We start from the raw sequence: 144,179 nt of genomic DNA, 5'->3' as shown, positions 1-144,179 counted from the left end.
CTTAAATGGGGAGGCCGCAATTTCTCTATGTTTGCTCGTGCGACAGTGTGCAACCTGTTTGCCGTTGCCAAAATTTTTTTACGTGCTCCAAGCGTTGTGCATGTCAAGGGCTAACATACAACGTTTACACAGAGGACTCGCAGTGTTTGTATGGGGTTCCAGCTGGGAGCGCACCAGTCGTACTAATCTCTTTCGTTCGGTTAAAAATGGAGGATTAGGTCTGGCACATTTGTTCATTAGGCAGATTGTGTCGCGGTTTGTTTTCTTACGGGATCAAAATGACCCATTTTTATTAACTATGTTTCAGACAAGGCTGAGCGAAGCTATACCTGAGTTTATTGTATCGTCACATCGGTGCAGTCAAGGCAGAGCGCGTGGTTTCCTAAAAGAGGTAGTCTTGGCGTTTCAGCTGTTAAAGGTTCGGTTCTCCATGGAATACCTAAGTAGGGTACCACGAAAGCGCTTATATAAGGACCTGGTAGACACAATGTTGCCGGTGCCATTGTATCGCTCGATGTTCTGCATTGGACCTGAAAAGGACGTACTAAAAAGAGTAAAACGAATGCCAGTACGCCCATCGGTAAAGTCCTTCTTTTTCCAGCTCCACACCAATACTTTACCTGTGAAACCGTGGCTAGATGAAAAAGGTCTTTCCGTGCCTTGGAGCGTCAACTGTTTACTATGCCGACAACCCGAAACAATAGAACACATTTTTCTAGACTGCTGGGATGCTGTGTTCCATTGGGACATATTACAGAGAACACTAAAGAAGGACTTGCCGATTACACCATATGGGATTCGTTTCTTGCCTACTCTAAATGAAGACAAAGTACCCTATGACATGTTCATGCTGGTGTCCTTACATAGCTTATGGAAAACTAGAATGGCCGTGAGACATGCCGAAGTAAATGCCCGGCCTGTTAGAGAATACTTCATTGAAAGCATTTGTCATATTAAGGAAATGTATAATTTGCAAAAAGAAAAACCAACATGGCTCAGTGTGATGACTGAGCTAGCGAATTTTCAGCGATTTTAGCCCTGTGACTGCCAACCAATGGCAGAGATGTTGTCGTGACCGTTGTCTATTGTTAAAATGTCTTGTTTTGTAGCCTTGTTGCCATGTCGGTAATAAAGACAAAAAAAGAACCTATGGCTGAGTGGTAGCGTCTTCGTCTCACACTCCGGAGGTCCTGGTTCGATTCTCACCCAGCCCATCTTGCAAGTTGTTTTTATTCATGAATTGCCTTCCGCTATTTTTCGCTCATGGCCGACGACGACGACGCCTACACACCGGCTTTTTTGCGACACGAGCTCCTTAACTCTATCGCGTAAAAACGCCCAAACCCAGCGAGCGAGCAACGCGACGGGCCCCACCAGCTGCTAACGCAGCGGTCATATTGCTCACTGCGCAACGATGATGATATCAGTTTCGATTTCGTCAGCGCCATCATTCGGTTGTATATCTTATATCGACGCCACCGCTACTCTTATTTTCGTTGCACTGTGGAAGGTACAGTTTCCCTTCTCTAAGTTTATATAGGTGTTCTGCGGTACAGGCTTAGCGGCATCGGCTGAGTAGTCGAGTGTGCTACCTGAAGTGCCTCGCTAAAGTAACCATTGGAGACTGGAAGTGAGATCATCATCAGAAGCAGCAGCCTCTTTTATGTCCACTGCAGGACGAAGGCCTCTCCCTGCGATATCCAATTACCCCTGTCCTGCGCCAACCGATTCCAACTAGTGCCCCGCGAATTTCCTGATTCCATCGCTTCACCTAGTCTTCTGCCGTCATCGACTGCGTTTCCCTTCTCTTAGTAACCATTCTGTAACCCTAATGGTCCAACAGTTATCTAACCTGCGCATTACATTACCTGCCCAGTTCCATTTTTTTCTTTTAATGTAAATTAGAATATCGGCTACACCCATTTGCTCTCTTATCCAAACCACTCTCTTTCTGTCTCTTAACGTTATACCTAGAATTTTTCGTTTCATCGCTCTTTGCGCGGTCCCTAACTTGTTTTCGAGCTTCTTTGTCAGTCAATGCCAGGATGAAATTTGCCACAGCTACTCCCGTAGGACCTGCCCTCATTTTGGAAACATTGACATTTTGCGGGTCTTAAGCAGGTCTGTCCTTGTCGCAAATCTTTTCGCCGGCCAAACTGAGTCACAGCTACTATTTTAAATATGCAACCTCCGATGATCCAATAGAAAACACTTCTTTTACTTATTGTATTTCATCGGCTTCGCCCGTTGCGGTCGCTGAACTTCGCCTTCTCAGGTGCGCACGCTGATACACCATCACATTGGTAAAGCATCTGTGGATTGTTATTTTTCTTATTATTTTTTTATTTATTTTGGAATTACATACTTCGAATTGTTTTACACGAGGGTAGTGTTTGCACTTGTGAACACGATATTTATTTTCCTTCTCTCTGATCACTGTGCGAACATAACACTAATCTATGTAAAGATAATCTTCTTGCAAAAAAGTTAACCTATTAAGGTGCGCACAATATTCATTTGAATCTAATACGCGCATCTGCCTAATATGCTGACTCATGTCAAACTTCTCGATGCCAAGCGCCGACACGTACTCACTACGATTATTCTTTTCTTTTTTTTTTCGTTTTCCTTGCCAAGATCTCCGCTGCATTAACTCGGCTCTGCAATCCGAGGCACTGCATGAATATAATGAAGGCTAGAAATCATGAACATGACAATACTTACAAATTTTGACACTCAGATACTGCGGCGAACGATCGATACTCACGTTACCAAGCAAAGATATCTGGATTTTATGAAAAGAGAAAAAAATTCTCATGAACCTATATGTATCACGAAGCTGCGAAGAAAACTCATTCGAGATCCTCAGAAAGAAAGCATTCACAGTCACTCAAAAAATGCACGGATCCCATGCGCTAAGGGAACAATTTAGGGGAAGCTGTCATTTGTGTTTGCAAGGAACGCTTTTCTTCTTTAAGTACCATCTGCGAGTACAAAGCGTATTACCAAGTTGGATGCATTTTCTCCCGGAAGGAGCGCCGCGCTCGCCTAGTTAGTGCGAGCTTGGCCATGGATGAGAGCGAGGCCGGGCGGTCTTCTCTGAGCGTGGCGCGAGAGCGGGATGGAGCCGTCGTGACCAAGCGGCGTCTGACCAGCCTGCGGATATCGCCCGGCGAGCTGCTTCACTGGAGAGGGCTCGGAATGCAACATGCAGGCGTCGCACCGTTGAGGTCAATGCAGCGACCGCGTTCGCGCCCTGCCCGTTTGTACTTCGACTATGCGTGTGTTCGCGGTGTCTTTTGGCATGTCTAGCACTTGCGCTTTCCCTGTGGCACAAGAGGCGCCGCACCGTCGAACGGTGCGTGTTTACACAAGCCTAACCACAGCCATGTCTAGCCACCGACCTAGGCACAGCCATCCTACCTGGCTTAACACGGTCATTGTATACCTAAGTATAATAACTACAGCTAAATCAAAGGTTAATCACGCAAGTGAAACCAAGACTTAAGCGGTCTAAACCAAGCTTTCGCTTTGCATATCCAGGGTTAGCTGAGCTAAGCTGCAGCTTGTTTTTTGTTTGGAGGTATGTATTCGCAGCTGCTGGGAGAGAGAGGGACAGAGAGAGAAAAATAGAGAGAAAACGTGTATTTCTGTTACAGTGGGGCATCTTTATATTGAGGTGGATGCTATAGTTGAGGGCTCGACTAGCTCGCGCCACTCCGCGTGCTCGCTCGATCAGCCGCTCCTGAATTACAGACGCATATGACACTGAGCAGTGCGTCCCACGTTAAGCTCCAGCAAAAGTAGCGAGGTTCCCAAGGAGGAAATAATTAATGATTCCAGATCAAGTAAAAAATCCCTAGAGTTTGCATCCCTCAACACAGAACTGCGTTTCTATCGTTCTGCGATCATACCCGAAAGGATGTTTACGATTGCTAGTTAGTACAGCGGGGCGTGGCATTTCCAGAGGCACTTCCGGAGGCACCCACGCTTATGCGCAGGAACGAGTGAGAGACGGTGCGAGACAGAAATTCTGGGGGCTTTTGCTCCTTGAATATGCACTACGGAGAAGAAGTTTCTTTGCTCGTGTTGCATGCATTTGTCCCCTTGGCGTGCTGGAATTGCGGAGTGCAGTAGAGTTTCTGCTCCGACGCTGGCTGCCGGCGTGGCCAAGCAGTGCGCACGGACGCCCCATTTGGTGATCGCTGTGTCTGAAGCTACGTCGGACAGACTTTTTCGCGCCTGCGGTACTGGTACTGAGTCAGTCATGTCTAATGAAACCTTTCTCTCCCCTTACGGCACTCTAGTTTTTATAAAAACACTGATTTTCCCTGGGGAGCAAGCAGTAGGGGCCGCAGTAGAGGCCTGGCCTGCCACCCTGGTGCAGTATATTTGCTCTTGGCAGACTCTTCATGTGCTGCTTTCCGCGACTCTTCAGGAGCATTTCTGAGTGGTCCCCTTCGAGTGAAATAAACGCACAGTGCCTTAGCAACTGCGGTTGAACGCCATTGGGTGATGTCATGCCATGAAGATTATTGGCTTTGCGTCTCGCCTACGTAAGGTTAGGTTGGCTTAGGTTTTGCTTAGCTTTAGGTTATCTTAGGTTGTTAGGTTAGCGTAAAAGGCATTACGGTGGCGCGGCTTATTCTCACAGCTGTTACATCGTGAGGATTATTTTCTTTGCGTCTCGGCCTCGTTTGGTTAGGTTAACGTTACGTTAGGTTAACGTTAGGTTGGGTTAGGTTAGCGTAAAAGGCGTTATTGTAGCGCGACGTATTCTCATAGCGGTTGCAGGGGCGTCGAGCGTCACCGGCGGCCTTTCCGCCACTCGCGTTTAATCGCGGTTGGTACTGCGGTCTACCGTTTAGATTTTCAATATATGCGTGCCGGCCTCTAGTACAGTCCCTACAGCTCCCACAGAAACATCTGTGGTGTTATTTTCAAGGTACATGTACATCGCCGTAAGGAGCGAGAGAGATATGATCCCGCCCGACTGACTTAGCACGAGCGCCGCAGCTGCGAGACAGTCTGTCCGACACAGCGGTCGCCAAATGGGGCGTCAATGCGCACCTGTTTCCCCACGCCAGCAGCCAGCGTCCGAGCGTAAACAAACTCGACCCCACTCCGCAATGCCGGCATGCCTAGGGACAAACGCATACAACATGCGCTGAGAAACTTCTCCGTAGTGCCTAGGCAGGGTCATATACTCAAGGAGCAAAAGCCGCCACATTTTCTCTCTTGCACCCGCACCTGCTCGCGCATGTTTCGCGCTTCCGGAGGTGCCAAGCCTCGCTTTACTAACTAGCAATTGTAACGTCGCTACCGAGAACCAAGGAAACGGGGAAACAGGGAAGCAAGGTCAATAGGGAAAGCGTTTCGGGCGCCGCGTCGCGGCGATGCTGGAAAGGAAATACAGGGGGAAGGGACGCGAAGGCCCTCTCCACTTTTCTCCGCGCAGCCCTCCTCGCGGCGCGCGTGTTGCCATAGGACGCTGAACCTCGCTCTTGCGGCAGCACAAAATAGCGCCGTGTTCCCTCTTTCCTCTCAACCACCCATCGCCACTCTATGGGAAGCGCACGTTGATGCGACCATCTGTGAGCCATACAGTAGGTGGATCTGCAACACCTGTCGATCACGTGCGACCCTTGCATTAAAATGAAGCGTCGAAGTGTCAGCACATGTTTACGTTGTTTGCGCTTGACAGCAATAGTAGGGGCGTGTCCTTGGCCAGGGTGTTGTCATGGGATCCACGGCGCCACTCGCTGCTTTCTTTCTTTCTTTTTTAATAAGAAAAGTGCGAGCTGTTGTCATCCGCTGAATGTAAACACCTCGGTTTACGGCCTGTTTTCGCGGTAAATCATGCTTATTCAGCGTTCTACGCTTCCAAATTGTCGAGGCAGCTTCGCTTGACTTTCCGCATTTTCTTCTATAGCTGCCCTGGATGTTGTAATACTTTCGTTGGAGCAGACTTCCCCTCCCTTTTCTTTCGCTACCGTTCTTGTGCATTCTGATTTCGTAAGATTCTGAATAAGAGTCTTGTTACGTTAACTAAGTGCATATTAAGCCAGGGAACGCGCACGAAAACCACATGATCTTTAGTTATTAATGCGGAGCATTAACTTCACGTTTTTGTTACTACTCAGTTTGCAACGACTATGAAGAGAGAGAGAATGAAGAGGAAAGGCAGGGAGGTTAACCAGATATGAGTCTCCGGTTTGCTACCCTACACTGGGGATGGGGGATGAAAGAAGACATCACACTTATGCATCCTACGAATTAGAACTCTAATCTTCCAATCATGCTCGCCTGGACTACAGCTGTTGTTCGCCGTGTAGGGAAAAATCACATCCAGTGTCCCTGAAAATTTACCTTATTGGAGAAAAAGAAACACGTGAAAAAAAAATAACTCTTAGCATGATCGCATTCTGCCTAAGGCAGCTGCGTTCGCTGGCGGTGTTTCGGGGCTAGGCTTGTTGATGTTGTATTTAGCACTTGCACATGCCTAGACATGGCCTAAGTCGCAGCGACTAGCACAAAGGGTGGGCGTCCGCAAGTATACGCAAATATCGACCGCAAGCAGATCGGCTAGTAAAGACAAAGACAAGTACAAATATGCGCGTGCCGATGTCAATCAAGAACCGTCGGCGACTCCCACACATTTATCGACCACGCAGGCGCCGCACGAAATCTAGAGAGCGGAGTCGGTATATTGTAAGCATTCCTTTCGCGCCATTCTATTCCTCTCTTGTCGAGTCCACGATCGGTCGATCGTGACGAAAACGCACGCGCAGTGTCACTTGGACCCACTGACGAGGCGCGAAAATAGCCATAGGAACATACTTGTTACATTAACCCAGACTTATGTCCGCCAACGCATTTCTGTCAGACACTAAAAGGGAATTGACAAAGATTGTGTGGGGAGTGATCGTCAGTATTATCAAAGGTACACAGTCGTCACCCTACATTCTTATACAAAGGTACACCCTTTGGGGTGTATATCTGCCACACAATGATAATCGTCATCTGCCTTGCTTGCGTTTCCCTTCTTGAAAACGCCGTCTGCCATCTGTTTATCTCTGCCAACGCATTTCTGTCAGACACTAAAAGGGAATTGACAAAGATTGTGTGGGGAGTGATCGTCAGTATTATCAAAGGTACACAGTCGTCACCCTACATTCTTAGACAAAGGTACACCCTTTGGGGTGTATATCTGCCACACAACGATAATCGTCATCTGCCTTGCTTGCGTTTCCCTTCTTGAAAACGCCGTCTGCCATATGTTTATCTCTGCTAACGCATTACTGTCAGACACTAAAAGGGAATTGACAAAGATTGTGTGGGGAGTGATCGTCAGTATTATCAAAGGTACACAGTCGTCACCCTACATTCTTAGACAAAGGTACACCCTTTGGGGTGTATATCTGCCACACAACGATAATCGTCATCTGCCTTGCTTGCGTTTCCCTTCTCCAAAACGCCGCGCTCGCTACTTTCCTGTCGAGAATGCTGTGTCAAGCTGATAACGAGCAAGCCGTTCGTGACTAGGAAGTACGAGGCTCGCAGCGTTAAAGAAAGTAAATGTGGGCAAGGCATATGACGGTTATTGTTTGGGGACAAAATACAACCCAAAGGGCGTAAACTTCTTTAGAATTTACACCGATGAGTTTTCATCCTGACGCCGTGTGCGCAGGTTCATGTGCGGCGAATCGACTCATCAGCTGTGAAACTGTGGTAGCGTCTCGGATCCAGTGCACAAACCACAGGGAAAGCGATCGCTCCTGCTTTTCCACCGAGCGGGCCGCGCTGGCGACGAGCCAGAGAGCGGGCGCGAGCATCCTGCCAATCCTTCTCTCCCCTTCGAATCGATTCGAAATTCTTTTTTTTTTTTTGCTGTAGGGGGCGCTGCCGTCTGCACCAGGAGTCCCGACCGACAACGAGGACGCTGACCAGGAGCGCGAGCTCACAAGTTTGACTTTCCAGCGATGCTAGAACTATGCAAATGAAAGTGAATTTTTTTCTTTTTTTATGTGCTCGCTTGCACTATCTACCAGGTTCCTTGGGTTGCACTATCTACCCAAGTGTGCATGAGAAAGAGTTCCTTTCAGAAACGCTACAGCTGACGCAGACAAACTGGTACCAAAAAAAAAAAAAACGGCGGGAAAAAAAGAGGGGGGGGGATGTCGGGGAAAAAGGAGTCACGCGTCCTTTTTTTTTTAGTTCCTTGTCCCTCGTTGCGTGTCAGCTGTTTTCGCAATCCACCGCTATGAACCCCCTGTGTCTCTGTCACGTCCCTGTCTTTCTTGAATAGCGCTGAAGGCTTTGCCATTGTGAGAACACAGGTATGTTACCGTTAGTTCGGAACCACATTTGTCTGGGTCTTTATGGGGGCGGCTTTATTTCGAAAACAAATGATGCCGCGTGAGTTTTCTGTCCCGCCACGCACGAATATTTTCCCCGTACTTGCAGCCCCTGTTTTGCCTCTGGAGGATCAAACTCCGATAAACAGGGAGACGAAGTCGTCTGTAGACACCGGCCGCACACCGGCACTTACCTTTACTTACGCTATTCTGGTCTGGCGTTCATTTTGTGAAAATCATGAACATTTTTACCTGTCTCGTCAACGACTTCCTAATTAAAGAAAGTATATGGAAAAACACCTTCGAAGCACCGTTTCGTCTTCCAGGACTTTGCTGTTCTCGCTCTGCTTTTTTCTTTCTTCTTTATTTTTTGGGGGAGGGAAGGGGGCAGGGGCAGGGTAACGGGAATGTTCGCTCAACTACTCAGACATTCATATGGGTTCCATGCAGTTTTCTGGCATTTTCTGCGATTAATTACAAAATTCAAAACTGGGCCGTGCGCGCTGCAGCCGAATTGGAAACGTGGGCGGATCCCGGAATCAGTGTATATTAGCGTGGGCTGGCCGATCCTGATGCCACTGCGCGATAGATATTCGAGCAAGGGCTTTATTTTGGTAGTATCAGTGTACAAATTATACTTGACAAAAGCATCGCTAGCAAAGACAAGGATGAATAGATAACTATGGGTTCTCACAGGAAAGCTGCCAGCTATTGTACTTTATTAGACTTCAGTCTACAAAAACAGAACTGCATATAGTTCTATTTTTGTAGACTGAAGCCTATGGAATGGCTATACACAAATGTCTATAGACTATCTATAGACGTTTGTCTATACACATTTTATAGACTTCAGTCTACAAAAGTGGAACTGTATATATAGTTCTACTTTTGTAGACTGAAGTCTATAAAATGTCTATAGACAAATGTCTATAGACTATAGACATTTGTCTGTAGACATGCTATAGACATTCGCCTACAAATATAGAACTGTATAACCTCTATACACTTTTGTCTATAAACATTCTGCGGACATTTGTCTACAAACGTGAATTTTCATTAATCTATAGACAGTCTATAGACTCAGACTTTTTATAGACTAGTCTATAAAAGTGTATGGTCATTAGTCTATAGACTGTCTGTAGACTGGTCTATAAGAATAGTCTATAGATAATCTATAGATATTCTATAGACTTCAGTCTACAAATGTAGAACTATAAGCCTTGTCTACAAATGTAGAACTACACTTGTCTATAGACATTCTGCAGGCAATTGTATACAAACATGAATTTTCATTATTCTATAGACAGTCTATAGACAGTATATAGACAGTCTATAGAGTCAGACTTTTTATATACTAGTCTATAAAATGTATATGGCCATAAGTCTATAGACTGTTTATATAGACTAGTCTAAAGAAATGTCTATAGGCAGCCTATAGGCAGTATAGCCAAATGTCTAGACTGTCTATAGACTTTCTATAAAACGATTTGTAAGGGTATACTGCACGTCGTTGTCTCCGTTTACTCCAGTTCCCAGAATATGGTCAGTTGTCAGATCTTTTAGTGGTCCAGTTACCCAGAGCCATCCTTTCCGAGCCATTGCCGTAGCTCGAAGCACTCCGGAAACATCTGTTGCTGACGAATTCTGTCAACTTATATCCAGACCAGGAATTCTGTTTACTTGCCTACAAGTTACAAGTTCGACAGCACTAGCAGAACAGAAGGTTAGTGCGTGCTTTATGTCTCAACATCCTCAACTTGACTCTGAGTTTAGATTAAATGAATTGAAATGTGCTCTTTCGTCATGCCGTACAAAGACAACCGCAGGCCTGGATGGTGTTACGTATGTGATGTTAAAGAACCTAGGTCCAGTCGCAAGAATGGCTCTGAATGGCTCTTTTGGAGATATTTAATGATATCTGGATTAAGAGAGACTCTTCCAGATTCATGCAAATTAGCTCGGGTAATTCCAGTACTAAACCCAGGAAAGACTTGACTTTGTCTTGACTCCTACCAACCCGTCAGTCTCACAAACTGTTTTTCCAAACTAATAGAGAAGATGATAGACAATCGACTGCAATGGTCGTGTGTACACACAAATCTGTTCTCCAACTACATGACCGGTTTTTGACAAAATCGGTGTACAATGGATGCAATATTAGACATTGCCACATGCGTCGAACATATCGAATTTGTGGAAATGTAACAGTAGCAGTATTCTTAGACATTCAAAGAGCATGCGACACTGTAAACCACAGGCACGTCCTTGCTGGTATGTTAGAGCGTGGCCTACACGGTCGAACACTGCGATGGGTATAAAATTTCTTGAAAGATAGAAAATATTTATGGAAACAATCGAAGGAGAGAGTAATTATCACAGCGTCGCGCAGGGCGTTCTTAGTGGGCAGTGTTCTCAGTCCATTTTTATTGAACTGTGTCATGACAGCCTTGCCACAAACACTACCCTCTGGTCTTCAGTATTCTCTGTACGCAGATGAAATCTGCATATGGGCCTCTGGATCTCATATACAAGACATTCAAACAACGCTGCAAGAGGGTCTTGATAGTATCGACACCTTTTTAAAAAGAAAGAGGCATGAGTATTTCATACGCAAAGACAGCCGTACTTCCTTTCACTAGATGACAGCTGAATAATTTCCAACTTACGCTTAATGGGCAAACTTTGATGTTTGTGAAAGAGCATAAATTTCTTGAAGTTATTCTTCACCGCCAGCTAACATGGGCATCACACATCCGCGCAATTAAATAGCAGTGATAAACGTACTTTGGCGACTCGCTAGCACAACGTGGGGGGATCAGTCTCTTCACTACTACAAGTTCATAACACACCCATAAAGCAAAAAAACTGCTTACTTGGTGCCTATTCGCCATGGTTTATCGCAAACGTCTGGGGGACGTCTTCAACGTTTACAAGCAAGGGGGCTATGAGTGTGTCTTGTGGTTCCGCAGGCTACCTCGAGTTCTTTAGTAATTGCTGAAGCTCATCACCCATAATTTCCAGTCAGACGAATGGTTCAAACATCCCGACATATTTATCGCATCTTAACCCACCACGAGAAGCATTCATTAAACCTCGCGCTTACCGAAAGAAACAAAAGCAAAATTCACGATGTTGTTCGAGAACATAAAGCATTATTACCAAGATTTGAATTATGCAAAGTGGATGTTAGTTACACTCCCTGAATGTTAACGTGTCCTAAAATAGAATTAACGGTTGACCGGATTATATCTAAGAGAGCCATGTTCATAGTAGCCACACAACAACTGGCACTCTTCCAAATTTACTCATTATATCCCCAGTACATCCACGTTTATACAGATGGTTCGTGTCCTAAAAACTCCTCGACTTCAGCATTCGTCATTCCACATTTAGCGCTAGAGCGAACATTTAAATTATCCCGAGCGACATCTTCCACCATGGCAGAAGTATTTGCAATCCTGTGTGCTTTGCGTTTCATGACATCAGAAAAGCATTCGCAAAAATGGGTTATCTTTAGCGATTCGCAAGCCGCTCTCACATTACTACAGAGCAATAAGAAAAATTCTTTGAACACTTTGCTACCGGATGAGACGCTCAAAGAACTTACAAAAGCAAGCGCAATGAACCACGTAATTGCATTTCAGTGAATACCTGGGCACTGCAATATTCCTGGCAATACTGCAGTGGACGCAGTATTACCAGTGGACGCGTTATCGGGTGCACAATAACGCAGAGACAACCAATCTTTCCCTATTGCGTAGTGAAGTCCGTCTGATCTTGAGAGAGATTTCCTGTCGCCTCAGCAAAACTACCTGGCTTGACCAGCAAAGTAAAAACTCGGAGTTATACTTTATAGACCTATTTATAAACTTATCAATGCCGGAAAATCTAAGAGAGAGCAGAAAATTTGAAACATTGGTACACCGCCTGCGTCTTTGTACTTTCCTGGTACTTGGTCTGCATTTACGAAACACTTCTTTTACAGGATAAAACGTGTCTCTAGTCCGCAGTGTTCTTGCGGCCACCCAGACGAAGATGTGCATCATCATCTCCTCGAGTGCACGAAATACGATCCACAAAGAAGGGTACTTCAAGCAAACTTCTTGATCTTAGACAGAAGACCATTCACTCTAAAAAAGATACTCGGCCCATGGCCAACTGCGGGCCTTCAGAAAAGAGCACTTTTTGCTCCGAAAAAGTCTTTAGAGGACACCAACATTTTGGCAAAATTTTAAGTTTCAGATGATCCGAATATGCTAAATGAGTAACATAAATGTTGTTCGTGGTTCATAACTGGTTTATGTGGTGATCGCATCTTTTACGCAATATGTATAGTTCTGTTCTGTACTTGCAGTGTATTACATGTGTTGTGTGTTTTGACTGTTCAAAATATCTGACTCTACATATGCGTACGACTACTGAACTCATGCACAAAGCTTTGCGATTCATGTACTGTTGGACTGTATAGTTTTTATTCATCCAGTGTTCTACTGACTGTCATATTTTGTGTAGCTATTCTCCCTTTTTACGTAAATTTGTTTCCTTTGCCAAGTGACAAGGAATAGCCGGTGCCACCATAAAGGCGCCAACGTCTCCTAATATTCATTTCAATAAAAAATAGGGGAGGGGGGTTAGGTACTTTTACTAGTGCAAATGTAATGCCCACCATTCGCAATATACACGGGTAAACCCACAATAGAGAAATGAAATAAGGTGTACCTCAAAGGTACGCCTGTGATGTATACGTCTCCTTTATTTGGCAAACAAGGAACCGCATAAAATATACTCGCGCTTGACAGAAGCGCAAGAAGAACACTGCCAAGAAGTAAACAAGCGAAAATGTAAAATATAGATTTCTAGTGTGCGTGTGTGTGTGTGTGTGTGTGTGTGTGTGTGTGTGTGTGTGTGTGTGTGTGTGTGTGCGTGTGTGCGTGTGTGCGTGTGTGCGTGTGTGCGTGTGTGCGCGTGTGCGCGTGTGCGCGTGCGCGCGTGCGCGCGTGCGTGTGCGTGTGCGTGTGCGTGTGTGTGTGTGTGTGTGTGTGTGTGTGTGTGTGTGTGTGTGTGTGTGTGTGTGTGTGTGTGTGTGTGTGTGTGTGTGTGTGTGTGTGTGTGTGTGTGCGCGCGTGTGTGCGCGCGCGCGCGCGCGCACGGAACAATCACAGTTCTGGATCTCGGCCTCGTTTACAGCTCTACCAATTTAAGTGCCAAAACCAACTCGTCTTGTTATTCTGTAAGTTGTGCAACGATGCGTGGTCACCAATCCCGCGCAATCACGTAGAGCAGAGCACGCCGCGGTTCTAGACGTACTGCGCCCACCGCGGAAGATAAAAAAAACACCCACATTAGCACAGCAGAGAAGTGGCTACGTCAGGCGGCTCCACAACTGATCAATGCAGAAGCGTCGTTCAAAACACACGGCGTCGTTCTTCACTTCCGGCTGCGTTTTTTCTACTTCCTATTTTTTAAAAAAGCGATGTTCATCCATAAATATTTTCGCAAACAACGGTGAAGTTTGTTAATTCTCGATGTTGCTTTCTATTTGACTGTTGCCCTGGCTCTCTCCCTTAGAAGATCTCTTAATTTCTCAACTCCTTGCGACTCTTGTTTCCAGTTTCCAATTTTTCACGAAAAGTGCTGTACAATTAGGGGAAAGCCAAACGAGGTAACGGGTGCCAGTCATATTGCTGATGGGTTTAACGGTTATTGCTGATGATGGACTCTGTTTCGCATTGTTTTATTTCCTACCTTATCTAACCCATACCAAATCAAATCAAATCAAATCAGCTTATTATTATTATTATTACAATGTATGTTAATTACACTATATAAGTATACAGAAGACGGTATATGGTTCCTAGGATCTGCCAGCGTCCCGGCGAACCGTCACTCAAGGAAATAATGAAGCAAAAGGAAAAGTTAACGCAACTGGCGTTTTCTCCGGCCACAGCTCGTTCCACAAGTACAGACCAGCTGACTACGAGCTGAATCCCTCTCCTGGTTCCTGCATCAGTCTAAACAAATAAGGTTGAACTAACGAAGCAATAGCGATGCGCGTGACCATTGAAATAGATGGTGACAACTCAACGCATCTCGAGTTAATCGCGCGGGCACGGAATCGATGGCAAAATTGGCATTCACACCGCAGGAGATGCCGATAACTACCGACATTCAAAAAGAGTGAAAAAAAATGACAACCATTCCACTCCGTGAAGACAGTCAGAGCTCCCAAATCAAAAGCAAAGTGCTTCACTTCCGCTGCGGGCCTGCCCGAAAGTAGTGCAATGCCGGGCCGACACACGGCAAAGGTGAGTAGGCGTTAAAGCACTCCCCACACGTGGGCCGATCCCGAAGGTAATGCAATACCGGGCCCACCCGCGGTGGAGGTGAAGCAGGCGTTGAGCGCTCCGCTACGTGGGTCCATTCAGACGGTAGTGCAATGCCAGGCCGACCGGCGGCAGATGTGAAGCAGGCGTGAAGCACTCCCCACATGTGGGCCGATACAGAAGGATGTGCAATACCGGGTTCACCCGCGGCGGAGGTGAAGCAGGCGTTGAGCGCTCAGCTACGTGGGTCCATCCCGACTGTAGTGCAATGCCAGGCCGACCCGCGGCAGAGGTGAAGCCGGCGTTAAGCACTCCCCACACGTGGGCCGATCCCGAAGAAGTGCAATACCGGGCTCACCCGCGGCGGAGGTGAAGCAGGCGTTGAGCCCTCCGCTACGTGGGTCCATCCCGACCATAGTGCAATGCCAGGCCGACCCGCGGCAGAGGTGAAGCCGGCGTTAAGCACTCCCCACACATGGGCCGATCCCGAAGGATGTGCAATACCGGGTTCACCCGCGGCGGAGGTGAAGCAGGCGTTGAGCCCTCAGCTACGTGGGTCCGTCCCGACTGTAGTGCAATGCCAGGCCGACCCGCGGCAGAGGTGAAGCCGGCGTTAAGCACTCCCCACACGTGGGCCGATCTCGAAGAAGTGAAATACCGGGCTCACCCGCGGCGGAGGTGAAGCAGGCGTTGAGCCCTCCACTACGTGGGTCCATCCCGACCGTAGTGCAATGCCAGGCCGACCCGCGGCAGAGGTGAAGCCGGCGTTAAGCACTCCCCAGACGTGGGCCGATCCCGAAGAAGTGCAATACCGGGCTCACCCGCGGCGGAGGTGAAGCAGGCGTTGTTGTGCCATTACCACAAGCCCGGATTCCGAATCTGCAAGATGCGGAATCTATCCTGCGAGCGCCATAATTCTCCCTTCACAAGTCAAGATGCTGCGCCGTCGTGCGGGAGAGGCCTCGGCGAGCAGCGTGTTTGGACGTGTCCGCGTGTGCCAGACAGCCCGGCGCCGCACCTCCCTTTGCCTGGAGGTCACCGCGCGCGCGAACTTTGAACCGGGTGGCCAGCGCGGTCGCTGGTTGGACCCCTCGGACGACCGTCGTGTGCTGACTTTGTATTGGGCCGTTTGAGTGACAATGGTTCCTCGGGGATTATAAAAGCAGGGGCGCGCTGCCTGAAAAACAGGATCAGCCGACCCACCGTGAGAGAGTGTCGCTCCCGACTGGGGTGAGATGTGTCACGCGTTTTCGCCGGACGTCGTCGTGCGAGAACAGTCGCGTTTGTTGTGAGCACTCGGCCCCAGTGCCGACCCGTTCATGTCCTGTATGATAACCTGTATATAATGTATAAAGTCCCTTTTGTTATTCTCATCGACGCCAGGCTCGGAGTCTTCGCTACCAACGCTCTGTCACGAAACGGGTGACGAGCGCTACGGGACCACAAAGCCGAAATCGTGGTGCAGCGGTACAAGTTCGTAACACTGGCGGCACCGGTTGGATGTCGTAACACTGGTGGCACCGGTTGGAAGTTCGTAACACTGGATGGCAGCTACGGGATTGACCGGCATCAGCTACCTCGGCGCGGTGAGTGCCTGAAGTTTACCTCAAACACCAGACTTTCTCTGACACAGGTTATAGTAGCTTAGGGAAGGATTTGGTGTTGCATTGTGATAACCTTGTGTGTTTCAAGCCTAGTAAGAGTGTTTTGAAAACCAGGGGATGCTGAGGGGGTAAACAGGGCAGTGTGTGAAATACTTGCATATGTCTTACTAGTAGTGTTATAGTAGCGTACGGCAGGTATATTCAAAAAGGGTAAACAGCAGGAGGACAGTGTGAACGATGGAGAAGTACAAGGTGAAGGAACTTCTCGAAATTTGTGAGGAGTTGGGCATTGAGTTGGGCTCAACCAAAAGAAAGAATGCGATCCTTGAGGTCATGAGGACTGGGGACGTAACGGCTGAGGAAGCCGCTGAGGCCTGGGCGGATATCAAGGAACGTCGGGAAAGGGAGGAAAGGGAGAAGGAACGTTGCGAGCAGGAAAGGAGAGAACAGCAACGTCGCGAGGAGGAAAAGGAGGAAAGGAGAGAGAGGGAACGACGCGAGCACGAGCTTAAAATGAAAGAGTTGGAGATCCGAAATAGCTCGCCAGCGCCTAGTCTCACTTCTAATGTTCCAAGAATACGCGATCAACTTCCACCCTTTGTCGTCGGAGAGGATATGGCCAAATACCTCGTGAAATTTGAGCACGTCTGCGAACGGAATAGCATTGAGCGATCCCTTTGGGCACAGAATCTGTTAGCCTTGCTTCCTGGGGAGGCATCAGACGTAATAACTTGCTTATCGAAAGAGGCGTTTGAGAGCTACAGTGATGTGAAGGAAGCGCTACTGCGGAAGTACAAATTGTCGCCCGAAGCTTTCCGGCAGAGGTTCCGGTATGCAAAAAAGGGCAAGGAGTCGAATGTTGACTTCGCGTTTCATCTAAAAGCCGACCTGGTGGAATGGCTGAAGGGCGAAGAGGTTTACGACGACCGCGACAAAATTGTCGAATGCATCGCGTTGGAGCAGTTCTACCGTTGCATTGATGAGGATGTCCGGCTCTGGCTGCAAGATAGGCTAAAGGAGGTTAAGCTAAACAAGGCAGCAGAGTTAGCGGAAGAGTATTACACCCGCCGCAGCTTGCACAGCAACGCAGTGCGCATAGAAAAAGCAGATAGAAGAGATGGGTTTTACGGGAAGCCCGACGAACGGAAGGAAATCACGCGTCGCGAGTTTCGGGAAGACGAGTCCCTTCCCAAAGAAACTGTAAGGGATGGACAGAATGCATCTCAGAATGATGACGATGGTCCGAAACAGCGAAACGAAATGACGCGTTCTTTTGAAAAACGGAAACCGTTAACCTGCTACAATTGCAAAAAGCAAGGGCACATCGCTGCAAGCTGCCCAGAGAGAATTGCTTTTGCAACGATACAGGAAACCCGCAAAAACATACGTCTATTGGAGCCCTATGTGCAGGAAATTAAGGTAAACGGCAAGAAGTGCCGAGCACTGCGGGACTCTGCAGCAACTATGGACGTTGTTCACCCGTCTTTCGTCTCCTCGAGTGATTTTACGGGAGAGTGCGTTAGGATACGGCAAGTGGCCGAGAAGGAGAGTGTCTGTTTACCGATCGCAACGGTTATCATTGAAGGAGAGTTTGGGAAACTTAACACCGAAGCCGCTGTGTCAGCCGCCCTCCCGGAGCAATTTTCCTACCTCTTCTCAAATAGCTCGGAGCAGCTGCTGAGGGATCAGGGCAAATCATTCTTTGCCGACGTGGCGTACATGGCCCCCACGCGATCCAAAGCGCGCCCGCTGTCGAGGGAACTTGACTTAGCGTCGGTGAGCGAAAGGCGGTGCGGCACACGGACTGATCAAGGTAACTTGAGTGGCGAGCAGTCACGGGAGAGGCAGAGCTCGGACGCTGGCCTAGACGAGCGGGTCCTGGAAGTGAGTGGGAGTGACGCGTACAGTGCTAGCCGCGATATAGACGCGACGCCGCAATTAGGCGACGCGGGCTCCACACTCGCTCCGGTTTCCGCCAGCCGGCAGGAGCAGGCTGCAGTTGAAAGAGAAAGTCTGATTCGCGAGCAACAGGAAGGCTGTTCATTAGCCGATCTGAGGAAGAGCGTCAAACGGGGAGTGGAAAAAAAGAGGGTTTCATTTGGCAAAGAATCTGGCTTATCGTACCGCGGCTACACGGATAAGCAGGGTCGCAAATATAAGCAGCTTCGGATTCCGCGAAAATATCGCCGGGAAAAATGAATGACCTCATTTGCTTCCTCAGAAGTATGGTTTCGGTCCAAAGCGATTTCAAGGGGACCATTCTATTTGTCATCATTATTGCTGATTATTAATTGTTTCTATTTTGGTGTGTTGTTAATTTGAAAACTGATTGTTTGAGCCTTGTGTGCTATATCGTACACCTGCCTCTTGTTGCAGCGGGAGCAAAAAGAGGGATAGCAATTTAGTTAGGTTGATTTGGATTATGGCCTTGTCTGGTGTTTGACGGGAGACAGAGGGCACTTGTTCGTGTTGGGTGTTGCCTTTTGCCGGTCGGTTTTGCAAGCTGCAGAACGACCAAGCGGGACCAGTGGCGAGAAGCAAGGTCTTAGGAACGACCCGAGCGGAGCTGGTCAAGGTGCCTTGGCGACGACGCGGTGAGCAGAGCTCCTGTCCTGGCGAGTCGGACCTGGGCACGTGAAGTTACCTGGCGTCCCGACACTGGACGTGAACTTGGACGAGCCTGACGAACGTGCGCGCCTGGCATCCGAGCCACGTGAAGGCAGCTCGTCTTCCCGGCGCCTTATCTGAGGGCGGGGATGCTGTTGTGCCATTACCACAAGCCCGGATTCCGAATCTGCAAGATGCGGAATCTATCCTGCGAGCGCCATAATTCTCCCTTCACAAGTCAAGATGCTGCGCCGTCGTGCGGGAGAAGCCTCGGCGAGCAGCGTGTTTGGACGTGTCCGCGTGTGCCAGACAGCCCGGCGCCGCACCTCCCTTTGCCTGGAGGTCACCGCGCGCGCGAACTTTGAACCGGGTGGCCAGCGCGGTCGCTGGTTGGACCCCTCGGACGACCGTCGTGTGCTGACTTTGTATTGGGCCGTTTGAGTGACAATGGTTCCTCGGGGATTATAAAAGCAGGGGCGCGCTGCCTGAAAAACAGGATCAGCCGACCCACCGTGAGAGAGTGTCGCTCCCGACTGGGGTGAGATGTGTCACGCGTTTTCGCCGGACGTCGTCGTGCGAGAACAGTCGCGTTTGTTGTGAGCACTCGGCCCCAGTGCCGACCCGTTCATGTCCTGTATGATAACCTGTATATAATGTATAAAGTCCCTTTTGTTATTCTCATCGACGCCAGGCTCGGAGTCTTCGCTATCAACGCTCTGTCACGAAACGGGTGACGAGCGCTACGGGACCACAAAGCCGAAATCGTGGTGCAGCGGTACAAGTTCGTAACACTGGCGGCACCGGTTGGATGTCGTAACACTGGTGGCACCGGTTGGAAGTTCGTAACAGCGTTGAGCCCTCCGCTACGTGGTTCCATTCCGACTGTAGTGCAATGCCAGGCCGACCCGCGGCAGAGGTGAAGCCGGCGTTAAGAACTCCTCACACATGGGCCGATCCAGAAGGTAGTGCAATACCGGGCCCACCTGCGGCGGAGGTGAAGCAGGCGTTGAGCGCTCCGCTACGTGGGTCCATCCCTACGGTAGTGCAATGCCAGGCCGACCCGCGTCAGAGGTGAAGCAGGCTTGTTAAGCACTCCGCACACGTGGGTCGATCCCGAAGGTAGTGCAATGCCGGGCCAAAACTACACCGGAAAAAACCACAGAAGGTTAGTCATATATTCAGCTTTCGCTTTAAACGGCAGCAAAATGTTGACCTCCGAATAGATTTATTTATCGGCGCTTTAGGAATGTGTGTGAGGATTGGTGGCGTGGGCGGGGAGGGGAATTGTATGTCGCTTAATTTTCGGGGGGGGGGGGGAAGGAGCCGAGCCACCCCGGGACGCCCCCACCCTTGTGTACGTGCCTGTGCTGCACCAAGGTTGAGCTTCTTTTTTCTTTTACTGTGCCCTGAATCACGGCTGTAGCTTAACGCGTTAAGCAAGGCAACACTGGAGATACCGGACATGATGCAAATGTCGCTTGCACGTGAGAATGATTTGTAACTCTTGGCGTGGGCCAAATATTATATAGAAAGAGATTCTAGAGCGGACACCTTGATACAACAGACACTTTCTTTAAGAAGCATCTTTTCTGGCTTCCTTAAATAACTGCTTTAATCAAGTTTCCGTCCGTCCGTCCGTCCGTCCGTCCGTCCGTCCGTCCGTCCGTCCGTCCGTCCGTCCGTCCGTCCGTCCGTCCGTCCGTCCGTCTGTCTGTCTGTCTGTCTGTCTGTCTGTCTGTCTGTCTGTCTGTCTGTCTGTCTGTCTGTCTGTCTGTCTGTCCGTCCGTCCCTCTTATGCCGTTCAAGTGAGCTTGGGCAAGTAGGTGTGCGGTCGCGGTCACAACACCGTCGTGGTTGATTGTTTCACTAATTTATTCAGGATATGCATGACATGACTGCATGCATAGAAGTATTGAAACTATTAGACTGGGAAAGCTTAATAGTGAGTATCAACGGCCAATATCTCAACAACATTCGGTTCGCAGATGACATTGTCCTGTTCAGCAACACTGGGGATGAATTGCAACAAATGATATAGGACCTCAGCAAGTGTAAGAGTATGGTTGAGGAGTAATATGCAGAAGAATGATTGAGGACCTTAGCAAGTGTAAGAGTATGGTTGAAGAGCAATACGCGGAAGACAAAGATAACGCTCTCAACCTCTTTGTAGCCATTGCCCTCCATTCATTTGGACGAACTGTCGTGCTGAAGTATCAGCACCTACAACACGGAGAACCATATAGATTCATAGGATTGCTAAGTAAAATATGCAGAAGGACTTTAGCAAGTGTAAGAGTATGGTTGAAGAGCTATACGCGGAAGACAGAGATAACGCTCTCAGCCTCTTCGTAGCCATTGGCCTGCATTCATTTGGACGAAGTGTCATGCTGAACTATCATCACCTACAACACGGAGAATCGCACCGATTCACGGGATTGCTAAGGAAGCCAGCTCTCTCAGCCGCTTTGTAGCCATTGGTCTCCATTCCTTTGGACGAACTGCCGTGCTGAAGTATAAGCACCTGCACCACGGAGACCGATAGAGTTTCACGGGATTGTAAAATATGCAGAAGAATGATTGAGGACCTTAGCAAGTGTAAAAGTATGGTTGAAGAGCTGTACGCAGAAGACAGAGATAACGCTCTCAGCCTCTTCGTAGCCAATGGCCTGCATTCATTTGGACGAACTGTCGTGCTGAAGTATCAGCACCTACAAAACGGAGGGAGCCAGCTAATGAGCTAAGGGAGCCACCTCTTTAGCCGAGTGATTCAGATAAGCTTACTTGTAAAGCCTCCGTTCTTGCTCAAGGTAGTTTCTAAGTATTGCATGTATATCTAATAATGAGCCCTGGAAAACCTATTTTTGCTGATATATTTGTAAATGACTTTGGAATTGCGGCATATTCTTTAGTATAACCTCTAAAATCAACGATTAGAAGCGTTATTCGCCTCCATTCATATGGACGAAATGATAATGGATCGTGCATAAGTACCAGCACCTACAACACAGAGACACAATCGCTAAAGTTCGATCGCTAATGTGTTCTTTAGGCTAACATATATAAAATCAACGATGACAATACTTCAGGTTTCTGATATGGTTCGATCGAACCCCTGACGCCACAGACACAGCAGCGTGACAATTCAAACCGCGCAAGTGCTTCTCTAATGCCGACGCCAACTACAGTCCAGCATGTCTACGACGAACGCCACAAGAACGGACCGACCTGTATAACGAACGAATAACTCTGTCCCTGTTCTTGTGTGAGCTGTGCGCTGCGCGACTTTTACAGTGAACTGACCTGTAAAACGAAGGATTTCAGCGGCACAATGCCTGAATACATCGAGACGTGAAAACATATATAGAATTGGGCTCAAATTTCGCATTTGGTGACATGTTTTGGCGTCTTTGAGCCGTCGGCCTTCTCTTTATCACGGCGGATTTTCAGCCTCGTGGGACATATAATGCTTCCACATTAAAATTCGCTCCAACTGCCCATATAGTTGTTATAGAATATTCAATGTACACGTAAATACTACAATGCCTGAATACGTCGTCAGGTGAAAACACGTATAGAGCCGTGCTCAAATTTCGCATTTGGTGAAACATTTGGCGTGTATGAGCCGTACTTATAAATAAATAAATAAATAAATAAATAAATAAATAAATAAATAAATAAATAAATAAATAAATAAATAAATAAATAATCTTGCAGTGGTGCTAGTACAAAGAATGCGTGCACTTGACGGTGACCTCGATAGTCAATGCATGCGAAAATGTAAGTCGATGTTAGTAATATCGTTAAGTAAGCGATATAACGGTGTTATGTACAGTGCGAAAAGGTAGGATATAAATGTTTTGTCTGCGCTGATTGTAAGAGAGTGGACAACACGCTTTTTTCAGCTGCCGTACGGTTTCAGCTGCCCTGCGGTGGCAATTGGAAAAACGGAATCTGGATGGCGTACATTTGGCACCTCCGATAATCCGGAAAGGAACCACTACCGTCTAGGGATCCTAAACAGAGAGGCTGCATATGCAAGCTTGAATTCGTGTTCCCTTTAACGTGACGAGTGCCTCGCCATTTCTTTTTTCCTTGGGAATCCTGACATGCGATCACCATTGGCCTGTTAATGCTCAATATGAGGCCTTCAGGACCAGGACAGCTTAAAATTTGCAAGCTCGAACGTACATACCTTCCATGTATTTTTGTAGATGGCTTCCAGCGGAGTAATCATGATATTATAAATATGAAAGTAAACGTGTCGTCAAAGAAACACATACTGAGCATAGTCGATGAATACGCTAAGGCCCTACAATACAACGGATCTCTTCGTATAACTTATATGCTCGGTGACAAGCTGAGAACAAAGTACAAGCTTCACCCACGAAACTGCTCAGCATTTACCCTTTGCGCTTCTACGCATCAAGATATTTTCATATAGACGCCGATATTGAAAGTAGTTCGTCTCGGCCATGACCACGGAATTGAGCAAACGCGGTTGGATGGCACATTTGTTCAAATTATTTTGGAGCTGGATGCCGGTGTATAGACGCTGCATTGACAAAGAATCCTTTCTTGTATTGAAGTAAGGCACGTTGTTGGGCTAGTCGGTACATAGGTTAAGCAAAATTTTAAACTGCGCGAGGAAGACAGGACATGAACCGAAACATAGACGCACGCACAGCGCACAGACTTCCGATTGGCTTTATTTCGTGAAGGCAGGGAATTTATAAGGTTCTACGAAATAGAAAAACAAGGAACAATCGCAATGAAATTGTGCACGAGGCAGTGACAAAAAATAGCAAGGCCACGTGTGCATTAAGAGTGAGGGAGAGTCCTAATGTACCTGTAGGTGAAGAAAAACCAGACAAACGTTGGTGCCTCGTGTCCACAAATTATATTTTTAGCCGAGCCCGCGCAATCAGGCAGGAGCCTGATTCCGGCGATTCTACTGCTATCGCGCCGTCAGCGTGCTGGGCGTGTCCTCGTCGTCTTTTGTGATCGGACCAATGTGGCAAGTAGAAGTGCGCTACAGGGCCCACCTCCTCCTAGCGAGGAAGCCTTGAGCTGGACGAATGGCAAAGCGCGGATGGCGGTGGTGCGAAACGTACGCAGTGAGTAGGACTGGCCTGGTCGAGAAGGATTGGGACAGCAGTAGTGGCTAAAACGTCGGAGTCCAAGTACGCAGGCTTCAGAAGGCCGACGGAGACCGTATCTTCCGAACCGTTGATGAGCAATGGAAAGTGTTTAGATGCACGCTTGAGTACTTTGAACGGACCATCATACGGGGGCCGTAAGGGAGGACGCACAGCGTCGTGGCGCACAAAGACGTGCGTGCAGTTCTCAAGGCCAGGGTTCACGTATACATGCCGGGAAGAACGTCGTTGTCGGAGGGGGAGGGGGGAGTAGGACAGTACGCATAGGACTGCTTAGACGGTTGGCGTAGTCGGAAACGTCAGCACGTATGGTGGGCGAGTCGTCGAAGAATTCGCCACGGACTCATAGAGTGGTGCCAAACGTAAGCTCGTCGGTGCTGGTGGAAGACTCACTGCTAAGAGCATTGAGGAGGCCAAGCATAACGAAAGGAAGGCGCTCGATCGATGATGAAGGAAAAGTCGTAGCCATGAGTGAAGCCTTCAGTTGCCGTTGAAAAGTTCGATGATTCCGTTGCATATCGGGTGATAGGAGGTAGTCTTGATGTGATTTACGCGGAGTAGCCGAGATAGATTGGCGAACAATGTTGAGTCGAATTGGTGACCATGGTCAGTCCTAATGGTGGAAGGGACACCGTAACGGCTGATTCAAGTGCTATGAGTGCTCGAGCTATCAACTCCACCGTTATTTCCAGGAGGGGCATCGCTTCAGGATATCTGGTGAACCTGTCGATGCAGGCTAACAGGTAGCGATGGTTCTCTCAGGGAGGAAGGGGGCCAACAATATCCACGTGCAGATGGCTGAAGCGGACATCCGGGGATGGTGATGTGCCAAGAGGAGTCGTCTTAAGGTGGTTATAGGGGCGGTCGACGTGCGGGGAGCGTAGAATATCGCGAACAATCGCAGCAATAATAGGTGGAGGCCCTCCAACAACGCGGTTTAACACGGTCAAGTGCGACCGAAGGCGGTGGTGACGGAACAAGGATTCGATGGTAAGGAACTAAAGTTTCGAGTCCGTCGACCAGAACTCCGGGAGCTTGAGAGCGGAGATCGCGGGGTAGTGGGGCTGACGGCAGTACTTGATCGGGAGAATCCGAGGCGATGACTGACTGGATAGAAGGCGGACTGCGAAGACAGCGGGGCTCGAGCTCCTTGCAGCGATAAGCCCAGAGAAGCAACCAGCGGTAGGCACTCGGAGCGAAGTCCGGAGTCAGCAATTTGTGGGTGAATAAATACCAGACAGACGTTGGTGCCTGGTATGGTATGGTAAAACTCTGGTATGGTATGGTCCAGCAGATCGTGAGTCATCACGAAGCGGGCCGCTCACGCGTGGGAATGGGAAGGCCAAGCCTCTCAGCCGCATCGTGGGTCTGCTGGCCAGCCCAGAGTTGGACAGTCAGAAGAGGGCTGCAGAGAACCGCCTCCCATCCGGCGGAGCTGTTATCGATGATAACAGCTCGGCCAGATGGGAGGCGGTTCTGGCAGTGACCTGGCAGTGACCGAGCACACTGTCAGAGTGCGTGTTCTAACGTGGCTATTTCTGCACAATCGCCGCAACTCCGCTGCGATGCGGCAAGCCCGCTCAATCAGGCGGGAGCCCGATTCTGCCGATTCCACTGCTGGCGCACAGTCAGCGCACTGGGCATGTCCCCGTTGTTTTTGTGACCGGAATATTGTGGCGCGCAGAAGTGCGCTACCCATGGCCATCTAAAAATTCTATTTCCTTCCTTGATAGTGATAAATAAAATGAGCTAACGCAATTGTTGTCACCCCTTTTGCGATGTGGAATGCCTCGATAACTTCTCTTTCTCTTTTGGATTTTCACTTTGAAAGGAATTTAGTCTGTTCCAGATACGGAAAACAGATTTGGCTGTCGCATCACTCGCAGTGCAAAGGAAGATTACGGCCCATGTCGGTGCGGATGGATCGCTCGTGTTCCCATGCACCCGCATTGAAACTGTATCTCGCAGATAACATTAGAGATGCATTTAGTGAACTTGTTCTGATGGTTCTTCTTGCATGAGCTATACTTTTTTTGTGCAAATAGCCAGTAGTGAGCATACCTTCTCGAGTTTGCAAGGGGCTGAAAAACCGACCTGAATCCCATATCTGTCTGCAACCTTCTTAATGTTACCGGATAGAAAATGGAAATACGGCATGAGAAAACGTGGCTTTTGGTCCAAGCGTTGTTCTTCTTCTTTTGCCTGCCGCAAGGACGAATTATGGCAAGTGGACAACTCTCTACACCGGCACAGCAATATGGAATGCATTACCTTTCGAAATTAGGTCATCACATAACGTTCATACATTCTCCACGCGCAGCAACAAATATACTTCGTTCAGGAATTAACCGAATCATGTGAATTTTCTAATTAACTCTTAATATTTTTTTCATTTTCCTGTATACCTTTTCTTTTTGTATAAATTATTGATTTTATTGATAACGAAACGACTTTCATCTCTCATGTCAGGTTGATTTTTCTTATTCGTTGTTATTCTGATTGTTCAGACGCTTCTGATTCTTTTTCCTGTTTTTTTTTCAATATTTATTATTTCCATTAACTTATGTATGCAATTTCTTGTTATAGATAAGGGATCAACTTACATAATTATTGTAATTGTTCATAAATCCATAGATATTGCTGTATTTGCTAATAACCCTATTTGTGTAATCATAGGAGGTCCCCCTGACAGTTTTTTCAGTACTCTGGGACCTCCTGCTGTAATACTGTTATCCTGTAACTCCAACATGACTGTTGCAATTGCAATAAGCCTGACTTGACATCATGCATGTTAGCAAGGCTTCGTTTTTAATGAAGCAGGTACAGGAAATCGCTATGTGTCGACGTTACGCAGGGTATGCCTAATAACAATGTCTAAGCACAAGAAAAGGTGACGTAAGAAGGCAAGAAAACGCTACCACTAGACACGACAGCGGTTGCGGGGAAACGGGGTAAACTTATGTTCAAGGTACGGTACGGTTCGTTTATGCTATTTCTGAAAAATAAACACCATGCAAATATGTCAAGCAGAAAACTTATGCAGGGCGTGCAGAAGCAGAGCCGCATTAATTAAAGCGCACCGCAGGGCCTAGGCGACACAACGGAAGCTGGCACACGTCAAATCAACGCTTCTGTGCCCGCCGCAACAGCTTTGCGGCCGCATTTCGACGGAGGCGAAATAAAAATTGCTCGCGCACTTTGATTTAGGGCCCGTTGAGGAACACTACGGTGCTAAAATTAATCCGAAGTGCGCCACTACGGCGTGCCTCATAATCCGACTGTGGTTTTGGCACGTACAGCCCATAATTCAAATAAAGTTTAATTCTTGTGCCACGATGCGACGTGCCATGTGAGGCTACGACAATGCTCAACCCTGTCAGAGGTTATGAAATTTGGCGCACAAGAATTCCTCAGACAAACACACCTCCCTAGGTGCACTACGCAGATAAACAGCAGTGTTGCATGTGAGGTAACGTTTAATACCATCTCGCCACTTTCGTGTTGGACTGAACGTTGAAGAAATTAAGCATTCGCCGTCGACATCACCGCTAATTATGGTAAATCAAACAGGACCGAAAGCTTCGCGTACATCGATTCCCCCATTTCGTGGGATCCGTATAAACTTTTAAAGCATGAAAAGCTTTTAGCTCCCGTTGTCAGCGACTTTGAGCCAAAAGCCAGAGCCTCCAGCTGACCACTCAAGCTAGAACGTTCGGGTAAGTTGCGAGAACAAAACTAGATCCGCCCACCCTTTGTATAGGACCGCATTATATACTCTAGTTACTCCCAAACAACTTACAAAATATATTGCTTCCGAGTTCTTCCTAATGCTTGTTCACGGTATCACTCAAGCTGCAACTTCTAGTACGCTGAAGTTTTATTTGAAATTTCCAATACCGGCGTTTTTCTTTTTTTGGCACTGAGACAGAGTCGCCTGTGCTCCTTTCAACGCCAGCGGTCCGTGAGGTAACGCCGGTAGCGTCCGGCGCACCGCAATGAGGTTCTGTCTGTGACGAGAAAATATTGCGCCCATGTAGAGCAGTGCACAGTATGGCGTGGTACGGCGTGGTGTGGTGGGGCATGGCGTTGCGAACATGCACTACACCCATTTCAAGATTGTGCTGGCTACCATCTCCACCCAATCTGCTTTGCCGGTTGCCATTTCATTCTTACATCTACTCTCGATTTCGGGAGAGCCAGTAATTTCTTTTTGCCTACCCAGCGGCACTTTGTGATGACACACCGACCAATCGACCGACCGATTGACCAGAGGAGCGCACTACGTGAAGAATCCGTTCGCGATCTGTGGAATACCTATCGCCATTTAAAAAAAAAACATAAAAGAAAAATAGCTCAGGGTTTTCTGCCTACTTTCGGTAACTCTGCTGATTGTGCCGCGCTCTGGTAAGACCATTTATTGGGGGAGCATACCAATACTAAAATGTTGTACACGTGTATTTGCGCATGCACGCACACACGTAACTCACACGCAACACAAGCTGACTCGTGCTTTTTAAAGATTTTTAACGCACATTTAGCATGTCGGATGGCGTGTTTTCTAGAGTGAAGTGCGTTGGTGGAATTAGACGATTAGCGCCCGCCAACCGTGATAGCGAGCTAGCTAGGCGATATCGACCGAGTTCTCCGTCAAACGGCAAAAAAAAAAAAAACAGAGCTATCAGTTTTGCTGTAAATCCGTCGCCGGGTCGTGTAAAAGCACACTACTTGGCTTTATTTTGTCGAAGGGAAATGTGAGAGAAAGGGAGCGGAGGGGTGGCCGACAAGAGGGTGTCCGTATAAAAAGCAATACCGGGAGGAGTGAGCCAGGATAGTGAAAACATAAGAGCGGGGCTACCTGCGCCTTGCAAGGCAGTCGACCCGACGCCTACTCTCAATGTAATCTGCGTCTTGCGCAATACTCAGTCCGCATCGACAGAACAACACACTCAAGTACCACTGTCTACGAACCTCTCGCATCACCTGTGGAGCGAGGCGGTGCGAAATTGTCGTAACCGTAGACATAACAGTGTTATACACAAGAACACTTCAAACGTGAGTACTGCCTCTTTTGGCTGCTATCGCACACCAGTCGCTTTCGCGTGGTGGACAAGCAGCGACACTGAACTGGACTCACACGGTGAGTACAGTAAGCTTATTATTATTTCATAATAAAAGCTCCGACCTGCAGCAAACAACTCTGGGCCGTCCAGCGAGCCGAGGAAGCTGCCAAGGGCCAACAACCCTTGGCTGAAACTTAGGCGGGGTGCAGTCCCACCCCACCAAATCGCAGGGCACTGAATAAAGTTATTTGAATGAATGAATAAAGGGACACTAAACGACAAACATGTTTAATCTTTGTTGCTAAGGCTTTTGCGATAGCAAAACAGCCACTGATGGCATGTAAGGATGCTTTGTAAGTCAGAATGGACGTGAAACAAGATAAGTAGTGGCGGTAACGCTCTCGATCTTGTGCAGTGACTCGCCGTGAGGTCATGGATTTTGACAGCGTCTTTTCTCGGTTATTGCTAACCGTTTAAAAGGATTACATTGCATTTCAATTGAACCAAAAGGCTCAGCTTCGCAAGCTTTAAGAACATCTCCTTCGCCAAAACGGCCAAAATAAACAATGAAGTAGAAGGAACTTTTTAAATCCGTGACGGGACATATGACGCATACAGGCGCTTAGCTATTGGTGCGAAATCCGAAACAAGAAAGTTCGGGCCTCCATTTTCTCTAGTAATACTCAACCTTTTCCTGTCACCTAACTAAGGAGAGACTTTTGAATGGATACTTAAATAACATCAAGTTACTAATAGAGCCCTTTAGTGTCCCTTTATGTTGGTTGACATGTGAAGCTAACTTAACATTCGCCCGCGTTCTAGGTGTCACGTGGAACCTACGTCATAGTGGCGTATTATCCGTGCAGACTGCCCCCGCTCATCCATCCATACAGCCCCATACAGCGAAAAAAATGAAGATGCAAAAGTTACCTATCACGTTACCTTGTGCCAGTGTAGGCGGATCTTGGTATTTTTATTACTATTGAAATGCAGTACACATCTTTTCATTATAAGCTATTTCTTACAATGCGCAGATAGGCCTTCGTTTGTAGCGCGTAGAAAATGGGCGGTGCCTTCGCCTTCTTTTTCGATCAGTTGGCTTGGCTCGTCTATGGGCAGCGTAACGACGCCGGGGTACACCCAGCCATAACGGAGAAGTGTACTTGGGGAAAACGTGGTACCAATATAAGAATAACCGCTGCCAAAACGCAAGATTATTGTACCAGTTTTTATTTGAAAAAGTGGCTGCAAATGTAAAGATATAGGTGGTCAACAGCAATTGCACTCACTCCTCTGAAAGCAGAACGATGTGCGGCTTTTACAATGTGCGAGGCGGGCGATCGGCATAGCTCTCACTTCTCGGCGTTGCTTGGAACCGAGACTCTTTCATTTATTAGAGGCTGCTCAAGCCGAAAAATTCCGCTTATAAAATGCCCACGCGCTTTTGAAAGTAACCGATGCTGGTGTAAACACTACCGAGGGTGAGCTTTTCGTTGCACCACAAAAAATCTGGGGAGCACAGTCGGCGATCGTCGAAAATCTTATCTACGGGTAGATCAGATTTATGAATAGCGTTGGCTATCCGTACATGACCCAGCGTGGGTTCCAGCGTAATCGCTGGTGTTGGCGGGCATTGTAGGCTGTATAACATTATTTACGTTGCGCGTGCTAGCTGATTACACTAGGTTCGGTGGCAACGTAGACAGCAGATAGAACCAGCGATGACGTTCGAGAAAGTTCCGATAAAGGCGCGTCTTGCGTCAGGCGGTAAAATTGTAACAGCGGTTAGTCAGTGAAAAGGGGTCACCGGGAAAAACATAAGCAACGTACGCACGCGTCAATACGACGCCTTTTGCGCATTTGGCATGCGAACTTCTATGTTTATTCTGGCAGGCACGCGGTACTATGCCTTCCTGGTCCTTTGTTTTGCATAAACCCAGCGAATTATAGGATGACCTCCCAAATAGCACAGACATTTACTTTGCTAAGTTTTTTATGCGAAGCATATTACTAGAGCTCAACCCAGCTCCTCAGGCGCGGCGGTGTCGCCTTCAATACCACGTGACACCGTGACGTCACGACAGAGGAGAAACGGGGCTCCAACTCGCGCCGTCGCTCGCGGCGTCGCGGCGTTATATAAGCAGCTGCGCTTGCCTCTGCTAGGGACGTATTCTGAAACGTTCGCCGCGGCGAACTTTTCGCACTGGCCACGCCTCCGCCGTAGCGGCGCGCGCTGAATGGCTGCTTTGACAAAACCGGAAATGCACTTGCGCCACCTGAATTTCCGGTTTTGTCAAAGCAGCCATTCAGAGCGCGCCGCTACGGCGGAGGCGTGGCCAGTGCGAAAAGTTCGCCGCGGCGAACGTTTCAGAATACGTCCCCTAGACACTCACGAGGTGAGATGCCCGCTGGAGACAGAGCTGTTCGTTGGAATGAGAAGCGAAGGTTGCGGCGTGCTACAGAGACTGTTTCTAGGTAGCTTTGCTACGGCGCAGAGACTACGCGCCCCGCATCGGACGCGGTGAGCGTCGAGCAACGCAGCGTTCGGCGCGACAACGAAATGTGCGCCTGAGCAAGCGCCGCACGCCTGAGCCGACGCCGACGACACCGGCTTTTCTGCGACACGAGCTCCTTAACGCTGTCGCGTTAAAATACAGGCTAGTATGCTTCGCATCCTGGGCTTAACTTTAGCTAAGCCACAGCCAGTTTTTTCTTGTTTCCGTTTCCATTATAAGCATACGTATATGCGTGTGCCCAATGCATGTCACTTAGTTAACTTTAGTGAAATACAACATAATGATATAAGACAAGCGCACTTTTGGTTGGGCAGGCTAGGTGAGGAAACCGAGGCAGGAAAAGGCGTGGGCGAGATCAACCAGCCTTCGATACAGGGTTTCACCTAACGGCCTGCCCAGCGACATCGTACCCTGGTTGGCATTCCTGTATGTCGAAGAGGAGCAAATAATGGTGGAAGCTTGTTCCGTGAACTGAGGGACGTTCCTCTACGCTGTGCTCTTTACGGGGGCAGAAGCGTCTTACGTGCCAGGTATATGCCTGCATGGACTCGCCCAAGTCTAAAACAGCACGAGAAGATTATTAGGCCAGTAAGTTGGTGGTATACGGGGTAATCATTTCTAAGTTTTTCGCAATTTTTAAAACTCGCCTGTCGCAGATAGCGTAATTCTTACTCTTGAGCTGGATTATTGGAAGAGGCGAAGATTACTAGCTCGAGAAATTGCAATACATATTCAAACATAATTACCAAGAACTGAGTAATTAACTTCTTAATTATTTTATGGCACATATTGCAATTTGGGAATTCTAGCCGGTGCTTCGTCTCATGCTGATTGCAGAAAGCACATTGGGCCTGTGTCATACTTTTGCCGATGCTGCTTGCTATCTTAGCCATGACTGGGTGGCCACATTTTGTACGTTTAAACACAAAGTTGAATAAACGACTGTGGTGAAATATATTGAAAAGAAATGCTTACGTTGCCACAAGTGCAGCAGTCAGAACATGTTACAAGCACATGCGCATAGTAAGATGCACACGAAGGCTAAATACATATACAGAGGGAGAGACAGAATCGACTTTTATTATTGCCAGCAATCACGAGGGCCGTCGCAGCCTCCCTCCGCCTAGCGGACTACCGATATCTCTTGGGTCTCGGCGGCTGCTTCGGCTAGCTGAACGGCCCAGACCTGGTCTCGCTGGTCTGAGCTGAGCAGCAGGGTTGCCTGCTGCTTAGCTCGGTTTTCGGTTGCCGGATCATAGACAAAACGCGCCACAAGCACCTAAGGCCGGTCCTCCCGCACAAACCGGGAAGAAGTTGGTGGACTCCGGAGCCGCAGATCGAAAAGACAAGAATGCGGGCCTTGCGGCGCAGGTTCCAGAGGTGCTGGGACGAAGCGCTTCGGCCGATCCACCGACAACAGTACTCACTTCGCTGTACTGTTGTCGGTGGATCGGCCGAAGCGCTTCGTCCCAGCACCTCTGGAACCTGCGCCGCAAGGCCCGCATTCTTGTCTTTTCGATCTGCAGCTCCGGAGTCCACCAACTTCTTCCCGGTTTGTGCGGGAGGACCGGCCTTAGGTGCTTGTGGCGCGTTTTGTCCATGATCCGGCAACCGAAAACCGAAAACCGGCAGCAGCACTGCTGCCGGTTTTGAATTTTCCGACCCTCGAAAGGAGCCGCCTTCGAGCATGCCCATAGAATATGTGGTAGATCCGCCCTACCCATATATAATTTGCATTGCTTATTGTATTGACATGGATAGAATCTGCTGCAGGCCATCGGACTTCTGCCGAATTGGCCACCATCTATTAGAAAAGAAAGCACAAGCCAACACTGCAATGAGACCGCGCATGATCACGCTGCTTGCCGGGTCCATAGGCTATATATGGGAAGCATAAGTGGAGCCTAGCAGTTACCTAGGGGTAGCAGTTACGGACGTTGTTGCATTCCGCAGCCGACCACTCAAGTGTAGGCGTGTGTTGAATTGGGCTGGTTGGTTCATGATGAAGGGGGTAAAAACAGCGCAAAGGACAGGACGAAAACATAGATGACGTACACAACGCTGGTACATCGTCTTTGCTTTCGTTCTGTCCTTCGCACAGCTTTTACCCCCTGCGTCACTCAGGTGTGTTCATTGTCCAGCTGTACTTAGGCACACCTTTTATTCGCTATATCTTAAAAATGTAATGTGGTCTCCTCAAAATTTCACAGTGCTTGTATTCTGAAACTTGCAAAGGTAAACAGTTTTATTCAGTTGTTTATCAAGAAAGCTCATATAGTAGCTTAGAGATACTGCTGCATTGGGCAGTTTTTCGAAGAGGGACGGCGAGGGTTTGACGACGACGAGTGACGGGCAATCGGTGAGCGAGGACGCCGGTTCTGTGGTGACGGCGAGCGGCGGTCGTAAAGTGGAGTTAGATCAGCAACAAATAAAGTACAGCGGGTCATTGAGGGCATGAAAGGGCGAGGACTGGCTCTCTTCTGGGCGGTATGTGTAGGCAGGACGAGGAGACGAAAGCCGATCATACCGACAATAGCCGGAAATATGACCTATCCCGTCGCTGTTAAAGCATATTGGCTTGTCATGTGGGCGCCACTGGTTTGGGTCACGGTATCCGAGGTAGGTGGACTGTGGGCGGCGAGATCGAAAATAATTGCTGACAGTATGGCTACTTACAGCACGGATGGGATGGATGTCTGCCTTCGCCAACTCTTCGCGTGCAACAGCTTGAAACAAATATACTGCCGGGCGGGACTCGTCGTAAGAACAAGCCGGAGGAACCGACGGAGACATTCGCACGATGAGGTAGCGGTGGCATTAGGGAGCCGAACGAATTGTTGTGAGACACGACAGCTTCTTCAAAGCGTCAACACTCTCCATAATGTCGTCGACGGTCGAGCGGTTCTTGTAGACGAGTAAATTAGAGGCGTCGTCGGCGATACCTTTAAGAATGTGGCTTACTTTTTCAGCTTGGGGAATTTTGTCCTCGACCCGCCGACAGAGTTCCGATACATCGTGAATGTACAAACCGTACGGTTCAGTAGATATGTAGGCCTGGCACAAAAGTTTCTTCTTGGCGGCTCGCAGGCGCCCAACTGCCTTACCAAAGAGTTCCTGTTGTTTTTGCTTGCAGGTGTTCCAATTGGCCACTTCCACCTCATGTGTTTGGAAGTAAACACGGGCCATTCCCTTGATGTAAAGGATGGTGTTAGCCAGGATTACAGTCGGGTCCCACCGGTTGTTCTTGCTGGCTCGTTCGTATTCGGTTAGCCGGTGTTCCATGCTCATGGTGTCAGTGCCGGAGAAGGAGCCAGGGTCTCGGAGTTGGGTCAGGACAATCGGGGTTGTGTTAGCCGAAGCCGAAATAGCGGGCCTCTCAGTCGGCATGGTCGATTGGCCCACAAGATGTCCGCTGCGAATTTCCCTGATGGACTCATGAGGTAACCCGCAACTCCACCAAGATGTCCCGGGGAGATGTACAGAAAAGCTGGTTTATTTACACTATGTACAAGGAGACTAAAAGCGGGGCAGCAACATCAAATATTGTTGTTGTTGTCGCTGTTCTTGCCTCAAAACATGGCTCGTACCCACAGGGGGGATTGGTCACACTGGATAGATTAAAAAAAGCATCTAATAAAATACCAAAAGGGGGTAACGGCATACATTGAAAACGAAGCATCAGGCAACTAAATGCTAATAGAAATTTTTTGATCGCCTGTACATAAATTTAGTATAAAATGAAAATAAAGTAAAGCGACCCACAGTATGTACCCTAGCAGCGAAACTTTCCTGAAGATTCAATGAACTTGTGCATATCAGTAATCACTCTTATAATTTTACTAGTTTACTGGTTCGAAATAAGAGGAACATTCTGCGGAGGGAGGAGAAGGGATGGCAAGAAAGGAAAAAATGGTCCAGAGTTTCTGGTTCATTGCAAAAAGAGCAGAGGTTAGTTATTGATAAGCAAGGCCTGTGAAGGTAAAAATTTAGGTGGGGAACTCTACAACGGAAGCTTGTCAAGGCCACCTCACATTGTCGTGAAAGGCAATTGCTCGTGTTCCACCGGAAATTTAGATGTCGGAAATCGTCTGCGGAAAGTAGGGATGAATCATTACAATTTTAAAGTAAAAGACGTCTAAATCTAGCTGCTGTTATAAAAACTAAATCAGGAAGAATATTTAAGACTGGGCCATTTAAAGACGAGGATGCGAGCGAGCCAGGTGGTTCCTTTAAAAAGATTCCACTATGACCGGGGACGCAGACAAAGTGGACTTCAGACAAATTGTTCGGGGCAAGCGTCAAAAATATACTCAGAAAGAGTGACCGATTATTAGAAGCTAAATGTGTGTAAACCGAAAGCGTATCGGTAACTATTACTTTAGAATTCTGTGGACCAAATTTCCTCATGGCTAGAATAATTGTCAGAAATTCTGCAAGAAATAGTGGGGTATATTTAGCGAGACGTAGAGCAAACAACTAGTTAAGCTGATTTGAAAAGATGCCAACTTCGGCATTCTTTAAATTTTGTGTTGCATCCGTAGAAATAACCGAGTGAGGTGGAAAGGGACTAAGATAATCTTGAAGGAGACCTTCAAGTATGCGCGCTGGAAAAGATTTTGCGTGTTTTGGAAAAATGTAATCAAATATCAGTTTCACCTTTAACGAATTGGTTTTTGGAGAAATCAGGCACGGTAGCTGAACATTAAGATTTGATAACAGCGTCTGAAGAAAAACAACTTGTGGTTGTCGATAACGCAGCCAATGTGTTCTGAAAAATGAATCGGGAGAATTGATGAAGATGTATTGCGCACGGGAGAGGGGTGCATCGTATAACTACGGAAAAGTCAGGACAGTAATCTGCTTAAATCTCGGCTCCGGCGGAAGAATTCTAGGCTCCAGATAAAGCACGTCGTTAGCCGAAAAACGTGGCAGCCCAAGACACAGACGCAGCGCTTGCCTTTCTATTAGTAATAAAGATCTTAGCTTGTAAGCTGCACATCCTCAATAAAGAACACAGCCGAATTCGAGAGTGGGGCGGACGTAAAGCTTATAAATCATCAGCAACGCAGCTTTACGTATACCCTTCTTTTTTTTTTTACTGAAATGGTGCAACAATCCCACTGCACTTTCTTCTTTACTAGAATTTGTGTTGATTTGCTGTACCTAGTTTAGCGGACCATCATATGTTGTTCCAAAGTACTTCAAAGCTGCAACTTGCGGTACCGGCTCATTTCGCTAATGAAGAGAATTGAAAGCGGGATTTGACAATGGAAATACAAGTAACAAGCATTACTTGACATTAAGGAAAAGCACAGTCCGTCCAGCCAGGACTCGAGTGCAAACAAATAAGATTGCAAAGTTTGGTGCAACGTATTGATATCCCGCGATGTGGAGAAAAATGCAATAGCATACAAATAAAAATTGCACATCCTCATGAACTGGGATAGACAATAACAAAATAATAAAATCGTAGAAAGAACAGATCTCTGTGGCATGCCTCTTGTTATATGTACCAGCTGTAGCTCCATCCTTGAAACAAAAGAATTATCTATCAGAAATGAGCTCTTTTATGCAGGCCACTAGATAGTCTGGGACAGTAGCTCGCTAATCTATAAATTAAAAGTGAATGTTCGACAATCTCATATGCTTTCGCAAGATCTAAAGTTACCAAAGCTGAAACATCTCCTGAAAGTCCTGTGAGTCGAATGCGGCTTTCTAAATAAACGTGAGCTGACCATGTGGAACATTAAGGCCTAAATCATATTTGACTCAAGCAAAGAATACCCTGGGAAGAAGTGAATTCACTGACCCCGACAGCAATAAATGTTTCTATTATTTTGACTAGATGTGATATCAGTGCAATTGGCCGAATGTTGTCCAATCCGAGGTTTTGATTTTTAAGTAAAAGCACAATTTTCGCAATTCTCCAAGGGTCCGGGATCTATTCACGTTGAAGTGAACAGTTGTCTATATTCAAAAGCTTATTAGTGAAATAGTTAAACAACAGTTTAATCATAGATGTTGTTATACGGTCTGGTACAGGAGCCGATTGATGTGCAGTTAAAATGACATCGGATGATTCCGTCATGGTTACTTCTACAGATTCCTATGTCGAACTATTAAACCTCCTAGGTCTGGGACGCTGCGAAGAAAAGTGTGCTTCAAGCCATTTGTGACACCATCTAGTGAATCAACCGCCTCTTTGGGGTGTAGAACAGCGGAATGCGACCGTACGGACGGTTGGATAAATTTTTACCTCCGTAAAAACCTACGAAGTGCCGATCTTCTGTCTGGTTTTGACAAAAATGAATGCAACCCGTTTTTGCTTTCATCTTTAGCTATTGCCACAGCTCTTTTGAACAGAGCTGCATAGAACTTATAGTCAATGTAATTGTTTTCGTGAATGATTATGTTGAAGACTTTTCCATGCCGCTTTTCTTCCCCTGTAAGCCTGTGTACATCCTTCATTCCACCAAGGTAAGTTTGACGGCGAGCTGCCAGACATGACCGCAAACTCATCGGGCTGAATCGCAGAATTTCAAGGTAATACCAGCGAGTCAGCCTTCCGCTGATCATCACAAGCGGTCAACGATGATACCTCTGAATTTAACGCTGACTTATAGACTTTATAATCAATGAGCTGTCTTTGCCGTACAGTAGGAGCCTGACGTGAAAGCATAATTTCAAATGTAATGGGTAAATGATCGTTACTTGTTTCATTGTCAAAGGTATCCCCCGATGAAATAGACATCTTAGCAGACGAGCAAGTCAGGTCTAATGCAGGTGAGAATCGCCCACGTAGAATAGTAATTTCACATGGATTGTGACATTGAAAATTGTTATCATTCACCTAATTCCACAAACTTTTTCCGCAAACGTCCGTTTTCATTCCCCAAGAAGTGTGGTGAGAATTAAAATGCTCTGGCAAGAGCATTACATTTGAACAATTTCGGTATAACGAGTCCGAATTCAGTGCACTTGACTCTGTTCGGGAAGTACGCATTAACCACTCTAAACCAGGCTGTCAAAAATCTAGCCCTACAAGTTCGCAGTCTGAACATACATGTTCAAAAGAAACAGTTACCTTAGGATAATTTTTTGACGAAACTAATGCTAACAACCCTCCGCTTCTACCAGGGTTATCTAAACAAAATCTTCGAAAATTATTAAGAATAAAACGCTATAGTGATGAAAGCAATAATTCTTGAAGTAAAATAAGATCTGAAATTAGTTTATGAACCAGATAAAGTACGCCAACGTAAGCGGAGGATATAGAGCAGCAATTACATTTAGGAACTTTTGCAGATGCAATGGTGATCTTAGTATGGATGATTACACGGCAGAACGCAATGCATCCTGCTCATGGAGTTCACTGTTTTTACCCCTTTTTTTCGCCATAGACTTGGGAGAATCGGTGGGAGAGAGTGGGGAACTCTTACGCCTATTGTTAATGGTTAAAAGCCTCATGTGTCCAAATGAGTGGCTGGGTCCTGCAGCCGAAAATAGCGGAGAACACGTAGAAGTATCATATTCAATTTCTGCCTGACTGTCAAATTTCATTTCTTTTGAATGTTCAGCAAAAATACTAGTTAAAGTGGGGGCAATAGCAGAAGAGTGCGATTGCAGGAGGCCGTTGAATTTGGCAGTTAGCATCTCGGTAAGACCTTCAGCAAACATGTTGAAGAGACGCTCCGTAACTATTGGCATTGCCTTGTCAATAGCTGCTGCTAATGCGGCCGACACTGTGGTTTCTAGCGATGTGGACTGACGGGATGCAGCGGCTGCGTAACCGACATTACGCTCTTTAATCTCTGCTTTTGCATCCGCACGAGAACAATGGAGTTTCTCCGCAATCTCAAGTACCTGAATCTCACGGCTTCGTGCAGGACAGTTATTATCCGTAGCACTATGTGTTGCTTTGCACAAGCAACACCTCGGGGCATCTACGTCACAGGCTGATGCGCAGTGAGAGCCGCCACAGTTGCAGCATCTCACTGAAAATCTGCAGGCATTCGGATTGTGTCCATATCTCCAGCAGTTTCGGCACTGCAGTGCTCTAGGTGTCAACATCTCCACACGGGATAAATACGGCCATGCCTTCACCTCAGATAAGGGCGTTAAACCGGCGAACGATAAAAAAACACTCTCAGTTGTAACTCGGTTATCGTGCACTGACCTATTGCATCTGTAGACAGAAACAACACCAGCCGGACAGAGCATCTTCAAGAAAGCCTCAGGAGGGATATCGGTGTGTACCCCACGAACAATGCCCTTCACGCATGCGAGGTGAGGAGGCACGAAAGCACGAACCACGATGCTAGCGAATCTCGTGCAGTTAAGCAAATCATTGAGGCACTGATCATTAGACGGCTTACATTAAATGCCAGTCTTGCCAAAACACCTCTCCTCTGAGATGTCAACGAAATGTTCCACTACACCACGCCGCTCCTTCTGGAAACTTTCCGATTGAGCCAACCGAATGGATCCACCATCGGCGGGAACGAGCGCCACGGGCAAGGTATTCGCTCCGTTCCTAAAGAAACACTCCAGAGGCACCGAATCAGTCGGACTAGTCGACCAGGGCGAGCGCTGGCCGGGACCGGAGACCGGCATTCACGGCCGCTGGAAAGGAAAGGAAAAAAACAACCTATGGAAGGAACAAAGTACAACAATCAGTTAAAATGTGCCCAGTCTCCTTTCGCACACAAGACGAGAGGAATCGAGGCAGACAAGCTTCCCAGGCACGCGAACACTTCAGTAGGTCTTCTTTGTTCACGTTCCAGCAAAAATATTGCTGCTGTTGCCTCAAAACAAGGCTCGTACCCCCGAGGGGGATTTGCCACACTGGATAGATTGAAACCAATGGCGTAGCAACAGGGGGGGCCGGGGGGCCGTGGGCCCCGGGTGCAAGGGGCCAGCGGGAGGGGGGGGGGTGTCATACGCCTGAAGACACCCCTTTTTCCGCCAGCTTGACTGGGCGCAAATGGCAAAGAATGCTCCGGTATCCAGTAGCCCGAGCTCATGTACCCAATGCGTTCCGAGCTCATGTACCCGATGCGTTGCGCCGCAAAATTGTCGGCTGCAGCTCTATTAACACCCCATGAAATCATCGCACGAATGTGCGGGCTAACAAAATTTAATTCCCAAAATAGTCGCTAAACTATTCGCCTTAGCGGAATGTTCCATGTGGGGTGCGCCCTGCGTGCATGCTGGGAGCAGGAGTCGCTAAACATACAGTAAGGCGTTGAGGCTCTTGGGTCCCTCTTCCGTTCAGAACGCGCAGCGAAGACGAACAAAGAAAGCAGTAAGAGGGCGTTCAACGAGCGCGCCCGGCGCTCTCATTTACGGCGAAGCGTTCGTTGCGAGCGGCGTTGCATAAGTGCGGCCGTGAAAAGCCCCGTATGGGATTCTCTGGATCGTCTTCAGACTCGGTGCGGCCGAAGTGTTTGGCGGCGTATGACTCGACAGGCTGTATATAGTCGCGGGCGCCGCGATGTTCAGCTCGCTTTTACTTCCCCTCTCCCGCTCGCTCCGAGAATCCGCTGCTAAACCTGCCGTTATGTTTCACGCTTTTCTTCTTACCCTCGAAAGTTTCAGAAAACTGTTGTTATTGTGTGACTTCATGTCATAAGTACAGTGCCTGTGTCAGCTGCACAGAATTAAAAAAAAAACATGAATTTTGTAAGGATATATTTCCGGATATTCTATGAAGTTATGTGTCTGTGATTACTAGGAACTCGGTAGCGTGAAAAATGTGGCAGGTAAGTAACGACCATATCCTTAATAATCACCTAATTAGTACTTATAGAGGAAGCACTTCAATTCCAGAATTGAGGATTCAAAGTCATATTATTAACTCAACAAAAACTTCTTAAACAAAATCGTTTTGGGTGCTACAACCTACAGTACTTTGGCACTGCAGGCGGCGCCCAGTATGGCAGTAGCGAAAGGAATATGAAATAGGGCACCAGTGAGGTTGATCCCTCAACCCTCTCCATTGCAAGTGCAGACCAACAGGTTTCGCTGGTACGGGCTTCATCGAGGTCTTTTTTTTTTTTTTTATGGTGACGCCAAGAATCGACGCGAAGCGTGCTCTATTCTGTTCCCAATCTTTTGGTGGTACCGCAGCTAGGATAATCACGTTAGTCCGTATAGCAGCAAATAAAAACAAGGCTTTATTGGTCACAATAACGAGAAGTCGTAATTGTCATATCATTGGCGCCTGCGCAGCAGGGAGGCAGGTGGCGTTTTCCGTTTTTCTAATATGGTGGGAAGATCAGCATCACTGCGACACAATTTAATTTTCGTTTTCGTTCAGTGCTGCCCACAGCCAAAATACTGCGGGCCATAGTACCTACGACGATTTTTGTGAAGTTGCTGTTGGGCAAGATATGAATGTCGGCCTTCAATTTCGCGAATGAAATGTTGCCGCTAAAATTGGTAATTAAAACTTTACACAGCACTGTTAAAATAACAGTGCTGTGTTATTTGGCGCAGAAAAAAACAGCGTGTATTGGCCTCGAGCTCCACCACTCGAAAAGCTGGCGCCACCGTCGGCATGACGTGCTATTAGGGGTCACGTGGACATAGCGGCCTCGTCGGCTGCTTCGGGAGCGCCGAAGCGAGCTGAAAAGGAATGTATAAGTTCCCTCGTACGCTGCGGTCCTCATTTATTGGCGGGATTTTCCCGCTTCGAGTGTCTCCTTTACAACGATTGAAAGCACTGGAATAGGTAGCGGCTGCCTTTGAAGGTTCGCAACATGGTAGGCTACTGCTCGGTGCCGCAGTGCCGGACGTACGCAACGGAGCCCGGTGTCAGCCTTATTCATACGTGGCCGCAGGACAAGAGGCTGCGTGAAGCTTGGCTCGCGAAACATAAAACCGGCAAACAGTCATCGGCTACAACTCGGGTATGCAGCAAGCACAGACGCGAGGAAGATTTCTGCTTCGGCGCCGGGTCTGCAATGTTCGAAAAACGCGCACTGAGACGCTCGCCCGAGTCCGCTGCCCGACTAATGTCATGACGGTTTGGTCTATGAACTCGTCGATGCTATAGATGCTGGCTAGTTCACTGGAGTGGATAGGTAGTGGTAAGAAGCAAAAAAAAAAAACGCATGGCATATGGTCATGTTTGTGTTATGAATTAATGCACTGGATTACAAAAAAAATGGCTGTGGCTTAACAAAGGTTAAGCCCAGGATGCGAAGCATACTAGCCTTTATTTTAGTTGTTGAACCACTGTTTAGCCTGGTGAACTGCTGTTGCTTGGCTATATTTGGTTCGGCTAGACGAAGAAACAACTCATGTGTTACTCTGCTTCGCCTTCAAGAGTGGAACGCGACAGCGTTCCCGTCGACCCGCCAAGGGGTGTAAGAGAATGGGCTACGGCGCAGCGACTACGCGCCCCGCATTGGACGCGGTGAGCGTCGAGCAACGCAGCGTTCGGCGCGGCAACGAAATGTGCGCCTGAGCAAGAGACGCACGCCTGAGAAACAGCTCGTTTCTAAGGCAACACCGCATTCACTACAGGCGCTTTTGTACCGCTTCGAAGCATCGTACTCGTGGCTCAGTGGTAGCGTCTCCGTCTCACACTCCGGAGACCCTGGTTCGATTCCCACCCAGCCCATCTTGCAAGAGTTGAGCCAAAGCCACCTAGAAAATCAGTCTCTGTAGCACGTCGCAACCTTCGCTTCTCATTCCAACGAGCAGCTCTGTCTCCAGGAGGCATCTCACCTCGTGAGTGTCTAGTAGAGGCAAGCGCAGCGGCTTATATACCGCCGCGACGGCGCGAGTTGGAGCCCCGTTTCTCCTCTGTCGTGACGTCACGGTGTCACGTGGTATTGAAGGCGACACCGTCGCGCCTGAGGAGCTGGGTTGAGCTCTCGTAATATGCTTCGCATAAAAGAAGCAGCGGATAATCGCAGGCTGAGAACACCGATAAACGTATAGTGCGACGCAACTCGAGAAATAATATTGAAACGTCCAAGAATTTTGAAAAGAAAGAACATTGAATCGTCGCGACGTCCGGCACATCAGTCCCCGTAGGCGTCGAAGTCTCTAGAATGAAATTGTTTTTGAACAGCTCTGATAGCGCGCACGCAACATTGGTTGCTTGTATACTGTCAAATGCTCATATTCTGCAGCCTAAAGCTGATGGCACGGTGCGAAAACGCGCACGCGGCGAAAGCGAAACAGTGCGCTGACAAGCATGCAGACGCGCAGTCGGTCGCTGCGAAGCTGTGCGATCGCTGCATTGAGGCTTCATTCTATTACGCTCCATTTAGATATACAAACACTATAAGAACATATTTCACATAGTTTGGTCTCGGCGTTTGCCTACCTTTCACGCAAGAAGCCGGTTCGGGAGACTAAATCGCGGCGACCGCGCACAGTGGCGCCCACTGTACGTATTCGGTAACGAGATAGCGTCTGTAAACGATTCTGTGCTTTAAGTTTGCCCAAGAAAATTATTTAGACAGTAAAAAACTGCTCTCGTTACGAAAGTACTTACAGAAATTTCCGGGAGAGCACCCGGGTGGTGTTTTCAGTGACCGCTGACAGCAAAACCTATGAGGAGCGCGCCGCGTGATCCCTCATACTACGCCAGCGAGGCGCTGGAGAGAGAAAGCGAAGGAGAGGGGCACCAGGGGGACGTGCGCGGTGTCCAAGGCGGCTGTACTGGTGCTGAAACCCGGAAATTGTCGATATCCTCGCCTTCCTCGACTACAACCGTGGGGGGGGGGGGAGGGGTGACAGAAGACCTATGGGCCCCGGGTGCCAGACGACCTAGCTACGCCACTGATTGAAACGCACACCTAACAACATACCAAAGGGGTTTACACCCTTTGGAGTGCCCCTTCTGATAACGCGCATGCCGTTCGTTACTGGAAAGTTCCGGGCTCGCAGCGTTAAAGAAAGGAAACACATCAAGGCAGATAACGATTATTGTTGTGTGGCAGAAGGGGCAAGCCAAAGGGTGTAACTCTGCCTAAGAGTGTAGCGTTCGAGCGATGTGGCCACATACGGTATTCTTGAAGTCGCCTTTGTTGAGAACATGCAGTGGCAATTCTGAGACTCATTCGGCTATATGCCACGTACTCCGATAGCGTTCAACTTCGCAACGGCACTCTTTTGCCAAGGTCACCTATGAACATGACGGCATGACGACGACTGTACGACGCCGACGCAGTGACGATGGAACGATGAAGGAATGAAGGGACGCCAAAGTAGGGTATAACGACGACTGCATAACGAAAATGAGATGTCGATTCTTAATATATGACAATGGTGTGACGACAACAGCTTTACAATGGCGACATGAGGACAATGAGATGGCGACGGCAGTATGACGACGATGACGTGACAACAACGGTATGACGACGGATGTGGGATAGCGTCTGTCTGACGAGGATGCAATGATGACCATGACATGATAACGGTGCCATAATTGCGATTAAATGAAGAGAGCATGATTATGACAGAATGACGAAGAACGAATTACGTCGATGAATCGACGAAGGCGGTATAACGACAACGGGATGACGTTACTGAAGTGATGACCATCGTGACATCATCGTGACACGAAGATGGCATGATGGCAACGGCATCACGACGACTCTGGCTCCCCACAACGGCATGAGGAGAGTCGGATGTCCAAGTTATAATAACGATGAAATAAGGCCACGATGGCATCACAACGATGCCAGTGGTGTGACAACGAATGCATGGCGACGACCCAAGCTATTTCTCTATCCACCTATTTTTGTATGCCCTTTTTCATTTACCATATTTAAATTAGAAAGCGCATAGATAGATAGATAGATAGATAGATAGATAGATAGATAGATAGATAGATAGATAGATAGATAGATAGATAGATAGATAGATAGATAGATAGATAGATAGATAGATAGATAGATAGATAGATAGATAGATAGATAGATAGATAGATAGATAGATAGATAGATAGATAGATAGATAGATAGATAGATAGATAGATAGATAGATAGATAGATAGATAGATAGATAGATAGATAGATAGATAGATAGATAGATAGATAGATAGATAGATAGATAGATAGATAGACAGACAGACAGACAGACAGACAGACAGACAGACAGACAGACAGACAGACAGACAGACAGACAGACAGACAGACAGACAGACAGACAGACAGACAGACAGACAGACAGACAGACAGACAGACAGACAGACAGACAGACAGACAGACAGACAGACAGACAGACAGACAGACATTAGGGAAGACATTAGGGAAGACAGACATTAGGGAATACATTTATTGAAAGGCACCATACTCTCTCTAACCGCTGGTGGAATGCGGTACCTGGTGGTAGTGGTGGTAAAAACATTTATTGATTATTGAGCCTTATGATTACAGCCTAATGGTGGATCAGCTAGATATCGAGCCTCTCGCTGTTCGGTACCTGGGATCGCCGACTGGAGTTCTGCGGTGGTCCAAGCAGCGGCTGGTCTCTTCCTATGCGATAGTTTAGAATAATGTGCAGGATGCAGCTCGCGTCTCCGCGCACAGTTCGAGGGGTGGATCATTCTCGGGAAGGGGTCTCGGGGAGGGTTCTCGGGAAGACCAGTATTTAAAGGCTGTAAAAACTGAAGAGGTGCCGATCCTGATATAGCCTATTTCTGGGCTTGGCTGACAAAAATTGTTTGACATCGCACCTGATTAGCATTATCGATAAATGGCTGCTCTAACGAATAACAAGCAGCTATAGTTGTAGATGATCTATTAAAAAGAACTCGTACGTCAGACGCCTTCAAAACCCGCTACTAGTGACAGGATAATTGGACCAGGTTGGCATCGCAGGGCTTCTTTCATGCGCCTGCAAGAAAACTACACAGGAATCTCGGCCAACAGCCACGGACGCCTCCACGATTACGGACTACATTGCGCAGGAGCACCTCGCGGGTAACGACATTACCCCGAGGTGTCGGTGACTGGCGACACCGCGCACTCCGAGCCACGTACGCCACGGCGAGAGATTCGATTCGGGGCGGCAGAGCGCAGGAGCACCTCGCGGGTAACGACATTACCCCGAGGTGTCGGTGACTGGTACTTTATGTACTTTATTATACTTTAGGTGTCGGTGAATCACGGCATTCTGACACCTAAGTACTCCAGGTGCCGTTGGCTGGCGACGCTGCGCACTCAGAGCCGCACGCACGCCTCTACCATAGATTCGGGGAGATTGAGAGTAAGAGGACCTCAGGGTAGTGAAATTACCCTCAGATGTAGGTGACTGGGGACGTGCACTCCGACCCTATAGCCACGGACGCCTGCTCGGAAAATTCGTGGTGGTTGAGGGCGGGAGAACTTTATCTGCAGCTAAGGAACCCGCAGGGTACTGAACATCCTCTATTTCATGCCTGCGTCAACCATCCATGTAATTTGGTCTTCGGTAAGTGTACTTTGCTACCTCTGTCGTTGCTATTCGTCCTCCGTAGTTTACACAGCCCTTTAGTTGTATTATTAAATAATCTCTTTAACGTGAATAGCTTTTTTTGGAAGCCGGATGCATTCTTGTGTATGTGCGCTAATTCACTGACGCTCGGGAATTCCTGCTTGTGTGTGGCGGGCTGATCGCGTAGCTTCATGAGGGGACGAGGAGCTGCGAGGAGGGCTTGCTTGCTGCGTCGGATGGTCCGTCGCCGGGTCGCTGTAGAAGCACACATGATCGTACCTTATGCTAACCTGTGGATGCAGGCTAGAATGGAATGGCACATTAAATTACGCTTGCTATGCATAGTAGTGGCGCTGATACTACCAAGCGTGAGGACAAAATATCACCAATTGTAGGCAAATGTAACAAACGCCAAAGTACAATCGCAATCCCTGTGGGGATCGGAGGTCTACATGGAGAGCAGCACCTCTGTGTGTGTGCACTTGGGGCTCTCAGTAAGTCCGTTTGTCTGGGGATGGTAAGTTGTGGTGAATTGGTAAAACGTAGAGCAACAGCGGAGAAGGTCGTCGGCAACTTTTGAGAGAAAGCAAGAGCTCCGATCAGTGAGTAGCTGACGAGAAGCGCCATGGTGCAGGATCACTTTATGAAGAAGGAACTCGGCGACATCAGTTGCACAGTTGGTAGCGCTCGTGTGACAGCGACTCACTTGTTACCCAAGGATGGCGTTGGAAAAGGGCCAAGGAGGTCCAAGCTGACGAGGAAAGATGGTTCACTTGGGATGTCTATCGGCTGAAAGTACCCAGCGGGAAGATAAGGAGGCTTCTTGCGGTTTTGGCAGAGCTCGCAAGCCGCGACGCAGCGTCAAATTGAGTGGCATAGCCCAGGCCAAAAGAAGCGTCTGTGAGCGCGATCGTAAGTGCGTTAGACACCCAAATGGCCAGCGGTGGGTGCGAGAACAGTAGAGCGTAGATGCTGCGGAACAACAAGCAGCAGTTCAGCACCATCGGGTTGCATGTTGAACCGGTATAAGGTGTCATTTTGCGGGCGGAACAGATGGAGGAAGCGGTCGTGCTTTTCCGAGATCAGGAGTCGATAAGGGTTCGTAAGGACAGGTCGCGACGCTGTTCGATGGTGTCGTTGAAGACGCTGAGAAATCGACAAAACGCAAGCATCGGATTAAAGTTCTATGGCGCTGAGTGGATCGGCCGGATAGCGGGAGAGGCAGTCGGCATCCTCATGCAGCCGCCCAGATTTATAGTATATACAGAGCAGATGCACTCTTGTAAACGTAAAGCCCAGCGTCCAAGACGTGTGGGGTATTTGAGTGAGGACAGCCAACATAAGGCGTGGTGGTTTGTGATGCCAGAAAAAGGTATGCCGAACAGGTAAGCGAGGCAGTTAGCAATGGTCCAAATGAAAGCAAGGCACTGACGTTTGATTATTGAATAATCCCGCTCTAAGGCTCAGAGAAGGCGGCTAGCGTAAACGATTACGCGATTTGCATCCCGTTGATGTTGCGACAAGATAGCACCGATGCCGTGGCCGCTTGCAACAGTGCGAACTTCAGTGTAGGCAGATGGATCAAAATGACCCAAAATGAGCGGATTTATGAGACGAGCAGTAAGCGCTGAAAATGCCTAAGCTTGCTCACAGTCCAACAGAAACTAATTTCCTTTTTGAGGAGATCGGCGAGAGGACGGGCTATGTCAGCAAAGTTCTGAATAAAGTGCCGTAGGTTTGAACACAGCCCAAGTAAACTTCGGACATCAGCGGACGAACGAGGAGATGGAAATTTGCTGACAGCACGTGTTTTGTCAGCGTCAGGCTGTATACTGGTAGCGTCGGTTAAGTTTCCGAGTGCTCGTATTTTCGACAGCCGAAATAGCATTTGGCAGAATTGGCCTGTCAGAAGACGTAAAGAATGGCCTCTCTCTTTTCCGTTGGAAGAAAAGACAATTACGTCATCATGGTAACAGAGGCATGTGGCTTTTAACTTTGATGCTGTTTCATGACGTTACCTTTTCACCTCCCGAAGGTCATGACTCGTTACCGGAGGAATAATTTAAAGGTCTAGTTTGAAAATAATAAGAAAGCTTCGTCGAGAAAAAAAAATAAAGACAAGTAAAACATGAAGTATAAAACTCCGAGCAGGTCATCATCTTCATCATAATCATCGTCTTTAAGTGACTTGGTCCCTCTATTCTGTACAGGCATTGATGATGTTGAGCCGCGACCCGGTTAATTTGTTCAAGAAAATGTTACCGACACTGCCTGGCGAGAACCATATAACCGTGCTAATTTAGCATAATCGGCTGACAGATGTATTGGTAGAAATGATGGATTATCACAGCTATCACTGCAGGCATTCTGAATTAACACTCGCATTGTTATGCCAACTTTTCCTGCAAAACTGACCGACAGCTTTTTTTTTTTTTTTTTTTACTGCTGCTAGAAAATGTATCCTGTATACATAAGTTGTATGACAGTATGAGGTGTTTCCGCAAAATGAAGTTGAAACTCTCAGTGGTACTGCGTTACCAAAATAAAACGCTTTGGTTTCGCAAATCATTGTGAGGCATAACATTATAAAGTATGCCCTTGATGCATCCTCTATAAATATAAAGGCGTAGCATGGTTGTTTTTGTCATACACTCTTAAAACAGTTGCAGCCTTCGGGGTGTTTAATTGTTCCACAACGATGACCGTCATCTACCCCGCTTACGTATTTTTTTTTTTTTTCAAACGTTGCGCTCGCTACTTTCCTGTCGCGGATGCTGCGTCACGCTGATAACACACAAGCCGTTCGTGACTTAGAAGTAGCGAGCTCGCAGCTTTAAAGAAAGGAAGTGCGAGCAAGACAGATGACGAATATTGCTGTGGGACAAGATGCGCCCCAAAGGGTGCAAAATTTTTTACTAGTGTAGTTGCACTCTGCATTGAGGGCGTTTTGTGTCTCGGTATACACTCTTCTCAATGCAATGTATTATAGGCACCCTTTAATTGGAAGGCGCCAGCTTTCTCGATTGCGGAAGGAAAAACTTGCTAACGGGCGACGAGGAAAGGCCGTGCGTAATATGGCGCTTTTACTCCGACTTCAAGGTTAATGTTAAAAGCATTCTCTCCCTTTTTTTTCCTTGTCAAAAGAGACGCGCTTGAGCTGCTGTGACGTCGCAAGACAACAGCAGTTAACCTTTAGCTGAAGTAGCCGCACAAATATCTTTTCGCTGCGGCCAACTGCACCTATGTCGCAATGGCGTGGCCAAAGGATGGCCATTCTAAATAATACATCATTGGTGATCTTGAGTTAAAAAAATGAAAAATAAATATGGTTGCGATCTCAAAAAAGACAAGGAAATCATTTCATCCTCGCAGTGCGCGTAGCTGCGTCTGCTGCTTCGCGTCGCCTCCGAGATAGCAGCGGCACGCTGCGTAGCGTAATCTACCGTGGCCGCCACGGGGTGTCGCGACGAGCCGTTTCGCCGTAAAGCCCCTTTTCGCCGTACGGCGAAATAAAGCACCTTGATAATTTGAAAGAATCGCCACTATTTGAACTTTGCCGCCGCCGCACGACCTCCTCGCCCCTTGCACGTCCTCTCGGCGGGAACCGGTCTTGCGCCCGTTTTTCTGCACGACGATTGGTCTCTCTGCCGTTGCCCTTGGAAATACGCTGATCTTGTTTGTTGATAGCGTTTTTCTTTTTCGTTGGCGCCATTTTTCTCCTTACCATCTGGCTCGGCGCAGCGGACGTTTCACGCTGTGTTCCATTCGGCGTTGTGCTGGCCCTATGACATGTTTTAGCACCTATAAGTGCAGCAAGAAGCCTGAAGATGGATATGCACTTTTTTATACCACAAGGAAAGCGTGACGGCTTGCGGAAGAAGCACTGGGTGCACAACATTGACCGAAATAACTTGTTTCGACAAAGAACAATTTTGTTTGCAAGGTAAGGCACCTTTCTTATAACGCGTATCAAAGCATCCCCTAATGCTGCATTTTTTTTTATTCTTCCGACCTGCTCCTCAGCATTTTATCTGCGACAATTTGTACGTTGCATAAAAATGGGGTTGTCCTCGGTATGCTGAATATTCTGCTGGGACTCCATCACCTCACACGCCGTCAACTGTCGGAAATGCAGTCGGAAATGCAGCACTATAGGTTCTGCTTTCCGTTGTAATCAATCCTGTGTGAAGATACGGCCTCGCGCTCGCATTTTTGGTGATTGTTAAGATCCGCTTCCAAGTTTACAGAAAATCGAAATAGTGGCTTCTAGAGCAACTTTCTTTCCAGCTTACTTCGACGTGTGCGTCAGTAACTTGGATACTATGAATGCAAGCCCTGAAAAAAATTAATGGCTTGTATACCCGCAGTATTGCGGGTGATGAGCACTAGCTAGTCCACATTGCGGTTTTTCTTGAAGTTCTTGAATTTGCTTTGAATTTGGCTGTCACGCACGCATAAGTAGTTGACGATTATTAAATGGTTTTTCTCACAGATACAGGCGACGTGCAGGGGTGCTCACATGATCGCGCACGCTTGCTCGTACTGAGATTGCGCAACCGCCCTGTTCAATTTGGAGATCACATCGCAAGATCTACTTTCGCATTGCGAAGACATACACGGACGGACGGTGTACTCGCGGCTACTTCATTATAAGAAGACACGCTGAATATAATCCCTGTGGTTCACATGCGCGCACAGGCAAGAAAAAAAAATTCGGGAGCATGTTACACTCCTGTAACACGTGAAGGCGAAAGCCTGCTGCACACTTGGTAATGCACTGTCTCACATCTTGGCGCCGCTGCTTTCACAGTTCGACACATTCGGTTCCTTCGCTCGCAACTGCGGCTTCGCGCGTTCGTATAGCATGGTCCGACTCGCGCCAACGATGTTTCTCTTCGACTTTACGTTGTATCCTCCCAGCAGGGAGTTGCAACGTACGCTGTTCTGTGTGTTGTATAGGTGATTTCAATGAATCTATGCACTGTTCGCCTCACTTTGCTGAGCGTTTGTAGCCTCTGCCCTACGGGGGTATAAGCCATTGTATTTTCTGCTCGCTTACTGTGGTACGAGCCGTCGACTGGGAGGGGTATGAGCCATAGAGAAGATCACGCGTTTTTTTGTACAACTCGACTAGGCGCCGCGTTTCTGTATGTTGTATGCGTGATTCCAGTGAATGTATGCATTGTATGCTACACTTTGTTGAGTGCTTGTAGCCTTTGCATTACGAGAGAGCTGAGCCATTGCATTTTTTTGCTTGCTTAGGGGGTATGAGCCTTTGCTGATGATGATAGTCACGTTTGTTTTTTTTCAAGGCCAACCGGGGTATGAGCCCCTTAAGACTTTCGCCTTAAAAGCCAAGAGCAGAGGGATGTGCCACAAGCAATACTAGATCATATGCACAATGTAAAGCATGTTATTATGCCGCAGAAAAAAAATGTCTGGAGTATAGAACTCGTCTCAAAGCTCCTTTTACATCCGTTATGCCCCATTCATACGGCTTTAAGTGAGACCAATGTCCTCATAAATGTTACGTTCAGCATTTTCGATGCTGTTATCACCATTCTTCAAAATTTTCTACCCCATTGGGGCGCGCAACTGACCCACAATCATCCGCCTCCATCAAATGATGCTGCCCGTCCGCGGGAGCCAAGGAGAAAAAGCGTGCCGTGCGCAACACGCGCAGCCGGCACCCGAGGAGAATCGAGGAGGAAAGCGCTGAGCGGAGGAGAATGTCGCTACTTTCAAATTATCAAGGGTTCTTATTTGGCCGTGGGTACCCTCCCTATTTCATTTCCGCAACCCTCAACTTTTGGCCGAGGCTTTGTCTCTTTGGCTTCTCCACTGTGTATCTGGCACGCCAGCGGAGACGAAAGGAGAGAGAAAGCCAGGTATCGGTGCAAAAAGTCCAGTTATAGTCGAAGGATTCGAAAAACATTTGCGGCATGAGATTCCTGAGATGACGTCCTTTAATAGTGCGGCCGTTCTGCATATGATTAGCTATAGAAGTGTTTCAGGGCCTCTTTAAAAGATATGGAACCGGGAAAAGGTTAATGCGTTAATGTAAGCATTGCCGTTCTTTTTCAATGTAAGATGTCTGCGTGTCAGCTGATGTGGCTTAGTGTAATCTTGCGATAGAGCAGTGTAGTGTTAATAATGGTATTGCGAAGAAATCCATATCTAGTGAAACGCATGCAAAGTTGTGAATGAGCATTGGTTATATTTTTTTCTTGCATTCGACATAATCCAAATTTTTGTTTAATGTTACGTTGAGACAAGGTGGTGGCTTTGAAACATTGTTTTACTCGCCTAACTTTCTCCCATTTCATCTATCGGGCATCCGAAGAGAACATAATAAAATAAAGGAGGAGAGGGTGGAGCTATCGAATGGGCGCATATATTCAAATAGTGAATAATCATATGAACTTCTGAAACACCTACCTGTTGCAGCATATTGGAGAAGGCAGCCTAGTCAAGTACAAACGATTGGGAGCACACAGAAACACAAACAACAAAGAGTCAATTAATTCAGGTGGCTTGCCTGGCTCGCTTTCCTCTGAAACTGTACTAGTTTGGCATGAGTCCCTCCCTTCACCCCTTCTCTCTGTCTCGGATTAAAGTAACTAACTTAATCTGACTCACAGGGCGAACAGAAAACAAGTCACACGATCGAGTAAACGTTCCGCGTATATTTACGTGGAACTGCGACGTTCAATTGCCCTAAGGCCGGTTTATAAGTATGGTGCAGTCCAAAACAAATAAAGTGCTTGCTAAAGATATGTAAGTGTGGAATCTCAAGTGTGGCGAAATTAAAAAAAAACAAATAAGAGTGTGAACTGCTTCGAATTGAAATCAACAGCAGCGCCAGGAAAATGAAAGCCTCCGCTATGGTCACTCTGCAAGCAAAGCTTCCATTGAAGTTGTCTGTGGCCCCACCCATTGGATGCGACGCTAACAGCGTCAGAGGAGCGGCTGAGTAAGCCCACTGCTTAGCATACACTATACCCATTGCAGTACATTTTACCGAGGCACCAATGTACCGGTGCTCTGTTTATTCCAATCATCATTGGCCCAGCAGGGCGTCCAGGTGTGATTTACCGAGAATGCCATAAAATACTAATCTAATACAATGTTTGTAATCTATAAGTATGATTAAATACTTATCTAATTGAATGTTTGTAATTTTGTAGGTATGATTAAATATTACAAAATTGTTAAGTTTTGTCGTTGAAATGAAGAGGTGGTGTACAAATCCACACTAGAGCGACAGCTCTTTCTGGTTAACGGAAATAAAACTCGAAATCTTGTTGGCTGTACGCGCTGTAAGTGATTAAGGAGCCAGAAATAAACCATATACTTCATGTCTTAAACACCACCTTATGACGCGTTTCTGGTTCTGCGCATGCTTCTGCCCTGTGCAAATAGAAGAAGCTAAGCCTTCGACATCGGTTTTTATTACTGGGTGGGAACCGTCACTAAGGAGTGGATTTCGACCCGTGGCTGACACATGCTGTTTATGACGTGTTTTCGGTTCCCAAATTGCTTTCCGTGTATACAGCCAGCAAAAACACTACTGTAGAGATTTGTTTTTGTTATTGAAAGGCAACGGTCGCTTGTGCCGAGATCTGTACTTGCCTTCATCATTGTGTATCCTTCTATGCCGTCTACAACGTTCGTCACCAAGGAATCCTGCAAGAGCTCATCGACACCAACTGCGACGAGCGAACGTGCAAGTACGTTCAGAGCTTCCTTAGTCACCGCACGTTGGAGCTGAAGATGGAGAGGTCCAGACTCCCGTGTACCGCCTTTCCAACAAGGGCACATCACAAGGAGCTGTCATGTCACCCACGCTCTTCAACGTCGCCATGGTCGGCCTCGCAAGAAAACTGCAGGATGGAGAAGGTTTTCGCCACGCCATCTACGGCAGACGACATGACACTCTGTACCACAACAGGGTCACTCATGGAAAAATAAGAACGACTGCAAACCGCAGCTCACCTCATCCAAGAATACGTCAGTCAACGGGGACTACAATTCTCCCCCGAGAAATCTGAACTCTACGAGTCTGGCGAGGCCGGGGTAACCACACGGTCCCCACAGACCCAACACGAAGACTCGAGGTACACCTCAACGGAGGTCTCATAACAGAGACGCCATTGCTCAGGGTGCTGGGCATGTATCTGCAGTCTAACTAGTGGGCTTAATTTCTACACCCTTACCCTCCGGAAAACCAATACCAAGGCGATATCGCGCTTGATCTCTGACATAGCATCCAAGAACAGAGGCATTAAGGAAGGGTACACCCTCCAACTGCGTGGTGAGAAGCCTGGCGGTGAGCAGAATCACATATAACCTGCCCTACTACCATCTCACTCGTACACTCCGAGGCGAAACAGGCCGACATGCTCTTGAAGATGGCTTTCAAGACCGCCCTCCACCTGCCGAAGAGTACATCGCGACCGCCAAATTATTGGCGCTAGGTTTATACAACACCTTGAGCGAACTGGCAGAAGCCCTTTACGTCTCGCAAGAACAGAGACTTGTGCAGACTTGCACAGGCCGGCAGGTCCTACAAACGTTGGGCTTCCAAGCTACAACAACACAAACCCAAGAAACTTGCTCAATACCTCGTCACGTCCAGGACAGGTATCACGTTGACCCGATGCCACGCAACATGGACCCTAATCTACACTCCGGCAGGAGGAGAGCAAGCGCCCAGAACATAGAGAAAACATTCAGGTTCCATACCATGGCCCGTTTTACGGTCGCCACCATGTATGGGACGAAGAACAAGGGTGCCCTGGCAGTGGTCTGCGACCACCGAGGCCACGTTACCTCCTTTGCATCGACCCGCCCCTGCACGATCACGGAAGCCGAAGAGCTGTCCATTGCGTTAGCCATCCGCGAAGGTGTACAGGCAAACAAACCGCTGACGATCATCACGGATTCCCAGCAGGCCTGCCGCAACTTTCTACAGGGAGGAATAGGAAGGCCTGTTGCACAAGTCCTAGCCCAAATACTCAAGGAGGACACTGAGGGCATCACCACCCAAACCATCATCTAGATTTCGGGCCACACTAGCATCACGGGTAACCTGCACGCCGACAGAGTAGCTCGAGGATGAGTGCATAACCGAGCATTCAGCACACGCAGGCTGCAGAAGGCCCGGACCCTGTCAACCTCGAGTCTTCAGCCATCGTGAACTACCACAGAGGCAGTCGCTTTCGATATTCAGCCCCCCCCCCCCCACCTCCCCTATCGAAATCTGAAGACAGAGGGTGCCCCTGCATGGCGTAGGCTCCAGGCAGGCACTTACACGAACCTACGCATATTACATCGCATACACCCCACAGCCTACAGGGACGAATGCCCGTGGTAAGAGGTCACGCCGACCCTATACTACATTACGTGGTAGTGCACGCTACACAACAAAGAAAACCACGACACGAACACCACGAGGGAGCAATGGGAGGCACTTCTCTTGAGGTCCCTCGACGACCAGCTAAAGCTGATACAGAGAGCTGAGAAGATGGCAAGAGCCAGCGCAGCCCTAGACTAGGGGCTCCGACCATTAGCGATTATTCTGATTATTATTTCAATAAAGTATATCTATCATATCCTATTCTTCTATGTCATCATCACCCCTCATCCAGCCTTTACGTACCCGTTCCTCCATCCCCCTGTGCCCAGTAGCAGGTTAGAATGCGATAGCTCAGGCCGACCTGTCTGGCAGGGGACACTCTTAAAAAAAATTGCACCCTTTGAGTCGTATCTTGCCACACAACAATAATCGTCATCTGTCTTGCCCGCAGCCCGGCACTTCCAAGTCACTAACGGCATGCGCGTTGTCAGCGTGACAGAGCATTCTCGACAGGAAAGTAGCGGGCGCGGCGTTTTCAAGAAAGGAAACGTAAGGGAAGGCAGATGACGATTATTCACTCTTTAAACGGTTGCACCCTTTGGGGTGTGTATTTGTCCCACAACAATAATCGTCATCTGCCTTGCCGGCGTTTCCTTTCTTGAAAACTCGGTGCTGGCTACTTTCCTGTCGAGAATGCTGCGTCACACTGATAACGCGCATGCCGTTCGTGTCTGGGAAGTACCGGGCTCGCAGCGTTAAAGAAAGGAAACGCGGGCAAGACAGATGACGATTATCGTTGTGGGACAAGATAAGCCCCAAAGGGAGTAAATTTTTCTAAGCGTGTCACAGTTTACACTCCAAAGGGTGTAAACTGTTCTTAGAGTGTGTGTGTTCCTTCCTTCGAATAAATTCCCACTCTGTACACCTCAAAGGCCTGACGTAAATGACGTATTTCGGTTCTCGGAATCGCTTGCGTCGTATACCACGAGCAAAAGTATAGCCTCTGAGATTTGTACTTGTTGATCAGAAGCGGTTGTCGCCGCAACGTAGATGGGCGTGGATTTGGATGCCACCTATGTCAAATACTATATATATATTATATAAAGTATATTAAGAAATAAGTATCCTTTTTAATAATATATTATTGAACTGCAAAAGCTTGCAGTAGTTTCGCTTTCGATTTTATTTCCACAGATGGCAGCAGCGGTTTTCCGTTTACGTCATAATGGTGTTTCCGCAAAATCTTTAGCTGAAATGTATTCGAAACGACAAACGTCGAGGAGACTCTAGTGATTCTAGGGTCTTTAAAACAAAATCCTGTGGTGGTCACCGATGTCACTCCTAAGTTGAAGCTTCTCAGAAGGGCCCACAACACAGAGAAACAAAATGGGGATCCTCTGGTCAAGATTCAAGGTGAAGTATGGCCTGTCGCTTCGAGTGACCACTGACGAGTCTCTTGTAAACGGCTCCTGAATGCATTTACATGCGTTTCTGCCTGTGGGGACCATGTATTGACTGCTTCATTTAACCATTCTCTCGATGCGATTTGACAAGAAGTATTGTCACATCCGATTACATGAAGGCTCGCGACTTGAATGTCACCGCTGCGATGCTTTCCTTGTAGAGCAACGTCCTCGGCCAGCTTTTGTTGGCTTTTGGGGCCGTACCTAAGTGAAGCGGATCTGCTACGGCGGTTTCTGTAGATAAGCCAAGCAAGCATCCTCTGTGTTGACACTCGTTTGCACGCGAACAGAGTTTAGCGTCACTGTTTGCCGTCTGCGCTGTTTGTGGGCTGTGCCTCGGCGATTAATGAAATGCCTGCAGTGAAATGCCCTACAAACCGGCACATTGATCACCGGCAAAAGAAAAAAAAAAAGAAAGCGGGTCGTGTCAAGTGCTGAGTTCAAACCAGTCGAACCGCTGCTACAAGTCGTGATCGGACCTCGCAAGGAATGTAATTTAAGATGAACTTTTCAGTGACACGTTGCCGCGGCGACTTGCCCGACAGGTATGCGTGGTCAGCGGGCGCCAGAGTGGTCAGTGTCCTCCGTCGCCTATTTTTGGCTTGCTCGTCTATTTTGTTTCCTAGTACAGTATTGACATGCGGTGAATGAATAATGCCAATGTTTTGCTTACTTGTTACTTTTATCTGCGGATGTGTCGAACCAGTGCGTCCTTTTGCAAGTTCTTATTTATATTTTGCATTTAGTAATAGTTTCATTCCAGTTGATCTAACAGCAGCGCTTATATGCCAGACTTCTCACATGACCTACATTACTGCACTTTGCTTGTTTTGTTTTCAAGATATTGAACTATGCAACGAAATTGGCTAGTTCCGCTTCTAGCTGGCACCATAATGTCTTGTGAGTTTAAAACTACGAATTGTGCTTTCTTGTCTTTGAATTCGTACCTTCTAATTTCTATGCTTTCTGGTTTCATTTGTTTTAAAAGACTGTCATGTTGTAGAAATGTCATGGGAACCTGCTGTAAGTAGTTGAGTGATGTGTAAACATCAGGCAGACGAGTGGTGTACAGTTAGCATCAGCAGCAAAAAATACACATATACTGTAATTACAGTATCATCAAAAAAACTATAAAAGAAGTACTGTCATAAGATTAACCAAAAGGGGCAGGACAAACATTGTGTACACAACACATTAACATCACGGGTACAAATTAAAGATCTGCAGGTAACCAAGATTAATTCGGAGTCATCCACTATGGTGTGCCTCCTAATTGAATTGTGGTTTTGTCACATAAAAGCCCAGAATTAAAAAAATTTTAATTAACATCACAATGCAAGAGAAATGAAACCACTTTATAGTAGAAAGAACAATAATATGCATGGCAGTAAGTGGACCTAGTGAATCTGTACGGTATTCCAGCCAGCAGTGCGCCATTGGGCAGTTGAATCGCTGTAGCAAATGGGAGCTTCTACCTAAATGCCCTCTACCAAGGCTTTTATATGCAGAATGTGGTTAGACAATTTTGATGATCATATAAAGGCAAGGTCATGCAATGTATTTCTTTCATAAAAGTAAAGTTTACCAAGAAAAAAAAATATGTTTACATTGTAGCAAAGGTGGGCTTCACTACACACAAGTGAGTCTATGCTCCCAACTTCACTCTTTAGCAGCTCCTTGCACTGTCTGATGTTATTTACAACAACCGCAAAATAAATGTGCACCATCTAAAAGAAGCGCGGAGCAACACAGGAGCACAAATCACCTTCCGGTCTGCATGAAAAACAAAAATGCACTGGATGAGCTGGTCTCATTGTCGTGCTTGACGAGCTCAGATGGCCATCTGTCCTTAAAGGGTCAACATAGATCATGAACATACATGCAAATGTCATGTGAACTGCAAATAGTAGAACAGTGAAAATGAATTTCTCAATACGTGCACTCTGGGTGCCTATGACCTTGAAAAAATGTTGAAAGAGTTGCTGACATTGACAGTGCATACAGATTGGTTGCTTAATTCTGTTGTTTTAAATTTGAATGACTGAGCAAAATGATGGGGCATGAACTATTTCATTGGCAGCATGGTTGGGTTGAGGAAGGGCACCAGAATAAAAAAATACTGGAAATGTGTGATGGTTACAGAGAGATATATGGCTGGAAGAAAAAAATGCATTTGCTTTCTTTAATCAGTAAAAATAGTCATCATTTTTATTTGTTCTAGGGATTTAGTTTTGGCACTGTACTTCCAACGGGCAGCTAATCACTGTTTACAATGTGGGCACAGAAATCTATGTGTAGAGGAAACAGGCAATGAATGTACACGACCACAGTACAGTCAAAACTTATTATATTTGAGACGCATATGACATGAAATACTTTCATTATACCTAATATTAACTATAAGCATATATTTGTTAAATGTTGATATCACGAAGGAACATTTCAGGTTTGCTTCATTATATGCAGTTATTGTTGTATCCATGTTTGTTATACAAGGCTCAATTGTATGCTTGCAGTGTGTACAAGGCTTGCAGAAAATGCAAGTCGGCAGCCGTAAATAACTGTAGCTCTCTCAAACGTGGCTTTGAAAGCATCTGCCCAAGCTAATGTACCATTTAGGAAGCATTCACACCAGTGAGGCGCAAGGATCGCGTTACTGACAACCAAGGAGAAGATCACAGCGACCAGTGTTCACACCGGCAGGCACAACCTGCCCGTTGCCACATCAAAATGTCAGGCAATCGGTGCCGTTCGTGTCTGCTTGCACCGCCATTGTTATTTAAAATAACCATCGGCGTATGCAGGCGTTGTGCTCCTGCGCCACTGATTGGTTCAGTTGGTTTGAGACCGCATTCGTGTGGCTGAAAAATCGAGCAGTCACTTTTTGACCGCTGTAACCATTTGTGACTGATCGCTTTGTGACCAGCTTGGCCGAGCACCCACTGCAAGCCGCTGGTGGGAATGAGCCCTTATAGTACGCGACTGTGACTTCCTTGCCTGTGTTACTCAAGTTAGTGTCAGGAGCAGGCAAACCTGGCCTGATTTAAGTGCTTTGATGGGCAAGAGCCTTTTGTGTAGACCACTGGTTTTATGAAGTCTTATCAACCAACTGTATACCCTGCAAATTGCCTATATAATCTTGGCTAAAATACCATTTATTTAGGTTTGGTCATAGTCTTGTATTCGAGATAGGTTTTCGTGAAAAGAGAAATCTATGATAGAAAACAGTGACAAGTTTTACTAAACATGCAAAACCAGAGTGCTTGATCACATTGCACAATACAGTCAAGTCCAGAAGAATTGTTGCACTAGTTAGACTTGCATAGCTGAACAAGTAAATTAGCGCAATAATAGACACAGACACAAGAAAGGAGACAAAGACATTGTCTCCCTTTCTTGTGTCTGTGTCTATTATTGCGCTGATTCACTTGCTCAGTCAAGTCCAGCTACAGCAAACTCATTTGTTGCACAAAAACTGTTTGCTGTGTTAGAACTTGATTAAAATTACACATGCCCTCAAAGTCATTTGTGATAAGTTTAACAAAGTGTACAAGTGATGCTTTATTCTCAGAAATGACATGCATGGCACTTTATTGGCAGAAATCTTGCATGTATTGCTAAACCTATGATTGTGGGCGTCAAGTCTCTCAGGCTTTCAACATCTCGGGTTAAACCTTTAAACCTTTCTCCTGCATGAGCTGCTTGACCAAGGCCATGCAGCTTCAGAGGAAGCTTCAACTCAGTGCCTCTTATCTAAATACATGGGAAAGGAGAAATCATTTTTCTCTGCAACCACTGCACCAAATTGGATCGGGGTTTGCTGATGAGGTTTGCTGCATGAAGAAGGTAAAATCCAGTGCCTGTTGGTAGCGAATTTTCGATTTAGGCCATCAGTGTTTTAATAAATATTGTTAAAAATCACAAATTTTCAGAAAACAAAACTGAGAAGTTTACAACTCTGTAACTTGGCAATGAAAAATAATAAAAATGTTCTGTAAATTGCAATAATAGTACATCTGAAGCGGACAAAAACTGGTGTATTACACATGGCTGTCAAATTTATCACTAATATGTGATTAGGACTTTCGCAAATCCCTTGTAGACAACGTAACAAATTCGCACAAGACATAAATGGGATCATAAATTCGTCCTTTTTGATTGCTCTAATGTATGCAGATTATGGTGTGATATCTGTTCCAGCTGCAGCGCTACGAATTTGTGAACTTCATGCTTCTATATTTTTTAAGCTTACCGGTTTTTAAAAATTCCTTTTAGAATATTCAGGCTCAAAATCGAAATTCGGCTTCTAACATTCACTAGAATTTAATTTTCTCTCTTGAATGCAGGAAGTTTAATTAAAATTGGTCCAGTGGTTATCTCAGAAAAGTGGTTCTGCATTTTACATGTGTTTGAATAGGCAGCATCGGAGCTGGGCCCAAGTTAAAGCTACCTCTTAAACCTTTTGGATGTCAACACTCTAGGTATGATCGAAGGGTTGTCGGGTTTCTTCGTCATTGTATTCATCATTGTCGTCCTCACAAATAGGCTGGCACTTCACCAGAAATCCGAAGCATTGACGGCAACGGCATGGTCTAGCATTGCATTTGGACCCCTCGAACAGTTTTCGAAGTGCACATGGGTGTGGCACCTTGGTGCGACATAGTATGCAAGGCAACTCCTGCTGGGTAGAAGGAACGGGGCCCTAAAAGCTACAAAACGTCTCGCAATGTTGGCGTGACGAAGAGAACTGCCAGTGGTGTTGCAGGAGTTGCACGTCAATGGTGCACGAGATAAGGCTGATGGGAAACAGTCAGTGTTTGGAAAATGTGCCAAGCGCGTCAGCGAGCTAGCTTGCACGCAGGAAATCTTTAAGCTTGTTGTATTCCCCCTCTTGAGACATGCATCTGTGGCCTGTTGGTTAGAGTACCGAGCTTCTGTGCTGGAGACACCATATTGAAATCCAGCAGGCGGACATATTAATTAACTGATTTATTTCTATATATCTATATATCCAGAACATCATGGTCACAAAGATGGCAAAAATTCACTTGACGTGTCCATACAATTGCTAGCTAAATAATAAAAGCCAAGCACTGCACTTCTGCTTGTAATTCTGCACTTCTTCTGCTGCACTTCTGCTCTACACTGACTTCGAGGCGCTTTGCAGAAATGGAGTGCTGTTCAAACAAGTACAAGGAAAAAAAAAAAAAAGAAATAGTCGTACCATGGAGCTCTGCTTGGCTACGTGGAATTGCATGACACGCATGCTCATGCGAGCTACTGAAGCATAAGAAAAATATGTGCAGACTACAGCGATTTCTGCAGCTATGAACTCGAATACTATGACAGCAGCAGCCTCTAGCAGCAGATGCCATCGTCTGAAGAACAACTGTCCTTGCAATGCACGCATTGTCATCTGCGTGTTCTGTGACCTCCAAAGTAAATAAACTGGTGCCACCACTCTGAGTATGTAAAAGGCACAAAAACGCAGACAGATTACCGAGCACCAGGGCTGCATGATGGTGCAGTGGTTAGCACATCCTGTTCACAACTGCACAATGTGACAGGTGCCCTCATGCGCAGTGTATCTATTTAGTCCCATGTTTGACAGGAACTCATCAGGTGAGGGTAATACATGATTGAAACAAAGCAAGCGCTCGCCTAAAGTTGGGAACTGTAGCAGCATCGTCATCAAGGAAAATGAGAACAGCAGCTTTGGCTAGGGACAGGCCATGGTGGCAAAGCATAAAAACCACAGATATTGACCTTCAGGTGAATTGAATTTCCTGCATACTTGGCGTGTCTCCATAGCACTTCAGTGTGCTGCGTATTGCTGCAGGAGACGGCTTTGCCGAAGAGACTGCCATGCCTGATGTCACATTTGATAGGCCATGTTCAGCAGCTATGTCGAAAGAGCAATTTTTCCTTTCTTGTAATGCTTTCAGGTACTAATTAACTAGTGCCTGTATTTCAGGCTCGTGACTCAGTTTATTTTATCCATAAACTAACTGCACAATAAGTAATGTTTGGTTACGGTGTAATAATGAGGACTTGTGGGAAAATGCACGAGCACCCTATCACCTTGTTTTATTGCATTGGAGTGTCCAGCACCTTGAGCTGTGCAAGTTTGGCAGATCTATTCACGTCCATCATGATGTGTGCCTGAAAGGTGAAGGGGATATGTTTAAACAACAGTCATGGTAGCTGTTGATATCGCTCCTCACCAAGGAAATTGCATATCTTGCACGTAAATGATGACAACCATTTAGTTGTGTTGTCTTTCTATATTCATCACCGTGGCTATCTTCCCGACGATGTAGTCCTACTTTGGTATGTCTCCTGTCCTTCCTTCCTATTCAAGCTCCTGTATATACTGCAGTAAAATATTGGTCGATAGTCACACTTCTTCCGTCTCAGTCTTCGCATCCCGTTATTTGCGCCGTTACTTGGTTCTTCAGATTTGTCGTGTTGCGCTCTTCTACAGCAGCGCTTCCCTTTGCTGCACTCTTGCCCACAGCTGTGAGATGATGCAGCTATCCTGCCTTGCAGAAACACTACTTGTGCCTCCTCTTGCTGTTCTTAATTTTTTTTTTTTTTTTGCTTTCACTTGGCTTCTTTGTCCCCAGGGCTGTGTTATGCTTGCCTTTGAATGCCACAATGGGCATTGCAGCAACTGCGTCTCAAGGCACTATTTCTCTTAGCATTTGCCTTTAGAGGCTAAATTTTCTCTGTTCTATTTGGGACTAGTTTGTGGTATAGTTACAATAAAATAGTTAGTTGCATTTTTGTTCTACCTTCAGCCCCAATTCATTGGTCCTTTTTTTTTCTTTATTGTATACGTGGGAAAAAATGCTGCAACAAATTTCCTGTAAATAGCTATTCGTTTGTGTTGCTGTGAGAAAGGGACAGCTGACTATCCAAGCGAAGTTTTTAACTTATCAAAAAGTAAATGTGCAGAAACCTCTTGCTTTTTCTCCCCTTTATGGAGAAAATGAACTCTGCAAGCCTCAACACGTCTGGATTTTAGTCTTTATTTAATCAATTTTTCACCTTTCTTATAAAATTTTTTATGGCGTAATAACTGTTGTTTCTTATGTTTTTTATTGAGAGACACTTAGGAGAAAGCTTTAGCTTGTGCCCAACTCTGATGTCACTTATTCAGTTGCTTGTAAAACGCAGGAATGCTTTTTTTTTTAGGTAATCCTTGTACCATGTTTAAAGAAATTTGCATCCTTTAAGAGAGAAAATTAAGTTGTGGTTACTGTTCGAAGCAGAATATTTATTTAAAGCCCGAATATTTTTAGAAAGATTGCCAGGAATTGCTAAGTTTAGAAAAAATAGAAACACAACACTTAAAGGGCCCCTTACCTGGCCCCATAGCAAATTTCGGTTATATGCTGGAAGTTGTTGCTTGTCCTCTAGGGAGTGTTCTGCCGAAAAAAATTTTTGAGATCGGCTAATTAATAGCCGAGATAGAAATATTTCAGTGCCGCGAACCCATGATTTCAGAAGCAGGCTCCACTGCGTAGCGAGGTACTCTCTCCACTCGCCCCGTCTAGCCTCCGCAAGTGAAATTGCCTCCCTGCGTTCTCCCATACTGGACCTTGAGGATCGCACGACGCATATGTCATGGGCCCCGTCTTCTTTCTTTCCTTTTTTCTCCTTGCTTTTTTTTACAGCACGGCGCACTTCTGCTGACAGCCTCGCCTGCGAGCTGTTGCGATGGTTGTGATGGTTTCACGCAGCACACGATTTTGCACGCTGTGCACGAGGACACATGACTAGTGGTATAATTCAGTGCTACACGAATACTGAGGCAGAACAAGTGGATTGCAAAGCATGATGACGCACTGGAACATAGTAGAAAATGGCATAGTTTCGGTACCTGCACAACCATGGGAACAAGCAGACAAAGCGGAAGTACATCTCTCTTGCTTCGGTGCGAAGTAAAACAAAGAACACACAGACATTCGGTTTGTGTGTTTTAATATTTCTCTAAACTTCAATTCGTCGATTCTACCAACAGATCACACAAATAACAGATATCACCTTGAATAATTCTCGAAGTCACATGTCTCCATGATTGACATCACACTGCGGTAAGAGTACATAGGGACACGACTGTGTCACTGTTTGGGCTGAAATTTCAGACTTTTCCACTGCGCATAGAAATGTAATTCTTTGCAAACAGGATCGTTAGCACGCATTGCATGCTCTGCGCTTGTCAGCTCAAATTGGCTAGACCTGGTGAGGGGCCCTCTAAGTTTAGAAATCCATAACCCTGCACCAAAAGAGATACCATAGTTCTGTAATCTGCATCCGTTAAACCTCCAGAGCGGAGAAATTTATGTTTGAATTTCGACGTTGCTTAATTTTGTTACAATATTTACAAGGGTTTTGCAAAAGCCCTTGTACATGTTAGTGGCGTATCTCAGAGTCATGTATATTACACGATTTTTGTCTGCTTTAGATGTACTATTAGGTGCAGTCTATGGAATTGTGATATTGTTTTTAATTGGGAAGTTAGAGTGGTAAGCTTCATAGTTCTGTCTTCTACAAATTTATCATTATCAACAATTTTTCATTGAAAAATTGCCACCCTACAATCAAGAATTTGCTTCCAGCAGCAGCTCTAAATCAGTGTAAACTGATTAAGTATTCTTTCAGAACTGAATCTTCGTTAGTTTAACCGTAATAGGTTGATTATTATAACGGAATATGAAGGTTAAAGTTCCATTTTATTTATTTCCCGCCGACACGCCAGTGCCTATACGTCATTGTGTCATAACAATTTTTAAATTTTTTTTTCTTTGTGCTTGCATTCGCTTGCATTACAGTTTTTGAATATTACAAAGTTCATTCTCTGGTTCTTCAGGATGGAATGCACTCACTCTTTACCGATAAAAATTTGCTTGGTCTTAGCAGCCACAGTCAAAATCCACGACTACACTGTGAGCTGTTGTCCAAACTTCAAAGTTGGGGCATCTTCGGTGTTTTGTTTTTGCATCTTTTCTAGGTTATCAAACCTCCTCTCATTCTAAGAGCAGTAATTTTTTTGTTTTCTTTTTGTATTGCAGATGGGTAACTTACAGCTTACAGAAGGGCAACTTGCAGAAAAGTAACTTACAGTTACCATTTAAGATAACCTTGACTAGTAAATTATGCTTCTGAAATGCCAAAAGAACAGTCTTGCAGAGAGTTTGGCATGCGAGGAAATACTCAAAAACAAAAGATGCCACATTGAAGTTCTTGCACCAGCTCATCGTGATATCGCGTATTTCAACACTGTCTGCATGGAACTAAACAGCTTAAATAGAAGAAAAAAATTTTGTTGCATTTTGTAGGGCCTGTTTAGTAACAGGGAAGTGACACAAACAAAGGTCAGGTTTGTGCTGGCACTGCGAAATTATTACCAGCTTTTAATCATGTCGGATGTCATGTTTGTAGTGTTTAAATAGGGGTCAATGGGTGGTAGTAAAACATTACAGTACACTTAGAGAGTGGACTGAAGAGATCTATTTCTATGACAAAGGGACTCTGAAATGCCTTTTCTTGAAACCTGAGCAACATGCAGGGATGAGGGCAACCGCTCTCAATAAACACATTTCCATACAAATTTTCTAAGTTTCAAAATGTTTAGGTGAGGGAGGGGGTTGAGAGCAAGAGCTCTATTGTGTAAGATTGTAGTTCCACACTGCGCACAGTGAATCAATATTTAAATTGCATGTTCCTGGCAGTTATACAGATCAGGAACATTTTATTGCCATGTTCAAAAAGTTTTGCAATGCATCTTTAGCCCCATAAAGCCCGAGTGGGATTTTTTCTGTGCTCAAGTTGATCTATAGAAAAATTTTTTAAGCACAGGAAACTTAACACGATATCCACATTTCTGTTTTTCATTTGCGGATCTAAGCAAACAACAATGTTTGGGCTTTGTGGAGTTAAGGCAAGAAGGAGTACTGAAATCTGTTCTAGAGTGTTGCTCATTTAGAGAACCTGGAAAGAAGTCGCACCAGGTGCCTGTTATTTGTGTCGTATCCATGGAAATTCTCTTGTAAAATTTTGATATTGTTGCAGTTGCTTTCATTTGGGAGATAAACAATGGAACCATGTTTAATGATGTTTTACATCTTCCTTGCAGAATAAGCCTGGAACAAAGGAGTTACTAGATGACATTGAAAAGGTATGGCTGCCAAATCATAAAAAAAAGTTATTTGTTTTCCTTTGTTTAACGAAACTCTGATACAATATTGACAGCTGTGCAGGAACGCGTTGATTTGGCAGGGGAAGTCTGTATGAAAATTATGGAACAATCAAGCACTTTACATTAACTGGGTAATGTGTAATCGGTCAATCGATTGATCAGAGGCACCCCTACAAACATTTTCAGACCCCTCTACCAATTTGTGGTAGAGGGGTCTACTACATAGGAAACCAATGAGGTCACTTGGCTGAGTGACCTCATTGGTTTCCTGTGTGGCGAAGTCTGCTATACAATCAGCACAACAGTGTACCAGTATTTCTTCAGCAGTATATTTATGCACAATTTGTTTGCCTGTGAAAAGTAAAAAGCATGAAAATAATAGATGCAGACAAATCTTGAAAACGATGGCGCAATTCTGGCCCAGTTGTAGTCCGTCTTTGCAGCTCTTGTGTGTGTTTAACTAGAAAAGCTGGGCTCTAAAAATCCTGTAGGACAGCACCAAGGAAGTTAGCAAGTTGGGAAACTACGAAAAAGAAACATAAGAACAATATAATGACAAACATACATGGGAAGAAAAGGTGTCGTATCTCCTGTTTCTGATGTTCTAGTGGAGATTGGTGGAGCAGTCCCTCCCTTTAGTGTGAGAAAAACGCCCTGCTGTAACCTGCCGGAGCTGTACTCTTATCACTGCCTCAAGGATGCTGGCAAACCTGTGCTTATCTCCTTGTGCTACATATGTGCAAGAAATGTACTGTGTGTCCTGTAGAAGACGTAACTGCAGCTAAATTTCACTTTTGAGGCCATTATTGCCAGAGTAGTGTGAAAGATGCATTGCATCGAAATAGTATACTCTTCGCAAATGGCATAGAAACACCTGTGTTCCAACTGACAGGAAGATGACACCACTCTTGTATTTCAAGCCCCAAGTAGGCATGGTGTAGCCATAATCACATTGAATGAGTCAACCTCTTGTTTACCAATGACAATGCGTGTATGTTAATAAGACGTGTTGCAACTATAATACAGGTGTTGTAAGGCTATGTTGAAAGTTAATTTCAGGGACGACGTATGTACAGCAGTTTCATCTTTTAACCCTTTCAAGGTCTATTTTTTTCGCCATATGCGACCGCCCAGGTTAGATTTTTTTTATTGCAGATCTAAATTCTTCAGAAGGACCTATTTCGAAAAAAATTTACCGTAATTTTCCTAAGGTGGCCATAAAGTAAGAATCAAATATTTTGCATTGGTATACGTGTACTGCTTATTCGTGAATAACAACAATAAAAAAGGAAACATATAAGAATTAAAAATTTGATGCATTGTTATACGCATAGTTCAAGGCTAAGAAAATGTGTACACGAGAATATTTCGGAAGTCTCAAACGTTCCTGCTTTTACACTAATATTTACGTGCATAAGCGTAGTTGAACTGCGTAGGTGAGTGCACTCAAGAAAACTGTGTGGTTGTATGCCATAAAAAAAGCTAAATGTGTGACAGACTTCTGCTAATTTTCATCTTATCGCCAACCAGAGGCAATTAGTTTTCACGAGTCACAAAAAAAAAAAGGAAAGGAAAGGAAACGCATGCACGGTGGCATCCTTCGTATGCGCAGCCCTGTGAGCAACAAATGAGCGAGTAACAGGCCGTCACCCTTTGAACGATTAGTAGCGAGATAGCCATTCGTTTTCTGAACGCAAGAAGCTGAAACCGCCCGTGGAACAAAACCCAAACTAACCGCTGCCCACCTGCGCGCACACCAATGCACGAGCAGTATTATATAGTCGCACCGGAGCAAACAAACCATGCAACAAAAACCGTGAGAGGGAGGTGTGAGAAAAAAAATTGCTGTATTCTCGCATAGTGGCAGCACATGCCAGTAAACAAAAAGGTAGAAAATTGGCGCACTTTTTAAATGTACAGGCTGCGCCGTAAATATACAGCATCAACCATTTTCGACTTGTTCACGGCAGTGTAAATTTGCGTCATTGACCCTGAAAGGGTTAAGAAGTATCAAACTTTCTCCCCTTCATGTACCTAAGGCTTCATGTACCAAGAGGCTTCTTTACTGTAGTGTGCAGCAATAGCATTTGCATGACTAGGCTTTGCTAATGAAGCACTCTCCCAGGTCTAAAGGATTATCTCAGTTATGACAACAATTGTTTCATGGACCGCAAATGACATGCAACTCTAGCAGTGGTGCCATTTGATCATGTTGATACCACAAGTAAATGGGATATGTTCAGAATGTCTGATATAACAACCTGCCATTATTATCATTGCTTCTGGCTCTTTGTCATGCATTGTTACTTAGTTGTATTCATTTCTGTCCTCCTCTTGCAGAAAGTAAGAAATATAAATGAGTACAAACTGAACACAGAGCGACAGCAGAAGAGGCTTGTGGGAGCCCTGATATTCTACTCGTGTTTATTCTACATCTTGTGTATGGTCATAACATATGTGTGGTACTTCCCGAGGACACTTCAGGGCCAAATCTTGTGCATTGTGCCATTGGTGCTGTTTCCTGCCGTGTAAGTATGCTGTTACACTTTTACAAAACAGTGGAGCTGGCTTGTCACTTGAGTTTTGTTTAGAGTTAACATTTATTTAAGAACTGCATCTTAACTGGTGTCTGTGGGATGTAGTTCCAAGAAATGCTGGTTTAGGTTTAAGTTCACAGTGGATGTTTCAGATCCAGTGTGAGCCCTTCTGCATTGCTTGCTCTGAACCTAGTACTGGACACACGGTAGTGGCTATGGCATTGTTCGGCAAATCGCAAGGTTACGGGTTCTATACCAGGCCGCCATGGCTGCATTCCGATGGGGGCGAAATGCAAGAATACTCGGATACTACACTTTGAGAGCATATGAAAAAGCCCCAGGGATTCAAAATTAACCCGGAGCCTTCCCCTTCACCTTGAACATGAGAAAAAAAAAATTTGTGGTCTTTTGGGTACGGGAAGTGTGCACTGTGGCGCCTGGCATAAAGAAAGTATCTGCCGTAAACATTGTTGTAGCCAACACATAGTGAAGCACTGCACGGGCTTATGTCGCACCTTCGTGACATCACCCACGAGCTGTTACATAGTTGGTTGCTTGAATGTGTATTTTAAATGTGTAATAAAACGTCCATGCCTCCAAGGCATGGTCAAGCTCGTCACGTAGCCACACCTCTGTGACACGCTAGAGCGGTGGATACTCGGTGTGCGCCACGCGAAGTGTGCACATTTGTTGACATTGTAGCGCTTACATGCATTACATTGTAGCGCTTCTAACGTGATCACAGCTTTTCTTGTTGCACTTAGTTTAATTTGCATCCCAGCAGTTCAATTTTTTTAGACTGCACTTCCACCTTCTAGCACTCATCTTAACCAAACGTTCGCTTGACCTTTGCCTTGCTTACCTCTGCGTGTGCCATTTATGTTTATGGTGTCTGCTATTACTGTCATGTTTCTAACAACTCAGTGTTATCGTGAGATGCTTGCAGGGTGCACTTCATGAAGAAAGAAGAAAGCCACCCTAAAAAACCCAACTAAAGGGTTAATGTCGTGGCCAAATGCACACTACCTTTCAGTGAAGTGTGTGCCCGCACACACCTTTTTTTTTTTGCACATTCATAAGTTTTTCTTTGCAACCAGCCAGTGTGATCCACATACTGAGTTGAAATGGCATTTCTGGTGCATGCTCACAAGTTTATTCATGCAGTATAAACGTTCATTGGACCGACAGAAGTGCATGTGAGGTGTCACAACCGTGCTCTAGTTCATTCGCGCGTGTAGTACATATTGAAATTGGCTGTTTATGGAACCGCGTATCTCAACAGCAACAATAAACCAACAGTATTCTCAATTCACATTCCTGCAACAGCGCACTTGGGAACCGCATTCTGTCAGCATACACGTCTGTTGACATTCGTATGTCGCTGGCACCTTCCCTTCAGGATGCTGAACGGCTGGCTATAGGATCCCTCGAGCACATTGAAAACATGCCAGCTTTGTCGCACTTTCGCTCCTTTGTCAGCATTTGAACTTTTGAAGAAATATTTGATGCACACATTTCAAAGCCCGGCTTTCCTTACGACTGCTTATAGTACATATTGAAATTGGCTGTTTATGGAACCGCGTATCTCAACAGCAACAATAAACCAACAGTATTCTCAATTCACATTCCTGAAACAGCGCACTTGGGAACCGCATTCTGTCAGCATACACGTCTGTTGACATTCGTATGTCGCTGGCACCTTCCCTTCAGGATGCTGAACGGCTGGCTATAGGATCCCTCGAGCACATTGAAAACATGCCAGCTTTGTCGCACTTTCGCTCCTTTGTCAGCATTTGAACTTTTGAAGAAATATTTGATGCACACATTTCAAAGCCCGGCTTTCCTTACGACTACTGACAGCATCGAACACGAGCTGAAGCGGGCGAACACGTGGAAATGTGTGTGGCAGGTTGTGGAGTGCCCCACAACGGCTAACGCCGCGGCGTTCACTTGTGGCGTTTATTGACCCCGCAATACCTCGCATCGCTCTATGCATCGCCAGCCTCATGGGCTCTCCCTCCCCTTCGCCTCTGATACACGATTCAACTGTACCAATGTCAGAGGGTCGGAAAAGAGATGGGAGAGAGACGCGTGAGGCTGGTGATGTGTAGGGCAATGCGATGAAGGCGTGCCATGCGCAGCACGAAGGCGGGAGTGGTGAAAGTGTGTGGCCACGCAAGCAAGTTCTGTGGTGCAATATATATATATTTTTTTGAGGATTTCGCATTTTGTTTGTTTTTTTCTTTCGGCATACACTCGGTAGCTAGATTCAATGGTTGTGACCCATAACGGGGCATGGGAGCATTGTAGTATGCGGTTCATTTAGCCATATAGGCTCGTTGTTATATCCAATATGGTATTGCTAAAACCAGTATCGTTATGAGTGGGTTTGACTTTGCACTAAAACGAGACCTGCACCTCAGCCCCCCCCCCCTTTTTATTTTTCATTATCATGTAGATTTTCTTGCATTTTTTATAGTGATACTTTTTTTGTGCTTTTGATACTCATTTTGTGCTTACCTGATGGTTAGGGAAATAGGCATGGAAAGGTTTGTTTTAATAAAGCAATTTTGCTCTTGATGACGTGTATTTGTTGCGATGGGGACAATAGGTGTAATTTGTTTTATCACTGAATAAATCCATAGAAAACAAGGCTGGCAGCATGGTTACCTATAAGAGTAGTAAAGGTGCTAGTGTTTATAAGTGTCTTTTGCAGGTTAACTCGATCAGCGTGTATGAGCGATGGATGGTGTTCATGGCGCGTGTTCCTTCCGCTTTTTTGAAGTCGATCTCTAGCAACCGTCACCGCTCGGTCGTGCATGTGTATTTGAACATGCATATCAGCGCACACATGTGATGTCACCGAAGCTCTAAGGATGCCGTGTCACCACACGTGCACTCTCTGTCATATTGGAGGTGCCTATGACGCCTGGTAGCCTTCGGTGTGCTGTTTACGTTGCACATCAGCGCAAGCCTCGGGTGCTTCCTATTGCTGTTGTTGCTTCACCGTCCAAGCGAATCTGTAATTAATAAAAGACTGCCTGTTTATGGACTTGTATAGGACTTGTAAGTTGAACCTGGCAACGTTTGATATGTGAGCCTTCTAGAGTGAGGCTAGCTTAGCAGGGCTCTGAGAAATTGTCCAACATTACCTGGGATATTATTGTCCTTAGTGAGGTTAGAAGAACTGGTGAGGCTTCTACAGTGCTGACTAACAGTGACATACTCTTCTACAGAGGTTTTCCTGATAAGTGAGAATACGGGGTGAGATTTCTAATCCATAAGGACATAGCAGGCAACATTGATGAATTCCACAGCTATAATGAGAGGGTAGCAGTTGTCTTAATAAAGCTAAATAGGAGATATAAATTAAATGTGGTATAAGCCTACGCTCCGACCTCCAGCCACATAATGAAGAAATAGCACAGTTTCAGCAAGATGTTGAATTAGCAATGAGAAAGGTGCAGACTCAGTATACTGTAGTCATGGGTAACTTCAATGCAAAAGTGAGGGAAAAGCACCCTGGGAAACAAGCAATTGGCAACTACGGCACCAATTCTAGGATCACTTGACAAGAGATGTTGGTAGAATTCTCGGAAAGGAATAGACTCCGAATAATGAATACCTTCTTCAGGAAGCTCAGCAGCAGAAAGGGAATCTGGAAAAGCCCTAATGTAGAAACAAGAAATGAAATTGCTTTCATACTCTCTGCCAATCCCAGCATAGTGGAGGATGTATAATTGTTAGGTAGGGTGGAGTGCAGCGACCATAGGTTAGAGTGGTCTGGGATTTCTCTCTATTTGAATAAGAGAATAAAATTAGTAGAGAAGAAACTGGCCAACCTAGGCACGATGAAGTAAAAGTGGATGAATTGAGGCTGGTACTCGCAAACATATGTGCAGCTTTAGAGCAGAACGTGTATAACACAAGAGATCAGGTAGAATTAGCTGAACTGTCAGAAGTGATCAAGAAGAGAGTGATGAATATTTGAAATTATACCGTAAACATTGAGGAAGCAGTAAAAAATGGCCGCAGCATGAAATCAGTGAGAAAAAACCTTGGCATAAGACAAGATGTATGCACTGAAAGATAAGCAGGATAATGTCATAAGCGATTTTAATGATATAGTAATATCAGCAGAATTTTATACTGACCCGTATAGTATCCCCAGCAGCCACTCTACTTTCATTCGAAGTAGTGATGAACAGGGCACAGAGGCTCTTTCTGTAACTAGCAATGAAGTTAGGAGGACCTTGCAAGACATTACCAGAGGAAAGCAGCAGGAGAAGATGGAATAACAGTCAATTTAATCTAAGATGGAGGAGATATATATATTCGAGTCATACATTCGAGTGTACTAGAGAGCTGGAAGAATGCCAACGTTGTACTAATACATAAGGGCGATGAAGAGTGAGACTCTTTAGGTTGCTTTCAGTGTTGTAAAAAACATTCACCAACATAACCTCCAATAGAATAAGGGCAACACTGGACTTTAGTCAACCGAAAGAACAGGCTGGATTTAGGAAGGGATATTCTACAATGGATCACATCCATGTTATCAATCAGGTGATTGAGAAGTCTGTAGAGTACAATCAACCTTTCTACATGGATCTTATATATTATGAAAAGTCATTTGATTCAGTAGAGATACTAGCCCTTGTACAGGCATTGCAGAATCAATGAGTACAGGATGCATAAGTGAATACTTAGGCAATATATACAAATATTCCACAGCTACCTTGTTTCTCCACCAGGAAAGTAGAAAGTTACGCATCAAGAAAGGTGTCAGGCAAGAAGTATTCAAGCTACAAGACTGGGAAGGATTAGGAGTTAGGATCAATGGCAAATACCTCAGCAACCTTCGGTTTGCAGATCACATTGTCTTGTTCAGAAACACTGGGGACAAATTACAAATGATTGAGGATATTAACTGAGAAAGTGGAACAGTAGAGTTGGAAGATTAATATGCAGAAGACAAAGGTAATGTACAATAGCCCGCCAAGGAAACAAGAATTCATGATTACCAGTCAGCCTCTAGAGTCTGTACAGGATTATGTTTAATAGGCCAATTACTCGCAGGGGACCCTGACCATCAGAAGGAAAATTATGGAGGAATAAAAATGGATTGGAGTGCATATGGCAGGCATTGCCAAATCCTGATTGGGAGCTTACCACTGTCATCGAAAAGTGTACAATCATTGCATTCTACTGGTGCTTACATATGGGGCAGAAACTTGGAGGTTAGTGAACAAGCTCGAGAACAAGTTTAAGGGCCCCTGAAACGATTTTAGCGATTTTGTACATAATGAGTTGTTAGGACTGGTCCTTCTAATCGTTAATTGACGCATTTGAGCACTCCATGTATAGTGTGTAATTTATTATAATGGCTTAAAAATGTATATCACTACCAATTGCAGGGGCACCGCTCCCCTGAGTCTTGAGCTGCCCCAGACTAAGTGATGCATGTTGTCCATCTGGCATCAGGAGGGTGAGCTGTCCGATTGACTACCCAGGTCATATGATCAATAGTTTTTCCATCTTTATGGTGGACAAATGTTCGTAGTAGTTGGGAATGTTGGTTGGATTGTTTCCGTGAAAAAAAGCTACAGAAAGAGAATACACGACAACGGTCTATCACCACACTCAAGTACTTGCAGCACACAGCAAGTGCCGTCGGCTTGTGTTGCAACGTGTTCTGTGTTGACGCAATATGCACGGTCAGTACTGGTCTCAATGTTTCTTTTCGCAAGCACTATGGTTTGCTCTTGCTGCACTGTGGGCTGCAAATGTTGGGATCAGCAATACGTCACGCTGCGACATTGTGTCCCTCTGCAAGGCAGCAGACAAGGGGAGGGGCTGCAACACATCGCTTGCGCAGTCGGTATCTGATCGGCACCAGCATCTATATGCGCTTGTGGCCGTCGCTTCACGCCGAAGGATTACAGTGGAATCTCTTTGATATGATCTTCACGGGAACCGGAAAATAATACGTGTCATTCAAAAAGCGTGTTATCCAAAGTAAGCACCACAGTGTAGGAAAGTAGGTGTACTCAGCGACAAACTCGGTAGCAAAGGTTCGTGTGGTGTCGAGTTACACTGCTCCGCATAATAAGTTATGTGGAGCAACATCGCTTGATGCCATGCGAACCACAGTTGACGCACTTTTATTCAGCAGCGTTGAAATGACTAGCTAGTCAGTCAGTCAGTCATTGAGCGTTCTTTTTAATGTCCGTAAAAAAGTTATTCTGGAAGTTAGAAATGAAGTCGTGCTGTTTCCATACTCAACCGAGCAACGGCACACCGCCTGTCAGTGTGGCCGCTCTGCTACAGCAGCATTTACCACCTGCGGTGGGCCGTGTGCATTTTTCCTCCAGTGTGGCCAAGGCTTAACACATTTCGTGGGTCGTTGGAATGTTATTTAAGCTAGCACACTTTAATATAACGCTATGAAGCTCAGAAATACTACCAGTAAAAGCCTACTTCTGCAGTCATGTTATCCAATGTCGGCGACAAAGTGATTGCGATAACCATATGAAGATACCTTGCTCCCATGGGACATTTGGCCATTAAAAAAATTACGTATTCCGAAAAATGTATTAAGCATAATCGTATCGCATAATCGCATAACCTAAATAGAATTTAGCATGCTTAGTATTAGAATAAACTCAAGCGCAAGTGGCCATATTATGGAATGAGCGGAACCGCAAACGGGAATGGCCTGCACTCGTCAGCCACCTGGTGGCACAGAGCTCAGTCAAACACAAAGCTAGTAAAACAGTACTTAAGTGTATTCTACTTTGCTGCTGGTGTAAATTGTTGGCAAGAGCATAATCAAGAACATGCTGTTTTTCCAAGTGTTTGAAATGTCTTACACTTGGTTTCGCCAATATTAGCTCTGTATGTGTTTGATGCGAATAAACTTATTATTGCAGCTGGACAGTGCAGACCGATCAGGCCGCTCATGTTCGTCTACGCCAAAGCTCCTTCATCACTGCAGTAGTGGTATAGAGGGGCTTCAGTTTACGCCTCCACCCATCCGTCAAAACGCCCAGCTCACTTGGGGTTACCGGAATGCCGGACACGTTCAGTGCCGCGACAGAACCCTTGCAATGCACGCTGCTTGGATAGCCCTCACTGGGGATCGACCGCCAGGTGGCTAGCAGAGAGGTTGGAGAGGCTTTACGTGCTGGCTCCAAGACAACAGGAAGCAGACGACACGAAGTCACAAGATGACACAGAGCCAGTGAAGGTGGAGCTTAGCCATGGTCACTCAGCGAACGAGTTTAAGAGAAAAAGCATGTAAAGGGAGGAGGGTAACTTGTAGTCGTTTGTAGCTCTTTCAGTATGAGGCACTTCGCTTAAATTGTGGCACGAATGTTTTACTGTGGCTGTACCCCATGTGTCTACAAAATTTATCCTAACCGTTTAAGGGGCCCTTCAACTCTTTCCGTACCATGCGGAAAATAGGCGTTTTGTGTATGTTGCGCCAGATCTTTATTTCGGAAAGAACTACTGCACTCAATGTTTGGTGTAATACATAAATAAAAAGCAGCCTGAATGCACTTTTCATGCATAAAAGCTTTATTAATGCAATATATGTTACAAAAAAAGATATAAATTACCAGAATGAAGATTCTGGGATAAAGTTGGACAAAGTTTATAAAGACACGCGTCTATCTAAAAAAAGAATGCAACAAAAATGATTAGATATACGAAATGTGTTGCCATTCAATAGGCACTATTTCTGAATGAAGCAAAATTTTTTCATGGAACAGGTATATTCCACTAGAGAAGTTTAACTGCAAGCGCTACAGTTGGGCATGTCAGGCTGCAGCTGCCGATGTTCCGGGCTCGTTTGCATCGTCATCGCCCTCAGAGTCCAAGTCAGACGAAAAGGCAGCATCTTCAGCCTGCTGCTCGATCCATCGATAAAATCAAAGACGATGTGGAATCGCGAGATCTGTAATTTTGCGAAGCGCGTGTGCCGCTCCCAGAGGCAGCCATTTTTGCTTCATGCTCTGAAAAATTTCGAAATATCGGAGCACGTTTAAAGATTGACGCCTGATGGTAAAAAAGCTAACTGCTTAGAAAACAAAAATACTGTTCTCCTCTTCTTCGCGTCTGATAGCACAGTGTGTCCGTGAGTGACGCAGAAGGTCTCGAAAGGGGCATTTCAAACCATCGATAGCGGGCTAACGATGCCCAATGGGTGCAGTAGGGAAAAAGTTTGGGACCGTGCAAAGAGCGATGGAACGAAAAATGTTAGGGTTAATGTTAAGAGACGAAGAAAGCGGTGTGGATCGGAGAGCGAAGAGGGATAGCTCACATTCTATTTACCATTAGAAAAAAAAAAGGGAGGTGAGCAGGCCATTTAATGCATAGGGTAGTAACGGGTAGACCATTGAAGTTACAGAATGGGTGCTAAGGGAAGGGAAGTGCAGTCAGGAACGGCAGAAAATGAGGTGGGATCATGAAATTAAGAAATTGGCAGGTGCAAGTTAGAATCAGCTAGCGCTAGGCAGGGGTAATTGGAAATAGCTGCGAAATGCTTTCGTCCTGCAGTGGACACAACAATAAAATGATGATGATGATGATTTATGAATGTGCAGCAAAGATGCCACTGCTTCTTAGAGTATACATTTCACTTTCATGTTACTCTAAAGCATGTGTGTGTGTGTGTGTGTGTGTGTGCACGCACATGTAATGATTTGTTGAAAGCCACTACTGTAGGTCACTTCATAAGAAGCCAACAAGCACTGACGCCAAGGACAACATTGGGGAAATTACTTGTGCTTAATTAATGAAATAAACGGCAAATTAATGGAAATGAAAGTGGATGAAAAAACGACTTGCCCCTGATGGGGAATGATCCCACAACTTTTGCATTACACTGCTATGCTCTACCAATTGAGCTACCGTGGTGCCGTTTCCCCATCCACTTTCTTGGGTATTTATGTTTGCTAGTAGAACCCTGGGAGTGCTAGCCAGCGCCACCACTCACAACCCTTGGCAGCGGATGTAGAACATCCTTTGTGCGGCAGGCGTCCCGAGAACGTGATCTTTTTGGGTGAAAGCAATCGGTCAACAAACCCGCACATGCTACCTGAAGGCATCAGTGTTGCCGGATTCGAGACCCTCGTTATGCAATAAACAAGAAGAAAGGGGGTTAACCGAGGGGCTCTATTTTTATTAGTTATATCATAAGAAGCCAACAAACAGACATAAAGGACAACATAGGAAAAATGTGTGTGCTTCATGAAGCGTTCTCAGTGGCTAACAAATGCCAGCTTGTTCAAATCTGCACCGTCCCATGCAGTGATGCTGTTTATTCTGTTCCTCACACCTGGCGTCCTCCACATTTCATTGTTTTCTTTCACAGAATAGTGCTTACCAAAAAGCTACTACAGTGGTACTTCAGGAGAAAAATTGAGAGGAAAAATGAGGAGCTTACAGATCTGATAAAGCAGAAGCGCTCAGTGCTTGACAATGTCATGGAAACTGAGACCTACAAGGTTGCCAAGGAAATTCTGGAGAAGTATGATCCAGAAACACTCAGGAAAAGTGTCGTAAGTACAAAAATTTCTGTCGGTAATAGGGGAAGGCCTGTTGCAATGTACAGTTTCATTCCTAAACAATTATGTGATGCATGTTCCTGGAAAAACTAACTTTTAATTTACAGGCCAACGTCATTGTAATTTCACTTTGACTGAATTAGTTATAAATGTTTAGTACAGTTGACTTCCGTTAATTCAACTCTTGCAGGGCTACAACATTTAGTCGATTCATCCGAAAGGTTGAATTAAGAAACGTCGACAATATGAACGTTCTTTTATTGCTTGATGTAGTCTGTAATACATTTTTGTTTGTTGCTCTTGAAGAGCAACCTAACCAACATGAGGCGAAGAGAGCCGACATATTTAAAAGCTGCCTCAGCATGACGCATAGCTTCCTTGGCAGGAAGAGCATCGGCCACTAAAACATAGCAAAATTAAATGCAACATTTTCACACCTAGGGAAGCAGCAAGACTGCCTGCTGAATTTATTGCTTTCAAGCTTTTAATAAAAGCTGCATGCATGAGGGGACACCATTGGGGGTTGAATTGCTTTTGAGTTCAAATAAACAAGTTTTTCTTCGATAACAATGTGTGGCTTTTTGCTGCAGTTTTCCAGTGCCTTCGAATTAAGTAAAAAGGTCTAATTAACTGAGGTTGACTTAGCAGTGGTCTACTTTAACAATAGTATTGGCAAAGCTGCTGTGCTGGTAGTTGTCTAATTTTCTTGTTAACAGCCTTTAGTAGCACCTCAGCAGACAACACAGCATCTTGTTCTTAGCGGATGTGATGCAAATTTTAGACCACAACTTTGCCAAAATTGTTGTTAGGCCGTAGGTGCCACCTAATCTTGGAGGTCATGCTGAGTAGCCATGCTGTTCCTTAATGTTCTGGCTTTTGTGTCACTTCTGGCGAGCAGTAATGGCAGCATTTTAATGTGAATAGCATTGTTTACCTACTTCAGCTGTTCTGAGCCTATCTATGTATCTGTCTGTCTGTCTGTGTCTGTTTGTCTGTGTCTGTCTGTCTGTGTCTGTCTGTCTGTCTGTCTGTCTGTCTGTCTGTCTGTCTGTCTGTCCGTCCGTCCGTCCGTCCATTTACACCAAACCAAGTTTTATGCCCAAGTTGTCTACCCACTTGGGCAACTAGGTTTTGATGCCGTCAGGGCCATTCATCATCATTTTCTTCTCGTCATGCATTGTCATCGCACCTTCTACCTTGACCCAGTGGCCCATGTTGTCTAATAGCTTGGGCCACTAGATATAGGGTCGTGGTCGCAATGCCTTCGTTGTCACATCGCCATAGCGATGCCATCATAGTCGTTCAGTCATCATTCCAGCTTCGCGACCTGACTCCCGTCATGCTGTCGTTGTCATACCTTCTACTCCAAGCCAGTGGTCCAAGTTGTCTAATAGCCTCAGCCACGAGGTATGTGCTTGGCGTCATTAGGCTGTCGTGGCCATTGCATCATTATCATTCCAGCTGTGTCACCCAACTCTCGTCATGTCGTCATTGTCACACTGTCTGTCTTTTTATCACTATCACTTCAGTGATGTCGTCTTGTCGTCGTGCTGTCATCGTCATGCTGTCATCATCGTTCAGTCAACGTTAGCGTTTCTTCGTCATTGTATTCTAATCATATTGTCATTACTTAATTGGGATTATGCCACTCTTGTCATGCCATCATCGCCAAGCAGTTGCTATCATTCCTACATTGTCAGACCGCCGTCGTAATGCTGTCATGGCCTAGCCGTCATCATCACTCCAGCTTCGTCACCCAACTTTCATCATGCCATCATCGTCGTACAGCTTTCATGATACAATCATGGTCGTACCATTATCGTCATGCACTCATCGGCATTCCATTGTCCTCATGCTGTTGTCATGCGCTCATTGTCGTACCGTTGCTGGGATGCTGTCGCGGTTGTTCTGTGGTCATTATTTTAACTTCAACATCCGTATCTCTTCATGCCATCGTCATCGTACTGTTGTCGTCATGCCAATGTTGTCACAACGTCGTTTCACGACTTCAGTTTTGTTATGCCATCGTTGTCATGCCATCATCGTTATACCACCTTTGTCGATCCATCAACGTCATTTCTTGTAGGATGACATCGGAGCATGCGGCATATAGCCAAAGCAACAAAAGTCTCAGAACGGCCACTACACACATTAAAAATGTGCATTCTTGAATATGGTTGTCACTACATTGCTCGATTGCTATTCACATTACCATCGACAGTCTCGTGAGATGCCATAATTTTTATCTAATTTTGTTATCAAAAATGTCTATTTTGTAAGGTTTTCAGTAACCAAATTGAAGTTTTTTTTAATTCTGTGGAGATAGAGATTGAAGGGCTGTTGAAAAAAAAGAAACTGTGTTAAGATAGCTTGATTGGTTCACAGCTCCTATCAAATAGATCAGTCTCATCATGGTTTGAGGCTTCAGAAGCCAGACTGGATGTGGTAACGAATTATTCATAGCAACATCTTTTTGAAGTCGCACATGCTCGTCACTAAGTTTGGTGGTGTCTTCTAGGGTATAAAAAAGTTTTTACTAATTTATTAAAGACTACATTGCATACAAAAGTAATCAAACCGCCGTAAACTTTGGAATATTTCTCACAGAACATGTTCTAAATGTCCACAGGTTCTCCATAAATATGCAAGATGGTGAAATTTCATGAAAGTAAAATTGTTATCCACCCAAGAATAGCATCAAGCTACAAAGGAAGTCCATGTGGCTTTCTCGGAAAGAAAGCTTTGCAGTTGAACAAAAATTAGTTTATTTCAAGAAAGAATTTATTTGTTTACTATCAAGCCCACCTAAAGAACAATCCCAGATATAACAATCCATCGGTTATTATGCAAAAAAGAGGTGAGGCGGGCAGACAGGACACAAGAGTAGAGAAGTGGACAGCTAGGGTCCACTTCTTCACTCTTGTGACCTGTCTGCACGCCTCACCTCTTTTTTGCATAATGAATCCTTACCAACTAGCTCAGCTTTCTGTCATTCTAACCATTGGTTATAATGAGCACATTTCAGTACATTCACGATTTTCCGACTGCGACTATTAAAACGGCTTCCAGAAATAACGAATGCATTTTAAATTGCTGCACCGTTACTACGAATGCTTCTAACTCAGTCATGGCGAAAAGAGGGCGTTCGTGAAGTACCAAAACGGGGAAGCATGACCAAACTGGGTGCACGGCAGTGCAAGCATTGCTCCAGTCCAACCGTGGCGATGATAGGGCCTTCGAGATGAACAAGTGGCCACAGCGCGTAGATTTCTGAAGCTGCAAAAGTAACAAGCTCTACTCACTTTCATTGCATAGGGAGGAGGCGCACAGCATAAACAGCATGGCGCTGGGCATGCACTGGTGTGTCTCCTGGTGGGATCTCGGATGCCACGATGGCAGCACTCTTGTTCTTGAGCAATCGTCAGTGCGGCACCATGTGCATTGCGCCTACTTCAACAATTTGGGACGGCCATCTATGTTCTTCCATCATGGGAACAACGGCTACTCAAGTGTTCCTGTCATTATTCACACGGCCTAAGTTGGCAAGAATGCTGCACCATGTGCTGATGCCACACAATGTTGCAAAGAATCGGCAGTTACTGCTCCATTATCAGGAGATCACAGTTCAGCGACGCTTTGTTTACGTATGCGAATAGCTGATAATGGTTCAAGGTGACTCTCTACCTTTTGAACAGTTTTTTCTTTCTTTTTTTTTTCGCCCGAAGAACGTAATTTTTTTAAGCTCTTTAATAAACACTGCAGTCATCATGACTGAAATCAGCACCCTGCGCAAATCATTGATAACCTTGTGGAACATCTCAGCAGAAGGAACGATATGTGAAATTCTGTAAGCTGGCTTTCCCACACATTTAACCTGCCATAACCAAGGTAGCCGTGTTCTTGCTAGTAGCACTGTTAAAGTGGTTGGAAAGCTTGGACAAGGCGGGAAACAGAGAGTGGTCGAAATACAGTCACCAGCCCGCATGTTGACATCAATTACGACTCTAGTCTGACTTCTGCTATCTTGGGTTAGGTCATATTAGGTTTTCGTGGAAATGCATTAGCAGGTTTCGCATATCACCTATTGCAGTCTAGTCATCACACATTATAAAATGAATGCCTTTTAACGTAAGGACTAAATCAAAAAGAGAAAAGCCCCTTTGTGGTTCTTGAACCTACAGTCTGATTTTTTTTTTTTTCTTCTTCTTCAGAAATTGGAAGAGAAGACTGTTAAGCCATTGCTTGGCACGGATCCAGGTGAGCCCTGCTTGTGGCTTGATTACGTCTTTCAAGAAGAGCCTAGTAACCTGCTTTTTCAAGAGCAACAGTGCTGCATTTTGCACGTGTACTTACCAAGTTGCAGTGCAGATGTTATAGTGATGCTAACCATATTCCCTTAAGAGTGTTTGTGCATAGTTTTGGAGCATGCTTACGAAATAATCAGACTTCAACGAATGCATACTTTGAATAACCAAATCTCTAGCAAAGGAGGCAAATAGGTATTTTCTAGGCACTTTGTTGTGGAATGTGTTAATAACATTTCTAGAACTAATATTTAATTCTTAGAAGAAGCAAGTTGTAATGTTACAAGCTGAGATTCTGTTGTCTGTGGTTTATCGGACAGAAGGAAGCACCAACGTCTGCATGTCTTTTTTTTAGGCTATGGCCTGCGCTATTGCTTCTGTCTCTTGTATGGGAAAGTTAAGTAAAAAATGGCTGTGGCTTAGGTAAGGTTAAGCCCAGGATGCGAAGCATACTAGCCTTTATTTTACTTGTTGAACCACTGTTTAGTCTGGTGAACTGCTGTTGCTTGGCTATATTTGGTTCGGCTAGACGAAGAAACAACTCATGCATTACTGCTTCGCCTTCAAGAGTGGAACGCGACAGCGTTCCCGTCGACCCGCCAAGGGGTGTAAGACAATGGGCTACAGGGCAGCGACTACGCGCCCCGCATTGGACGCGGTGAGCGTCGAGCAAAGCAGCGTTCGGCGCGGCAACGAAATGTGCGCCTGAGCAAGAGACGCACGCCTTAGAAACAGCTTGTTTCTAAGGCAACACCGCATTCACTAGAGGCGCTTTTGTACCGCTTTGAAGCATCGTACTCGTGGCTCAGTGGTAGCGTCTCCGTCCCACACTCCGGAGACCCTGGTTCGATTCCCACCCAGCCCGTCTTGCAAGAGTTGAGCCAAAGCCACTTCTCCTCTGTCGTGACGTCACGGTGTCACGTGGTTTCATGGCGACACCGCCGCGCCTGAGGAGCTGGGTTGAGCTCTCGTAATATGCTTCGCATAAAAATAGTTTGTTAAGTCAATGAACACTAAGAGATGCAGTAAAGTGAATCAATTTCTACCTTATAACTGTGATCAAAGCGATTTGAATCATATGCGCCTACAAAGTGAGGTTTTGTGACAGATGACACAATATTGTAGGTGTGATAGTAGTCAAGAAAGAAATCCTTTAAAGTTTGAAGCTATTGCAGTCCTGCCTGTGTAGGAGTTTAAAAATATTGTCTGAGTCTTCCTTTTAGTGTATACCCTAAATGCATGCACTCTCAAGTATATTGTAAAACTGAGGGGACACTATCAGTCACATTTGGATTCTAAATGTTGTCGTAAATGTCGGTAAAACGTTATCGTCATTCCAACGTCGTCGCTGTGTCATTGTTACACAGTAGTCATGCTGTCATGGTCATGGACGACCCTGGCAAGCGAGAGTGTCATAGCAAAGCGGGCAGATTCCAGAGACAGTGTGTGTCACATATAGCCAAAGCAATGGAGATTTTGGGCTGACCACTGCAGATTGGAAATAAAGGTGTCTTCAGCAATACGACTACATGGCTTGAATGCTAATCGAATTAATGTCGACAGTCATTGTGAGATGCATTCTGCTATCAGTAAGCCTTAAATGGTTTGTTGCAATGGCTCATAACCCTTAAGGCAGCATCTAGTCAAGTGGTACAAAAATTATCATCAGCAGCAATGGCTCATACCCCCATAAGCAAGCAAAAATGCAATGGCTCATACATTCATTGACTTCACCCACACAACACACAGAACAGCATACGTTTCAATAAAGAACAAGCTTAAAACGAGCATCCACAATAAACAATAAAGCATTGCATACCCCCCTCGGAAGTACGCTGCAGTCGAGAATGCTCGCCAAGCGAGAAACGAGGTGCGACGTGCGAAGCAGCGGGAGCTACGCGTTCGACCGTGAGTGCTGCTTTCCCCTGCTGAGAGGATGCAACGTAAGGTCGAAGAGACACGTCATTGACACAAGTCTGACCACGCTATACGAGCACATGAAGCTGCAGCTAAGCATCAAAAACAAGCTGAAAAATCTGCGAATCTGCTTTCGCATCATCGCGTCGCTTAACTGCGAAAGCAGCAACGCGATGATGCGAGACGGCAACGTAGAGAGGAAGCCAAAGCTCACCTATGACTTGTCACATGTGTGCTTCACATTGTGGCTTGTTATGTCTTGAAAGAAGTCTCACCCTTTCGATCACATAACTTAATGCAATACCAATTGTGGAGCAGGCTTTCGCCTTCACATGTTACATACAGAAGTGTAGCATGCTGCCAAGCTTTTTTTTTTAATAGTGATATTTTTTACGCACAAAGACAATAAGACTGCGCACCTGCATTACCAATTCGAATCGTTGCACTTATATTGCAATATAATGTTGAACGGGATCAATTTGCGAGGCCATTTTAAGCGAGAAAGATGAAGCTGAGGCAGATCCATCTACTTGCCACAATTCCCGTGCTAGGCTGAACTTCCATGCAGCAGCCGTAGACACTGGCACCAGAAGGAAGACTGAAGAAGTGTGAACTTGACATGGAAATAAAAAGGCACACACACAGGTGCTTTTTATCTGCATTTTATGGGCGTTTTTATGTAAGTGTCTTGCTCATGCTTCTGTAGTCATGCTCGTGAAATACCAGTGTTTACAAAGTTCCACTCTCATAAACTGGCACCAGATTTCCCATCTAGTAATTTGGCGGTGTAAGCTGTTATGGGCTCATTCCAATGGCCATTTCGGCTGGCGATGGTGTCCACCGCTGCCGTCGCCGGTGGTGTCCGTAGCAGCTATCACTAGGAATATAAAAGAAATGCCCTGTTCCCACCGGGAATCGAATCCAGACCCGTTGCGCTGGAGTCAGCTACTTTAGCACTGAGCCATGCCAACACTTGTTAGCTTGCAGTGTAAAAATGCCCTATAAACACGCCCTAGTATGTAAGGAGACGTGCAATGTGTGATGCGCACCGTGTAGCGTTGATACATGCGCACTCAGCATTTGCATATTATTGCACCAGGTGGCACACCATGCAGCATATGCACAGGTAGCGATACAAAGTAGTTAGATAAGGTTCGAGGAAGAAAAGGAAATTTAAGGAGATGTGTACAAAAATGCTAGAAAAAAAGTATATTGTGCACCTGATTGAATCAAGCTGGCCAGGCAGCTAGGTCACCGCCATACTTCAAAGGGGATGCCAATGAATAATAATTATCATCCTCATCATTAGCAGGCTAGGTTACTGTTTGTCACCGTTTTGTTTCAAGGGGGATGGCAATAAGTCATCATCATCATTATCATCTTCATTAGCATTGCTTGCCATTGACGCTGGGCAGACAGTGCAGACTGTTTTCGTGAAAATGATATGAAGAGACTTCGCCACAAAAGCCTGTAGTGCTTAGAGCCGCTTCTCCATTGTGGTCTTGCAGCCTCCTTGTGCACTGGGTGCTTCCCGCCACCTTACGCCTTTATCAAACTTCTCTAATAACGCATAACACCCAAAGGAATGCTAATATATATATAATAGAATGTGTAATAGATATAATGATTTTTTGCCTGCGTGTGTGCCTAAAAATAGGTATGTTTGGCATGCGTAGATTTGCGCCGGCGCATGATCCCCCAATCCATGAAGGGCGCCCCCATGCGCCCAGGAGCCCGGCTACCTCACTCGAACCTCAAGATGCCTTCCTCCTCACTACCGAACGCTCCCTTTGAGGAGCGCCGCATGATGGTGGTTGCTCCAGGCATGTCGAGGAACGGGCAGCAAGCACACGGTAAGGACTGCATCGCCTACAGAAAGGGGGCACCATGACCTTGATGAGTTACGAGAGCGTTAGCATGTCCGTAAGTGTAGTGCTGTTTGTGGAATGCCAGGTTTACCGGAGAGGTAGTACAGCAGGAACAGTGCTGGCAGTAACATCTGATGATGCAAAGTCTTAACAAGAAAGCACACAAAGCCTGTAAACCTAATCCTGCAGTTACTTACATATAGACCCTTTTTGCAGAGTAGTTTGCTCTAGAGGGATGATATGGTGCTTCCGGCGGCACGCCGCATGTTGCCTCAAGAGAACGCAAAACTGTTTGCCACTTCTACATTCCTACTGTGCGACTGGCTGTAGGAAATGCTACTTGGTGGTAGCTAACGCACTGAGCTCAATTCATGCTTCACAATGTGGGATGGCAGAGGGAAGACGTTTGCAGTATTTTGCTGCAAGTATCGTGACTGCCTTAGTAAGGAATGGAACGAATCTGTTTGGTCAAGTTCACGGACAGCTTCTAAACAAGGTCTGCCTCTTTTGCCGGCCCTTCACAACGCATGCGTTTTCTCAAGGATAAAGATATTCACTCATCCACCAGTGTTGTGTCGCTAACCTCCAAACAAAGGACTTCAACCCCGAAATGTCGGCAGGAGTGAGTACCGCTCGTTACACAATGACCCAGAGGGTAGCACCGCTTCCTGGCAGAGGTAAGCTTTCTGCATGTTATCTGCACACATCCACCCCCAACTAGCACTGAAACTTGCGTGCATTCTGTCATTCGCGTATAAAAAATAAGTGAATGGGTTCATTTTTGAATCCATGCAATAAAGCATGGGAGATGACCATTACATCGGCAGCAGATGAATGTTGAACTGCACATTTCGTGTAGGTCCACAGAGTAAGGAAGTGACTAGCGATAATACGCCCGTGCTACTAGCTATGTATTACGGTAAAATCACAATAATTCGAAATCTCCTAATTCGAATTGACTGGTAATTCAAACTGCTCTGTTGGTCCCATCAAAGTCATCTATTTGAATAAAGAGAAACACCCCCAAATTCGAATTCCCAAAACCATGCAACAGTTTTTTCAAACAATAGCTCTCACTCCCATGCACTGCTTTTCAAGACGAACCCAAGCCAAATGTGAAGCTTCGATGCATCAATAGCTACTGTAATGTCGCGTGCCGTAAAAGTGACAAGAAAAGAGACGTGGGAAGCCGAGACTGAACTGAAGCAAGCAGAGCAGCCTGCGTTTTCTCCCTTGCCATCGGTCTTAAATGAAGTAGGAGGACCCCCAAAGTCAACCTGGTCACGTTGCCGTGTCTGCATAGCTGCCATTTTAACCAAGCAGTCCCACTGGCAAGTGGCCAATGTGGCACTACTATATGTAAAAAAAAAAATGAATAGAATAAAGGTGCCCTGATAGTTCATGCCATTCTTGGCCACTTTAGCCTCTCTTATTAATGAAATCATTGGGATGATGCATGCTTAGTCACGTATATTCGTTTGAGGCTGGCACCACTCGTTCATTGTGAATTGATGGCATTTTGCACTCTTCACACTGGTTCCAGTGCGATAGCATGATGCGTATGTTTGCCAGGACCAGAGAGAATAAAAACGCCAAGCTGGCCAAGTTGGTAGGTTATGATCTTTGAAATCAATGGGTGAAGGGCAGGGAGCGAATCTGAATGAACTGATTTTGCCGTTGGACCTTTCAGAGTCGCTGACATACCGGTACGTTTCTGCATTTCTTTCCTGCCATGTTTCTTTTGACATTTCTTTTCTCAGATACAAATGTGGGAACCGCACCAACAAAGCATTTGCCAGGGACCGTGTAATTTCTTTTCACTGCACAATCAAAAATAAATGTTCGTTTTATACAAAAAATTTGAGGGATGCTAAAGCTTGGAACACAATAGCGTTCAAAGACCCCTTACTGCTTTTCATGCTTCTTGGCAACTGCAGCTTATGTAACCGTAACGTTTACCGCGAAACACTGGCTGCAAGCGGTGTGCACAAAGGCAAGCTTTGTGGTAGAAAAGCGGGCTCTTGCATGGATCGGTCTCCTCTTATTGTTTCGCACTTTTAATATTTCAGTACGAGAAGAGCTAACATAAAAAACATGCGCGGTCAGTGTTTTTTTTTTTCCATTACATTTGTTTTTGGGCTGTCGTTCTCAAAATTCCGAGGAGTGACTTTGTGAAGAATGAAAGACAAGGTATGAGCAACTTTGGTGGTAGAGAAGTGGTTGGCTATGCATGGTTCGGAATTTGGTTAAAATTCTTTTTGCCGAGGCGACGTCCAATGCTGGACGCCGGCACGGGACGCCGACACCGGATTTTCTACGACATAGGTTCCTTAACGCTATCGCGTTAACTGAGACAAAATGCCTGCCGCAGGGCATGCGTTAGCTCTGGTAAACCCGACACTGAAAGGGTTAACGAGGGTTAAACCGTTCTTGCTCTATTTTGCTAACTACTATTCCGAATGTTGTAATTCCACTGGCCCTGTCGCCTGTGTATCTTGAGCATCCTGTCAGCTTTTGTTGCGAGTTAAAGCTGACGCAACTGTGCACAAATCCAGGTCCGTTGCCAGTGCCCGCCCTGCCCCGGCCAATCCTGCCTCGAGAGAGGACGGCTTTTGACAGAGTCATTGACTTTCTCGTGGGAGAGGGCCCCAGCAACCGGTACGCGCTCATCTGTACCCGCTGCTGCTCACATAACGGAATGGCGCTCAAGGAAGAATACGAGTACCTGTGTGAGTACTGACAGCCATTATAGCTTCGCTGTTTCCGATCTTTGGTACACTAGACCAGTGCCTCCTTCCTTCTCTGTGCTTTGCAGGCACCCTTTTTTCTTGCTTTAAAGGCAGAGCTGCAGGACTCAAACACATGCTAAACATTTCTGCTACACATAAGCCTTTCATTTTGTGTGCCTTTTCTAACATGAGAAATAAAAAAAAAAACATTTGTGAAGAGGGCGAACTGAGGAAGCCGATTTTTTGTTAGTCACGACCATATGAAGCCAAACAATGCGGAGGGGAAATTACTTATTTTATTTTAAATGTAGAAATGATAAACGGGAAATAAAAGTCGACGAAAAAATACCTTGCCCCCAGTGAGAGCCAAACCCTCACCCTCCACACGATTGTATTACTGCATATACTCGCATAATGGATGCACTTTTCTTCCTGAATAAATGAAGCAAAGTTAGGGAACGGGTTTGCTGGGTAAATTTAAGTGGAACTTTTTCAAAACAGCAAACAATTAAATCAACAATCATCGAATCTTTTTCTTGGGCGCTCACCTGTATGCCTCTTGAGAAGTTAGCCTCTTACCTATATAGCCTTCCTCTTCAAAACAACTTACGACAGCAGCACCTGGCAGTCTGCCATTATCGCAAGCATCACAGTGAAGCGTATCTTTTTGCTACCCGTTGTTGTTTTTGACTAGCGTGCCCTGTGCACCTCTTTCCTCAACCATCCTACTCATCAGCATGTAGAAGTCATGAGCTTCTGCTCAACGTTTCTAATTTGTGAGAAGGTAAACTCTCTGTCCCAGTTCAGGCATATCACAAGATTGTTTAGAAGGTAGATCTTATTTTTTTGTAGCGCAAGCTGAACAAGGACAACAGAAAGGCACATCTGATGCACACAGCGCCAACTTTCAGCAACAGATTTATTTCCCGGTCTCGTCGCTATATATAAACCCTTGAAATGTTATACAACATGTGTAAAATTTTTGGTAAAAGTGAACACGAAAATAAACTGGGAACCACATGTAAGCAGTTTTTTTTACTCACATATTCACAGACATGTACACGTTCAGCGTGAACAAAGATAATTGAGCTCTTTTGGGGATAATGAAATGGAAGGTTTACTGATGCACGCGTTGCCGAATGTTGATATGTGTCTAGCTTCTATTATCAAGCGCGTCATCTCACACCTGCTTCTACTCATGATGACTACTTCTTTAAATCGAGGTTTGCATTTGCATCTCTGGCATTAGATGGCAAGAAAGCCATCAGCGGCCAAGTTGTTTACTTTGTTATTGTGTTCTCGTAGCCGGTCATTTATGCATCTAGCTGTTTGACCAATGTAGAGTCGTCCACACCCGAGAGGCATGTGGTATACCACACCCACAATGCAATCAGTGAATTTATTTTTATGCTCCTTTTCGCATGCGGTACGTGCGATTCTGTATGACCTTGTGTTTCTACACAGGCTCACCAATTTATTAGGTGCCGAAAATACAGTGTTGATGCCACTCCTTCCAGCAACCTTCTTTAATCTTTGGGAGAACCCGTGTATGTAGGGGATGACAACAACCTTTCTTTTGTTAATGTCAGTGCTTGTACCATGCACCTACTCCGAGTCTTTCTGCAACCGACTGGTCAGTCGCAGAAGGACAACTTAACAAAATAATATCTGCCATACCAACAAGCCCCTAACCAAAAAAAAAAAAAATGCCTCGTGTGTCCCAGTGCCTGAATGAGTCCATGAGGCACACCATGTTTTTAATGAGCAATTGAATAGCGTTTTGTACCACCTTCACAGTGTCTACTTGTGGGCCTACCCCCTTCCAGCACTTAATTCTCACTTCTCACTTTATCCCAGCATTCCGGTGTTGCTACTGTTTCCACTGGAACCAAGCTAAAAAGCAACGCCCCGAATTGCCAAGGGTGCTCGAGATGCCGCCAGCAGGCATGCTCGCCCTTCCATCCCCACCTCCAGCTGCAACTGTCCCTGCTGAAGAGTCGTCCATCACCGTGAACAACCCCAGCAGTGAGAGTAAGTGTTTCCGAACACAACCGCTACAGTCGTTGTGGGAGTCAGGGTTGCAAACATACCTGTTGATCCCTTGCCAAGGTGTCTCATTGCGTGGCTCTGTTTAGGCAGATAAGCAAGGAGCACAGTGCTTCAACGTTTGATTAAAAGAGCTTTGAGATAGGCTTAGAGCATGATTAACAAACTTTTGAACTTTTTAGTACTGTACTTTGTGTTATCACAAACATGCAAGTATGTATTCCTGAACAGCTATGCGTGGCAAGAGCTTAGCCTCTGTCAAATTGTTTGCATGCCCTTTCTTCTAGCCTGCATCTAACTTGCCTCCCACTACCTCGCATATCCTGCGATTATTTCTTTGCCGATTAACTAGTCGGCAACTGATAGCCTTATCATGATGTAATATTCATGTCATTTAATAGAAGTATATGCTAGCATGTTGCTATCAAATTGCCTCAACTACTTTACCATTGCCTTCGACAGTGGTTATCTGTGATTTCCTCTATTTCGGCTGTTTGCTGGCACCGCTTTTGCATCTTCAGTGTGCGGCACTCCACCCTCACCACACCTGATGGCTTGTCCAAGTGAATTGAAGTACTGCTGAATACATCTGAATTAGTGAACCTTTGGTGCCATAGAGTAATGCTTGTGTTGTGTGCCGAAACCATACAGAGAATTCAAATTATCTGGTTTTTCATATTAGGGAGTGTCCCATTCAGGGTTTTTACTTTATTCTGATGTGCGTCAGGCATTGTCATGAAATACATTCGTCATTCGTCACCAAGCCTGAGGGGCGATTCAAGGCCCCTTTAACTCCTTCGTTACCACGCCTATTCAGATCGATCACCGGTGATCAATGCTCTAGATCGCCGATTTCGACATAGAGCCGTTTCTTATCCACCTAAGGCCATCGAGTAGGTAGTACAGGCACTGCACTTTCCGAATCAGTTTATATTTTCGCGCTGGGGCGATGTTGTTATTTTTCATACCTTTTTGTGAACTAATGTGCATATGTTGTAGCGAAAAGAGGCGTGGCTGTCACCTTCTGCTGCGCTCGAGAAAGAAAGCGTGCCTCTCACAATTATGCCGCGCTAGCATAAATATTTTGTAATGAAATGAGACTCCCAGCAAGTCCAGAATTGAATTATATTGCCAGCTTTGCCGTCTGACAGTTCTGAGCGGTGATAATTAACCGAAAATGATGCCAGCACCAGCTGTTCACTAGTGAGCTTTGGTTAGGAGCTTGAGTCATTCTCCGCCAAAGTGTATTTCTTAAGGTCTGCTGCATGTCCAGCATGTGGACCTGGCATTTTCAACCAGTTTTCAGGAGTTGCAGTTTCGCTTCTCCTGTAAAATCCCACAAGGGACGCTGCTGGTGTCACTGCAGTTATCGAAAGTCGCTCCCATGGCGTCGTCCCACACTGCTGCGTCACAAAAATAGCGTCATGCTCAAAACTACGCTGCATCTGCACTTCAATTTAGTGATGGGGACTCGAGTTATGGTTGCGAACATGACAGCAAAGCAGATTCAAGCTCTGACGGTGACACTGTTTTGAGTTGGCATGGGATATCTGTCACGAGGATTCCATCCTCGTCGTCAGTGTCATGAGGATCCCATTCTCGTCGCCAGTGTCACGATCCACCCGGGTTCGTGAACAAGGGAGGGGTCGAGGCACCCTCCGTTAGACGGACGCTCCGCAGCGTGGTGGTTCTGAACGATGACTGACCGCCGAGCAGCCGTGCTCGTCGGCGTTTATTGCGGTGCAATGACCAGTGTTGCCTCCCCAGCTTAGCAGGCCACCGAGCCTGGTGGCGAACGAACATTATGCCTGAGGGGGCGTCACATGCTTGAGCTTAGCAGACCACCGACTGGCCACCGAGTTTAGCAGGCTCGGTGGCCTGCTAAGCTCGGCAGGCAGCATTGGTCATCGCACCGCAATAAACGCCGATGAGCACGGCTGCTCGGCGGTCAGTCGTCGTTCAGCACCACCACGCTGCGGAGCATCTGTCTAACGGAGGGTGGATCGTGACAATATCCAGAGCTGTTCACTGCCGAGTTTACAGCCTTGAGCGGTCTTCTTTCTTGTGCTCACTTATCTGTCGATCGTTTTGCATCCTGAGAGCTCTACTGGTTACCTTCAGGGTGCATACTTCGCTTGGTTATGATGTGCTGCCATCGGCAGGAAGGAAACTTCTGTTCATGCCAAGAAGGCCGCCCGTAGCACATCTCGGCCCAGCACTACGGATCAGCGCAAGTTAATTTACAATGGCGTGGGATTTCTTTATACTCTTCTTCTCTGCAGAGGCGATAAAGACAATCTGCAAAAATGAAAACGGGTATGCTTGGATGCATAATCTTGTAGCTGCCCCAGCTACGCTGAGAGTGATCGGTCTTGGAAGAGGTGCATGACTCAAGACGAACTGGTGAAGTACGTTCCTTGGACTTGCCATTGGACCATCCTCAGAAGATGCCAAAAAGGTGGAACTGCAAAATGTGCTTTGAGGACTGCGAAGTTGAACAAAAACCAGATGCTTTGTGGGAAAAGTGCGGAGTGCACCTATACTTCACAAAAGCCAGAAACTGCTTCACCGCATGGCATGAGCGATGAACTGGTCTTAGTTTCTTTTTTGTATCCGAAGAATGGCAATGTACTGAGCATTTATTTTTTCAGACACTATTTGTAGGTTATATATCTTTGAAATGTATATTCTGAATTTCCTTTGATATTAATGATTTTGTAGATATCACATTTATTTGTTGTTCTTTTTATCAACTGGCAACAAAAATGGCACTTTCTAGAATTTGTATGTTTTACCTAATAGACTTTTTTTTTTGTTTGGCAACATATGTTTTTGGAAAGAGCATTTCATTATGTATAATATGCTATGCTGCAGTGTGTCCTGGAATATTGTTTCTATTGGTAAATAATTTCGTAACAAGACCTATAAAAAACAACCATTTTCTTGCACTAACGAAATAGTTGAGAAACTGGAGACATTTCCTGACTAAAAACAAAATCACTTGCTTTTGGTCATGTAATCTAGGACGATATTTCGCAAGTCCATTTTCTTCTTTATTGTTTTTATTCTTTTTGGCTGTGACAATGTTGTGTTACCAACTAAGGTGCCGCCTCATGAATGCCTCACACTCTCGGCTCACCACTGTTATCACTTGTACGTACCAGTACATACGCACCACCATAAGCATGTACCGTATTTGACCGATTCTAATGCACCCCCTCATCTAGCGTGCACCCACTTTTTCTGGGCTTAAAGTAAGACAGTAAAAGTGCACCTGAATGTAACATGCTGCCAATTCATAAATAAAAAATATAATGTCCCACCCACATTCAAGATCGCAAAAAAACGAGATGTGCACATTTTACCTTAGTGGATGGGAATCTTTCTCATTATTATTATTATTATTATTATTATTATTATTATTATTATTATTATTATTATTATTATTATTATTATTATTTTATTCAGCTTTCATAATGAAAGCGGTTCGTCATCGCCATTTGCACTTCACTAGGCATGGATGCAAAGCTCACAGGGGTGACATTCTCGAGCGATCACATTTTGAGATACTACCATCACTTTCACGTGACTCGGCATGACTCATCGAAGTACGCATCCGACAGCATTCCTGGCACTGTAGATACGGTAGACTTCCATTAATTTGACCTGACAGGGACCGACGAAATAGATAAATTCTCTGGCAGGTGGAACTAAACAAGATGCAGGAAAAACAGCAAGACAAACAGCTGATTAATTTGCCACCATTTACCCAATTCTAACATGCCCCAAATCAAACGCACCCACTTTCTGTGTGTCCAAAGTAATAAAGCATATGAACGTTGTGAAGGTGACTTTGATATAGGTTTTTGTGTCTGTGTGCATTGCGCAGACAATTGTTGGCCCAATTCTCTTTTTAAAAATAAAGAAAAGGTGCATTAAAGTAAAGGCTAAATACTGTAATAAAAAAATTTGAGCCATGTTTATTGCTTAAAAATCTGGCTAGGATGGGTCAAAAACGGGTGTCTTCGACAAGAGGTGACATGTCCTCAATGCATGCCCTGTCCCCTAAGCCCTGCCGAGACAGACGCTACCACTAGAGGGGCCCTGTTGAGCATAGGAGTCGGGCACGTGTGTGCTGACTGGTCAGGTTTTAATTATCGGGCGAAGGCAATTTCAGGATCAAAATAACGATAATTCGGACCCATAGAAGTGCACGGGTGCCAGCCAGGGCTTTCGGCCGGTATCGAATTAACGGAAGTCTGGTACGTATAGCTATGGCAGAGCGCCAGAAACACTAGCGACCGGTTGCACCAACGCATCCTGTGCTGACTCGCACGAAATCTCACGACTGTATCGCCAAAAGTATCTCCAAAAGTTATCAGCCATGAATACAGCTCTCAATCATAGTCAAGTGCAGTATGAACCTTCACAAAAACGTGCTCTGTCGCCATGTCCGACAGCTGTGATGGTAGTCTGTTACCAATGCTGTAAATGCATTTTTGGTTTTGTATGCCATTGTAGTGTGCAGGCAACTTTCAGGCCTATCTTCTCGGCAAGAAGGTGCATGTTAGATTCAGGCAAATACAATAAGTAGGAGGACTGCGTACCTCAAGGAGTTGGTTGCTGTTGTGTGGAGGATTGTGTGGCACTTGGGGATTCTGAGTCAAATGTATGACGTCACTTGTATGGGGTATCTGTCCTGATTCGCGCTACAGACAGGAAATAGCGAGCTATGCCTACAGCCATTATCGCAGAGATCGGCCACTCGGCACAACGGAGGCCGGGGGGGGGGGGGGGATTATACAATAAATTGCTACAAAATATGGCCTACGATCGGTGCACATGGCAAGGCTAGTGTCCTGCCAGAAGTAGTAGGGAATTTTTATTTGTTTATATAATGCCCTTTGGGCCATCTTTAAGGCATAGGGGCCCCGGACCACCTCTCGGGCTTGGTGAGAAAACACATTCTGGGAATAGTAGATACTGCTGTGAACATTTCGGCCATATTTGGAGTCGTGCACAAGCATGTGGAGCTCACAAGTGTAGCGCAAAATTGACCTCTCTCCAAACACCTTTTCAAACGGAGGCCTGCTCCTCACCCATTTCAAGCCTGTTGGCAGGGCCGGTAGCTGTCATTCGTTATCACAGAGCAGATTCCCATAGAGGGGTACCATTGGCCGATAGTTGACGTGATGCACACAGGATGTTTGAATCAGTGCACTTCTTGCTTCAGTTATTGTGTATACAGTCGAACCCACTTATAACACTATTCAAGTGCCGCGAAAGTTCCATTGTTGTAACTGGTAATTGTTATAACCGGGTTGCATGAAAAAGTCAAAGGGGGATGGCAGAGCTGATGTGAGAAAACTATGATGGCGGGGAGGCCAGTGCTCTTCCCCACCACCTTCCTCCATCCGGCTGCTGATTGTGTTCACTCGTTTAACTGCTTCCAGGGTGTTCCGATCGTGTATAACAAGGTGCAGCTGTTGGTGTTAAAGAATGGCACTATTGTAACAACTGCAAATAGGGGTCATGAGTGGCAAGCGATATGCATGCACCACCGAAGCGTCGCATTGGTGGCCCAAAAGGAGCCTTTTAAAAGGTGCAAGAAGGCTGCCGCAGCAGCCTCTCAGCTCAAGAAGTCCAGAAGAAATGCTGAGGCGAGATCGCCACAAGCATTTCGCCACATACTTCTCACTGGCTTGCACGAGAAAACTCTTAAGTCTGTCAGCCTTGCATGTTTCATGCAAAACTTGCTGACATTCTTCTCCAAAGCATCAAGGTGCTCCACGTAGTGCAGCGCGAGGTTCCTCGCAAAAACAAAGCCCCGGAGGAAGTGAATGATCTGCTGGACCTCCTGCGAGGAAAACGCCCCAATAACAATGGCTGCATCACAGCCGTAGTCACCATCGCTATCTGATGCAAGCATGTTCGTGACGATCGCCTCATTGGTTAGAAGCACCTAGTTTCTAAATCTGTGGCCCTGCGCTTTCCTCTCACCGGCAACGTCGTACATTGCCAATGACCAGCGGGGCGGATCAGCCATCTTCCGTTTTGGTGGCGAATAAAACGAGGCTGAGAAACCACATAGCCAGGAACGATTTCGACACAACCAAAAAAGACAAACACAAGCAATTAAGCTGTTTGAAGACCTGCGCTGAATTAGTAGCCAGAAGCAACATGCAAGCAATCTGTGAACAGTGCAGCTGGCGCAGTCGATTCGTGTTTCGGAGGGTGGGGCGGAGTAGAGGTATGGGCACAGCCCATTCGTGTTCGGAGGGGTGAAAGGACGACGGGAGAGAGGCATGCGGAGATGGCTGGAAGATGAGCATGCGGCGGCTGTTGAAGCAGCGGCCCCTTGTGCAGCGGCTCAAATTTCCCGCTTTTTGTCTTTTTCTTTTCAAGCATTTCACATTTCACTACCTTTCACCTCGGACACCCAGCAGCCAGACTTCATCGTTATAACCTATAATGTGGTATCGGGGCATACTAGTAAGCGGGTTATTTCACCATGGAAAACATACAAAAGTTGACGGTGCAGCAGCTTCTCATTGTTATAACCAGTCTATTTTTAAAACCGGTATTGTTATAGGTGTGTTCGACTGTATTAATTGATGCATTTACATAAGTAGGCTGCAGTAATCGAAAATTCCATTTTGAATTCTGATACGTCTTGCGCACATCTGGGAGAAAGTGACTATTGTCTTTTCAGGCCCGGCCACGGCCGCCCATGTAGAACTTAAACATAACCCTTCAGGCAGGGTGCCACTATTGACGCCACACTGCTCCTTCAAAATGGGAAATGTTGAGGGGGAATGGGAAAAGTAAACACTAGGCTCATAATCTACTCATACTAGGTGTTTAAAAACAAAATTATTTTGGCAACATATTTCTTAGAAGCATACTGAAAAGATTTTGCGCCAGAAAACAACACACACAAGAAAGACAAGTGCTTTCACCCTCATTAAACAGTCGAATTAGCGCCTGTGGTGTCGTCGTCTTTCTTGTGTGTGTTGTTTTTTGGCGCAAAATCTTTTCAGTATGCAAGATCACCAACTAGCCCAGCAGTTAATTCTTCTTGGAAGCACTTCACTCGTTGCAAGGCATCTTTTAGGCTTCAAAGAAGGGTGATCCAGGGCCCCTTCACCCTTCTGGGTGCCAATGAATTCTATTGATTGAAAACGCCTAATTTCTTACATTTTCAGAATCATAAAAACCATAGTCTCTATGGTTTTTCTCTATAGTCTCTATAATAAGAATTTTTCATTCTATTGTGAATTTTGTCAATTTTACAGAGTGTGGAGCCTAAGTGACATCTCATTACAGGAACATCAACTATTTCTCATGTTTAGCAAGCTTGAAAAGCACCTATGCAGCCACTTAAAAACCGTGCCTGGTGCAACAAATCGTAAAGAACAATGAAAAATTGAACCCGCACACACGGCATACTCGCACCGAGCGAAAATACCCCACCGTCTACCTTCCTACTCGTTTTACTAAAGCATTTTGCACATTTTATTCAAGCTTGCAGAACACTTTTAATCAGAACTGTTTGAAGATGTGTGCGACACATTTTAAATATTATTACTTTCATCGGTGCTTTGGCTGTTGATGCATAACATTATCGCACATGATTAGATATGCCGTAACACAATGGGCTAAAGAGAGGGGTAGGTTACAGTGCATATCATAGAGATACAAGAAAATAAAAAAATGCAAGAATATAGGTGCAGGTACAACAGCACTGTAGTAAGTAGTATCAGCTAAAGCATGATGAAATTATGAATTATCCCCGATTTAAACAATGTTCAGTAGAAGGTAGTTCCGTTGCAGTGATGTTTGGAAAAGGGATTCTGCACTCTGCATACTACGTAGTGAGGATTGCAGATAAATGCATTATGTTAGTGTTGCATGTGAAAGAATTTGCAGAGCACTGTTATTCTGAGTGTGAGCAATGATGGTGCAATATACTGTGGTTGAACGCATAGAATCTGCCGGCACTGTAGCCACTGGCTCCGTGGTGAGGAAGTTGGTGAAACATTTCGTGTTGGTGTTTGTGTATAGCTTTTCGTGCATAGAAGTGCTGAAGTATTACTGTGCTCAACGAAGTGGTCTTCAGTATAACGAATGCCATGCCATAGCACCAAAATCAGGGCTGTCAATTGTGTTGAAACATCTGCGTCGCATTTTTATGCTAGGAAGCATAGAAATGGATGCAGTGTAATAGTCTATCGTAACTGGATTGGGCCAGTATGCATGGATTGCAAATTACATGCAAGAGGTTGCCTCACGTGTCCATTACTTAAGTTTAAGCACCAGTCATTGTTCATTAGCCATAAAAGTTGATCAGACAGACGATACTCATATCACATTCTGTTTGCCCCTTCTGCTGCGAAACTTTACTTGCACATCCTGTGCAAGACCCTTGCACTTGTGTGGATCAGAAAAGGTACAGTATTTTTACAAGTTATACTCAGTAAAAAGGTACAAGCATGAACAGCCTAAGCATGCCTCGTAAAAACGAATTCTGGGGTTTTGCATGCCAAAGCCACCATTTATTATGAGACACACAATAGTGAGGGATTCGGGATTAATTTTGACCACCAGGGGATCTTTTAACGTCCCCCTAATGAACAGGACACGGGCGTTTTTGCATTTTGCCCCCAATGAAATGCAGCAGTGGCAGCTGGGATTTGATCCTGCAACCTCGTGCTTAGCAGCACAACACCATAGCCGCTAACCCGAGGCAGTGGGTGCATGCCTCGTGAGACATGAAAGCATTGAACAATTTAAGGATGTCATGCATTCATTCTTGTTCATAAGTGTAGCACGGAGGTTGCCGAGGCACTGTAAGTACATCAGATGCTGATGCTAGCCATGCCTGTACCTGTCTTGTAGGAAAACCAGCCATGCCTCAAGTTGGGCTTTCCTGCGTAATCGGGCTTACATCGTGGACGCAGAAGTCCTGCGCCACAATGGGTTCTGTGGGCATGAAACTGGGAAGCACGGCAATTACTGCTGCTGCTGCTGCCGCCGCCACCGCCACTGCTAGGACTAACACTGCAGGCCCCTGCTAAGGAACCTTCGAAGTGAGCCTCTGGACTGTGAAATGCTACGGTTGAGCGTTGCCATTTCGTGCTTTTATAGGAATAGGTGTGGTCCCGTCAAATAACGATGCGGGCATCAAGTGTTCAAGAGCTTACTCGAGGCAGCGTGACGCCACTGTTGCCATAAAGTGTGGTTGGTCACAGCTGGGGACACTCTTTAGATTAGTTGGCTCACTAAAAACAATATGGCGCTTCCAGCGCACTGAGCCATTTCTTAGCTTGAGACCCATCGCCTTGTCTGTGTGGCAATTCGCAGCAAGTGCGTTCCGATAGGGGTGGAATGCAAAAACGTTTCTTTGCAAAGGTTTAGGGGCATGTCAAAGAACACAATGCGGTCAAAATGAATCCAGAGGCCCCCACACTATGGTGTCTTTCATAGCCAGTGTGTTGCTTTGGAACATTAAATTCCATAATTTGTTTGTCGTGAGTACCTGCCTAAAAACAGTGTGCGCTGTGAAATCACCATGCACTGACACAGTGCCGCTCCCATATGACTGCTGTTCAAGACTGGTTGCTTTGATCTTTATAACTGAGATCTGGTTTCTCATTAAAATGTTCTCGATCATATAATATGTTGTGTCCCTGTTAGTTACATCAAGCCAAGTCTCTAAAGCCAGGTTACAACTGTGTAAGGCGAATGTAGTTCCATACCCACTCCATCTAACCGAATCTGTGCACGCATTAGACAATGGCGTAAGCAGAACAATGGCAGATTAAAGTAGCAGTGTCTGTTCTAATCGTGTCCATCTAATCCAGTAAATCTTTACCTTTCAAGACAAGACATAATAGACAACTGAAACACATATGTAGAATTATGACATTAGTTCAGCACAGAGAACTCTTCTAGGTAGCAGCCCTAGTTCAAATCCTTAATACTGACCTAAATGCAGTGATCATACATAAATGTGCTAAATGTAACGTATTAAATGGGCCTTACATACTTGCTTGAGTAATATCTCTGTCAAGTGGGCATGTTAAGTTCACTTACGGGGAGTGCACTCGAGACCTTGAGTGACACTTTAGGCTATGCGGTGCTAAACAAGCAAACAGAGTGCACTCACAGTAAAAAAAGTAAATTGACGACAGACTAAGAGCGCATTTTTTGAAGGTGTAGATTAAAAAGGAAAATACTTCTAAAAAGTGATTGTTTTACATTGTTTTATAAATAAAAACAAACTGATATTTCCCCAACAAAATTATGAGTGTTGCAAGTCAATGCCAGCCAAGACGAATGCCTAGCCAATTGAGAACAACATGGCGGCATGCGACGAGGCGGCATTTGATTCTGCTAGAACCGAATATAAGCGAGTTCTGTTACGATTATTTTGTTAAAAGCTGTTCAGAAGCTAAAAGGAACGTCTGTCTCCTTTTTTATACTTTACATTTTGTACCATTGAAACCGCTGGCGGTGAAGCTACGCACCCGGCCAGCAAAGTGCGTTCCGTGAACGCACTCCGACCGGAGTGGTCTCTTCTGCAAGTGACACTCTACTTGCAACATTTATATTTGGCTAAATTGGATGACACTCTCTATAAATGCACTTGACTTGCCCGCTTGACAGGGGTATAAGGCCTCTTCCTGGTTAGCAGTCTCAAAGCTGTGAAAGACCCACAGGGATCTTTCAATTAAAAGCTGATCACTTAGCAGTGTTTCGTGAGGACGAAGGAGAATCATTTAATAAAGATGTGCCACTCCAGAATGGCATTGCTTCTGCTTAACGGTAACTTCTGTACTGTTACATGTACTTCGCCCTTGTTTCCTTGCACTAAAACGTCAGAGTAAAATATCGAACAACCACCTATATCCACCAATATAAGAAAAATTAGCGAGGAAATGGATGTCCCAGTTCTTGAACATCACCCAATGCCTCTAGCTAAGCTTTTACCGCCCTGGGAGTGGCAGGTGATAGACTGTGATATATCCTTTGTAGAGGTCACAAAGCATGAACCTGACTTCAAAATCGCTATGCATTTCCTCGAACACAGTGACTGTGCAGCGGTAGTAGTTACGTCAAAAGAGGTTATGTCAAAGCGCGTCCCTGAAGACAACAGACCCCGCAGTTGCCGAAGAAGCGGCCGTGGCCCTCGCACTGGCACAGCCAAGCGTGGACACCGTAGTCACTGACTCAAAGACAGCCTACAGAAGCTTCCGCAGGGGGGTAATGTTCTCTGTGGCCCGAGCCATTTTATCCAAGCGCAAGCCTCTGGGAAGAGCCATAGAGCTCGTGTGGGTCCCGGCTCACTCTCAGGTAGCAGGCAACACCATTGCCGACTACCATGCCCGAGAAATATCAATCCGGGCCGAGCACAAGCCGGATGAGCTACCGCACCCGGTCACCATCTTTTGGGACATTACCCTGATTTACCGAGAGGAAAGGTGCAGACTGCCAGAACTGCACCCCAAACTCACCAGGCAACAACAGACGATCTTGCGTCAAGCGTAGGCGGGATCGCTTGCGCATCCCGTACTGATGAACCGCATGTACCCTGCGGAATACGATATGCTCTGTCCTGAGACCTGAGCCCGGGTCGTCAAATTTGCCGGATTCAGAATAAAGTTGTTTCCATCCATCCTATGCTCTGTCCTTTTTGCAGAAGAGAAAAGGGCACCCTGCCACACGTCCTGGCAGAGTGCACAGAACTCAAAACCCCCCCACCTCCTCCCCTTCCCACGAACACCCCCAATCCCCAATCCCTTGAGTGATGGGAGACCTTGTTATCCAGCCCCGCCCTACCGATTCAGCTCGCTCTGACGGACAGGGGCCAGGAGCTGCTGGGAACATATGGGTCCCGTAACTAGGGAACCACCCCATCTGGTGCCTGCGTGCACCACCGATTTATTTCGGGCCCAGTAAATGTTGCTTCATCATCATCATCCGTGAACTTCAATCGAAGTACTCCTGTCCCGAATTCTACACAGACGCGTCAAAATCACATGCTGGTGTATCTTATGTTGCTGTTGGTCCCTCTTTTTCTAAATCTGACGTATTGAATTCGCAAACAAGTATCTTCATTGCAGGAGCCTATGCAGTACTGTCTGCTGTAAAACATATAAAGAAATTAAAACTCGACAGAGCAATAATATTCACAGACTCGCCAAGTCTTGTAAAAGCATTAATTTCTTTACAAAAGCATACGAATCCTGTTTTCATTGAACTTTACTCGCTCTTATGCAATATTTATCTATCACATGGACATGTATTGTGCTCGGTACCTGGCCATAGAGGTATCGAGGGTAATGTAATATGTAGATGATAAAATGGCCACATCACTCACATCACTAGCTATTATTCCTGCGGCTGCTGTCCCTGTCACAGACCTGAAGCCTTTCTTATGAAAGAAACTGCAAAAACACTGGCAGTACATGTGGAATGCAGAAATAAATAATAAATTGCACGTTATATAGCCACAGTTAGGTTTTCGGCCCTCCCCAACAAAATCACGGTGAACAGATGTCCTATTCTGTCGTCTCAGAATAGGGCACACATTTGGTAACATCAATTTTCTGCTTACTGGAAATGAACCTCCAACCTGTGGTCGATGTGGTGAGAGGCTGACTGTCCTCCATGTCCTCTTGTAGTGTCGGAAAGCCGAATCTGAGAGAAAGAAACATTTTCCTCTTTCATATCATTATTGTGTCCCTCTTCACCTGACTATGTTTCTTGGTAAAGAGCCACTTTTTAACACCAAAGCAGTCCTCAATTCTTTAAATGATGTTGTCCTACATGTTAGGCGCGCATTAAATTCCTAGAGCATCCTCTTTCCAGAGGATGCCGCTGTGATAGTTGTTTTGTGAAGCACATGCCTCCAGGCCCTTGTGTCTCAACGGCTCTAACGAGGCAGTGGTGCTCTACTCAATTTTAGCATCTTACATATCTTGTATATTGTATCATTATTTCGCAATGCACCTTAATGCTCATAGTACATGCCATTTGTCATTGCCATAATCTTATTACACATAGATTTTATGCACTTTAGAGCGACCATTTTTAATGCCCCTTTACCGCCACATCACATCAACTTCATAGAAGTCATAACTCCACTGCAAACTCATCAACACTGGCTTGGCGCTCTTTGGCCATACCTGGCCCTTACGCCAATAAACACTGCACATTCATTCAAGCTTCTTTGTCAGTCTCTAAGTGTCTGCCCCATATGTCAGCACTGGTAAAATGCAGATTGTACACCTTCCTTTTCAATGATAATGGTAAGCTTCCAGTAAGGAGCTGGCAATGTCTGCCGTGTGCGATCCAACCCATTTTTATTATTCTGTGAATTTCCTTCTCATGATCAGGGTCCCCTGTGAGTAATTGACCTAGGTAAACATACTCCTTCACAGACTCTAGAGGCTGACTGGCGATCCTGTACTCTTGTTCCCTTGCCCGGCTATTGATCATTGTCTTTGTCTTCTGCATATTAATCTTCAATCCCACTCTTATACTCTCTCTGGTAAGGTGCTCAATCATTTGTTGTAACTCGTCTGCATTGTTGCTGAATAGTACAATGTCATCGGCAAACCGTAGGTTGCTGAGATATTCGCCGTCTATCTTTACTCCTAAGCCTTCCCAGTTTAATAGCTTGAATACTTCTTCCAAGCACGCAGTGAATAGCATTGGTGAAATTGTCTCCCTGTCGGATCCCTTTTTTTATAGCTATCTTCCTGCCTTTCTTGTATAGAACCTGCTGTAGCTGTAACTAGCTGTAGAACCTCTGTTGATATTTTCAAAGGTATTTACCTAAGTGTTCTGTACTCCTTGATTACATAATGCCTCTATGACTGTTGGTATCTCTACTGAATGAAATGTCTTTTAGTAATCTATGAAAGCCATATAGAGAGGCCTATAGTACTCTGTGGATTTCTCAATAACCTGATTAATAACATGGATGTGATGCATTGTAGAGTACCCCTTCCTGAAGCCAGCCTGCTCCCTTGGTTGACTAAAGTCCAGTGTTGCCCTTATTCTATTGGAGATTATTTTGGTAAATATTTTATATAATACTGGGAGTAAGCTAATGCGCTGATAACTTTTCAATTGTTTAATGTATCCCTTTTTGTGGATTAATATAATGTTTGCATTCTTCCAGTTTTCTGGGACCCTTGCAGTCGATAGGCACTTTATATGAAGAGCCGCCAGTTTTCCAAGCATTATGTCTCCTCTATCTTTGATTAAATTGATTGTTATTCTATATTCTCCTGCCACTCTTCCTCGTTTCATGTCTTGCAAGGCCCTTCTGACCTCATCACTAGTTATAGGAGGAGTTTCTGTATACTGTTCATTGCTCTTTCTAATTGAAGTATCCTGACTCCTCAGGGTACTGTACAGGTCAGTATAGAATTCTTCCATTTCATTTCATTTTATCACCTTAAAAAGCCCGTGATATGGGTACTACATAAGGGGTGGGAATACATTAGTACATAATTTGCATAATACATAACTGAACACGCAAACAGCAAAAAACTACATGAGCTAAAGTGTTACATACGTCAGCGCAAATACATAGACCTAAATAATACAAATTAAAGTTGCACGAGCATAGAAGTATGTAAAGACAAGTCGTTTTCATTGTGAAAAGTGAGAAGTGAAACTCTCCATGAATGTACAAGGGCAAATGATGGCGGCGGTTTTGTGGGGCAGGTTGTTCCAATCTGTAGAGGCATGGCAAAAGAATGAGGTGGAAAAGGTAACAGTGCGCATGCGAGGGGTGCCCACTTGAAAAGTGTGGCATGTATGATGAGATGTTCGGGCTGCGGGAAGGATATGGGGTGGTTGATTAAGCGAGCTGTGATAAAACTTAAGGAAAAGTGAAAGGGTTCCAGTGCGCCGGCGCGTACGAAGGGGAAGTAAATTCAATTCTTTCTTTAAGATATGCTCACGTCATATGAATAATTAGAATGGATGAACCTTGCAGTGTGCTTTTGAACGGCTTCGAGTGCATTGATTTCCACTGCTTTTACTATATCTTCAAAATTGCTGATGATATTACCCCGCTTATCTTTCAGTGCACACATCTTGGTTTGTCCTTTGCCAAGTTTCCTTCTCACTGATTTCAGGCTGCGTCCATTTTTTACAGCTTCTTCAGTCTTTCTTGCATTATAGTTTTGAATATCACTTATTTTTGCCCTGTTGATCAGTTTTGACAGTTCCACAAATTCTATCTTATCTCTTGATTTGGCTACTTTCATTTTTTATCGTTTCTTTGTTAGGTCCTTTGTTACGTAAGAGAGCTTGCCTACTGGTTGCCTTGGTGCCTTGCCTCCCACTTCCATTGCTGCCTCTGAAACCAACATAGTAACGGTTTCTTTCATTAGCTCTATGTCATCATCATCTTGCTGTTTCTGAGGCTCATATTTGTTTGCAAGTACCAGCCTGAATTTGTGTACTTTTCCCCTTACTGACTCAAGGTTAACCTTTTTCTTCTTGACCAATTTCACTCTTTCTCTTTGCCAATTGAGGTGAATCCTAGCCCTCACTAAGCTATGATCACTGCACTTCACCCTACCTGTCACTTCTACATCCTGCACTATGGTGGGATCAGCAGAAAGTATGAAGTGAATTTCATTTCTTGTTTCATCATTAGGGCTTTTCCAGGTCCACTTTCTGTTGCTACGCTTCCTGAGAAAGGTGTTTATTATTCAAAGCTTATTCCTTCCTGCAAATTCTACCAGCATCTCTCCTCTAGCGTTCCTAGAATCAACACCATAGTTGCCAATTGCTTGTTCTACAGCCTGATTTTTCCCCCTCTTGTGCATTGAAGTAGCCCATTACTACAGTACTCTTAGTTTGCACTTTTCTCATCGCTAATTCAACATCTTCATAAAACTGATCTCCTTCCTCATCATCGGGACTTTATGTTGGTGCATAGGCTTGTACTACCTTTTGCAAGCGATCTTGCACGTGACAGCGACAAGCGACTCGATGGAGATGGCTGTCGCATTCGCTCGTCGCCTACAAGTCCTACCCCATTCGAGCGATGACTTAGAGCGACGTCTCCGTGTTGCCGGTATGAGGGCAGCAATATAGGCACCGAAACTAGCGTGATGCATGCTTTATTAACTTAAGTTGATGTGTTTTAATGTAAAAAGCAGCATAAAATACTTCTGAAAGTCTTGCAGTAGGTTCTTATCTTTGCACGTATAAAAATTCAATCGTTTGCTCGTTCCGTGTGACAATCAGAAGTACTTGAGTTATGTACATCCAGTTCCGGCACCGTGCTATTGGCTAGTCGCTCATAGCACTTCCGGGCGACGAGCGACGAATTCAAGATTTGCAGAACCGAGCGATTTCGCGACAAGACCGAGCGATCTGTTCACGCAACGGCCCGGTCCGTCGCTCGAAGCCGTCGCACGTCACTGTTGCGCACAAAATCGCGCTCATGGGGTTTAGCCTTTAATCTATACCTCTTATTAAGTTTGATTACAACTACAGCTACCCTCTCATTAATGCTGTAGAATTCGTCAATGTTGCCCACTATGTCCTAATGAATCAGGAATCCTACCCTGTATTGCTTCTTGTCTAGGAGACCTCTATAGCAGAGGACATGTCTGTTATTCAGAAATGCATAAGCCTCACCAGTTCTTCTAGTCTCACTAAGGCTGGTGATATCCCAAACAATGTCTGATAGTTCCTGAAATCAGTGAAAGAGTCCTGCTAAGCTAGCCTCACTCGAGAGGGTTCGGGTGTTAACCCTACGAGGGTCAATTTTTTTCACCATATGCGACCGCCCAGGGTTGATTTCTTCTATTGCAGATTTGAATTCTTCTTAGGGACTTATTTTTTTAAAAAATTACCGCACTTTTTTCTAGGGTGACCGTAAAGTGAGAAGAAAAATATTCTGCGTTGGTATATATGTACTCTTCATTCATGAATAACAACAATAAAAAAAGGAAATAAACTTAAAAGAATTAAAAGTTTGATGTATTGTTACACACATAGTTCAAGGCCTTGAAAATGCACACACGAGTATATTTCGCGAGACTCAAATGTTCCTGCTCTTACACTAATATCTAATATGTACATCCATAGCATAATCGAACTGCGTAGGTGCACGCACTCAAGAAAACTGTATGGTTGTGTGCCCGTCAAAAAAGTACAATGTGTGACAAAATTCCGCTAATCTTCATCTTATCACCAACAACAGGCAATTAGTTTTCGTGAGTGTAAAAAAGAAATAGCAACTGAAACGTATGCACGACAGCATCCTTCCTATCCGCACCCCTGTGAGCATTGAACGAGCGAGAAAGAGAGGGTCGCCCTTTGAGCGATTAGTAACGAGATAGCCATCAGTTTTGCAAGTGCAAGAAGCCGAAACTGCCTGCGAAAACAAAACCAGAACCGCCACCGACCCGCATGCACGCCAATGCATGGGCGGTACTATAGAGACACACAGGAGCACACTAGCACTAAAACAAACCATGCAACGAAAACCGAGAGAGGGAGGCACGCGAAAAAAATTCCCTCTATTCCCACATAGTGGCAGCACATTACAGAAAAGAAAAAGTTAGGAAATTGGCGCACTTTTTAAATGTACAGACGGCGCCGTAAATATACGGCATCGACCATTTTCAGACTTGTTCGCGGCGCTGTATATTTACGTCATTGACCCTCAAAGGGTTAAACGTTGCAAGGGTCCGTTTCCATTGGCGGCCTGTCCGGACCCAGAGATTCTTAGCACCCCCTGCTGCGTTACAGGTCTGACTTTCGCCTTGGTCAGATGCTCCGCAGCTGCTGGGGACTGAGGGCCATTGGGTAATTTAGTGAGCAATTTGGGAGGGGATGGCCGAATACTGCACCAGGGAGGCCAATTCCTGTTCTGGTGAGGGAGTGTCTTGTTGAAGCTTAGTGGGCCTTCCTAATTTGGTTGTACCTGGACTTTGCATTTATTATGACGTTAAGTACTTTCTTGCTCTCTCTCTAATGCAGAAGATGCAGATGAAACAGACATGGAAACATGCGATGAAGGCTTCGAGAGCAAGGTGGTGAAGGATGAAGGCGCGCCGGACGACAGCCTTCCTGCCGCGAAAATCTTGCCAGTTGATGCCTCGGGCGACATTTTGGGCCTCCACGAGATAGCCCGCCAGCCAAAGCAGGCTGTCGTGGCTCCACTGCCCAAGAACCCGCAGTGCAAAAAGGATGACTAGATCACCGATCACCTTAGATGTGCCTTAAAATTTTTTTCTTATAGCTCCTACTACTAACCAAGACAGAGACATGTTGCTGTGTAGTATGTATGGAGCGCCGAGATAAAATCGTGCTGCCATGAATCTTGGTAAGAGATTAATGAAGTATGCCGAGCATTTGTAGCCTTTGTGTTGGATGAGTGTTGCTCTTGGGGAGGGGGGTAATATGTTTGTGCACATGTTGTTCCTAGCAATCTCCCAATTTTGTTGTGGCTCTGTACAGTTAGCATTAAAACTGAATGTCCAATAATCGTGACTAGAATAGTAAATTATATGTCCCATTTTATGTCAGGCTTCTCCTTCTTTTATTGCTTTTCTGTGGCCTGTACAGTTAAGGGGTCTCGTTGAATGTCTTCCTTTCTCTTTTTAAATTAATCTACATTTTATGCTCAAAACGAACGTTTGCATGTTTGTTGCTGTAAAGTCCCACGACATAGCCTTCTGCACTTAACGAATATTCAGTGCGTAGCAGTCATTGATCACTGTGCCAGCTGTTGCACAGGTCATTAAGATGCTTTTCTTTTTCTTGCAAGTGAAAAATTTTTCTGGTAATGTTGCACTGTCCATAAGGTGCTGCACAATTTGCATTCACTACTGGCATTTTAGGAGGCCTTCGTTAACTGTTGCCCGGGTCACGACCTGTGCCATGGTTAGTTTATAATTGTGTCGGGTGTTGCAATACATGGCTACACCTGCAACTGCTGTAGATTTGCTACAATTCAAACTCTTATACTTAATGGGAAATTACAACTACTTCGAACAAACCTAAATTTTGCAGTAAATATTGACCTTCTGGCTTTCCAAAGCAGAGGAATACGTATATGTGAAAATTGTCTGACAAGAGGACACATCCATACGGCATGAGCAGCCTAATGTGCTCTTGTTTGTTATTCAGGGTGCCATGCATCTTGACCTGTGTCACAATGATACGGGGTCGTTGGCCAGTTTCTGCAGTTTCAACTGGATCATGCGAATATCAGTCAATGCTCCCGTTTCACTCGTACATCTGTTCAAACAAGACCTGTGTTTACTGTACATGCAATGGCCTCATGGTTGTGTTTCGGGCCATATTTTATCGAACTTCGAATAAATTGAACTTTTGCTCATTTGAACAAAACTCTTTTTGTCTCAGGAGTTTGAATTGATGCAAAGTCATTTGTTGCATGCATGCATGGCAAAACGAATTGCAGTGAATTGAATTTTATGGACATTATTTTATTGGTGGCAGAAAAACGTGATAAACTTTAAATACCGTGCACTGTAAAATAAACGTGGGCTATTGTTGCTCTGTAAGTGCTGGTTTAGATCATGGCTAACACTTCTTTAGTCCATTATTTAAAGAAATAAATAACCTCCCCATTCTGGATTTTTCTTTTTTTTTTCAGTTGTACTGTTCTGTGTGCCTTATTTGAGAGTCTTTTTTTGTATTATTATTGTTTGGACTGTTTTATGTGCCTTGTTTTAAGATTGAATAAATCTGTGCAGAAAATATTTTGCTTGGTGTAGCATGCATGACAGAATTAGTCGTATGTTTTACGGGCAGCGAAAAATATACCGCATTTTTTGGGTGTGTCATCTGCTTCAGGAATTCGCGAAGCGCATAAAAAGTGTGGATGCAGGTTACATGCTTTTTCGACCCTGCAAGGTCATTTCGCTGCATTACCATGAAGCTTCAACACACATTGATGAAGAGCCGTACCGACAAAAAGTCGCAGCTTCACCCGAAAGATGAAGCATCGATTGTGATAGCAAATTAGTAGACAGTCATAATAAGTAAGGATAGTAGTTTCATCGGCCGTATGAACTTGTAAATGCTCGCTTACTGACTAAACAAGCATGGTGTCAGTACACAACACACCCAAATGACCACAGACACTCGCTGTCACAATGCTGTCGTCAGGAAACGCAGCAGTAGCAGCGAGTGAAGCGACCTTTGTGCTTTCTATCCCTTCAACGCAAACTGAGCACACGTAAAGCTCCGAGCCATCGGCCCACCTATACTCTGTCCTCAAAGCAGATCACTTTGAGGACAGCATGTATACGAGGCTTGGAAAAAGTGTGGTTAGTGCATTTCTCTTCTCTCTGGTCCACTCTTTGCAGGTGCACGAAGTAGCGGCACGGGCCATTGAAACTTCTTAACCCTCTGAGGGTCGATTTTTTTCACCATATGCGACCACCCAGGGTCAGTATTTTTTATTGCAGATTCCAATTCTTCTTAGGGACTTATTTCGAAAAAAATTTACTATAATTTTTCTAGGGTGACCGTAAAGTGAGAAAAAAATCTTTTGCGTTGGTATATATGCACTCTTCATTCATGAATAATAATAAAAAAGGAAATAAACTTATCAGAATTACAAATTTGATGCATTTTTATGCACATAGTTCAAGGCTTTGAAAATCCGTGCACGAGAATATTTCGCAAGTCTCAAATGTTCCTGCTCTTACACTAATACGTACTTCCATAGCGTAATCGAACTGCGTAGGTGCGCGCACTCAAGAAAACTGTTTGGTTGTGTGCACATCAAAAAAAGCCACACATGTGACAAACTTCCGCTAATCTTCATCTTATCACCAACCAGCTAGGGCAATTATTTCTCGCGGGTCTTAAAAAAAAAAAGAAACGGAAACGCATGCATGGCGGCATCCTTCCTATGCGCACCCCTGTGAGCACTAAACGAGCGCGAAACAAGTGGTTGCCCTTTGACCGATAAGTAACTAGATAGCCATCAGTTCTGCAAGTGCAAAAAGCCGAAACCGCCCGTGAAACAAAATCCAAACAGCCGCCACCACGCGCACGCGCGCGCAGGCGGGCGGCTGTCATCCCCAGCAAGACGAGCTGGCCTGCTACAACCCGTACAGGTCCCGTGTACACCATTTGACGAGATCAGAATGGACCTTTTGGGCGTCTAGTGTAGGAAACCGCCGAGTTATTGTTGTGCCTGATCATCTGACTCGCTACGCCGAAATGAAGGCTGTCCCCTGAAGCACAGCAGCACAGGTGGCACGATTTTTCATGAGAGGATGTTGTGCTGAGACATAATGCACCAACCATAGCAATCACAGACAGAAACCGCATTCACGGCAGCGCTTTTAGACAATGTCCTGAAGCGCAGTGGAACGACTTGCCGTAAGACGACAGCCTACCATCCACAAACCAAGTGACTCACAGAACACCTAAGCAAAATTTTTGATGACATGCTTTAATGTATGTGGATGTCAGACACAAAAATTGGGATGAGATCCCACCCTATATAACTTGCTTACAACATTGCTAAGCAAGAAACAACACTGATGACTCCGTTCAGCCTTGTTCACAGATGAGAAGTACGGGTGATGTTGGATGCAGTGCTCCCATACGCATGCAATGGCACTGACACGGATGCAGATGTGTTTATGCAATGCGCCAAAGGATCTAGACAGCTCACACGCGTACGGATCTGTCAACATCAAGAATATGATGAAGGCCGCTACAATGCTCACCATAGACCAGTAACCTACAAAACTGGCGACAGAGTGACGGTTTGGACACCCATCCGAACACAAGGACTATCCGTGAAGCTATGGGAGGGCAACTTAGGCTGTTTGCTCGCCCACTTTTGTAGGAGGGCACTATTGGCTGCACACTGTTAAATCCAACAAAACAGCAGCTGAGGCCAAGATTTCTTTCATAATAGCGCCTGCATAAGTATGCTTTTCTCGCTACATATCTCTTGCTTTCGCAGACAGGATTGCCTTTCGGTCCTCGCTGCCGTGCACTGTAGCAGATGACGCTCGGCTGGCTTCACGAAGCAGTTAAGTGTATATGGTTCTTCGCGGTGCGGGCCATCTGTGGGACGCGCCTTGCACACACCTGGAGGCTATTACCGAGAAATCCAAAACAAGTTTCACCCTACGCTGCTTCAGGGCCGTCTAACCTAACGATCTTGGATCCACAAAATCCACTTCGCTTTTAAAAATTTATTGGTTTGTAATCAATGTAGTCTTTTTAGTGTTTTTTCGCTGCGTTATAGTGACTTTCTTGTGTGCTTAGCAACAAAGTTTTCTATTTAGCAACCAGGGACTTTTTAGTGACTTCAATGAATAACTAGTGAAATTCTAGCCACATTGAAGTTAGGAAATTTGCACCAAAAATGACCTTTTAACTTTTTAGAATGCAGTTTATTATTCAAAAGTTACATGTAAGTGCCAGGAACTCGCGATGCATAGGCGACATGACCGTGATGAAGAAACGTTTGGCATCACATTGACAGTCTTCACACTGTGATTGTGCTGTACAGCACAGTGGTCATTACTGGGCTCACAAAATTGACCTTTTTTATTAATAAAAGCGATTTGATTGTGCTTGTATGCTGAAGGTTCTGTGGTATCGCTAAATGAGTCGATTTGTGGACGTTTGCATGCGTAGCAGTAAATTAATCCACCAAGACTAATAGAAATGAATTCTATGTTCAGATCTTGAACACAGCAGGTAAATAAGTCTGACTGACTGTATAGAAAGGCATATACTCATGTATTGGAGAAGCTACGCTCAATGCGAATACGAACTCATTATTTCGGTTTCTCACGGCTTTTGGACCAATCAATAGTTCATGGTGGCTTTCAGGTAGACCAAGGGCAGGAACAGAGTATTCGACCTCTATAAGGCTCGGGTAATTTTCGTCACCATATTAACAACATGCTGCCAAGCACGTTCCACAGAATCTAGTTCTCTTATTAATAGCATCTACAACCAGCAAAATTGGGGAATAATGCAGACTAAGCACCTTTTTGTGCCAGGAAAAGCACATTTATTTGTGTTCTTTTGAATCGTTGTTTGTAACCTTAAAATCTGAAAGTAAACGCAGAATTTAAGCTGTGTTATCAGTTATGTAAATATATCATAAAGTTAAAAGCCCTCTACATCCTGCTGACAAATTCACTGTTTATCTGCACCTTCACGGACATCAGACAAACATAAAACGTCTAGATAAAGGATTTGTTTCACCTTAACTTATACTCCAGTGTTCCAATGCGCCTACACTATTTAAAATCCAGTTGACAGATTTAGTTAAAATTTTTTCGAATTTTTTGTCTCACTTCAGCAACACACCCAAACTTATGGCAACACTAGACTGTAATGGTTCATTAGGTGTGATTGATAACCAGATCTCTCAATCACGCATTTCTGAGCCTCGTTCAATACAGTGGTAATCTGAAAATCTTCTGTCTTTGTGTGTACTATATATATATAGTTTGCAGGAGTATGTGTACCTAGGTCACTTAATTACTGATAGGAGACCCCGATCATGAGAAGGAAATTTACAGAGAAAAAAAATGGGTTGGAGTGCATACAGCAGGCATTAACAAATCCTGACTGGCAGCTTACCACTGTCATTAAAAAGTGTACAACCGTTGCATTCTACCAGCGCTAACATATGAGGCAGGAACTTGGAGGTTAACAGTGAAGCTCCAGAACAAGTTAAAGACCGTGCAAAGAACTATCAACGAAAAATGTTATGTGTAATGTTAACAGACAGGAAGAGAGCGGCGTGAATCGGAGAGCAAGGAAGGATAGCCGATATTCCTGTTGACATTAAGAGAAGAAAATGGAGCTGGGCAGGCCATATTTAATGTGTAGGGTATATGATGAGTGGACCAATAATGGGTGCCAAGGGAAGGGAAGCACAGTCAAGGACGGCAGAAAATTAGGTGGGGGTGTTGAAGCTAGGAAGTTTGCAGGCGTAAGTTGGAATCAGCTGAGATTGCAGGGAGAGGCCTTCGTCCTGCAGTGGTCATAGATAGGCTAATATACATACCGGGTGTCCCAGCTAACTTTCATCATCATCATCAGCCTGGTTACGTCCACTGCAGGGCAAAGGCATCTCCCATACTTCTCCAACCACCCCGGTCATGTACTAATTGTGGCCACATCGTCCCTGCAAACTTCTTAATCTCATCCGCCCGCCTAGCTTTCTGCCGTCCCCTGCTACGCTTCCCTTCCCTTGGAATCCAGTCCGTAACCCTTAATGACCATCGGTTATCTTGCCCCCTCATTACATGTCCTGCCCATGGCCATTTCTTTTTCTTGGTTTCAACTAAGATGTTATTAAGCAGCATTTGTTCACTTAAGGTTACACCCATCATTCTTCTTTCCATAGCTAACTTTAGTCAGAGTTTAAAAATATGCAAATGCCACGTAGCTGGACAGAACAAAGGTAAATGCTGTTTGCCATCACCTGGAGATATTCAGACTATTTTTCCTTCTGCCTAATTCAATAATTAGTGTTAATCAGCTTCTTAAATATTATAATTAGGTGAAAAGTTTCAATAAGAAAATCGTAGAGCAACATGAGAAACTCCCGATACAGCTTTCTAGCTCTCGATACGTGCTAGATAAGTGTTTTTCCGAGCATGAAGGATGCCTGCGAATACACTCAAAGTGCCTCGAGTGGCCAGTCGTGCAGCAATTTCAACCAACCAGGTCATAACTTTGATGAACTTAATACTTAACATCCTGCAGTCAAATTTCTGTTCTGCTCGCAAAAGAAAATACAGAGAATCATACCTCATCCATAAGTTCAAGACCAAATAGGCATAGATGTTTCAAAGGAAGCTTTACAATCTATTCACTGTGCCAAATTTCAAGCTATAGGCAACAGCACTCGATTATTTTTCATTAGGTTGATTAGTGTTTTTTTTTTCTTTTTTTTTTCTCCTGCTCAATTTTTTATATTTATATACTTATTCCATTTTAATCATTTCTTTTCCACGACCACTATTTTCTGCCGCTTCTTTTATTCTCACTTCCAGAGAGATGATAGCTCGCTGACGTCCAGCGGAGCAGATAATCCCCCGTATCGTCCAGGCTCGTTCCATTACAAACACAGCCGTGTCACTAGCCTTGTGCACAGCACTCCTTTTTTCTCAATTCAACAGCCTCGCCGCTAACACATATTCGCTCATTGCCACAACCACCCGCCTTACCCCCTCTTCCCTTTAGAAGAACTCTAAATATATATACTATGCCAAGGAAGAAGACAAACCTTGTCGCCTTGAAAAAGACAAACCCACTTGTCGAAATGTTGGCTTGTGCTTTTGCCTCGTTCTCATTTTGCCCATAGTAACAATCATGTTCCACAACTTTCAATATAGTTTTTCTCTTTGTTTACTTTTAGGGTCTTTTCACGGCTTGTGTTCTGAAATTCTTGCTCTCAGCCACCTTTTACGTGCATGAGGATGTGTACAATGCCAATATCTAGGCCTTGCTCTAATTTACCGGAATTTTAGTGATGTGAATTTTAGAAAGACACTTGTAAATGTTTAAATTATGATAGTTGAGATTAAAAATTTATGCTTTGACAGATATATAAGAAAATAGATCTGTGCACTAATTTTCACTCAGTTATCTATGAAGAGCAGTATAGCCTGTTTTATAACAAACTCCTAGGCCTGGTATGAAGCATCTAACCTTACCGGATAAGGCATTGAGAAACAAAGCGTACTTGAAAATTGGAGATTAAATTGTATATTTTCTATAAATTTCATCATTAGCTTTACTAATGGATTGAAAATAAGATCTTGGGGGCCACATGTTTCCCTAACTTACTAAAGCAAGCGACTATTATGGATGCTCTACTTTTTTTTTTCCGAACCTGTGTGTAAATCAAAGTGTGCACTACACAAACGTTTTTTGCATTCTGCCTCCATGAGAATGCAGCCACCATGGTTGGGAATGAAACCCACAACCTCAAGCAGAGCAGAACAGCATGGTCACATATTGGTGTTGGTACACGTCATGTGCCCGCGCAGCCCCTGAGCGATAGACATGTAGATAGATTATAGCAGAAGGGGACGCCTTGCAAGGCTTCTCTTTTGTATGTTTTAATTGGCAGATGTGCTTAAAGGGACACTAAAGGGAAACAATAAATCAGTTTTGACTAATAAAGCATTGTTTGAGAACCCTGCAGGCAGTCATTTCAAGAAAATAGTTTGAATATTAGATGAGAAAATGAAGGTCCAAGTATCAGTTTTTGAATTTCGCGCCGAAACACCAGCGCCGGTACGTCAGCGTGACGTCAGGGATTCCAAAGTTTGTTTTCGCATTTGGGCCGCGTTGGCTGAATAAAGGTTCCCGAAACTTGGCATGTTTAATATTTGGTTCCTTTAGAACACAATGTAGTCAATCTGTACCGCTATATATAATTAGTGGGCCCTAGAAGATGCCATCAAAATCCATGACGTCACAGCCCCCAGGTGCGGGAACTTAAGTAGGCGTCGCCACCCGTATTTCGTTCTTGCGCTTTTTCTGGCTTGCCAAACGCCTTATCGTTGTAAGAGTGGTGTTTTTGGTGTTGTAGAACGGTGATTTACTGATGTAGAAGAAATCACTTTTCACTTTAGTGTCCCTTTAAGGAAGTATCAAGGAAGGTAAATCACGTAACTGCAATTTTTTTTGACAATGTGTATTGGCACTTTTCACTCGACATTCTTGCAAACTTGCACTGAGTATACTAGAGAGCCTGGCCTTGGTTTTTAGCTATTGCTGGCCAAGATCTTTAAAAAGTGAACAGGACTTTGCTGTTTTTGTTCACAAAGATTCCCTCTACTACCACACACATTTTTCAACAAATTTAACACAGTAAGGCTGACACAGGTAACAAAACATTTTATTTTAATGCCGTGCAGCCACTGCGGTGCTCATGCCATTTGTAGCACGCAATTCCTGCACTGGAATGCTCATTGTTTTCTTCAAGACAGCCATGTTCTGGCTCTTCAGTCTGTGCACACAATTACTTTGACTTAGTCACTTTTCCTTCTAGAAGCTGGTAAATTATTGAAAAGTCTTTATGTCCAAGGCCGTGGTTGAGTAGTAGTCGGTAGATTTGATGGGCCAGTGATCCCAAAGGAGTTGTGGAACCGGTCTGCGTTGCGGCATTCTGTGCCAAACCAAGGTCCTGAAGAGGGAAAAAAAAAGATTTTCATAACATTATTGCAGGCAAAACCCACTTCACTGAAAATCACGACAGTGTATTCATTTGAAACAACACTAAAGAGAAAAATTGAATCAGTTTAGGCTGATAAAGCCTTTCAAAATTTCATTTCCAATTTGTGGTAGCACGCTTACTGTCAGAAAACAAAATGAAGGTAAAAGTTTGATCTTTAAAATTGTGTACTGAAACCTCAGTGCCAGCACACCTGTACCCAATGCCTTTCTTTGTCGGTTTGTCCAGTTAGCCTCTCACTACCTTCTCACTTTGTTTATCGCTTCTTTTAATATATGCTCATTACCTTCAGACTGGTTAACTGCTAAGACAGTACCAATCCATAAATTTGGCAATAAATTAATTGCCACAAATTATACAATCATTTGATTAATAAGCATGTATAGGGTGTAAGGTATTTTAACACGCAATAACAGACACACACACATAACTTCCCCGAAACAAACAACTTTTTTGTTGATTAGCAACATGGCTTCCACAGAAATGTCTACTGTGACAATCAGCAACTGTGATTGACAATTTCGAATCGGCAATTGATAAGCAGCTACAAATATCTGCAATTCTTTTTATCTGTTCAAAGTGTTTAACCGTGTTCCATGCAACATATTGATAGACAGCCTAGAAAATGCTGGGCTTCCTGACAAACTCACTAATTGGCTACAGGCTTACCTACACAATCATAAATAGTATGATGAAATAGAAAGGGTAAGGCCTAGCAAATTATAACAGCTTTGCCTGATGTTTGACAAGACTCAGAGTTGGTGCCGTTACTGTTCCTGATTTACATGAGTGACATTGCAAAGGACACGGAATCCTCAGGTCTTTGCTTATACTGCTAGGTACTGATGCATTCAGGTGGCCTCTCCTGTTAAGCACACCTGGGTCTAACAATCAATAATAAACTAAGCTGTAGCTTGCACCATAATGATGTATGCACAAAAGCATATAAGAAAATTTCATTCTTGCAAAGAAAACAGAACTGTTCTTCACATGTTAAGCTTGACAAGTACTGCAGCATAGTTCACGCTGTCCTTGAGTATGCAGTCATTGTTTGGGAGCCTCACTATATGAAAGATATTGCAAGGGTGGAATGATTGAGAGACTTGCAGCTAGGTTTATTCGCTCCGATTACTGCACCATGTCATCTGTCTCTGACGTGCTGTAGTACAGTGGCTCCATGCTCACCTACTGATGGCAAACATTTTTTTTTTATCTGCTCTACAATGGTAAAACTGATCTGTCACATAAAAGGATGTGCTTCTTCTATCAAAAAGGATGACATGCATTAAGCACACTGAGGTGTACCCGTATCTCGTTAAGACAAAGCTAGTTCCGAAATTTTTCTTCCTAATAGATCTAAGCAATAAAATTGGCTACCTGATGTTGTTTTGAATGTCCTAATGTATCTGCAATTGAAGATGCTTTGTTGTTGCACTTTACGAAATCTGCTATTGAAGATGCTTTGTTGTTGCACTTTACGAAATCTGCTTGGACAGCACAGCTTTCTGCCATGTTGGTAAATAAATAAAATAAGTAATCACATTTACTTCAAGCCTTTCAAGCCTTCAAGCATATTTATCTGTGTTCGTCGTAATCTGTCTTGTTTTATGAACAAAGTGTATTGTGTTTCAAGTGTATTGTGTTGGAAGCGTGATGTTACTAAGATCAATAAAAACTGCAATGGACGAGGAGGGCATCTTTAGCTTCAATCTTTTTCAAACATTAGAATAACTTAAAACACTTGATAAGGTGAATAATTATGTCACCTCAAAAACAAGCTTTCAGAACAACAAGAGCACGTGTTGAGCATTTATTAAGTCACTTGCCTTTGTCATCAGCGCAGCCCCAAATCCACCTTCATAATCGTTGCTAGAAGGAACGTTGGGCATTAGTCCTGGAACAGGGCTGTAGACTTCGCTGGGCCACGTTTTCCCAGAGCTCACATTAAGAATCTGATTGAGCACCTTGGGGTCCAGCCCGAGCCTGGAATGAGAATGTTGTAGCCATTCGGTTAAAAACAGAGTGAGGAAGGAAGCATGTGCATGGCATGTCTTGTTAACACTCGTTTACCTATGGTTCCCTCTGCCCCATCATCAGTTGCAGCTCTCACCAGGTCCTTCGTGACACTTGGCACCATCTTTTGGCCTTCTTGCCAACTAGTCTGAACCCCGCAATCGCAATCCTCGTTGGTGACACGCAGTCATTGCAACAGGAACGCTTCAAACGTGTTAATCTTCAGACTCCTTGGCTGTATTTAGCAGATGAGCAGTTTGTGAACTTGTGCAGTAGAGGCATTTGCAAGCAATGTCTATGTTAATGCTGCAGTGCAGGTCATAAGTGCAAGATTAATGCCTTAACTGCCAATGACGAGATAACTTGCCATCGCAATGAGCATCCTCTGGTGCCGACGATGAGTTAACTCATAAATTGTTGCACATGTGAATGTGTTCAGTTTCTTGTAATTTTGACAAGAATATAATACACGATTACTTTCACCAGTTTCTTTTTGCATTCCTGAACTTTTTTCTGGATTTGTCACAGCAGTTAAGGGGTTAAGAAAAAGCCCAAGATGAAGGTTTAACTTGAGCCTCACGCTGATCCCTTTATTCAAGTACATGTGAAACACAGAAATGCTCTTGATGAACATCTTCTGAACCAATTTCAATGAAATTTGTTCAATTCTAAAGAAAAGGTCAGATTTTAGCGACTTATAATAATGATGCCAGAATTTCAGTTTCAATGCTGAAATAGTTCATAAAAGTTTTAAAATATTGCACTATCTTAGTTTTTACACTGGGGGTTCAATAATGTGAATGAACAGTGCAAAAAACATGGACAAGTGCTGTTTGTTCGCATTATGAAATCACACCAACTAGCCCAGCTATGAGCCACAATGTGGAAGCCCCATAACCTTTCAAAGAGAATAGCTATCGCAATTTTACAAACTGTACCTGCTGGAGCACTTTGAAGCACACAGTTATGACGTGTGAGGCTTCACTGGTTTAGGTAGGGGTTTAAAAGAAGACGTGATGCAAATGATGCACTTTCTTAAAGCTTCGCTATCGCAAGTGACTGAATGGGGAGAAGAGATAGCAAACAGGTCGCTGTGCAAAGTTAGGAGGTGCAGTGCCGCCATTACCAAGCACACTGCAGCAGACGACAAACCGTTGATATCCTCGCAGAAGTCATGTGCTACAGTGTCATTTTGCAGGTAGAGCTTGTAGTGAATTAGATTCAAATTAAATTCTAGGATTTCATGTGCCAAAACCACGATCTGATTATGAGGCAAGCCCATACTGGGGGGCTCCGGATTAATTTCGACCACGTGGGGTTCTTTAGTGTGCACCCAATGCATGGTACACAGGCGTTTTTGCATATCGCCCCCATTGAAAAACTGCTACGGCAGCCGGGATTCAATCCTGTGAAGACATGCATAGCAGTTGAATGCAAAAGCCACTAAGCAACCATGGCAGGTCTGAATTAAGTTGCCATTAAGCATTCCTACTAAAAAAGTGAAACAAACTCCTCATAAGAACAAGAGGAGGGCACCCTCACTTCTTTCCAAGGATCATTGTTTCAGCTGTTCCGATCATTGATATGGCCAGCATCATGTTGTTGCAGATTTTTGCAGCCTCACCACAACCAATTCCACCACAGTAGATGACATTCTTGCCCATGCAGAGCAGGATCTCTTGTACGGCACTCACTTCGGACTCGTTTCCTCCAACCATAAATGTTAGTGTTCCTGCCTTCGCTGCAGGTACCCCTATAACAGAACGAAAATAATTAATGTCATCATTGTGTGGAATTACTTCATTGTCATCTCACATATTTTACAGTGTAGCTTTCATTGCGGAGTTAGATGGGTTTTGATGCTGTGGTGGTGGTGGGATTGTGGAAATTAAGAGTGTGGGTGATGAGAAGGGGAAGAGGGTTGTGCCTGGAGAAGGAAGGCGTGCTGATTGGAATTAACACTTAGCTCTGCTTAGCTGGGTAGTGTTGCGTGGGATGGTAAAAGAATTCAAAGTGCACCACAACACAGCATAGATGCTATGCTCGTCTGTCTGCTGTTTCTGTGCGTTATGAACAGTGAATACCTTTACCAAACATGCACCAGCAAGCCTAAGAAGGTGTTGGACGATATGTTGAGTTTATTAATGAAAAACATTCTTTAACCCATCCCAGGTACCTTGCGGCAGCTAGACAGGTTTCTGTCTTGCCTCAATAAAATGACAATTCAGGTGTTTTAACTGTTATACCACAATCACACCATTTCTTTCGTGCCAACGCCCACTAAGCTCCAAGACAACTGGCGCCTGCGTCACGCCGCATATCACAAGCGAGGGCACATGCGCGCGCACCAGTTTCTTTTTTGGTCACAGACTTACCACTATCTTCCTTATGCGTAACAAGCGGGAGCGTGCCAGTTTCTCCCAATCCTGCCTCATGGCAGCTAATGTGTTAAGACGCTATGTTATACTGCACGCATTTGTGATCAGCCCGCATTCCCCGGTCCTTTCCTTGTAGCAGATAACACTGTGCAGAAGCTGTGCACCATTGTACCACCTTCGGAATTGGCCTAGGTCACAACATAACAGGCTGTTATGTTTCTTTGGCACAGTAAAAACAAAACTGGTCATCATGTCATTGCCGTCATACTATTGTTGTCACTGTCGCTGTGCTTTTTTATTATGTGCAGGCTTATGCCATGCGCACAATCGCTTGCTTTACACAATCGCGTTAGTCCATCAAAGAACCATGTAGGACGCTGGATAGCCAGGTACCTACAAGATTCTTTGCATAACATTGATTCCCACAGTATGGGATACGCTTAAGCACAGACCGTGCGTACACATACCAACGCATACAAGCTTGTGTCTGTGTGCCCGCGCCTGTGCAGACAGTGTGGCATAGCCTGCATGCGCGTTATAGCGTGGCATAAGTAAGCCAAGTGGGCATGCAACTGGTGCGCGTGTTTTGAGAGGGCAAACCGCCATTCCTTGCGAGGCACGGCAGGTGAAAGGTGCATAAACACGAGATTGCACATGTCTGCAAGCATACGCGTGGTCTGGCCTTTAGTGCTGGGGTTTGAGTGCAAAAGGAAGTGTGAGGAGGCAGTTGATCTACAAGAGAACCCTTTCACGAATGATAAGTTAGCGTTCAAGTTATTACTTTGCTGCAATTAACAAAAAGGCCAGAGTGATTTGTTTTATTGATTTATTCGCCGGGGCTGCCATGCGGCATAATATCGGAATGAAATAACATGTAAGCACAGAGGCCTATTTCATGTAGATCCTGCAACAGTGGCTGATGGAACATGTTGTCTACAGTGTGGCAATTTTAGCGATTTTGTTGGTAGACTTAGCGACTTTCTTGTCGGCTTAGTGACAAACATTTCTATTTAGCGACCAGCAACTCTTTTTTAATGGCGGGACAACATTTGGTGGCATTTTAGCAACTTCGAAGTTAGGAAAGTTGCTTTGAACATACTTCACCGTTGAACAAACACTGGCTCAGAGTCCTTAAAACCAAGCCCAACTTAATACAATAAACGCTCCTTCACATGTTCTTGTTTGTTGCGTTGTCCCTGCTCTTATGCATTGAAGCACCAGGCCCATTTAGTTTCCACAGTCATGGGTACTAACTAGCTTTCCATTTGTTACATTTCTTTCTCTGGTTGTTAGGTACAAAAGCTACTACAGCATACCACTGGCACAACATTGTTTGTTGATCGAAACTATCACTTCACAGAAACAACCGTTCAGTGCAAGAGAATCACCCTCGTCGTGTTCCGATTGCCACCGATCTTAACACAGCTCACAAAGTTGAAATTCAAGTGGAGGTGGATGAAGGCACAAGGGGTAACCCACACACACATTTGTGGAGGCAGTCTCATGAGCTTCCAATACCTTGTGCGTTTACTTTGATATACAGGGCAGCAAAGAAACTTAACAAAGGTTGCAAGTGTTCTGAAAGAGGCTGTTATTACCAAAGATTCAACCCAAGCACTATGTGGAAATTACAAGCTCCATTTACTGTGATTCATGAATATGACCACTCCAAAAATGGTATGCAATGTTCAACATAACCACCACGCAGCGATAATAAGCTTTACTGAGTGGGCTTTGGTTTACTGGCTTCCCATTCAACTTAAAATTGGTGTTTTTTGTGTGACAGTAGTTGTTTGTCTCATCAGTAAAGCTGCTGCAATTGTTTTCCTGGATTATACACTGTGTTTTCAAGGCCTCCTATAATACCTATCAATGCATTCTACTGTATTTTGCATCAGTGATTTTCTTTTATTTTGACCGGAAACAAATTTCAGCTGCCAAGATTATTAGAATGCTCACCTCCAGACACTGGAGCATCGATAAACAAAGCTCCTTTTGCTTCAGCCAATTTCGCCATCTCTTGGGAGACAGATGGATCGATGGTGCTGCTATCTATTAGAAGAGAGCCGGTCTTCACTGTCCTGAAAACAACGCACAAAAGATAAAAGGTGAACTGATAAGAAGCCCCAACATGAGACAAGTGCTGGCCTGTGTCAATAAAGCGAGTCAGTGGTATCCTGTAAACACACAGTAGACGCAGGAATATTTACTACTGCTGGCAAATTAAACGCAATCTAGCTAGGATGAGCTAAAATGCTTTCTTTTACTTGTTTTGCCACTCTATATTGTAGGCATGATCTGGCCTTTATGCCTGGTTTACTGCCAGCACCATTCTTGGCAATCGATGCATAATGCAAAATATTGCTAGAAAAGAAGCAGGACACTGGCCATAGTCAAAACAAAATGACATTTTGAGATCTCTTGAAATGTCAATTTGTTTTGAAAATGGTCAGTGACCTGCTTCCTTCTTAACAATGATTTTACCTGATCAGATGACAGTCTGTTGAACTCTCGAATACATAATTCAAAATAGCACTCTTCCGTTCATACTTGTAAGAGGCGTTATACTTTATACGTTTTCACTTGGGTTTCATTCGTCCACAATAATATAGTGAGCCTCCTTTTCTTATTACAACACAAAAAGGGGTCCTGCAACACAGATTAAGCTTGTTTTACTTGCTGTTCACATAAGATATGACTTGAAAATAGTTTCAACTCTTAAGGCAGATCAGTGTTTCCAGATTTTATCATGCTTCACAAATCCATATCTCACACTGATATGATTGGCAGAGGACCAATGTGGAGTGCAAAATTGGCAGTCAACATCATAACACTGCCACAAGAGCTCTTCATATTTTAGCCACAGCAGAGAGCTTAGAAAGGCAACTATTAAGTCAAGCCAGGTTGCTTTGAAGTGTTCAAACCATCACTTTTATCAATAACTGAGCTTTGCAAGCGAGAAAATGATGCAAACGAAACAGGGAATCGGCACCATCAAAGTGCAAGTGCATTACCAAGTTCCTTGACATAGCAGATCCTGTTTATAACTGTAAATTGTAGTCAAACACTGATAAAAAAAAATTATTACATTGCATTTCAATACGAGAGAAAATGCTACTTAGTCAGGACAACTTCATTTGGTTTTCTCACAAAACTGAGCTATGCTAACTCTTCACGCTGGTCTGTTTTTGCTACATACGAGAGAGCGGCACCCGCTCTGTATGGCCTAGCAACTTAAAGCAAGCGGCAGCACCAAACAGGGTGTGGTGCCCTAGAGAGCCAGTGCGGTGCAGGATTTTACGCAAGCAATATAGCTCTGGAAAGCAGGCAAGCAATGTGAATTTTTGAATAGTTAGTCTCAATTCTTGCTGCGATTCAGCTATTTTTTGGCATTATACAAACATTGCAAATGCTTTTAGAAGGATAAGAATAGCTATGTCGACGAATTCTTGCCATGTAATGAATTTTTATGAACTTTTACTGCTCGTTTCGACCCAACAATTTGAGTAGTGTCTCTGATACAGTGTTTGATAACTTTTCACCTTTTGTATATATTTGTGTGTTCTTGACCAATGAATCTAGTTGATAGTTGTTGCTCGTGTTCATCTTTCTTTTGCAAACTCTTTGTTCTTTTTCTTTTCATTCTGCACTTCAGTGCTACACGCTGCAAAAATCCTGCCATGTGCTTTTAGGAGTAAATGAACTGTCGTAACAGTAACGTGACTGTTTGGGCATGTTGGTAGGACATGAATGCAGCTTCTTGCACACAAGACGAGGATAAAAGAAAAGGCTGAGACACACGAGTGCAGACTCCTTACCGAAGCTATTCTTATTAGAAAGTTGTGTAAGCTACTGCAGCACTGATACAAGGTGATCTTGAAAAATTCACACGAAATGGTACACTCACGATAGAATCCCCTTTTTGCCGGCATACACTTCTCTCACATGAGGGCTCGATGGAAGCATAGTGATGATGCGGTCACACTGTTCACCCAGTTCAGCTGGACTCTGAGCAGTAATGGCGCCTTGACTTGCCATTGCTTCTATGGCTTCTGGGTACACGTCATACACGACTAGCCGGTGCCCCTTAGAGAGAAGGTTACTTGCCATGTTCTTCCCCATGTTGCCCAGACCGACAAAACCTAGTGGCACTTGTGATACTGCCCGTTCTGAAATGAGAGTGCATGGTTACCAGAAGCAAATTAAAGTGCAGGGTTTTACATGTCCCAAAACTACACACTGGGTCATGAGGGATGCCATTGTGTCGATGGCTCTGGATTAATTTTGAGCAACTGGGTTTTATTAAAGCATGCCAAATGCATGGTACATGAACGTCTTTGCATTTCGCCCCCATTGTAGTGCAGCTACTGCAGCCGGGATCCAAGCCGCTACCTCGTGCACAGCAACAGACCGTAGCCGCCGAGCTACCACGGTGGGTGGTTACAAGCACCATTTACAGCTCCCCTTAAAAGCACGGCGTCACTGTTACAGGCATGTAAGCTTTGTAAAGTCATAATTAATATAGAGAGGACTTCAAAGAAAGGCACTACAACATTTTCCTGCTGGTTTATCTGAGCTCACAGAACCTGCATCCGTGGCGAGTTGCTCTGTGATGGAACTCGCTGCTAGAGGCGTTTTGGCTCAAGAGCACACTTCACAATAAATGCGACACCCTGCCACATTATGGCTGGCTGCTCCTTCTGAGGTTCCAAAATATTAATTACGCACAACTGAGACTCATGAAATTGTCATAAAAGAGCGCTTGCGAAACGTTGCTGTTTTCGGCCAGTAAACATTGCAACGGGTTTACCAAACCAAAGATCACAGCTGCACAGCTTTCTGCATCTTGACTAGACATCTTTCATTTCATTGGAGTGGATGTTTTATGTGTGTGAGAAATATGAAGAGGGTGACTCAGCGTCTACGGCGTTCTGCTGCTGAGCACGACGTCGCGGGTTGGATCCCCAGCCGCTTCATTCTGTTGTGTACAGAGGTGCACATTAAAAATAATCATTGAACATCTCCCTCACCACAGCGTCTTTAATGAGGATAACCAAGGTGTAGCTTCGACACGTTAACATCCATAAACCAACGCTAAGAAAGACTTCACCCGACGCAATTCGCAGCTCCATATGGGAGGAATGCATAATATTTGTGCCTGTTCTGCCACGTTCATTACTTTATTCAGTTATAGTGCACAAGACACATAACCAAATTGGAACATAACCCAAGCATGACGGACGAATTAGCGTCCAGAAAAAACTTGTGTAAGCGGGGGCACTTGGGCAAGCATGAAAACAAGGAAACAGTGCAAGTCCCTAAAGATGCTAGACAGCAGTTCTAGCTATGATGAAAACTTAAATTAAAAATAATAACCCAGTATTCATGTTAATACCAGTTTTGTTCGAACGCACACCTCACCGGTCTAACCTCGTTATTTTATGGAAGGCAAAAAGCTGTTCAAGAGTGACAGATGTGTAGAAGCGCAGAGAGTACCGGCACAGCGAAACATGCCAATGAAGCGCTGACCATAAGATTGTCATACAAAAGCAAGAAGCTTATTCGGGTATCACACGGTGCTCTTTTGACCGCGATCAAGCCCGATCCGGATTGAATTCCTCGGTCGCGATTGGCTTCTTTGCTCAATCTGCGGAAGGGAGCCAATCGCGGTCGAGAATTTCGATCCGGATGGAGCTCAATCGCGATCGAACGTGTCCGTGTGACAAACGTATTATGCAAATATAATAAAAAGCTCACTTGACAATGAAGCTGCCAGGTTAAGGTAGCCATGGTTTAAAACTTTTGAGAATGTACGACCACACGCAAACAACATGGGAGACGCCATCTTCAGCGTCGACGAAAGAAGACGAAATCCAATGGCCAGGCCATAGCCAAGTTCATGAAATGCGAAAACGAAACCAACAGGTAAGAAGGTCAGTTTCGTTTCTTATGTATACGGTAAACGCATAGCCTTTTGAAACACACCATAAACATAATATTGTTTTGAAGTTAACAAGGTAAAAGCATGTTGGACATTTGTTTAAAACGTTCCCTACCTCGGGTGTTCAAAAGTTTCAAACGCATTAAGAGGCCTCCGGCTCTCTCGCACAATGTGATCTTATGACACACAATTATGACTAAAACAATTAGAAATAAATGTAGCAGAAGGTGCGAGCTGTCGAAACACCTGCATGTGAGATCAGAAGTGGTGTCTGCGCGCTCTGTGCGATACATACGTAAAGCCGCACGATTTCGACAGTAATTTATTGCGTAAAACTTTGATTCGGGTGAGTTGGTTCATACCTATTCAAAAGGCGCAGTGCGACTGGGACGGAGACAAAGAAACAAACCACTTCACAAGCGCTGACTAACAACTGGAATTATTTGTACCAAAACCGGCCTATTTATGCGCAAAAGTCTTGCCATGTAACAAGGGACTGACAACCGATTTTTAGGGACCTATAACTTTAGAACAAAGGGGAGGTTCCGCCCAGATGACCGAAGCGTGACAGCCGATTGCCTCCACGACTAAAATAGTACCGCTGAAAGAACCGTGTTTAGAAAACGCGTAAGGATCAGTATATATAAATACTTTTGTATTTTGATGACTGGTTTGATAAAGCTCTCGTCATTGGAATGCTACAGCACATAACGGATCGCGAGTGGAAAATAGCCCCGTGCGTTCTACAATGCTGCACGTCGTCTGCTTTTATAGCTTCATTGCGATGGAATAAAGAAGAGCAGCTCTGCATGGCTTTTGCACTGGTTACTGGTTTACACGGCACATTTACTACTCACAAACTTATTTTCAAGAATGTGACAGGTTTCTTTCTTACTTTTCTTTTTCTTCTTTTTTTCTTTGCAAGCCTGCAGTCTCGCCCATTCGCGTAGCGTAGCACCAGCGATGCTCGCTGCAATTTTTCGTCACTGAATCACGGCTCAAAATAAACGCACGTGGCACAAAGGGTGCATTGTAAGCCAGCAATAATATTTGCTGCATGGTAGACCACCACAAACAATTTGTGAATTCATTCTGACGAGAGGAAGACGCACACGACTGACGCGTTTCGGCCCAGTTCGAAGCGCGGGCGGCCATCTTCTCCATTGGCGAAGTCACCGGCCGTCCGGCTCATGACGTCAGTCTAGAGAGCGCGCCCATTGGTGGAGGCTCGTGTGCATCAACCTTGGAGGAGTAAACGCCCCTTTTTTCTAAAGTTGTACCTGACGATAGTAGAGAGTTTTAGAATAGGGGCCCCAAACGTTTTGGGGCCCCAAAGAAATAGCGTCGAAGCCACTGCGCATGCGCAAGACGCAAACTCCGTTTGGGTTTTGCGTTGGGAACGCTATTTCACCGATTTAGCGTGAGCCCAAATAGCGGCCCCAAAAACTTTGCGTCGGCAAACATGGCGGCACCCATCGAAGCGACGGCTCTAACCTAGCACAAAACTGGGTTCGATTCGCGGTAACGCGTGAAGTTCGCAAGCTAGGAGAAGTGACTGCGGTTATCGCTTTCTCTCAACGAGCGTGTGTTGTGAAGATTGACTCATTAGACGCCGCTGATTTTGAATTCGATTGTGGATTTTATGGCTCGTAGGCCTAACACGGCTCAGCTTGGCTGGTGAAGGCTAGTAAAGTTGGTTTGCTCAAAACTAAGCGCAACTAATTGCTTGCTGCTTATAGAATAACCTCTAAATTGTAATTAAACGCGAATACATGCAAGTCAAAGTTATTATTCCTATCACAAAATGGTACATTTTATTTAATTATTTCTAATAGCTTTTCTTTGACGCCGTAGTGGCGCTGTCAGCGCAAGACGGTATCCGCAAACGTAAAACCCTATTCTAAAACTCTTCAGTCCTACGTGCCCCAACGCTAACACCCGCAAAGCTCTTTGGGGCCCCAAAGTATTGGGGCCCCTATTCTAAAACTCCCTAGTTTCTTGTGGCGCAACGCACAGCTCACCCTCGGTAGTGTCTACATTTGCATCGGTTACCTCCAGAACTGCGTGGATATTTAGTAAGCAGAATTTGTCGATCTGAGCAGCCGCTCAGATCGTGCACATAGGTCACGCGGTGAACCACTTATGCAGCTTCATGTTTTTGCCGCGTGGGGGACCAAAGGTCATCTTTCGCGACTTTTACTGATCAATTAAAAATATAAATCCACGTTTAATGAGAAAAATACGATAGCGAATCATTCCATCCGCGCGGTTATCTCGATTCATGTTCTGAGCGGTTGTCCGTTCCTTTAACATAGACATGGTCACACATGATCAACCAAAAACAAGATACTGGGAACGATTAAGAACATATTGCTAGATCCACAGAAACGGTAAGAACAATATATGTTCATCGAACACAGTTTACTATCACCACATGTCTCAATGCTTAGGGCTAAGGCGAAGTCACTGTGCAGAAAAAGTAATAATGAAAAAAAGGAACATGCGCACAGAACAAGGTATCCACACACTTGGCTTGAGCAGGCTTCTGTGACGAAAACGGGGAGAGAAAAAAAGACACCATTACGAGGAGGTGAAAGATTTAAGACCTAAACAAAACCTTCAAGAAACTCGATCTCAGCGTCATTCAAAAATACGGACGGCTTGCTCACGCAGTTGTCTGCCGAGCTTTTAATCAAAAAGGCTTCTACGATTTCTCGCTCGGTCTTGTCTCTTGCTTTCCTCAGAACCTTTGTGTCGTGAAATGTTGGCTTGCTGCCATCACTGATGTACGACAGTTGGCAGAGGTGGGATTGTTTGCCGTTCGCCAGACCAGGCGTGCGTGTATGACCTACTTAAGTGCTCATCATTTGGATCGATGCAAGTGAGTGCCTTCATCCCCTCGCATCTTGTCTGCACTAAGGGAATTCCACTAAGGGAAGTCCACACCACGAAGGGTTCGTGGTGTGGACTCCGATTTAATTCTGGCAGACACTCTAGAAAAGCTCTCCGCGGCTGACGTCATTGCTATTTACTGGTGCTGCAGAACGGTGGACAATACACGTGCCCCTACTGAGTCAGTAATTGCCATTTTCGCAGGTACATCTTGCCCTACTGAAATAAAAATTCAGCCTCTAATCTTCAGAGCGGACCCACTTGCCTCGCGTCCATTACAATGTCGCAATTGTTGGCGCTATGGTCATAGCATGGGTGGTTGTAAATCCATCCGTCGTTGTTGCACCTGCGGCGGGAGCCATTCCGCTAGTGACTGCTCGGCTCAATCGGACCCGTGCTGCCTCTGCGGTGGAGCCCACAAGGCTGATGGCTCAAACTGCCCTGCCAGAACTCAAGAAGTCAAAATACTGGAAGGTATGGTCAAAAGACGTTGCTCACGCCGAGAGGCCATTGCGGCGGTAAAGAAAATACCTCATGGTCATGCGAGTTTTACAGTACGACACCAGGCTGTCGTCGACGGAAGCCTGTCAGAGGTAATCGCACAAACTGTTGAAAAGTCTATGGCTAAAATTATGGAGCGTATTGTAGAAAGCGTCACGGAAGGTTTTAATCGACTGGTATCATCAAAGCACAATTATTACCGTCTGCTACTGCTAAGCCAATAAACTCTGACATAAATGATAGTTCACCCCACCCTCAGAAAGAAGGGGGAATGGCGTCCACAACTCACATAAAGCAAGTAAGGCCTGTTCCAGGTTCCTCAAGCACAGTGACTACTAGCCCAGACAACTCTGATTATCAGGATACCTCAAACAATGGAAATTGACGTGAAGGCACAGAAAATGAGGTGTTCTCACCTGGAGGCTACCACTTCACACTCAGTTAGTGAATCTAAGAAAATTCTCTCTGAAGTCAACCCGAAATGTAATATTTTGGAGGAGCCTGTTGCAACGCCTCTGCGGTGCTCTCATCACCGGAAGGTAGAAAAGGGTGCTGCAGTAGAAATGCAGATCAATATTCGCTGCTTCTACTGATTTAAATGTTCTATGTTTTCAAATTTCTCCGGATGTAATTTTACTGCGAGAAACTTGGTTATCGCCTGAAAAACTATTTTGTTTGCGCAATTTTAAGTCCTTTCCACTCACGCGGATTAGCCAAGAGTGGGCAGATCTTACATATGTGGTAAGGTAATAAATTTTAAAATCAATAATTTTGATGAATAAGTTAAAGTGATGAAAGTTCAAAACGACTCAGTAGACAGTCATTAAAAAAAGAATATATAATAAAGATGAGCCAATAAAGGAGGAATGAAATCAATAATACAGTCAACAATGAAATCGGTTTGATTCAATAATTAATTTCTCTATGGCGATGCACACGTTCCTGTACGAGTGCCCAAGCACAGACGCCCCGAAAGACAGCAGTACCGGAATGTTCAATGGCAGGCCGAGCTGTCGCACTGTAATTTCCAATGTCCTTTTCCTCAGGAAGGAGAGACGCTGGCATTCCTGTAAATAGTGTTCAATCGTTCCTAATGAGTTGCAAAAATGGCACAAAGAGGAAATTGCCAGACCAAATCGGTGCATGTATAAATTTAGGGGTGGGACTCGACAACGCAGTCTCGTTAATGACACTTCCGCCTGTCTGGTTTGCTAAATTTCCTGCTCCAAGTGAATTGTAAGTGGTGTAGTTCCGAGGATGATAGATTTGATTTTGATGTTAAAAGGGTGTATCTCTTAAACCTGACAGACGTGATAAAACCCGTCGTTGGAAGAATTAAGGGTAAGCACAGGATCGGTGATAGAAGCCTTGGCCAAGCTGTCTGCCGCTTCCTTCATAAGTATGCCTTTGTGCCCAGGTACCTATATTAATCGTAAACTCCGCAAATGACTTGGAGCCAGTGAGTACAAAGTTTCTAATATATGCGACTCGCCGTTAGCAGTAAGTGAAGTGCACAGCGATAAAGAGTCTGTGATTATTACCGCGGTTGTCCTGGAAGCTTGTAGCTTACGCAAAGCTAGGACAACAGCTAGGAATTCCGGTAAGAATAGTAAAGTGAAGTCGTGAAGCCAAACAGAAAAGGACCAATCCAATGATGATGAAACGATTCCAACTCCTGCCTTTTCCACACGCTGCGAAGCATCTGCTGCTATAATTACGTTTACATGGAGCTGATTCAAGTGATCCTGGAGTAAACCGTTAAGAATATGCGAAGGAAGCTGCTTTGCATTGTTTGGGCATATGTCATCATAAGTAAAAACGAATTAAATTGAGATACTGCTTATCGTGACTACATCATTTATATGTACATCTAACGGACTCAATAGCGATTGTGTTATAATCACTTGTGGCGTATGAAACCGAGGCCATGAGACTCCATAAAATTGGACTGGTTGATTGATAAAGATTTACTGGGACCTTCTTAGTGGGGATTCATAAAGCCTTATGAATGTTTGAACGGTGAATATTTTAAATCTTATTTCAAGTGAAGTATTCATGATTCCTTGTAGGGCACAGTGTTTGCTACAAACATCGTTAGGCCCCTGCAGGCATAAGTGAGGCGCTTTTCGCTCCAGCAAAACTAATGGACGTAGCTTACAAGGAGAGGCGCCGGAGAATAACACACAGACGAACTCTAGTATAGGTCGGATACACATGCGATGAATCATTATGAGTGTGTGTCTGCGCATGCCCCATCGATTATTGCTTATCCTTTTTAATATCCCCATTGCACGGGAAGCTTTCTTCAGTTATATGTTCTATATGATGACGCCAGCTAAGATTTCCATCTCAATAATTCCAAGGTGCTTGACTTATCCCACTCGTGGAATTGTGGAATAGCGGTATGAAAAGGATATACTAACTAGGTCTTGTAGAGGAAAAACAAGAACGGCACTCTTATTTACATTACGGGACAAGCGGATACTGTCTGCAACCACGCTTCTAGCTCGCATACGTATTCGTGTAAACACTCGTACAGTGACTGCATATCACTTGCCGAAGCAAACAACGCTATACCATCAGCGTAAACGTACGTGCTTACATTCTGATGATAAGGAATGGAGCTGAGTAGGATGTTAAACAACAGCAGGGATAAAACTGCGCCTTGGGGAACCCCGCGCGTTTGTCTGAATTTTCCCGATGAAATTTCTCTTTCACTCCCTGCCCTGCAAGAACTCAGCAGTCCACGTTGCAAAGTATTCTGGTAATCTGATATCCTGCACCTTCTTTATTAATATAGGGTATTCCACACTATCGTATGCTTTAGAAGTGTCTAGTGTCACTAGAGCTGCACATTGTTTTTAATAACGAGCCAATTGAATTCGGCTCTCCAGGTTGACGTGGGCGCATCAAATTGACATTCCTGGTCTAAATCCAATTTGGCAGGGGCTCAGTAATTATCGTCTGGTCACAAACTTAATCACAAGTGCGTGTAATAATCTTTCTATTAATTTTATAACGTTTGATGTTAAAGAAACAGGCTGAAAATTGTCTAGAAAATACCCTTTGGTTTGGTCTTTCAGCAGTGGAATCACCTTCGCGATTCTCCACGCAGGAGCGATCCATGCATATTGTATAGAGTAATTTACGGCATCTAACAAGCCGTTAGGAGTGACGTCAAAGAGAAGTTTAATCATCTTTGTAGTGAGTCCACCGGGACACCTAGGGCTGCAACTGGTAAACATCAAACAGCTTGAGACAATTCTGACAGAAATCTCTTCGAAAGCTTCTGATATGCCCTGTCTCTGAGGAGAGGAGGGAAGAGAGGCAGCGAATTGGGTTTCCAACCCTCTCGCAATTATATCTAGAGAGGCAGCTTTTTCACTGATGGTTAAAACTATTGACTCTAAGATCAAGGGGCACGGAACCATTTTTTTATCTTAAAAGCCGAAATAATGCACGCTTATTATTTAGTTTTGAAAGAAATTCTAAATGGCGGACATCGTAATCATCTTTTGCCTTAGATACCGTTCTTTTAAATGTTCCAGCAAAAAATTTATAGTTGCTCCAGTTTTTCGGAGACTGGTTATGCATGAGTTGTTTCCGTGCAGCTTTACGTCGCTTGTAGTCCCGCGAGCAATCGTCATTCCACCAATTTGTAGAAGCAGTGTCTTTGCGTGCCTTTAACTGAAACTCTGACCTTTTGCGCTAAGCCTCTATGATTGAGCAAATATCCTCAGCATTCAATGAAGAATTTTCAATTGATTTGGAAGTGGCCTGCAAGTATTTTTTAAATGTACGGTAATCCACAAAAGAATGGATTCAAGCCTCCACGGTGGATTGCAGACCTACCACTTGAAACACGTAGAACTGAAAAATGATCGCTGCTTGTCCCAACATTCACCGCTTCCCATGCGGATGTGGACAGACCTAGACCCGAAAATGTAAGATCCAGCACACATCTAAACTTTCCGCGAAGAAATACCGGGTGTGCGCCAAACATATCAAGGTCATCATCATCATCATTAACACTTGCTGTTCGCTGTTAGTAGGCTGCTGCTCCATGTCATGTGGAATGGTTGTATTTGACAGAATTGTTCAATTTCACTGCATTATGCTCGTATTGTTACGGGCCGATATTCAGAGTTAGGAATTTATTTACACTGTATACATGGAGACACCAAAGCGAGGCCGCAACAACAAAGATGGCGGACCAACAAACATCTACCTTCCCATCTTCCTGCACTTAAAATAAAAATTTAAAAACAACACATCGTACTTGGGCGTGTCCATCACACTTAAACAACTCCTCATATATTGTACAGGCTTATTACGATATTATGCTCCAAATACTGCAAAAAAATGTAGCGTTTCATGTTAGGAATCTTTTGCTTTGAGGACCTCAAGAATTTGGTCACGCGGGCCCTTGGTCTCTCCCAAAGACACTAAGTTGCGTTGTAGCGTACATCATCGTAGAATCGCGTGTATACGTACTTCCGTGGTTCATTACTATTCCACCTTTCTGTGGAAGACAAAAAAAATTATGTTTCTCGCCTGCGAAATGGCTTCTGAAGATGTGAACAGGTGATCGCATTCACATACGACGTGGCAGTAGTTAGCACTCACCCTCATTTGGAGAATAGCTCTGCGAAAATGCGCAGTGCTGGAACCTGGAGCGCTTTGAACGAAAGATCGCGCTTATATACGATCCGTGGCAGCTAACACCTTCAGTTCGGTGAGAAACGGCGCCAGCAGTATGTGCTTGCATTCACACGTGGCTGGCGATAACAGGCACGCGTACGCAAGAGCTCACCCGTTGGTGGCTAAAACAGCGGCATTCTTTAAGAGTATCTCGTGATAAGCAACCCATAAACGCTACAAACACATGTGCCTGCTTCTTCGAAACTTTCAGAGTGTCTCGTGATAAGCAACACATAAATGCTACAAAAGCCATGTGCCTGCTTCTTCAAAACTTCAAGCATGCTGATGCGCATTCTCGTTGTCGAAGAAAGCATTGTATTCTACGTTCGTCGCTGTTGCATTAAAAGCACGAATGTTGCTAAGTGTTATCTATAAATGTACTGTAAAACAAACTTAATAAGAGGCATAGATGAGAGGTAGTACAAGTCTATGTTCCAACATCCGGTCATGATGATGATGAAGTAGACCATGCAGTCTTATGAAGATGTTGAATTAGCGATGAGAAAAGTGCAAACTCAGTATAATGCAGTAACGGGGGACTTCAATACAAAAGTGGGGGAAAAGCAGGCAGGTGAACAAGAAATTGGCAACTACGGCATCGATTCTATAGAAACACTAGAGGAGAAATGCTGGTAGAATTCGCGGAAAGGAATAAGCTGCGAATAATGAACACTTTCTCCAGGAAGCGCAGCACCAGAAAGTGGACCTGTGAAATCCCTAATGGTGAAACAAGAAATGAAATAGATCTCATCCTTTCTGCCGATCCCAGCATAGTGAAGGATGTTGAAGTGTTAGGTAGAATAAAGTGCAGTGATCATAGGTTGGTAAGGTATAGGATTCACCTAAATTTGAAGGGAGAACGAGTAAAATTGGTCAGTAAGAAACGGGCCAACCTAGACGCAGTAAGCGTAAAAGCAGACCAATTCAGACTGCTACTTGTTAACAAGTAGGCAGCCTTAGAACAGAGAGATGAAGACGAATGAAACCGTAACTAGGTTGGCTTCAGAGGCAGCAATTGAAATGGGAGGTAAGGCATCAAGGCAACCAGTAGGCAAGCTCTCCAAGTAACAAAGGAACTACCAAAGAAACGACAAAGAATGAAAGCATCCAACTCAAGAGATACGATAGAATTCGCGGCACTGTCAAAACTGCCCAACAAGGAGAAAGTAAGGGATATTCGAAATTATAACGTCAGAAACGCTGAGGAAGCCGTAAAGAAATATGGACGCAGCATGAAATCACTGAGAATGAAACTTGGCATAGGACAAACAAAGTTGTATGCACTGAAAGATAAGCAGGGTGATATCATCAGCAATTTCGAGGGTATAGTAAAAGCAGCGGAAGAATTCTATACTGACGTACAGCACCCACAGGAGCCACGATACCTCCATTCGACGCAGTAATGAACAGGTTGCAGAAACTCCTTGTATAACTATAGCGATGAAGTTAGAAGGGCCTTGCAAGATATTAAACGGGGAAAAGCAACAGGAGAAAATGGAATAACACTCGATTTAATCAAAGATGGAGGAGACCTAAGCTTGAAAAAACTGGCGACTCTCTACACGAAGTGTCTATCAACTGCAAGGGTCCCAGAGAACTGGAAGTATACAAACATTATAGTAATCCACAAAAAAGGAGACGTTAAATAATTGAAATATTATAGGCCCATTAGCTTACTCCAATTATTACATAAAATATTCACCAAGATAATTTCCAGTAGAATAAGGGCAACACTGGATTTATAGTTCGTTCTACCATACTATGAGTGTTGCAATTATTAGCGGGCACTGCAAGATATCACGCAATTTGAGCTAAATAACTGCAAACTCATGGGCGATATCGCGCAACATAATATCTTTCGCACAATATTCTATACTCGAACTGCCTATATTTCAGATATAGTTATGTTTGCTCTGTTATTAGAGGTAAAGAAAGATAAAAAGGTAAAAAAAGAAATTCTTTTTTAATACATCATGACTAACACAGCCGTCTACATCGCTTTGTTTACAGCCACCTTGATACAAGCGGTATACTATAATATACAGGCCACATCAAAAGTTTGCGGGACGAGCGTTCTGCGAGAAGTCGAATAAGTTAGCCCGGCTTTAGCTTGCAACCATTAAAATTGTAGAACACTGTGTTGGTCACGTACAGTAGTACACGTAGCAAATTTTCAATGCAGGCTGCGTGTCCAGGCTCAAGAGATATTGAACTTTTTCTTAGATTTCGCGTCCTGTAAGCTTTCCACTATGCCTCTGTACATTCGCAATAGCTAATAACCAATAGACGGATCATCGAAGTCACCCATGGGATTGATGCAATTTTCATACTACTGATACAGTTTGAGTACTATTTTCGTATATGTGTATAAGTGACTGCCAGATGCAGCAAATAAAGTTTTGTGAAGCATAAATTAAAAAAAAATAACGTTTCCCCAAAGGAGATCGAAAACCAAATCTATAGTGCATGAAGATGGCCGCGCACAGACCACCGTCAAATGTTCACGAGGTTCACGCGGTTTCGTTGAAGTATGTGCTACCTCGCAAGGACGTCTATATAAGGTTTCAGTTTTATTGTGCGACTAAACAAAAACAGCCTGTAGAAATACATTTTCTTGAAAACAAATGCTCAAATGAGAGAACATCTTACTCATAAATGTTACATGACGGAACGGTGTACCATTCGCCATGGTAGCTTATAGGCTATGGTGTTGCACTAGTAAGCACAAGGTAGCGGGACCGATTCCCGGCAGCGGCGGACGCATATATATGGGACGAAATGCAAGAACGCGGGTGTCCCGTGCAGTAGGGGGCCTCCCCTACTGCACGGGACCTCCAGATGGTGAAATTTAATCCGGAGTCGCCTACTATACGGCGTGCTTCATAATAAATTTTTGGCACGTAAAATCCCAGAAGTTAAGTAATTAATTTAGAACGGCTTATATATGTCTCGAGAAAACAGTTTCAGGCGACGGAAGCGTTGTTTTAATTAGCGTCAAAGCGCACACTACTATGAACTTTGAGAATCATACACGCAGCCAGAAGGATGACAATTATTCGAAACCCATAGGGCACAAATTGCACAGATACACTGTTGTAGCAGCGAATGTGATTGTGTGTTTACTGCATATGGCGTAAGCACTGTGTATATGGCATTCTTGGCTGCATGTCTAAGCCGTGACGCTTCAAGTATTATTTTTTTCTGAGCCATCTTGAATTCCGCACTGTTTGTCTTCCTGCGCACTGTAAATAGAAGCGATCATATACTTTGTATACGGGCTACCAGCGCTGAAACCACTGAAATTTCGTGCGTTACTAATGGAAGCGCCAAAGGACCGGCGAGCGAAGGAGGCATGCAGCTGTTATTCGCATATGCTGAGATTTCGCAACGCAACCTTTAGCGCTGATCCTGCATGAGGCACAGGCAGTTGTCCTGTTTCTTACATGGTTGCATGGGCACCGCCGTGCTAGTACAGTGTCGATCACACTTGTCTAGAGTGGCCCGAAGGCTGCTCCGCACTGCGCCTGCGACGCCTAGCGACAAGCCCTGGGTTCGAGATGTGTTGGCCGATAGCGCGACGCGCGTGGACGCTGCGGCATTCGCGGGCAGCCAAGATACAGGCCGCAGCATTCTAGCCGTGTCACGCTCGCAGCTCATCTGGCAGTGCTCGCCCAGTGATAAAAAGCCGGTGCTCGCGACCCGCAAATCACGCAGGCCTGTATCTTGGCTGCCCGCGAATGCCGCAGCGTCCACGCGCGTGGCGCTATCGGCCAACACATCTCGAACCCGGTGCTTGTCGCTAGGCGTCGCAGGCGCAGTGCGGAGCAGCCTTCGGGCCACTCTAGACAAGTGTGATCGACACTGTACGTGAGAGCGCACAGTGCAATCATTCGAACGTGGCCATGGAACCAACACAGTCGAACGACATGGACTGCGTGTCATGAGCCTGGCTCGGTGCATCGTGCTGGAGCAAGTGTTAATACAGAAGGGCACGTCAGTTTATTATGTCGTGATGTTTTCGGCGAATCACCAGCGCGCGTGGCATCAGCAATGTTTAGCGTCGGGCTGAAACAGCGAGCGGCGCCTCCTTGCCGCCGCCGGTTCACCGTATTTGCGTAGTCATCGGAGTCAGTAAGCTAATTCAGACACCTTTTAGATAATTTTGACGTCACTTCCTGTCCGTCGGGCAGTTCGCGGTAGCGAGCCGCTGGTGGTTCGAGCTCATTTCGCTTGCTTTGTGATGCAGTCACGCGTTCGCGCGCGTGTGCAGCTTCCCGCGGTGTCTGGCCGGCGCGACAGCGTTCCTGTTGTTTGTGTTCGGCCTTAAAATCGTTTTCCATCGTAGCTCTTCGAACTTATTATCGATGCCAAGAATGCCCGTGCGTTTCGTGGAAATCACCAATCCGAGAAGTAGGAACAAGTAGTTTCATATCCGGTATGTGGGAACACTCGGGACGTACGGATCCGTCGCAGTGCAATTTTGTGCCTATACGTCGCTATATGAAGGTAAGATCCTTTCTGCAGTCCGATACATCTCTCAGCGCTCTTTCTCGCTGTTCATCGATCTTGTCCTTAATTTATTTATTTTTTTATTTTTTGATGTCGTTTAAACACGGTGCCTGAACATTCGAGCGTGAAAGAATAATAATAAAAACAGAAACGTACCTCGATGGCGACAGTTTCAACTGCTGGCTCACTTGTATGCGCACTGGTTTATCGGTGTCGGCTGGCGCAGTTCACTAACTTCATTTGATATCATCACATTTGGAGCGGGTTACATTATACGATGATATATGCAAGGGAGAGTACTGGACGTGTTGATACGTTGAAAGCACGTATGCGGGCCATGGCGCAAGCTGTCGGCTGATGTTCACGGCGGGAAGCTACAGACTTGAGGTGATCAAGAGTGGTGGAATGAGGTGTATATGGTCGCTGCAGCCAAAGTTCCGACAAGGAGGCTGTCCCGGCTAAGACGTGGCTCGGCTCTCGACACCTGTCGATCGACTATACCGTTGAACATTGGCGGCTGTTGCGTGTATACACTCACGTCTCTTAGGAGTGCGAAAGTTTGACAGGTGCAAAGAAATCCCCTTTGTTGGTACAGTTATAATGACAGGATCATGCTCAGTCATTTATTATGCAATCAGAGCGCGCAGTCTGGAGATGTAGTTTCTGTATCTAATCAAAGATACAGGGAAGCCTGTAGCGGTGGTTACCGGAAAACTTGTTGCAGTCAAGTTAGAAGACTTCGAAGGAGTGTCCCTTTATTAAGAATGGCACACGTTTGAATGGTTGGGTCATTTGGCGACGTAGTGTGCCGTAAACGTAATTTTGCATATTAACCTACGCAAACAAAAGAACTACCTTTTCGCATCACGCGGTGTTAGTAGTCGAGGAGGTAGAATGCGGTCACGCTCGGTTCATTTTAA

The 144,179-nt window shown here is 45.1% G+C and overlaps 2 protein-coding genes and 1 long non-coding RNA gene across 7 annotated transcripts in view; 2 read left to right on the top strand and 1 right to left on the bottom strand.

Annotated features, from left to right (window-relative positions):
• Window positions 1-57,630: 57,630 nt before the first annotated feature.
• Window positions 57,631-111,466, top strand: LOC139059116 (endoplasmic reticulum junction formation protein lunapark-A-like). Of its 2 annotated transcripts, XM_070537028.1 has the most exons (10): window positions 57,631-57,832; window positions 68,024-68,065; window positions 70,427-70,614; window positions 80,003-80,189; window positions 84,407-84,452; window positions 88,093-88,269; window positions 90,840-91,013; window positions 92,871-93,044; window positions 101,958-102,148; window positions 111,087-111,226. In XM_070537028.1, exons 1-9 carry the CDS (start codon window positions 57,806-57,808, stop codon window positions 102,134-102,136), a joined length of 1,194 nt encoding a protein of 397 aa, XP_070393129.1. In that variant the 5' UTR covers window positions 57,631-57,805; the 3' UTR covers window positions 102,137-102,148; window positions 111,087-111,226. The 2 variants fall into 2 exon arrangements, with proteins under 2 accessions (XP_070393129.1, XP_070393128.1); XM_070537027.1 differs by lacking the exon at window positions 101,958-102,148 and having other exon boundaries at window positions 57,633-57,832; window positions 111,087-111,466.
• An 8,506-nt stretch (window positions 111,467-119,972) lies between these two features.
• Window positions 119,973-130,572, bottom strand: LOC135896414 (3-hydroxyisobutyrate dehydrogenase, mitochondrial-like). 3 transcript variants are annotated; one of them, XM_065424786.2, is made up of 6 exons: window positions 130,473-130,572; window positions 128,623-128,884; window positions 126,675-126,796; window positions 123,880-124,090; window positions 122,151-122,307; window positions 119,973-120,276 (listed from the first exon to the last, which is right to left on the bottom strand). In XM_065424786.2, exons 1-6 carry the CDS (start codon window positions 130,558-130,560, stop codon window positions 120,112-120,114), a joined length of 1,005 nt encoding a protein of 334 aa, XP_065280858.1. In that variant the 5' UTR covers window positions 130,561-130,572; the 3' UTR covers window positions 119,973-120,111. The 3 variants fall into 3 exon arrangements, with proteins under 3 accessions (XP_065280858.1, XP_070393126.1, XP_065280859.1); XM_070537025.1 differs by lacking the exon at window positions 130,473-130,572 and adding an exon at window positions 130,245-130,268; XM_065424787.2 differs by lacking the exon at window positions 130,473-130,572 and adding an exon at window positions 130,146-130,258.
• Window positions 130,573-142,969: 12,397 nt separating this feature from the next.
• LOC135896423 (uncharacterized) overlaps window positions 142,970-144,179 on the top strand; it is a 657,092-nt gene continuing 655,882 nt past the window's right edge. For both annotated transcript variants that reach the window (XR_011513927.1, XR_011513926.1), the window contains exon 1: window positions 142,970-143,256. This is a non-coding gene — a long non-coding RNA (uncharacterized lncRNA). The remainder of the gene's footprint in view (window positions 143,257-144,179) is intronic.

The sequence above is a fragment of the Dermacentor albipictus genome, chromosome 4, assembly GCF_038994185.2.
Source record: "Dermacentor albipictus isolate Rhodes 1998 colony chromosome 4, USDA_Dalb.pri_finalv2, whole genome shotgun sequence".
Classification (NCBI taxonomy): Eukaryota; Metazoa; Arthropoda; class Arachnida; order Ixodida; family Ixodidae; genus Dermacentor; species Dermacentor albipictus.
This window is presented reverse-complemented; position numbering and strand designations above follow the sequence as displayed.

Excerpts from the sequence above, each read along its gene's own strand:
- LOC139059116 (XM_070537027.1), top strand. The coding sequence starts at position 57,806 with ATGGGGATCCTCTGGTCAAGATTCAAG. Across the intron at positions 57,833-68,023 it reads TCCTCTGGTCAAGATTCAAG|AATAAGCCTGGAACAAAGGA; the intron begins GTGAAGTATGGC and ends TCTTCCTTGCAG. Across the intron at positions 93,045-111,086 it reads GAACAACCCCAGCAGTGAGA|AAGATGCAGATGAAACAGAC; the intron begins GTAAGTGTTTCC and ends TCTCTAATGCAG.
- LOC135896414 (XM_065424786.2), bottom strand. The coding sequence starts at position 130,560 with ATGGCGTCTCCCATGTTGTTTGCGTGTGGTCGTACATTCTCAAAAGTT. Across the intron at positions 128,885-130,472 it reads CCTGGCAGCTTCATTGTCAA|AACGGGCAGTATCACAAGTG; the intron begins GTGAGCTTTTTA and ends CTCTCATTTCAG. Across the intron at positions 124,091-126,674 it reads CGATGCTCCAGTGTCTGGAG|GGGTACCTGCAGCGAAGGCA; the intron begins GTGAGCATTCTA and ends GTTCTGTTATAG.